The sequence below is a fragment of the Balaenoptera physalus genome (genome assembly GCF_965194825.1).
Source record: "Balaenoptera physalus genome assembly, chromosome: 20".
NCBI classification, from domain to species: Eukaryota; Metazoa; Chordata; class Mammalia; order Artiodactyla; family Balaenopteridae; genus Balaenoptera; species Balaenoptera physalus.
Window position 1 is genome coordinate 8,584,289 of NC_138901.1, and position 121,896 is coordinate 8,706,184.

The 121,896-nt window shown below is 47.2% G+C and overlaps 1 protein-coding gene, 2 long non-coding RNA genes and 1 pseudogene across 8 annotated transcripts in view; 3 read left to right on the top strand and 1 right to left on the bottom strand.

Annotated features, from left to right (window-relative positions):
- LOC309649818 overlaps nucleotides 1-6,595 on the top strand; it is a 12,828-nt gene extending 6,233 nt beyond the window's left edge. For both annotated transcript variants that reach the window (XR_014257318.1, XR_014257319.1), the window contains exon 3: nucleotides 1-6,595. This exon is cut by the window's left edge. This is a non-coding gene — a long non-coding RNA (uncharacterized lncRNA).
- A 22,048-nt stretch (nucleotides 6,596-28,643) lies between these two features.
- Nucleotides 28,644-32,596, bottom strand: LOC309650856. 3 transcript variants are annotated; one of them, XR_014257789.1, is made up of 4 exons: nucleotides 32,349-32,596; nucleotides 32,069-32,187; nucleotides 29,820-30,839; nucleotides 28,644-28,835 (listed from the first exon to the last, which is right to left on the bottom strand). It is a non-coding gene; the product is annotated as an uncharacterized lncRNA (long non-coding RNA). The 3 variants fall into 3 exon arrangements; XR_014257790.1 differs by having other exon boundaries at nucleotides 28,644-30,839; nucleotides 32,331-32,595; XR_014257791.1 differs by having other exon boundaries at nucleotides 28,644-30,839; nucleotides 32,349-32,594.
- A 9,777-nt stretch (nucleotides 32,597-42,373) lies between these two features.
- LOC309651183 (CDKN2AIP N-terminal-like protein pseudogene) lies at nucleotides 42,374-68,754 on the top strand (annotated as a pseudogene). The gene is made up of 3 exons: nucleotides 42,374-42,415; nucleotides 43,041-43,147; nucleotides 66,629-68,754. The product of its transcript is annotated as a CDKN2AIP N-terminal-like protein pseudogene (transcript).
- Nucleotides 68,755-68,938: 184 nt separating this feature from the next.
- SEC14L1 (SEC14 like lipid binding 1) lies at nucleotides 68,939-120,727 on the top strand. 2 transcript variants are annotated; one of them, XM_082442687.1, is made up of 16 exons: nucleotides 68,939-69,073; nucleotides 71,552-71,644; nucleotides 104,648-104,797; nucleotides 104,906-105,037; nucleotides 106,287-106,415; nucleotides 107,159-107,393; nucleotides 108,642-108,751; nucleotides 110,200-110,389; nucleotides 111,257-111,345; nucleotides 112,467-112,537; nucleotides 113,484-113,655; nucleotides 113,963-114,097; nucleotides 115,973-116,107; nucleotides 118,176-118,427; nucleotides 119,548-119,726; nucleotides 119,953-120,727. In XM_082442687.1, the coding sequence occupies exons 2-16, from the start codon at nucleotides 71,582-71,584 to the stop codon at nucleotides 120,056-120,058; spliced, it is 2,148 nt and encodes a 715-aa protein (XP_082298813.1). In that variant the 5' UTR covers nucleotides 68,939-69,073; nucleotides 71,552-71,581; the 3' UTR covers nucleotides 120,059-120,727. The 2 variants fall into 2 exon arrangements, with proteins under 2 accessions (XP_082298813.1, XP_082298814.1); XM_082442688.1 differs by lacking the exons at nucleotides 68,939-69,073; nucleotides 71,552-71,644 and adding an exon at nucleotides 90,031-90,048.
- Nucleotides 120,728-121,896: the final 1,169 nt, after the last annotated feature.

Here is a 121,896-nt window from a genome sequence, read left to right on the forward strand (position 1 = left end):
CAGAAAACTGTATGTGAGGGCATAAAAATACAAGGTATTAAAATCACACACAAAGAACCAGTAGGGTAGAATTGAGGGAAAGGTAAGTGCCTATTTCCTGGACCAGCGTTACTGAGGGCCTATTCTATTCATGACATTCCCAGGGACTGTGTTATCTCAGTGGAGAGCCCTGCTTAGAAAAACTCCATTCTTCCAACTGGACTTTTCAATGTCTTGGCTACTGCCCAAACTCCCAGCTTGGAGCGACTCAGGCTGTTTTTTTCTCAGATTCAGTCTCAACAGTGGGATTCTGGAGCCAGCCCATACTGGCTCATAAGATTGTGAAATTTTCAGCTGTTCGGCAAACCAATTGTTAAACACAGCCATTATTTAAAAAATAAATTATGTAAACTTACAACATACTTTATACAAAAAGACAATGAATACTCAAACTCATCACTTGCTAATTACTATGTTTTACGTCATCTATGCTCTTGCGGTTGTTTGTCTATTGGATTTATATGGTGGAAATACTAGATAATGGTATAACTTAAGCCTGTGTTCATGCTGATAGATTGAAATCAGTCGCAGTGGGAGAGTGTTTACACCACAGAAATTGGTAAATACTGTAAATCATGGCTTTTTTTTTTTTTTTTTTGGTTCAGAGAATCAGTTGTTAAAATTTACCAATGTGCCCCTAAATCTAAAGGTTAAAAAAATAAAGTCAAATGCCTGCCCTGGGTTTCCTAGGGTCTCATCCACCCATGGGCTGCTCATCAGCACCTCCAAAAGGCTCCATGGACCCAGGACCAGTCCAGACTCCCAACTCCCTCTTGTCGTCTTTCTTATTTTCAGTACATCCCTCCACTTTAAGTCTTCATCCTGCATTCTGCCCAGCCACCTTTTAGGCCTGATGATGGGAACAGCCGTGTTTCCCTGGTCTGTCCCAGGTTCTGGGGTTCCCCTAGGCACCACATCCTGCAGCCTTGACCCAGACCTCCCTGGCATCCACACACCAACCTTTGTCAAGAGCTTCCTCAGATGCTCAAAAGGAGCTGCAGGCAGGGTCACCAGAGCTCTCAGCTCCCCGACTCCTCCGAGGGACACTGATTCCCACCCAGGCAAGCAGGCAGGGTCGACTCTGACCCAACTCTTAATCTCAGCAGGGACCATCCAAGACTGTAACACCTCAGTGCTTGAGGGAATGTTTTCTCCACACTCGGTTAACGCTCTGAGCACTTAACACCCTCGCAGCCCCTCCTGGTTACAAAAGGCAGGTGGGGCTGTGGGATGTGCCCCAAACCCATCTGATGGGCACGTCAGGGTCCTGTGCCCCAGCCCCTATACCCAATACCAGAATCCCCATCCTTTCCCAGTCTATCACACATTGATGACCTTCCTACAGTTAGGACCCACAGGGATGGAGACCAGCAGAAACAGACCAACGTCTATCTATCACCATTGAACCCCAGAGCCAAGCATGCCTGTTGAAGGGTGTGTTTTATATACATATGTATATATATTGTTTTAATCTAAAATGAGATTTATTGCATTTCATGCAGTTTGAAGTCCATACAGCAAAGGAGACTAGCACAATTTTTACTGCATTTAAAAATAAAATAGGAATGTTCATTGCAGCACTGTTTACAGTGCTGAATGTTTATTGCATCCAGGCCATGGAAGCAACCTAAATGTCCATTGATGGATGAATGGATAAAGAAGATGTGGTACATATAGACAGTGGAATATTACTCAGCCATAAAAAGGAACGAAACTGGTCATTTGTAGAGACGTGGATGGACCTAGAGACTGTCATACAGAGTAAGTAAGTCAGAAAGAGAAAAACAAATAGTGTATATTAACGTATAAGTGTGGAATCTAGAAAAATGGTACAGATGAACCTGTTTGCAAGGCAGAACTAGAGACACAGATGTAGAGAACAAACGTATGGACACCAAGGGGGGAAAGGGGGATGGGATGATGAATTGGGAGATTCAGATTGACATATATACACTACTATGTATAAAAGAGATAACTAATGAGAACCTGCTGTATAGCACAGGGAACTTAGTGCTCTGTGATGACCTAAATGGGAAGGAAATCTAAAAAAGAGGGGATATATGTATACATATAGCTGATTCACTTTGCTGTACAGCAGAAACTAACACAACATTGTGAAGCAACTATACCCTGAAATAAATAGATAAATAAATAAATAAATAAATAAATAAAAAATAGGGACTTCCCTGGCAGTCCAGTGGTTAAGACTTCGTGCTTCCACTGCAGGGGGCATGGGTTAGATCCCTGGTTGGGGAACTAAGATCCTGCATGCCATGTGGCGCAGCTAAAAAAAAAAAAACAATTAAAATACAATAAAAATAAAAACAAAATTAAAAATGGGGCGTGGGGGGCAAACGCACAAAGGTCTAGAGAGAAATTTGTTTTATCTGTAAAGCTGTAGTTCCTTTCCTCTAAATGACAAAGTCTTGTTCGCATTACTCAATTAGTTTTTCTCTAAGCAATTATTCTAATTTTTTTTCTAATTTCTAATCAAAGGTAATTTACATATATTGAAATGAATATATCTTAAGTACAAAATTGGAGGATTTAAAAAAAAATAAATTTATTTATTTAGTTTTGGCTGCGTTGGGTCTTCGTTGCTGCGTAGTCTTTCTCTAGTTGCGGTGAGCGGAGCAGGGCCTGCTCTTCGTTGCGGTGCGCGGGCGTCTCATTGCGGTGGCTTCTCTTCTCACGGTCTCTAGGCGTGTGGGCTTCAGTAGTTGTGGCACGTGAGCTCAGTAGTTGTGGCTCGTGGGCTCTAGAGCACAGTCTCAGTAGTTGTGGTGCACGGGCTTAGTTGCTCCGCGGCATGTGGGATCTTCCCGGACCAGGGCTCGAACCCATGTCCCCTGCATTGGCAGGCAGATTCTTAACCACTGCGTCACCAGGGAAGCCCCAAACTGGAGGATTTTTGACCCATATATATCCCAGTGTACTCCACACTCCTATCAAAATTTAGAACAGTTGTCTCGCTCCAGAAAGTTCCCTCCTGTCCTTCCCCAGTCAATCTCTACCCAACCCCCCTCATACCACCACTCATGCAGTAGAGGCAACCAGTATTTTGATTTCTGTCACATAGATTAGTTTTGCCTATTCTAGAACTTCACAGAAATGGAATCACAGAGAATGGACTCTTTTGTGTCTGGTTTCTTTAACTCAGCATAAAGCCAGATAATCATATTTAGGCAACTTTAATTTTCCATGCAGTCTGTGTGCTGCAGAAGGCTTCTAGATTTGGAATATTTGTGTTGAAATTCAAAATAGCTTTTGTTGGGCCAAACACATTTCCCCTGCCGCTTTCTCCAGGCTTCAAAGACCCCATTTCATACTGAAAATTTGAAAAGGACCTCTGAGCTTTGGCACTCAGGCCTCACCCTTGGAGCCGGGGTCGAGAGCGACAGACCCTGGGGATGCCCAGGATGGAACATTGCTGCAAGGGGGCCAGAGATCATGCAATTTGGTCTGGAAAACAGGAATAGAAAGAACGCATAAAGGGTGAGTACATTAATTTCGTGTTGCAGCTGCAACGGATTGCCACAAATTTAGCAGCTTACAACAACACAAATTAATTAGCTCACAGGGTAGAAGTCCATTTGGTCCGCTGGTTTCTCTGCTCCAGGTTTTACAAGGGCAAAATCAAGGTGTCCGCCAGGCTGGGTTGTGATCAGCAAATACTGAGAAGAATCTGTCTCCAAGGTCATTCGGGTAATTGCCAAATTCAGTTCTGTGAAGTTGTAGGACTGAGGTTCCCCCTTCCTTGCTGGCTGTCAGCTGGGGCCAGTCTTTGCTCCTAGCTGATGCTGACATTCTGTCTCATGCTTTCCACGTGTCCCCTCCACCAATGGCAGGTGGAGGGCCCACCACACTTCAAATCTCTCTGCTTCCTCTTCTGTCTTCAGCTGGAAAAACTTCTCCACTTTTAAGGGCTCATGTAAGGACCCCCCCGCCGCAGCCACCCACCCCTTGCCAATAATCCCAAATAATCTCCCTATTTTAAGATCTCTAATTATATCTGCAAATTCCCTTTTGCCATGTGCAAAGTTTGGAAGTCCCCAAGACAACCTTCAGTTTTGATAATTCACTAGAAAGACTCAGAGAACTCAGGCAAAACAAAAATCTGTTACACTCACAGTTATGGTTTATTGCAGCAAAACGACACTGATGAAAATCAGCAGTGGGAAGAGGTACCTGGGGCAGCATCTAGGAGACACCAGATGTAAGTTCCCAGGTGTCCTCTCCAAGGGAGAGTTGTGTGGACAGCCCTTGATTCTCCCAGCAACAATGTGCAAAAACACACATGGAATATTGCCAACCAGAGATGCTCACCTGAGCCTTGGTGCCCCGAGTCTTCACTGGGTCTCAGTCATGTAGACACGGCAGACTGTCCACGTGGCTGACCTTAGTCTGCAGCCCCACCAGAAGTCAAGCCCAAGTTCTCTACCTCCCTGCTCCCCACCGCCAAGTCACATCCTTAGCACAGACTACCTGGCTGGCCAAGGCCCCCAGGTAAACAAAGACACTCATATCAGGCAGGACCTTCCCGGGGCTCCGAAGTGACCTCCCAGGAGCCTTTCTCTGGGCAAGGTTTACCCCTTACTGCACACCATGAAACTAACATATTCACAGGCTCCAGGGGAGGGAGGACATCTTTGGGGACCATTATCCTGCCAACCACAGGGAACGTTAGTCTTGCAGATTCGAACGGAGCAGTGTTTCCCAAAGTGTGTCCTTTGGAACCCGAGTCCCATCAGACACGTGATGGTGAAGAGAGTTCTGGATCAAACAGCTTTCAGAACCGTTGTCTCTCCCTCCCCTCCTTTCTCAGAGACCCACACCGGCTTTAATGGAACCCCGGGGAAACCCTGCCACAAAGAACCCTGTCGCACTTGACTTAACCCCGCATTCCGCAAGCTGTCTTATCCATGGAGCCCTCTTTTCATGTAACCTTTTGTAAAGTTCTCAAAAGACATTTGGGGGAAAGTGGCACTGGACCTTAAGCAACTCTGCAACCCAAAGGCTTTCCTCTAACCGCTTCCTCACAACAATTTTAACTCCTCACCTCTCGTCCCGACGTTGAGCTTTTGCACACATGCTGAGCGTCTTTCTTGTAGAGTGGGCTCACCAGAGCCAGGGCCTGCCTTGAATCCTGGCTTCAAGACTTTCTGGATTTGTGATACCGCATAGGTCTCTAAGCCTCGGTTTCTTCATCTGTAAGACAAGAGTTATTTTATTTCTTATCTCAGAGGGTCATTTCAAATTAAATTAGGTAATGCACGCAAAATACTTGGTTCATCATACGCACTCCACAAATGTTAGCTATTACTGTCGTTTTTATTTTTTAAGAACTAAGGACGTCTTCATTGTGCTTCCCTGGTGCCTTTTCGTCACTGTCAACACCAGGTCCAAAGAGCCTGTGAAGCATCTTACAGGATGGTTGTGATTTTGGCTCAGGGAAGCGGAACGTGGCCAGGCTTGCTGGCAAACGGTAATTGATGCTTCTCCAGAGGTTCCCAAAGATCTGGATGAACTAACTGATCCAGAAGGATCCTGTCTGATGTACATGAAGTGAGTAAAGGACATGATGCTCAAAGTGACCGGGAGAAGTTCACTTACTGACACTTTCTTTCAGTGTTTACTGAGAGTGAACACTCTGCATAGAGGGTCTCACGGCGGGGACACACAGGCTCCTGTTCTAACCCATAAGCGTCCCCCACATCCCTCCAGAGAACCAAACAAATACCCCCATGAGCCTGCGGGGGCGATCCAGGCTGCACGCTGCCCACTTGGCGTTGCTCAGCTTCACTAACCAAACGTGCTGCAGAGGGACCTGAAGGGCTGCCATGCCCCTGCTTTCTCTCTGCAGGTTCTCCCCTGCCAGTCCCCCTCTGAGCCTCCGGGCATGTGGCCTCTCAGACCTTCCGCCCCACCTCAATCCTCTCTCATTACACTCCACACAGTGTCTCCTACTCTCAGCCTGGCCCTGCGGCTGACGTCCAGTTTGGGGCTCGCTCCCTTGGCTTTGACCTGGGGGCCCCTCCAGAACACAACTCCTTTATCGCCTTTGACCATCACAGATAACGGCAGATAGAGGCCCCGCCCAATAGGAACCTGGCAAATAGGGTGCCCCTTGACGGTCAGCGGGGAGCTTGGGTACATCTGCAGACGCCCCAAGTGACCCATGGGAAGGGGTCACCCTGGGAAGATGTCTGAGAGGAGGCTGGGTTGACCACGATGCCATTCAAAGCTGGGCTTCTCGTGTCCAGACTGTCCGTGCACGTGAAAGAGTCAGGTTTGGTGTGGTTTTGTCTTTTTCACACTTGCCCCACCTTTCTAAGGTCACCATATACCATTAGGAACAACGAGGATGACAGAGTTGGTGATGCTGGCGGTGGTGTGTACCCTGGGCTGGATTGGGTGGCAGGCACCGTCTCATGTAACCCTACCAGGTAGATACTGTCCATACCCTCAATTCACAGGTGAGGAGAGGTTAAGTAATCCGGCTGGGGTCACCAGCTGGCAGGTAGTGGCACCCGGCTTCTCCCCTGGGCCTGTGTTCTCCCAGTGGCCTCTGCTGTGCCTTCAGCTGTGCCCCACCCCCTCATCTCCCTGGGTCTCCCTGGCCTGACACGCAGGTGGGCACCGTCTGGCCATCAGTCTCTCGCCCTGGAAGCCCCGTGAGGAAGTCCTGGGGCTCTGGAAAGCAGCCTGCTTCAAAATGGAGGGCCCAGGGACTTCCCTGGCAGTCCAGTGGTTAAGACTCCACGCTTCCAATGCAGGGAGCAAGGGTTCGATCCCTGGTCGGGGAACTAAGATCCTGCATGCCACGTGGTGTGGCCAAAACATTTTTTTTTTTAATTTAAAAATTAAAAAATGGAGGGCCCAGGCGGACTCCCCAAGGGACGTCCTTCCAAGCAGGAGGCTTCTGTGGGTCTAACCATGGGGCCCCCAGCCCATACTCCCCACATGTTGACAATTTGGTCTCCCCTCCTGGGTCCCTCACTGACACAGGTGACTCAAATGCCCCCCTTCCCGGGTTCCTCTGGGTTCCCTCCTCCCCTCCACCCCCTCTCGGTTAGACTGGGGCCAGGCCCGGTCTCTACTGCCATCTAGTGGCTTCCCAGACCCAGTAGCCAGGACTGTTCCAGAACAGTGGACAGGGTTTCAGGTTCTCGTGACAACCAGAATTCTCTGTGCCTTTAAAATGATGCTGTAGAGTTTAGCTTGGTCTGGCTCAGACCTCTGCTGGGCAAACCCAGGGCCCTGCTCTCTGGAAAGCCATAGGCTTGGCATAGCCCTGGGGTGACCTGTATGGGGGAGCAAGTGTCTGCGGCCAGACATCCTGCTGTCCTGCCTGTGGAAGAAGGTTTTCCAACCTCAGATGGTGGGTACAGCCTTCCCTCTGGCATCCAGCTCCACCCCTCTGCCCGCCAGAGGCCGGAGGGTGCGATGGGCAGTGTGTGGAAGGCACAGGGCTGGCCCTGCCTGGGCCAGGAAGCAGGGGAGGAAGATTTTCCAGAGCAGGAGACAGTCGAGTGGGTTAAACATCCTGGAGGGAGAGGGGCAGTCTCTGCCCCCGCCCGGCGGGCCCTCTGAGCAGTCGGGTGGCCAGGGTTCAGGTGTTCACCCTGCGGCTCGCTGGGAGCATGTTTCCGGAAAATGCAGCCACCTCCCACCTCCCGGCTGTTCCGATCCGATGGAGACATACGTGAAGCCCTGCACACTGCAGGCCCTTGTATTCGTGTCCTGGGCCTGCAGTAACAAATGACCACACAGGGTGGCTCAAAACAACAGAAATTATTCTCTCCCAGGTCTGGAGGCCAAAAGTCCAAAATCAAGGTGTCAGAAGGGTTGGTTCCTTCTGGAGGCTCTGAGGGAGAGTCTGTCCCGAACCTCTCTCCCTGCTTCTGGTGGTCACCGGCAATCTTCAGCGTTCCTTGGCTTGTAGACACATCACTCCAGTCTCTGTCTCCACAGGGTGTTGTCTGTATGTGTCTGTGTGTCTTCTCTTCTTACAAGGACCCCAGTCCTATTGGATTAGGGCCCTTATCCACCCTAATCAAGTATACCTTCATCTCGGGAGTTCCCTGGCGGTCCAGTGGTTAGGACTCGGCGCTTTCACTGCTGTGGCCTGGGTTCAATCCCTAGTCGGGGAACTGAGATCCTGCAAGCTGCGTGGCACGGCCAAAAAAAAAAAGTATGTCTTCATCTTAACTTGATTATATCTGCAATGACTCAATTTCCAAATAAGGTCACATTCACAGGTGCCAGGGGTTAGGACTTGAATGGGGGGACACGATTATGCCCACAGCAGCCCTGAGATGGAGCACTTGTTATCTGGGTTCCCTTCTTACCTTGGAGTCGAGAATAGGTCCACTCGTGTCCTCTGCCCCAGCCCTCACCTAAGCCCTGCACTGTCCAGTTCATGTGCCTGACGCACAGTGAGGCCAAACCAACCAGAACGTCCGCGTTTGGAGAGCAGAAAGGTTTACTGCAGGGGCTGGGCAAGGAGAACAGTCGGCTGGCACTCAGAAAGCCCGAACTCCATGCTGGTCTTCAGGGAAGAGCGTTTATGGGCAAAATTAGGGAGGCGGGCTGCAGGTGTGTGACCTTCCTCTGATTGGTTGCTGGGAGGTAACAGGGCGGTGCTCCAGGAATCTCATCATCAGCCTTCCGGTTCCAACCAGTCTGGGGTCCACGTGCCTGTGCTCAGCCTGAAGTTACCCTCCTCCAGTGGGGTGGGGGCTTTAGTTCCCGTAGAAGAGCTCGGAGTATGTTGTTAAGGACCCTGCTTTATGGCTGCATTACTGTTTCTTGGCTGTCCCTTCCCCGTTTCTGCATTCCCTCCCTTCCCTAATTAGTAATTGTTTGAATCTGACCTTTGGAACTCGGGGAAGGTCCAGGAGGCTGAAGCCCTTTTTCCTACAAACGAGCAACAGGGGACGCAGAAAGGCTTCTGTACTTGGGAGGGCCCTGTTTGGTTTCGATCCCCCTTTTTCTTTGATACTCCCCAGTCTTGAGGGGAACAGGTGTTGGAATCATCAGCTCAGCAGAGGAACCTGGTTTTAGGGCGTCGGTTTCACTTCGGGCCCTCCACACTGGGTTTGCCGGCTCCCACCTCACAACGTTGGTCATGTCTGGCCTTGTTCACAGTGGAAATCACTTCCCACCATCAGCTCCATCATTTCCCATCTTTAAGAGGCTACAGAGTTGTCCCTAACCCACGAAGTGTCCCCAGATCAGTTGCCAGGCTCCACCCTCTCCCACCAGCGCCCCTTCCCCCCCTGGCACGAGCAGGCAGCCAGGCACCAGCTGCAATGACACAGGCAGCCGTGTAGGGCGTGTTCTAGGATCCAGCCCCTCAGCCCGCTTCTCACGGTCAGAAGGGGCTCAGAAGATGCTCTCACTGCCCGATTGGTCCAGGCAGGCCTCTGAAGGACAAGTGTCCAGACAATTGTTCTGTGTAAAAACATGTCCTAGAAAGCCAGGCTTCCTGGGTCAAATGGTTAGCCTTTTAGTATGTTAAGGAAATGTTTTCCCCACGTGGGCCCGAGAGCCTTGGAGAAGATGATGGCCTGGAGGTCAGGGTTGGCCCGGCCAGAGCAAGATGTTTGAGGTACCCAGCACCTCTAGGGCAGCCAGAGCAGGGCCCAGTGGTCCACGGGAGCTGGTGCTGAAGGAGCAGTACCAGACCGCAGGCCACTCTCACCTCTACCTGGCCTCCTGGACTGGTGGTCCCAGGTGTGAGTCAGGTGGGTGATGGCGAGCGAAGAGAGGCCTGAGAAACAGGGCTGAATAAAGCTGACGCCGTCCCCTAAACCAGGTCCTTGCTCAGCAACATGGCGAAAGCGAGGCAGCCTCCTTCACCCTCTAGACCACGCAGGGGCTTTTGCTATGATGTCTGAGTTTCCTGTGTCTGCTGTAACAAATCACCGCAGACCGGCGGCTTGAACAATGGAAATTTATTCTCTCCCTGTTCTGGAGGCCAGAGGTCTGAAATCAAGGTGTCGGCAGCCTCCTTCTGAGGCTGGTGGGAGAATCTGTTCCAGGTGCCTCCCCTTGGCTTTTGGATGGCTGTCTTTCCTCTGTGCATATCTCTGTGACCAAATTTCCCCTTTTTATAAGGGCACTGGTCGTATTGGATTAGGGCCCACCCTAATGACCTCGACTAATTACATCTGCAATGACCCTACTTCCAAATAAGGTCACATGCTGAGGTCCTAGGGGTTAGGACTTCAACATATGAATTTGGAGGGGACACAAGTCAACCCATGAGCACAAGTCACGCATTTTCTCTGACGAAAGTCAGCCAGGAAGGCTGCCCGTTAAGCTGAGCACTGCACCGCCCATGAAGAGATGGGCAGTCACACAAGGCTCTAAGGAGATGCTGTTGAAAAGCATGCAGTCTGTGGAATGTTCCAGGCAAATTAAATATACAGCATCCGAGAAGCCAAGTGGCTTGGAAAAATGCATTTATGGCTTTAACAAAAGATAGAGCAGTTGGACAAGCAAGTAAGACACAGCACTAACTGGCGGCCTCTTCTTGTTTTCCCCCCACAGTTGCCTTATGGATTCGTTAAAAAAAAAAAAAGTGTCGAAGGGACCAGCTTTTGTTCCACATTCTGGGTTTTTTTTCAGTCAGCAGAAAACACCGTGCCCCACAGGCAGGGGCACAAGGAGCTGAGAGGGAAACACCAGCTTAAACGCTTCGAGAGCAATTTTCTCTTCCATCTTATCACCACCTTCAAGATGCATTATTTTCATCTGAAGTGTGGTTTCAATTTGGGGAAGAAAAAAAGCCTTTTCATCTCTCTCATTCCTCATTTTTTTTTTTCTCTCTCTTGTGAGGGAAGAATTTCCCTCCACTCGCCATGGTTTTGGAATCCCATAAAACATGCCAGCGGCTCGAGTGTTTAGGACAGATAAACCCCCTTCCATCCCACCACGTGGCCCCAGCACAAGCTGTCACGGCCATTGTGGGGAGCTGGTGGGGGGACCAACAAGGTTTGGCAGGAAGCAGGCAGGAGGCACAGAGGCGAGATGCCAAGCGGGGTGTGGGGGAGGAGCTGAGGGTCCCAAGTGTACTTGGCCCACAAGCGCCCCCGCGCGGCCAACTCCCTCCTCAGGCCCCGCTGCCGCTTCAGCGCCAAGGCTGCACCTGTGTTTTCATCGCCCCGTCACCCACATAACTGCAAAGCCAGCTGGACCACTCCGCTTAGGAAGCTCCTTTTCCTTTGAGCCCTTGAAGCACAGAACTGGAGGGCCCGGAAGCTCAACTTCCCGTCCTTTTTTTCCATCTCTGCCCCGCAAACCGGAATAAAGGAGATTTCCAGAACAACTTGATGGGTGTCCCTGGGAGATCATTCTAAGGCAATCAGCCTCAGGACGGTCTGAGCTCCGGGGACCTCGGAGACCACCCAAGGCAAAGGGACAGAGGAGGCTGGGACTTCCCCGGCGGTCCAGTGGATAAGACTCTGTGCTTCCACTGCAGGGGGGCGCGGGTTCGATCCCTGGTCAAGGAACTAAGATCCCACATGCCGCACGGCGTGACCAGAAAGCAAAAAAAAAAAAAAGGGACAGAGGAGGCAAAGGGGCCCAACTGGGGCCAGTCCCACCGCATCCTGTCTACAGAGGCATCTCCAGCAGGCGGAGAGAGATGGCGCATCCCGGCAGCATGGAAACGCTCTGTTCCCTCCATCCACGACTGAGGGAGCCTGGTCAGAAGAACAAATGGGTGATGTGTCCCCAGACTCAGTCTGTCACTGGGCCCAGGTGCTGCAGGATTACGGAGAATTGTGTTTGCACGTGAACACCCACACCCTTGTGGCAGCTTGCAAAATGAGAACCTCTAGAGACAAAAACTGGACTTGGAATTCTTTTATTATCTTGAGAGTCCTTCCTTAGTGCGTTCTCTCTCTCTCTCTGTCTCTCTCGTCTCCACACTCCCATCTGTCAGTCTCTCTCTTTTGTCTCTCTCGAGCAGTAATCACAAAACAACATGGAGGAAGAGGTGACTTGTGTTCTCGCAGCTACAAGATGATTTCAAGACCTGCCTCCTGGACACCTGTGGGAAACTGACCTCTGCTGGTGCTAAGGACTCAGATCCACGTCTTACCGCTGGGTACCACTTGAGAGCTGAGGAGATGCTCCAGTAAGCCTGGTTCCCTCGTAAACCTTTTCAAGTCGGCTTCGCTGGTGTGTTTCTATTTTACAGTTGAGAGATGGGTCCACGTGGGACCCCCCCCATCGTTGTTTCCTCCAGTCACAGGCCATCTGGAAGCTGCAGACAATAAATACCAGCTACAGACACGTGGAACCTGAGAAAGGAGGTGCAGGTGTATTGTTGGGGCTCTCTTCCCCTCAAGAGTGGGCGTTATAAAGAAGTCCTGCTTTACAGCCCAAAGCACCCACCCCCGCCAATTTCACCACTATCTCCAACCCCGAAAGCAACCACTCGGAAGGCCTTTAAACCTTTTTCACCTGAAGAAATGTGTGTAGCTGGGTCCTCAGCCACTGCTTCCCTCTTGTGGAATCAAAAGAAGAGGGAGGGGAAGAAAAATTAATGAAGGTATTAGTCTCTCCCAGGCACAAGGCACTGCTGCGAGCTTTACAGATGTTCCCACCGAATCCTCAGAACAGCCCCAGAGACAGGAATTGTTTCTAGTATATAAAGGAGGAAGTGGAGGCTTTTGAGGGAGGCTAGTTAACCTGGTCAAGGTCGCCCGGCTAGTCTAGGACTGAGGCAGGACGTCAAACCCCAAAGCCCACGCTATTGCTTCTGCGACCAGCTACCCCCAAAATGTTGATGAGATCCTGGATGCAGCAGAAGCGATTCTAGCTGTTGGGCTGTCCTTCTGTGTGATATTTGGCCAAACTGCTGCTACGTTAACCTACTCCATTCTTCCCTTAACCCTCCAACCAGCCTGTTACCCTGAGGGTGTTCCTTCCTGTTCGCACTTCCTAGCCCAGGCAGTGCCCCTGAGTTCAGTTCTCTGCACCTGCTTTTCTCTTTCTGCTACTTTCCTTGGAAAATGCCTCCCCCTCCTACCTCCTCCACTGTCTTTGTGAGAAGGGCCCTCCCTCCGTGTCTGTGTCCCGTCCACTCTCCTGAGCCTCCAGCCACCTGCTCAGCCCTGCACAGGCTCACGGGGTCGGGGTGGGGTGGGGGGGAATCGCCCAAGTGAACATTACCTGTCAACTGTGAAATGGAGGCGGGAAGCTGGGAACTCTGGCATCACATGATTCAGGGGAACACGCATTGTTTTAAAACCGTGCCTCTCACCTCCCTCCTTACACACAAATTAATCCAATTTGGATCAGAGACATCAATGTAAAAAATGAAAGCATTAAAACACTAGAAGAGGGAATTCCCTGGCGGTCCAGTGGTTAGGGCTCGGCACTCTCACTGCTGGGGGCCTGGGTTCCATCCCTGGTTGGGGAACTAAGATCCCACAAGCGGCGTGCAGAGCCAAAAAATAAATAAATAAATACAAGGCTGGATATTTTTAGATTCTCAAAGTTGAGAAAGCTTTCTAGGTGCGGTGGCTATAAACCAAGTCAACAAATTCTTAAGACATTTAAAGAATATAAACACATCTATTAAGCTATTAAGAGGTATATTAAGGCATATAAAGAATATGTCTCTATATTAAGACACACAAAGAATATACCATTACATTAAGACATAAAGAATATGTCTTTATTTTTTGTGACTTAATTTGCATTTCAGTCAGGCTGGGGGGAACCTCAGATCTCCATTAGTTAAGGGTTGTACCTCAGGAAATGAGTCTTTAAACCGTGCTGGTAGAGAAGATAAAAGTTCAAACTGGGAACTTTTAAGGGGAAAAGCAGGGAAAAGACCCAAAAAGGAAGCAAACATTTGGTTCATTTGAGCTCAGGAGTGTAAACTCTCTTTTTAGCTGTGTTTCCATGGTTTTATAAGCCACGTGGGTCATAATCTGAAGTCGAATCACCAGAGTGGAAAGGGAACCGAGGTTACATCTAACTCAGGGGAGTTCTCATGATAAATGGTGCGCCCTGGGCCTCAGTGTGTCCCTGCAAATAGCCCTCCAACGGTGCTTTTCTTTCTTTCTCTCTCTCCATTCTTTCTTTTTCCTTCCCTTCTTTGGCAAAAAGGTATAACTGGCTTGTAACATTTCCCCAAAGGCAGGGGAGCTGGGGAGCTGGGGTGAAGGGAAAATATGAAGATTGTAATCAATTGTGTAGCTGGTTTACCGAGCAGTCTCAGACTCGGGGGTATAAACAAAATGGTTTTACACTTTCTCTAATCAATGCTGTCAGCCGCACTCTGTCAAATTCTGCTTTCCTTCTCCTACCGATAGCCCAGGCAGATCCCACTGTTTCTTGATCACTTTCAGTTATTACAAATTCTGCTGGCTTTAAATCACTGCCTCACATCCAGTTCAAAGCTCTCGGGTCCCAGTCTCCCACCCCAGCCCAGCCGTGGCTCTGAGACAGGAGTGGAAGGGGCTCACCGCCCATCTACTCTGACTTGGTCTGGTCCATCTGCCCCAGGTAGTTTCTGCTCTCAAGTTGGTCTCCATGGAGACCATCACCCCCCCCACCACCCGAGTTCTCTAGGGGGCTGTTCAGACTCACGCTGGACATCATCTCCATTGCTGAGGACGCCCTCTGAAAGGAACGCCCATGTATCGCCTCAGGCCCTTCCCCAGTGGTCCATCTGAGGGCAGCCTGGGCGGTCTACGACTCCCGCCTCTTCACTGTCATTGGCATGGAACCCCAGGAGGCAATGCGGGCCTCTACAATGCCTTCTAAGAACTGTGAAGATAGGGGTTGGGGATCCCACATCCTTTCTTCCTTGGCAACTGCGTCATAGTCCCTACTTGCCCAGCCTCCACCAGCTGCTCCGGCCACATTCCTGCCCTCAGAATATTCCAGGTGGAAGCGGACATCTGTTTCTATGTTTTTCACACATGATACTCCAGTGCACCCAGGCCAAGCTCCCCTGGGCACACCTCCTCTGTGCCCCAGTCTGTTCTGAGAGCAGGGAGCGGAGAAGATTGCAGATCTGCAAAAACCCATCTGGGAGTGAGCTGCCTGCGGCCTCTTCTTATAGGGACCCCCAAGGCTAAGAGCCATCCCCTCGGAGCCCCACTTATTTGATTTGCTTGCAAGGGAATGACTCCGTCTCTTGGTTTGGGTTGAAAGGAAGAGCACTTCTCTCCGCCCTCTACTAGAATGACGGAACTGTAGAATAAAGTCATAATGATTCCTCATAATTAATCATGATTAACCATAATAGATTAAACGCTTATCATCAAAGCCATCCCTATACATCATTTCATTTCCCCAGAGAGAAATATTCTATTGTTACCTCCATCTGATGATGAAAAAGTTGAAAACTGGCGGGGGGGGGGGGGAATCAAACCGTAGCCAGTGGGCCAAATCTAGCCCACCACCTGTCTTTCTATGGCCCACAGCTAAGAATCGCTTTCACATTTTTAAACGGTCAAAAAAACCCCAAAAACCCAGAAGAGGAATACTTCGTGACATGAGAGAATTATATGACGTTTAAATTTCAGTGTCCATAAATAAAGTTTTATTAGACCCGGCCTCACTCATCTGTTTACGTGTTGTCTGCGGCTGCTCCCGTACCACAGTGGCAGGGTGGAGAAGCTGCATCAGAGACTGATGGCCTGCAAACCCCAGACTGTTTACTAGCTGGTACTGTAAAGAAAAGTGAGCCAACCCTGCTAACATTTCTTTTAGTTTTTGGCCATGTTGCAGGGCTTGCAGGATCTTAGTTCCCCGACCAGGGCCCCTGGCAGTGAGAGCCCCGAGTCCTAACCGCTGGACTGCCAGGGAATTCCCCAACATTTGTTTTCCTTACTCACGGTTCTCTGGGTTGGCTGGGATTATCTCCAGGCTGCAGGATGGGTTCAGGTGGGCTCCATCTGCATCGTTCTGGGATCAACAGTGTCCCAGGGCATATTCTTCTCAGGGTAGATGGAGGACACGTAGGCAGGACAGACGGCACCTCTGAAGCCCTCGGCTGGACCAGGCTTCCACATCCCACGTACTCTGCCCACTCTAGCGGGAGGGGCTGCAAAGTCACATGCCGAAAGGGCAACAATGTCTAATTCTGATACTGGGAGTGAGTAAGGAATTAGAAGCAAAGATCTTATGGACTACAGTTGGGGATGCAGGATTTGAACTCAGGGCTGTCTGACTCAAGAGCCTGTGTGCTCATCTCTCTGCTATACTGCTACACTCTGGCAAACCATCATAGCTGCAATAAAGAAAAGAGAATGGAAAAACCATGGAGAAAAGGATGCAGAAAGATGTTGTTACCGAGTCCAGACTTGTACTGCTCACTACACAACAGGCCAATAAATTGAGAGACAAATTGTTGGGGCAAGGAGTAGCAACTTTATTCAGAAAGCCAGCAGACCATGGACTCGTGTCCCTAAGAACCATCTTGCCTGAGTTAGAATTCAGGCTTCTTTTATACTAAAAGAGGAGGGCGTAAAGTCAAACATTTCCTGGTTCTGGTCAGCCTCTGGAGGGGATGTGTTCGTTTCTTCTTTCTTGTAGTCATTCACAGGTGGACTTGGTCAGCATGTTTCTTGTGAGCTAAACAGAGGTATTTTAGCTTAATGCTCATTACCTGGGAGGCAGGGTTCCCAGAGATGGGCCATTATGTATAATTTAAGCTTATAGGCAACATCCCTTTAGTGATGAACTTGTAACAGAATACAAAGTTTCTTCCCTATTACAATGTTTCCATCATTCTCTATCCACAAGGGCTCTTCCTGAGCACAGCTGGGTACCACCATGTCGAGTAACCAGAAGAGACAGCCAGTGTAAACAAAGTCAAAATGACTCCTGAAGACCCTTGGAAAACCTCAGCAAGTGCTCGCAAGAGCAGTATATCCTTCAGGAATGCCACTGTTGATAACAGAACACGTAATGACAGGAAGTGGAAAAATTCTGAAGACCGTCGTTTCAATTACCCAGCAGGCATTCGTGGAGCAAGCGTCTCTCAGAGTGAGAATATAAATAAGTCATGCGTGTCCGGAAGCCCTTACAGATGAGAAGAAGGAGATGGGTGAATAAAACTTTCCGATTACCCCTCTGCCAGTTTTTTTCACGAAAGCGGGAAAGAGCAGACCCACTGCAGAGCCTCCCAGTTGTGAAATGCGAAGCCTCACAGGAGTCGGGGTATTTGTTGTGCTGAGTGACAAGGCTGGGAGCAGCATGGGAGAGGATGATGAATAAATGCCCCGGCATTACAGCAACTCAGGGAGCCTCCTGCGGCCCGAAGTTGATTCTCCATGTCAGGATGGAATCAGACGCTTGCCAAGAAATCGACAGGAGGGAGAAAGAATTTATAAAACATTACATGCTACTCGTCCTGTGACTGCTGTTTTGAAAGGAAGACGGGAGAAGAAACATAGCGAATAATATGGTGACACTGACATGCTGTAAAACGTGGTGAGATGGGGTGGATTTTCTTTTCAAGCTCCACTGAGAATCGAAGAAGCTGAGAAACAGTGGATGAAGAGGATCTTTGAATAACCACATGTCAGAAATATGGTACTTGATGAGATGTCTTCTCGGTTCAAAACCCTACGCTTATTATCCTTGTGAGTTGTGTTCCAGACAAAATCAAATATTTCTGGGCAAGTGTCTTTACTTACCTATGTAGAGGAATAAAAACTACTATTTATTGAGAACATACTTGTACCAGGCACAAACTTTTTTTTTTCCCAAGATGTTTTTTTTAATTAATTAATTTATTTTATTTATGGCTGTGTTGGGTCTTCGTTTCTGTGCAAGGGCTTTCTCTAGTTGCGGCAAGCAGGGGCCACTCTTCATCGTGGTGAGTGGGCCTCTCACTATCGCGGCCTCTCTTGTTGCGGAGCACAGGCTCCAGACGCGCAGGCTCAGTAGTTGTGGCTCACGGGCCCAGTTGCTCCGCGGCATGTGGGATCTTCCCAGACCAGGGCTCGAACCCGTGTCCCCTGCATTGGCAGGCAGATTTTCAACCACTGCGCCACCAGGGAAGCCCCAAACTGTCTTAAAGACAGGATTCAACCCTACCTCCGAGGTGGGCATAACTATGCCCCCCAGTACACATGGAGAGACTGAGACTGAAACAGAAACGTCCAGTGACTTGCCTGAGGCAGCCTAGCTCATAAGTAATAGAGCTGAAGCTAAAAATTGGATTTGTCTGAGGCCAGACCAGTGTTTTTCATTCATTACATGGCCTCCCCAAAGAGCAGGTTAAAACACCTTACCCCCAAGTGGACATAATTTAGGCTATTTATGTTGCTGCAAAAATTTTTTTTTGCAAGATTAAAAAGTCCTCCTCCCAGTTATGGGCTCCCTGCAGCCCTGACTCACCTACATATCAAACCCTCGAGGAGATCAGAACCAGCCCAAATCAACCCCCAGTTTGTTCTGCTCCTTGTGTCACTGTGATGAACTCACTAGATGGAAGTGAACCCACTGGGTTCTCGCCACTAGCTATTTCCCACTCTTTTTTCCAACATTTTGTTATGAATGTTCTGAAATATACAGCAAAGTTGAGAAAATTAGACAGTGAACACATATATCTATCACCTGGTTTTACCACTAACATTCTACTACTCTTGCTTTATCTGTCCATCCCCACATCCATCTATCCATGCATCTTATTTTTGATGCATTTCAAAGTGAATTGCTGTCATCTGTACACTTCCCCTAAATAACTCAGCACACCTATCATTAGCTAGAGCTATTTATTTATAGTTTTTACTTTTGAGGTAAAATTTACACACAAAGAAATGCCCAGATCTGAAGTGCATATTTGCTGTGTTTTGACAAATTCATACACTGTATCCCAAACCTCTATCACTATATAGAGCATTACTACTATCCCCCCAGAAGGTTCCCTTCTGTCCCAATCGATCCCCACTCCCAACTCCCAGAGGCAAAGGAGATGTGATAATGTACAGGCGACCACTATCAGATCCACTGGTCTCACCAGATACTCCATCATCTGGAAGCATCTGGACTCAGAGAACAGTAGGATGGCCCATTAGAGGCTTATCGAAGGCACCTGAGAAGGAGTTAACATCCTGCGGCACAGGTGTGCTGTCCTCCAGGATGTGGTGGATGCACCAGATCGATGGCCGATACATGGTGCTGTGTCCACAAGTGCTAGAGGGCGCTGACCCCACACAGAGCCGTGAGTGCACGAGCAAGAATCGTTGGGGGCCATCTCGGAGCTGGGAACAACCCCAAAGTACTGTAACTGAAAGTGGGGTCCGGCTGCTCACCGCTCAAAAGCCAATGAAGAGGCAAGCCTGGTGGAAAGGAAAGTTTGCTTTATTTCAAAGGCCAGCAGCTGGGATGGGGGAGGGCCAACTCCCCCCAACCGACAACCAGTGGGCAAGAGCTTTTATAGACGGAGGGAGGGGGCTACGTGTAGAAACAGCACAGTCAGCTCTGGCCGTCATCTTGAAACTGGTCATCGGTGGTCTGACCAGCATCATCTTGACTGTTTTAAGTACAGTTAATCTTCAGTTCCAGGGTCGGTTTGTTCCCATTTCCTTGAGGCCAATTCTCAGAATTGTGGCAGCTTCTGTTACGGCTCCTACAGCCTGGGCATCATGTAGTTAACCTCTTCCACCTGGTGGGGCTTTCAGCATCTATAAGACAGCTCACAGGATATGGCTCAGAATATTATCTACAGCCCTTGAGGAGGAACTAAAGGTCCCTGCCTTTGCTTAGTGACTAAACTGTTATTATTTAGTCTTGTTGGACTGTTTTCCTTTGCTTCTGTATTTTCTCATTTCTCTGATTAAACTTATTCTTCAGCCAAAGCTTTTCCACAGACAAAAGGCGGGCTGAGGACATGGGAGGCAAGGACCTTAGGGTCCTGCTCCATTTCAGTACCAGGGAGTTAATGCCCCAAAGTCAACTTGGACCATGGGGGGCAGGAGCCAATGGAAAAATGCTTCACCTCTGTCCTTCCAGGCAGACAGTTCTGAGATACATTTCATAAGGCTCCTGAGAAGGTCCTGGTGAAATCAAGCACCAGCCACCACTGGCAGCAGGAAATTGATGATGCGTCTTGTATTGATTTGCCCGCCTCCCCTGTTCCGCTCCCCATATCCCTCACTCCTGCTCACCGGGATTACTTCTCAAATAAATAAGCCTTGGGCTCTGGCTCTCTGGTTAGAGAGTGTGTGTGTGTGTGTGTGTGTGTGCGCGCGTGTGTTGAGGGCGGAGGGGAACTAAGGCTAAGACAGCTGTGTAGTATGTGTTGTTCCCTGTTTATTTATTTATTAAGGTATAATTATATACAGTAAAACGCACAGCTTTTAAGTGTCCAGTTTGATGAGTTTTGACAAATACATATACACCCATGTAACTGACAACCCCCCATCACTATAGAGTCTTGCCAGCACCCTGGAAAATCCCCTTGTATAGTTTTTCAGTCCATCCCCAGCCCCAACCCCCAGAAGCAACCACTATTCACCTATTTATTCCTGTAGATTTGTTTTGTCTGTTTTGAACTTTATATAAATAGACTAGATGGGCAGTATCTTCATCGTGGTGGTGGATGGAAGATGATGGAAAATTCTTTGTCACTCTCTGACAAGAGGTCGAGTCTATTTTCCTCTCTCTCGAATCTGGGCTGGCCCCGTGACTTGTTTTGACAATAGGACGCTGCAGAAGTGATACTGTGATCTCCAAGGCTGTGACTTAAGGAGTCTGCAGCTTCTGCATTCTCCACTTGGATGCCCCCTCTGGGCAGAAGTGCTGGCGGCAGCTGGAGTTAAGATGAGGGGCCACCAGGGGACTTCCCTTGTGGTCTAGTGGTTAAGACTCCACGCTTCCAATGCAGGGGGTGAGGGTTCCATCCCTGGTCAGGGAACTGAGATCCCATATGCCGCACGACCAAAAAATAATAGCTAGATAGATAGATAGATAGATAGATAAATAAATAAATAAATAAATAAATAAATCTAAAAATTAATTTTAAAAAAAGGAAGGGGGGCCACAGAAGTGCATAGGAGGTGTCCACTAGGTCATCAGAACATGGGAGATGCAGCTAACATGGTACTTAAAGGGCGCCGGAAACCCCTAAAAATAAGAAAGGTGGAAAATCTGAGTTAAGCAGGCAATTCAAGAAGCTAGAAAAAAAAGACAGCGGAGTAAAGCTGAAGAAAGTGAGATAAAAGAAATAACGAAGGTGAAAGCAAAAATTCATGAAATATCAATAGAAAACAAAGAGAGAGCATCAATAAAACAAGTTTTTTCTTTGAAAAAGTTATAAAAAAGAAAAACTCTAGCCAAGAAAAAAAGCAAGAAAAAAGGTAAAAGACAAACACTATCAGGAATGGAAAAGGGGATCTAACTCCAGATGTAGGAGCGATTTAAAAATTATATATAAATACTATGAACAATTTTATGTGAATACATTTGAGTAGAGCTGGGGAGACGGGCGGGTCAGACAGCACAAGGTGATGGAGACAGCGGGACGGCGTGTAGGGGCTGAGGAAGCAGGAAGGAAGGAGCACCTCGCTCACCCTTAGGGGGGCTAAATTATAATTTTCAAAAAGTTGAAAACATGACTTTCACATATAAAATGGACATATGTAAGTAACTGTTTCCAACTCATTAATTAATAGGGAACCGATAAGATATTAAGAGCAGTTGAAAGGAAAATTTGAAAATCAGCCACGTATATAGGCAATCAGGAACGCTGGAACGAATTTGCTAATAGATGCAAACCTGGTCAATGGGGCAATAAAATGTAATGTTTGAGGTCATCTTCTCCAGATGACAGAAACCAATTGTATCTCTGCGGGACAAAATCCATTTGCATTGTTGTGGACAAGAATTATTTCCATTTTCTACAGCTCAACTTCTCCCCCATCGAGCTGTAAAATAGCCTGGTCAAGAGAAAGACAAAGGTCCAGGCTCGGCGAGAACAAGGCAGCCCCTGGGGATGAGTTGCACCCGGCACGCCCAGTATCACTTTGCCCATTTTCAAGTCTTGGACAATTTCTCTAGACAAGGGACTGTCTCCGTCTGTTTGCACCTGCAGGACAGAGAGTGCCTCAGTCCAGTGCATTAGAATGACCCGGGGAACTTCTAAACATCCGGATCCCAGGCCACACCCCGGACCCTTAAAATCCGTATCTCTGTGGGTGGTGCCTGGTGATCTTTAAAGTTCCAGGTGATTCTGACATGCAACCATAGTTGAGAACCGCCCCCCAGAGGACATCCAAGCAGGAGCTACGGGCCGGCTGCCCTCCCTCCGCTCCCCGCCCCTCCCACACCATCACAACCCTCCCCTCCCACCGCCCACTCCCTGCCACCCACCCCTCCCATCCCTCCACTCCCATCCCCTCCACACCCCCTCCCAGCCTCGTTGCCCACCCCCCACCAGCCCACCCCTCCCTCCTCTCCCTTCCCCGAGCCTGGCTTCCCTTGAGCCTGGGGGGTGGGGGCAGTCATCCCTACCACCGGGCAGAAGGGGCCGAGTGGGTGCTGCCCGGGACAACTCCCCTTCCAAAGCCCCCTCCCCCGGGGGTTAGTCCCAGCAGACAGCCTCTTTTGAAAGTGTTTTGCTCCTGGACACAGAAGGAACCGCAGCTTGAGAAGAAATCTATCATCCTCAGGAAATTGGTTCGGGCCGCCCCGCAGAGTGACAATAATCACAGAGGCCCTTCAGGTGCCCGGCGAAATGCATAGGTTGGATAGTAACGCACCAGCTGTCCTCGGGACGCCTGTAACCACGAGGTGGGCGGGCCGTGGGGCGAGGGCTTAAATCAGGGGACGTGGGGGGAGGCTCAGTCCCCAGAGGCTCCTTTCACAAAAAAGCGGGAGGGAGCCGCTCTGCTTTCAGTCTCCAGACACGTCTTCAGCCGGGTGAGAGCCCAGTGCTAAGCTCCCCACACTCGCACACGGCCCACCCTGCAGAGCAGCCGGGGAGGTGGTCTGGGAGGGCAGGGCTGGCCTTGACTGGAACTGGCCAGCTGTCCTGGCAGCAAAAACCCTGAGCAAGCTGACCAGCCAGAAGACTGAAGGGGGAGCAATTTGTCCAGTGACCTCAGGCAAGCCTGAGCTTCTAAAAATTAAGCACAATAATACCTCGTTCCTGAGGCTGCTCTGAAGATTAAATGACACCACGGACAGAAGAGCCAGCCTCCGCGGTGTAATCTCCCTCCCTCCCTCCCTCCCTGTACACCCCCAAGAATCAGGGCATGGGCTTGGCTATCCCACAGGCCCTGGACGTGCACCTCCCGTGGTGGCAGCCACACGTGACCACTGAGCACTTGGAGCGGGGCTGGTGCAAACCCAGATGAGCTGTGAGTGTAAAATACACACTGGAGTTTGAAGACGCAGCTTAAAAAAACAAGTACTCTCACTAATAATTTCTATATTGTATACTGAAACAATATTTTTGGTATATTAAGTTAAATATATTATTACAATTAATTTCACCTGTTTCTTTTTACTTGTTTTAATGTGGCTACCGAAAATCTAAAATTACTGGTGTGGCCCGCATTATATCCACATTGGACAGGGCTGCCTCAGATGGAATCAAAAGGAGTCCATCCCACGCCACAACTACTGAAACCCGCGCGCCTAGAGCCTGTTCTCCAAAATGGGTTCCCACGCCCAGAGACTCGACATCCTGGCCCTCACTCTGCACATCGATGTTATGCTGGTGGTACCTTCCTTGTCCCACAGCCACTTGCTCACACAGGGCTACGTGGTGGCTTTTGCCTTGCAGTTAGGGCTGCCAGGTAAAATAGGGAATACCCGATTAAATCTGAATTTCAGATAAACAACACAGAATTTTTTTAAAGTGTAAGTATATCCCATGCACTATTCAGGACATACTTATACTCAAAAAAAAATTCCTTGTTTATCTGAAATTCAAACTGAACTTGGGCAACCTTCTTTGTTTTGATTTGCTAAATCCGGCAGCCCTTCTTGGAGCGGGGCTTGGGGTTTGGGTGTGCAGAGTAGAGAGCGTCCACTCTGGGTTCAGGTTCTGGCTCTGCCACCTGCCAGCTCTGTTTCCCTGACCTCGAGGCCTCAGTTTCTCATCTGCAAAATGGAGATGACAGTAATGGTCCCTGCTTTGTATGACTGTCGTGGGGAGGAGACGAGACAGTGCACAGGAAACCTGGCACGTCGGAAGTGCTCCTCTGCCGTGTCGCGGATGAGAAAGAGGGAACGCAGCAACGGCCTGGGGTCCAGCTCTCACAGCCAGGGTAAGACGCTCTCCTCCCCCAAAAGGGGGTGTGCTGGGGGTGTCAGGTACAAAGGTGCACATTTCCCATGACACTGTGGCATTCAAACTCCGGGACCCCAAGGGGAAGTGTCCTGCCTGGTGGGTACAGAAGGCAGCCCTTGTCTGCTGGACCCTGGGCTTGCTCGTGCCCCTTGACCCCTGAGTGAGGAAAGCCAGAGCCAATCAGAGGGGTGACAGGGCTTTGCCAGGTTCTCCTGGGCCTCTCTGAACCACTAGACTGAAAGAAGGTAAAGAGATTTGGTTAAGATGAGCGGAAATCACCCAGCTAACCATCAGGCAGCATGCCAAGCATTCCCAGGCTTGTCTCCTCCTCCGGATCATAATTTCTGCGAACCGTGTCACTGCATGATGACGTTGTTTGTTAAATCAAAGCAAAGGGTCCCCACATTCAGTTAATCACTGCCAGTCTGCCAGGTTCCTGTTACAGGTATAGATGTGCTCGGCCTTCAGAGGGGACACTTTGAAAAGAATGACACACAGAAGCAGGTCCGCTGCTTCAGCAAACATCATTTCCTGAGTGCCAGCTGCCGCCTGGCCCTTCCAAGCCCCAGCAAGCTCTCCACGTGCCCTGCAAGGCATCGAGCAGAGACCCCTCCCAATTGCCACTCCCCCAACAGGAACAGCCAGGTAAAAGGCTGCGCTTTCCAAATGCCCTTGGAGCTAAGTGTGACACACCTAGGTGCCCACAGGACTTGTTCCCTCTGGAGGCTCCAGGGGAGAATCCATTTCCTTGCCCTTTCCAGGTCGTAGAGGCCGCCACACTCCGTGGCACGTGGCCCCTCCCACCCCCTTCAAATTCCGCATCTCCTCTCCTGTCTCTGACCCTCTGATAAGGACCCTTGTGATGACCCCGGGCCCACGTGGCTAGTTCATGACGGCCTCCACCCCAGATTTCTTAACTTCATCGCATCTGCAAAGCCCCTTTCGCCTTGTAAGGCGACATAGTCACAGGTGCTGGGGGTTGGGGTGTGGACATCTTTGGGGGCCATTATTCAGTTGACCACAGTAACTGTCCTCTTCATCCCACGCCCACTACACCCCTGTCCCTTTTGGCCTCGAAGGGTGACTGCAAAACCCTCTGGTCCTGGAATTGCCCAGGTGAGAGCCAGCACCAGGCTCTGTGCTCAGGTACACCCCACCTTCAGGGGACACCTGTCGACCTCTCCCGGGGACTCTCTCTTCACATCCTGGTGGTGGCACCAGGATGGGCTGGCAGGGTCTACAGCTTAGCAAGCATCCAGCTGGGGACGAGATGTTGGTTTCTGCTTCCTGCAGCCCTCCCCAACTCTGGGCGTTCTACTGGGGTACCACGCCCTCTCCCGTGTCGGTGGGAAGAAGCGGGGAAAGGCTCTCACTGCAAACCTGTCTTCCCCATAAGCCCGAGGATGCTGGCAATGTCCTGTCTTGAGAAAGAGAGGCCAGATGCAGGGCAGCTGGACCTCATGAAAAGGCGCAGGACAGACAGCCCCAGGTGGCACAAGATGGGTCAGGTGAGTAGGACAGAGAATTGGCACTAAAGAGCCACAGAGAGGAAACTGTCAGCTGGGACCAGAGCTGGTCTCGAAGGACAGGTGAGCTCTGCTTAAGTGAGAACACGTGGGGTGTCTCAGGCTGGGCTGACCAGAATGGTCAGAGCGGGGTGTCTTTGTGCGGACAAAGGCGCTGACCCAGGAGGTCAGATTGATGAAGCCGGTGGCGTGGGCTCTGGAGGGCCTTGAATGCCGAGATAACTCTGGAAACCACATACGTAACAACATGTGTATCATGTGTGTTTGCCCAAGCCTGAAGAATGGTGCACAAGGACCCACACAGGCCACAGGTTGTCTTGGCCTGAACTGGGGTGGGGCAGGGGACCATCAGCTCCTTCCCATGCCTCTCCGCTGCTTAAGGAACACGTGATTTGTGTGTTTGTGTTGTTTCATTTTGTTAATACAACGAAGTAGAAAGGGAAAAAGATGATGGATTGGATTTAGCCTACAGCTCACAGAGACCATGTAGGCCTCTGAGCAGAACGGCCAGGCGGCGCGTGGCTGGTTTGTTTCTGACCCCGCCTGTGGTCAGCAGTGCCACCAAGAGCCGTGATGGAGTAAAATTTATGTTTTTGAGGCAGGACAAGAAAATGTAAGCATAACTAACTCCCTGCCCAGGTTGGGCCCTCCCTAATGGGCAGTGCATACGTTAACCAGACCTCCTCAAAGGCAGGAATGTCTACTCAACCATAAAGATCAACTTTTCTTCCTTTTTTCAGACACCAGCAATGAATTCCTTAAGAACATTCCTATCCTAACGCTGTCAGGGGTCATGGTGACCTGCTGCTTGCCTCCGATGTGCAGATCTGGACTAACTATGTACCGTTGGTGAACTCTGTAAAATGTCAGTGTGTCATTTCGTCTCAAAAACACATATAACTGTGCCTTCGACGTCTAAGAAGTGAAGCACCCCTCAGAGCTTTCTGAGAAACTGTCTCCTGGGTTGTAATCCTCAGGTTGGCTTGAATTAAATCCTGTTTCTCTTTTCAACCGCCTATTGGTTAATTTTTGTCGACAGTGGCCACCAGCGAGCACAGCGGGGGCCGTGGAGCAGCCCCTTCGGTTTCCGCCCAGGACACCTCTCTCCCCCTGCCCCTGAGGCTCTGGTCCTCGGGGAAAGTCCTCACGGTCTCCAGGAAACTCGGACACCGAAGGCTGACGCTCCTCGCTGGGATGACCCAGGATTCTGCTCCAATCGCATGAGCTGAAGCCTTGCCAAAGCCACTTGTATTTGTTCCCAAACCTGTGCGTGCCAGCTGACCTTGTTCAATAATTACATGATCTAATAAAGGATGATGTAGACTGCTGAAATACTGTAAAACAAACAAAACAGAAGTGTTGCTCCTATTTGAAATAAAAACAAAACAAATCTAAGCTGTGTCGACAGAAATGATTAATCAATTAACAATCTATAATAGGGATAGAAAAAAATTTTATTTGAGCCAAACAGGACTACAGCCTGGGAGACAGCCTCTTAGATAACTCTGAGCAACTGCTCAGAAGCAGCAGGGTTTTCAGCAACGTTTTGTATCTTGTCAAAACAAAACATTAAACAAGTCAGGAATACAGTCCTTAAAGGTTTCCAAAAAAAAAAAAAACAAAACCTATCAGCAGGTACACAGTGAGTCAGTATAGCCTTGGCACCTGGGAAGGGAGTCTTATCATTGAAGGAGTACCAGCATTGGCCTCCCAGGAAGGGAGGCATTTCATCTTTATTTTTTGTTTATTTGTTTTTGGCTGCGTCGGGTCTTAGTTGCGGCACGGGGGATCTCTCGTTGCGGAGCGCAGGCTCTCTGCTTGTGGCACGCGGGCTTTGCTGCTCCACGGCATGAGGGATCTTAGTTCCCTGACCAGGAATTGAACCTGCGTCCCCTGCACTGGAAGGCAGATTCTTTACCACTGGACCACCTGGGAAGTCCCCATCTTTATTTTTCACATGGACATTCTTTACTTCTGGCCAACGCACCTTTTTCTTTAATGATTAAAGCAGATGTACACGTATGTTTGATAGGCCACAAGCAGGCTGTTGTAGTTAGCATAAAATTCATGTTAAATCGTGTATAAGCCATAATGATTTCCCCATACCTCAATATTGAAAATTTCTTCCATTAGTTGAATACTGTGGAGTCTATAAAGCTAAAAATATTTCTTGTTTAGTTAGGTGTGAGAGGGACAACTCTACAAGATTGGGGAGGGGGTGGGTCATAAAAATCTAGATGAATTTGCTCAGATTACTTTGCAAGCATATTCAAGACCTCCCTAAAAATTTTTAGACCATGCCCACCAAAAATAAAAGGCCTCAGCTTCCTATCAAAACATTAGTGAATGGATGTTACCTTCTTCCATTTTACATTAAAACAAAATGTATGTAACATGTCTGCTTTTTTTAATCCCCGCTTTACCTGACTTTTTGGATAAACCTAATTCCAATCAGATTCCGCTGGTTTAGAAGGTTAAGAATCTCTACTCTATAGTCCCCAGCTGGCTGGGTGACGTGGGGCAGGGGCTGGAGGTCATATCTGAACCCTAGGGGAGGCCTGGATGATAAAAGGATGCAAAGTGCAAAGGCCAGAATCAGCAAATCCAGAGACAGAAAACAGATTAGAGGTGCCCAGGGGCTGGGGGGAGAGGGCTGGGAATGACTGCTAAAGGGGAGGGGGCTTCCTCTCGGAGTGATGGAAATATTCTGGAACTAGGTAGGAGCTGAAGGTTTCACAACATTGTAAATATACTTTAAAAAAAACCAAACAAACTGAACCGCACACTTGAAAGTGGTTAAAATAGTACATTTTATGTTCTGTGGGTTTTACAAGACAGTCCTGCCTGCTGTCCTGAGCACTCTCTGTACCTCTCGGCTTATTCCGAGCTGTGACTACATACAGCCTCGGTTTTATGGATTTGATCTGCTCTTCTGACTTGTCCTCTCAACACGCCCTTCTTTCCATGTTTGTTTGTAAAATGCACTGAAAAATCCAGGGAAGAACGTAAATGACCATCATGATGTGCCAGCTAAGACGTCTGAGTGCTTTACACAATTGGCTAACCCAACCCTCACAAGTGCCATCTGGCAGGAATCACCGTCATTATGACCATCATCCCCATTTTACTGAAAGTGAGGCACAAACAGGGAAGTGGCCGGCCGGAGGTCACACTGCAGGCCAGCGGTGGAGCCTTTGGCTACGTCTGCCCGGCGGTACTGCTCCGTCCAGGTCATCTGAGCTGACGAGCTGCCGCTCCCAGCACTGCCCGTGGTGGCCATCCCTCCCCTGGCACCTGCAGCTCTTTTAGATTATTGGTCCGTAAAGACCCACCAGAGGCTGGCCTTGAAGTTGCAAAGCTACATCTCGGCCTTGGTGGGCACCAGCGGGCCAGACCCTCTCGGGAGATGAGCTGCAGGAACGAGGTGGGTGTGAAGTCGGGAGGGTCACCAAGTACGTCAGGCAGGTACCTGGCTCTGGCACGACTAGGTCCAAAGTCCAAGATAACTTTTCTACACCGCATAAAAAAATGTATGTACTGTCTGTAACGCCCTGACCACAACACGAAGATAGCATGGAACGCTCTGAGGATGGAACTACGTGTAGAACCACCACCATCACAGCTCAAAAAAACACAGGCTGGTTTTTCCTTTCTGCACATCAACAGATGGCAAAACATTCAAAGACAGTGGGACTTGGGAGAATTCTCTGCTGTGAAGTATGGCCCCAGCCAGTGCCAGCAGAGCCCCCAACCTCTGTAACAAAGCCTCCTGACCCCGCGATACGTGCGCACACTAGGCGTCGCGGGGGGGGGTAGATTTCAGATCTTGGAGGGTATTTTATTGTGTTAACTTTTAAATTCTCTGAATGTTCAGACTTGTTGAAGTCGAACAAGTCTGACTCGGCGAGGTGGGGGGGTTCTGCGCCCACCGAGAAGCCCGGGGTCGGGGTGCTCGGGGACTAACTTACAGGTCCAGGGCACTGGCAGCACTGAGGGTGTGTGACCGTGAGTCACTCTTCAGTCGGGGACCGTGCTGCCCGCTGTGCCCCTCGGAGGCCAAGGTGACACTCTCAGCGCGTGGTCACCGGGCACGGAACCCATAACGTGTATGAAAAGTCTCCTTGGGGTCTGCCTCCTTTTATTTATATTCTCATACAAAACAGGGCATTAAGCAGGTCAGCACTCAAAAACTATGTAGACAAGAGTTAAACCAAACAAACTTGGAAAGTGCTAAACAAAACAATTACATTTCAGGCACACAGAACCAGGCAGAAACGAACTCAGCAGTTTTTCACCCAGCGCACACACAAATCTTCCAGTGAACTCACCTTCAAAGACAGCACACTTCATCAGTTTTTATTTGACTTCAGCAAGTCTGAATATTCAGAGAATTTAAAACTGTTACCACAATAAAATACCCTCCAAGATCTAAAATCTACCTTCCACCAAGAATCCGACGCAGCCGGTGCCCTGCAGCGACCAATCAGCCCCCTCCTTCCAAGTCTACGGGCTCCACCCCAGTGACTTCCTAACCCACCACTGCAGGCACACCTGGACATCTGCCCACCACCACGTGGGGCCCTCCTGGCCCACACCAGGCACAACAAGCCGAACTTTGACAAAGCCCCCCATAACTCAACACCAGCCCATCTATTCCTACCTATTCCTCCCTTTCTCTCGCTGTGCAGTTCCCCAGTTTCCCCCCAATTTTTGAGTTCCCCACACCCTCTCAAGCACTTTCACACTTCCTCCCTTCGGTCACATGTTTCATCGGCTGGAAACGGCCTTTACTTCCTCACAGGGCCGCATTCTGCCGGGTCCCACTGGAAACGCTCCTTCCTGGGGTCCAGGGCACTTCCTGCCTCTGCATCCCAAACCCTGGAACACCAGGGACCGCTTTTCTCGACAGCCCCTCCAAAGCAGAGACGTAACACTTTGACCGCTGTAGGTACTTCGATGAGTTGAAGAATCACTTCTCCATCTGTGTGCTGACAACAAAACAGGCAAAGGTAGAAGGAAGAATGCTGCTTCACGAAGGAGCAGGCTGAACCACACCAAGAAAATAAAAACTAAAAGCAGTTCCACAAGCAGTTACTGTGTGAGATCCCCAGGAAAGATCAACATGTGGATTCTCCCCAAAGTGGAACCTATCTCAGCCTTTCTTCAGGAAGTGAAAGGGCATCTGTGTGCCACGATCTGTCACTGCCCCCTCCAACAGGTTCTAGACCTGCGCGGTTCCACGAGGTCCCACACAGCGGCCACTAGGCACATGCGGCCATTTACATTTAAATTAAAATTCCACTCCAGGCTTGGGGCCGCTCTACAGGACGGCACAGGTTATAGACCGTTTCCAGCATCGCAGAAAGTTCTGCTAGACTGTGCTGCTCTGTACACAGGGCTCTTTTGAAGTTATACTTTTCAGTACATCATCTTCTTGTTTAAATCCCATACTAACCTCCCACTATTCTCTGGACAAAGCCCCAAATCCTAACATAAGCCACAGGCCCTGTGTCGTCTGGCCCTTCCTCACCTTTCCAGCTTCGTTTCACACCGTTTTCCACTTTGCTTTCCAGGCTACAACGGCCTTTTTCCAGTTCCTCTGCTAGCCATATTCGCTAGGCCACTGGACCTTTGCACATGCTGCCCCCTGGCCTTCCCAACAAACTCCTACTCATTCTTGAGTCCTTCAGAGTCCAGCTCAAGGGTCTCATCCTCAGGAAAGCTTTCCAGTCTCCGTCAGATTCTTTGAGACACATATTCTCATTAGACTATGCTCTCCTTCAGAGCACTCACCTCAGACTGAATTATACCCTCTTTAGGGCGATCACTTAATCTTATCTCCCCAACTGGGCTGTAGCTTCCTGAGAACAAGGGCCGTAACATCTCTGTATCCCTAACACTTAGCATGGTGGCTGGCCAAAGAATCAAAACATATTTATTGAATAAAACAAATTACATCAACACTGTTTACAGGTTTTCTTCTTTCAGTGAAAGTCCTGTTTGCAGTATCATACATGATCATCAAACTGCTGCTAGAATGTTCACACCTGTTACTGCAAATTCAAAACCCAGGAAAAACCTCTCCTGGGAATTTACTTTAGGTCAGGGTCGGGCTGTCTGGTACAAGGTTGCACCCACAACTGGGCAGGTTCAACAACACAGGAGCCTCTCCCCAGACCATCGGCCTCAGGACACTGCGTCTCCATGCTTGACATACCTGGATCCCCCAAACTGAGGTCACTCCGAATACGCTCACCGACAAGAAGGAGCAAAGAAAGGTTGCATGCCTTCATCCAATCGCCGGGGTCTGGAGAGCTCTTATTGTCTGAGAAAAACCTGGGAAAAGAAAGTGATACCACGTGCTCTAGGCGGATGTCTCACTGGATGTTTACACACCTCCAGAAACTCATGCTGGCCCCCCAGCCGGGGAACCCAAGGCTCTTCTGCGGGGTGCAGCGCGTCCTACAGTAGCCCCTCACCCCGATTTTGGTGCCTACATTCTGTCTCCTCCGTCCAAGTCGCAGTTGCTATGCGGGGGGCGGTCCCTTAAGTCCGGGCCCCCAGAGCTTCGTTCCCGCCCCGGGGCGGGAACCGGCGCCGCGGGCCAGCATCACCCTGCGGGCCGAGGGTCGGCCACCCGTCGGGGGCGAGAGCGCACATCCCCTAGGACACCAGAGAGCACGTGTCGCCTCTCTCTTCCTAATCCCGAGCCAAAGCCGTTCCGCACACGCACTTCCGGCCGTACGTGACGACTTACCATAGAGACGACACCTAGAAGGTCGCCCTTAGCTTTGAAACTGGGTCCTCCATGGCCGCCTTAAAGGGGCCGCAGCCGCGAGATGTTGATTAAAGGGGGCGAGCGCCCTAGCGAGAGGGGAGGGTCCTAGAGCAAGGGAATCAGAAGGCCATCTAGGTGCCTGGTGCTGAGCGTGAATTATCCCTTTACTCCTAATGCAACCTTAGGCAGGGTGTAGGTACAATGATCACTCCTGTTTTCCAGGTGAGAAGAGCGCTGCTGCAGAGAAGATGAGTTACTTTCCCAAGCTTGGCCAGCCAGGAAGCCATCCGCCCTCTGCTTTCTATGTTAGGAATCACAACCCAGCAGTCTTGGAATCTGCCTTTAGGCAGGGCGGCGCTCTGGTTAGCCACAGGCCCCCTCCACTCCCTATTGCTTTCCACCCACTGTTCTCCACATTTACAGCACCCTAGGTCCCAGGAAGGTGGTTGAATTTGTGACTTGGGGCCTCCAGGCTAAAAATCCCAACTCATTGGCACTCAAATCCTTCAGAATCTAGCCTGGTATGCCGCCGCTCTCTCCCTCCCTCAATTACAAGGAACTTCTCACCATGCCCCCTGAACACCCAACCCTGCCAGCCTCATCTTCCCAGAAGTCTTGAAGGACAGGATTTGTTTTTGCACGTGTAGTTCCTCACAGAGCCGGGCACCTGGGCGCTGCTCACTCCAGGTGCTGAGTGACATGGGAGGAGGTGAAGCAATCTGTCAGACAGGCTCTGTTTTGCTACTTACCATGTGGCTTAACCTCATGGGCCTCTGTTTCTCTGTATGTGAGATAAAAAGGCTGGACCGGGTCCCAGCCTTCATTTATCAGTAAACCTCTTTTTTTTAGATGCAATATTTTTCCAGAAATCCAGTAGTTAAGACAGATAAGCTTTCTAAAACCCAACAACGAAAAGACAAGAAACCCTATTTAAAAATGGGCAAAGGACTCGAATAAACATATCTCCAAAGGAGACATACAAATGACTGATAACCACATGAAAAGATGCTCAACATCATTAGTCATGGTACCACAGTGAGATACCACTCCTATCCACTAGGATGGCTAGAATCCAAAAATCTGAAAATAAGAACCGTTGGGGAGGATGTAGAGAAATTGGAACCCTTGTACATTGCTGGTGGGAATGTAAAACGATGCTGCTGTGGAAAATAGTTTGGAAGTTCCTCAAAAAGTTAAACATAGAATTGTCATGTGACCCAAAATTCCACTCATAGGTATATACCCCAAAGAATTTAAAATAAAGAGTCAGACAGATACTTGTGCACCCATGTTCATAGCAGCTTTATTCACAAAAGCTACAAGGTGGAAACAACCTGAGTGTCCATCAACAGATGCAAGGATAAACAAAATGTGGTCTATACATACAGTGGAATATTATTCAGCCGTAAAAGGAACAAAGTTTTGACATATGCTACCACGTGGACGAATCTTGAAAGCAGTGAAAGAAACCAGACAGGAAAGGTCTCATATTGTATGATTCTATTCATATGAAATATCTAGCATAGGCGGTTCTTAGAGACAAAGTAGATTAGAGGTTACAGGGTTGGGGGGAGTGGAGAATGAGGAGTTACTGCTTAATGGTCATGGAGTTTCTATTTGGGGTGATGAAAAAACTTTGGAAGTAGATAGTGGTGATGGTTGCATAACATTGTGAATGTACTTAACGCCACAGACTGTACATTTTAAAATGGTTGGGGACTTCCCTGGTGGCACAGTGGTTAAGAATCTGCCTGCCAATGCAGGGGACACGGATTTGAGTCCTGGTCCGGGAAGATCCCACATGCCGCGGAGCAACTAAGCCCGTGCGCCACAACTACTGAGCCCGCGCTCTAGAGCCCACGAGCCACAACTACTGAGCCTGTGTGCTGCAACTACTGAAGCCCACGAGCCTAGAGCCCATGCTCTGCAACAAGAGAAGCCACCGCAGTGAGAAGCCTGCGCTCCGCAACGAAGAGTAGCCCCTGCTCGCCCCAACCAGAGAAAGCCCGCGCGCAGCAACGAAGACCGAATGCAGCCAAAAATAAAATTAATTAATTAATTAATTTTAAAAAATGGTTGGGAATTCCCTGGCGGTCCAGTGGTTAGGATTCTGCACTTTCACTGCCGAGGGTGCGGGTTTGATCCCTGGTCGGGGAACTAAGATCCCGCAAGCCGCATGGCCAAAAACAAAAAATTAAAATGGTAAGTTTTATGTCAGGTATATTTTACCATAATAAAAATTTTTCCTAATTAAAAATGCTTAAAATAGCAACTTTTATGTTATTTATATTTTAGCACAATAAAAAAAGAGAAAGTGGATAGACAGTCCTTCAAGATACACTTTTTTAAAATTAATAAATAAATTTATTTATTTATTTTTGGCTGTGTTGGGTCTTCATTGCTGCGCTCAGGCTTTCTCTAGTTGCGGTGAGCGGGGGCTACTCTTCGTTGTGGTGCGCGGGCTTCTCATTGTCCTGGCTTCTCTTGTTGTGGAGCACGGACTCTAGGCGCCCGGGCTTCAGTAGTTGTGGCACGTGGGCTCAAGAGCGCAGGCTCAGTAGTTGTGGCGCACGGGCTTAGTTGCTCCACGGCATGTGGGATCTTCCCGGACCAGAGCTGGAACCCGTGTCCCTTGCATTGGTAGGCAGATTCTTAACCACTGCGCCACCAGGCAAGTCCCAAGATATACTTTTAAGTGAAGAGAAAAGCAAGGTGGAGAAAAATATGTTTGCCGTGCTACCATTTACTTTAGAAAGAATATTTATGTGTGGGGGAAAGAATAGATAAAGTAGGAGTTGCTCTGGTGGAAACAGGACAGCCCCCCAAGATCTTGAGCCAGCCTGGTCCCAGAGGTCTCCCGTAAGTTCTGTGGACCCCTCAGCCCACAGAGCAGAGGGTGCCAACCATGGGACACCCCCAGGGCTCTTCCCAGCTCTCAGGTCCTTGATCTCGGAGTGAAATGGCCTGAAAGGGAGTCCTTGATAGAGTCAGACACACACCCCAGCCTTGGGGAAAGCAGAGGCTTAAGGGAAAGGTTGGCATGGAACCCAATGCTAGAAACGCTATAGGGGAGGACAGTTCCTGGGAGCTACTAGTGACTTGCAACTGTCCAGACCATTCTACACTATTCCCAGTGAGAAAGTTCTTAGGGTCTCCAGTTGAACATTCTCTAGAGCACTGGACGTTAAACAAACATGTCTTTGCATCCTGTTTCCGTCTGCTGAAATGCTGCCCGGATGTGGGTTCTTAACATTGAACCTCCAGCCCTTGTCTGTGACCGCACCTCAAGACAACAGTTTTCATTTGTTCTCCTACATGATGAGTGTGCTGGTGCCTGAGGGGGTGATGGAGGGAAACTTCGAACCCACAGGAGGAGACTTGTGAGAACATGTGTGGCGGATGTCACACCTGCGTGTGCCTCCTGGAATGTTCCCCAGCTGTCTCCTGCCCAGTCCATTCCAGCCCCTTCCTGGGGTCAGCCCAGCTGGTCGAGGCATGGGGACGGCATGCTTGTTTTCCCCCAAGAATACGTGCGTGTGTGTGTGTGTGTGTCTGTTAGAGGAGGCTATGTACTGTGGATGGGCCTTAGCATTTATGATGTTTGCTCCTCTGGATTATGTAAGAGTGTTAAAGCTGGCAGGAGTCCAGTCTTTCAAAAAGATGGTACACTTTAGTAGCAATGGATAATCAAACTGTGGTCTCTAAGAAGTAATTTTTTATGTTAACAATGACTGTGGGACACAAAAGGCCTATAGCAGAAAAGTTAATTAAAATTGAGCTAAAGAATAGTTCTGTCAAGATTTTGAGCTTCTCTCTCCGTCCACTAGAGGGTGGAATCCTACACCAGACTGTTCTCTTTTGTAACTTGGCACAAAGTTTTTTGGATTTTGTGTTTTGGGGTTTTTTTGTTTTTGTTTTTGTAATTTAGTCAAGACCTTATTCACTGGAAAGTTATACGGAAGGTTGACCTGCAGGGTTGGGCTCTTTCTTAGGAAACTGCCAGGGAGTCCCAGCTACACACAGTTCCTGGGAAGTATTTATCATGTCACAGGTCAGCTGAACAAGCTTGCTCATAGGACACTTGGCACTTGGGCATCAGAGCACGTTGTATTGCAGCTTTCTGTCCAGAGTCACTCCCTGTGACAACAGGTGGTTCTACTCAGCATGAAAGATTTTCTTTGTTGAGGAATCCAGTGCAACACATACCAGTATTTGAAGTTCCAGACAGGGTGTTAAGGGTTTAGAAGCATCTCTGGCCAGAACATTGTTCATGCTTGAAATTGAAAGGTACAAATCAAGACTGAAAAAAGTTTGTGCAAAGTCAATGTGGTTGTCTGTTGGAAACGTGCTATTGATCTGGAAAAAAAAAAGAGTTACCACTCTGGAAGTGTAATTTTAAGTAGAGTGCTACATGTTCTCTGGTTTATGAACCTGCTTGACAGCCTCCGGATGGACTGAACAAATGCTGAACACTCACTGCTGGTCGAGTGAGGCCAGGACAGAAAGCGAAACAGAGGTAACTCCTTACCCTCACGGAGCTGATAATCCAGTGCAGGGGAGACAGCAACATCACTAGAGTAGCGGACAGTGTGATTGCTATGGGTGGGGGTGGGTAGAAAAGTGGACTAGGAAGGAGTCGAGGGTGAGGTTTGCAATTTTAGTTACGGTAGTCAGGAAGGGCCTGGATATTTGACCTTTAGCAAAATCCTAAAAGAAGTGGGTAAGTCATGTGACACCCTGGAAGAACATCCCAGGCAGAGGGAACAGCCAACGCAAAGGCAGCCAAAGCAGCCAATACAATAAACGGTGAGCAAGAAGGGTTTACGAGGAGGGATGCAGGGGCCTGGGGACCAGGTCTTGCAGAATCTTGCAGGAAATTGTGAGACTTTGGCTTTTACTCTGAGTTAGCGTCAGTAGCTCACATTTTCTCTTCTCATCTTTTAGGGACCTTTTCTCACACCCACCCCCAATAAAGTAGTTTATATTAGAAGTATTGATATTTCCTGTTCTCATGTTAACAAATTTGCCCATTGAGCTGATCCCAGATCTGTGCAGAGAGAGTGTTATCTTTGCCCTGGCGCCTGAAGGAGCCTCTCACTCTTGGCTCTGTTGAACCATAACTTCGGTGTCCTGAGATGAGTGACATGGAAAAAATGTTTAGACGTGACAAGTAAAGTTCCTGGGACAAATGACCTTCTGCACATATGAAGGCCCTTGCCCTTCACCTTGTAGACGAAGGCAGAGGCTGCCCGGATGTCTGCCTGTCTCAGCAGCAAGGATGCTGGTCCCTGGCCACCCGTGCATGCCTCCACCAGAGCTGACCGTGCTTTGTGATTATTTTCCTGCCTGTTTCCACCTGATAGGAACAGTATACTTGTCTTTTCAACAAAGTGTAGATGTGTGTCATTTAAATCATTCGATTACCATCAAGAAAACTACAAGAAGTACATCTCTCTATAATCTTTACGAGGTACAAGCCTTTTTTGGTTGTAAGTGGATACACATAAGGAATGCATTTTAAAAAATTCGTCATTCTGATTTTTTTTTTCCAATCAGTTTTACAGCTCCAGCAGAAAAGGAGGTCTTTATTACAAATTTAATTAGAGTGGAGCTGAGTAAGTCATTGGAAGCTCACGTGTCTCTTCGGCCTGTCAGCTCTGCAGTTATGTGATGGTTGCACAATGCTGCCACCAGCAGCAGGACATTGAGATTACTGTATGGAGGTAAAATAGGACTCCTGGACTTCCCTGGTGGCACAGTGGTTAAGAATCCGCCTGCCAATGCAGGGGACACGGGTTCCAGCCCTGGTCCGGGAAGGTCTCACATACTGCGGAGTAACTAAGCCCGTGCGCCACAACTACTGAGCCTGAGCTCTAGAGCCCGCGAGCCACAACTACTGAGCCCGCGTGACACAACTACTGAAGCCCGTGCGCCTAGAGCCCGTGCTCCACAACAGAGAGAAGCCACCGCAATGAGAAGCCCGCGCACCGCAATGAAGAGTAGCCCCCGCTCGCCACAACTGGAGAAAGCCCGTGTGCAGCAATGAAGACCCAATGCAGCCAAAAATAAATTAATTAATTAATTAAAAAATAAAATAAATAAAATAAAATAGGACTTCTGTTTTCTTTCAACAACAAATTCCTAGTTAACAAAACCAAGACGTGGGTTTTTAATAACTGACTTCCACCAGCAGCTATGTAGGCCGTATTCCACCTGTGTGGGCCGTCCCCGCTGAGTCAAACTTCCAACATTTGTGCCCACTTGCAAACTTTTCTTGGTTGTCATCTTCCGTCACGATGAGTTACCGTAATGAGCTATGGGCAAAGCTCCTGTAAATCCCCTTCACTAATGTGCCATCTTTGTTCCAAATTACTTGAAAGTTAATTACCCCTTTGAAAGTTAATGGGGGAGATAAAAAGAAGATATTAAGAAGTCAAAATGAAATAAAGGCCTCACTTCCTCTGGTCATGTTAGATCTGTGTAAACATTGCTTGGTGTTTGTTTTCAGTTTTTTTCTTAAGGTGATCAATAGTGCACTAGTTTTAAAAGTTCATAGGATGAGGGAATTCCTTGGTGGTCCAGTGGTTAGGACTTGGTGCTTTCACTGCCGTGGCCCGGGTTCAATTCCTGGTTGGGGAACTAAGATCCCTAAAGCCGTGCAGCACGGCCAAAAAAAAAAAAAAATGTTCATAGGATGAAAAGGCTGACACTAAACAGCAGTTCCCCACTTCCCACAGCCCTCCGCGCTCAGCTTAGCTCCTTCCTAGTTCACTCATCTCCCTGTTTCTGAATAACCTGTATGTGCTGCTCTTTTTGACTCACCATCTTCATCCTGGCCTGTTGCCTTCCTTCCTGGTGGATTCAGGCTGAGCTCTCACCACCTCCCCTCTGCTTCCCTTTGTCCATCTTCCCAATGCAAGCATCCTATATCATTTCTGTTTTCACCATTCAGAGGTTACACTATCGTGCATGTGCAAAATCACTGTTTGCCTTTTTATCTTCCCCCATGGTTGTCTTGCCGTTTCTCTGGCTGAGCTTTCTTTGGACCTCTTGCTGATTCTTCCTGCATTTACAGTAGCCTCTTAGCATAACTTGACATGAGCGAGGTCAACCACATTAAGTAATCTATCCATCCTAATTTTTTTTTAGATGAGTGAAAGAAGACTTAAAACAATTTAGTTATGAGTATGTGTGAAAGTTTTATCACTATCTCGTAGGCAAGGGGAGAGGCCCCTGTAGGCCAAATCAAAAGTTCATTTTTTTGGATGCAACTAGAGATGATCATACTAAGTGAAGTAAGTCAGAAAGAGAAAGACAAATACCGTATGATATCACTTATATGTGGAATCTAAAATATGATACAAATGAACCTATCTATGAAGCAGAAACAGAATCACGGACATAAAGAAGAAGAGACTGGTTCCCGGAGGGGGAGGGGGGAGGGGGAGGGATGGAGTAGGAGGTTGGGGTTAGCAGATGTAAGCTATTATATATAGAATGGATAAACAACAAGGTCCTACTGTATAGCACAGAGAACTATATTCAATATCCTATGATAAACCATGATGGAAAAGAATATTAAAAAACAGAATGTATATATAACTGAATCACTTTGCTGTACAGCAGTAATTAACACAACATTGTAAATCAACTATACTTCAATTTAAAAAAAAAAGAAGTTCTTTTTTAGGTAGGTATATTTTATAAGAAAATATCATTGTCAGGTTAAATACAGTAAGAATCAATGGCTAATGGTCCTGACAGTCAGTTGGGTGGGTAGGTAATTAGTTTCCCAGATAACACCTTATGAATTTTATCAGGGATGCCAATCTCTTCCCCGAAGGAAGATATGAATTATATCAGGCTAATAAGAAAGAGGGACTATAGTCCCTCTTTTTGGCCTGGGCATCATACCTGTTTTGGTTAAATACCTGACTTGGTCAAGAAGGGCCATCTAGTTGTGTTTTTGTTCTAGGAACAAAAATGAAAGCGTCCTAGTTCAGTGCTACAGAAAAAATGTGCACAAATCCCCTGCAGGTTTATCGGATGCAGAGTCTGGAGCTGCAGGTAGGTCTGGGGCGGGCCTGGGACTCTGCCTTTCTCACTAGCTCCCAGGTGCTGCCAGTCTGGGGACCACACTTTGAGGAGTGAGGGAGGGTGTTGTTAGTCGCTTTGCACATTTCTCACGGATGGATGGTGGATTTAACTGTAGTGTATGACACAAGCACAGTTGTGATTACTGCCAGTATTTATACACACTGATGTTATTCCTTTGAGCCAGCGTTCTGTATTGGGGAAGAATTTCCCAGCACAGTTTGTAGTGGTAGCAATTTCTTATAGTCTATGCCCCTGGGCCTCTTAGAGTATGTAAACTGGGTTCTATGAGGCCTCTTACTTATGCGGGTGCAGCAAGAGGCAATGATAAACACCCGAAGTCTTCCTTGCTGTTTGCTTAAAAAATCTGGAGTCACACGTTGGGGAAATATCATTCAAAACAAAATCTCCCACCTTTCTGAGAAGCTGGGACTTTTCATCCTCAGGGCAGTGGCTGTGGAGGAGGAAGAAATTTTCCTCTGCCATTCTAGGTTCTTCTGGCTGGTCCAAGAATGAAAGTGACAGGAGACAGATTAACAGGAGAGAAATCACACAAAAGTTTAATAACATGTATACATGGGAAAGACCCAGGAAGACTGAGTAACTCGCCAAAATCGCCAAAACCCTCACCTTAAATACCATCTTCAGCTAGAGACAAAAGAGGATGCTGGGGGTAAGGGTTTGGGACTTCAAAGGGAGGAAGGCAATTCACCTGGAGACGGGAAAGCAAATGTTTGGTGAACAAACGTTTGCTGGGCTGCAGAGACAATGTGACACAGCGTCGACTCTGACCTTCAGGCCCTGCCGAATTTCTCCATATTCTTTGCAGATACCTCTGGTGATACCTCAGGCCCTTTATCTAAATTCTTTCGGGCAGTTAAGGGGAAGGAAATAAAAACTTTGAGTCTTCTGTTTCTTAAAAGTAATCAGCCTAAATTAATCCTCATGCCAAAGAGACAACTTTTGCGGGGGGTGGGGGGGGCAAATTGTGTTCCTCTACAAGGTCAGAGGCTGAATTGATTACAGAGAAAGGGCTGAGAAGGAGGGTCCAGGGGTTCAGAGAACACAGAGGGAGCCGGGGGCCTGGAGTGCGTGGTGAGAGCTGGGGTGTGTGGGAGTGGGTGTAGGGAGCAGCTACGGTGCTGAGACCGATGTCAGGCAAGAGAAGCTAAAAAGTGTTCTTTAGGGTAACTTTGTGGCACCCACTCAGTGCAGGTTTGTCAGAGTTAGCAAATAAAAATACAGGACACACAGTGAAATTTCAGACAAACAATGATTTTTTTTTTAGTATAAGTCAGTCCTAAATATTATACAGGCCATGCCTATACTATAGAAATGTGTTACCTGAAATTCAAACTATGGCTGGCGGTTCTTCATTTTTTCTGTCAACCATCATTCAGTGAAACCCAAATGATTTGTCAACACCCCCTTTAAGGATGCTTTTGGCTTCGTCACTAGGCTGAACGGGCTCTGACTGGGCCGGAGACTGTCTTTGATCCTGTTCACCCCCTCAGGACATTTATGACTCCATCTTGAACAAAAGGGGGGACTGAGCTCCTGAAAAACAGCGATGGTTCAGAAACACCCCCTCCACCCATTTTGTGTTTCTGGTGACAGATTTAATGCCACGGAGTTAAAGCAGACTTATCCATGTCCCCCCCCACCACCACCACCCCGTTTGCCTGTGTCAAGGTCTGTCACGCACCCTCCAGTTTCCCCTTCTGGCCCCATAAGTGATGAACTGAACAGCTTGTCCCATTGATCAGTGGGAACAAAGTGCTCGTTAGTGTGACTTTGGTTAAGTCTCCCTTCCTCTCCCAGGCCCCTGAACTTTGGGGTGAGCCCAGCTAAAACCTTCTCTGACCTCCTCTCCCACCCAGCCACCCTTCCCTCCACTTGCGCCCAACCTGCTTTTTTTTTTTTTAAAGCCTATTTTTAAAAAATTAATTAATTTATTTATTTATGGCTGTGTTGGGTCTTCATTTCTGTGCGAGGGCTTTCTCTAGTTGCGGCAGGTGGGGGCCACTCTTCATCGCGGTGCGCGGGCCTCTCACTGTCGCGTTCTCTCTTGTTGCGGAGCACAGGCTCCAGACGCACAGGCTCAGTAGTTGTGGCTCACGGGCCTAGTTGCTCCGCGGCATGTGGAATCTTCCCAGACCATGGCTCGAACCCGTGTCCCCTGCATTGGCAGGCAGAGTCTCAACCACTGCGCCACCAGGGAAGCCCCGTGTGCTTTACTCTTTGAGGGGGTCTTTCCTCAGCCAGCTGGTCTGTCCCAGGGCTGTGGTGACTGTCTTGTTCACCCCTCTGTCCCCAGTGCCTGGCACAGTGCCTGAGGGTGCAGTCCATGTTTGTGAGTGACAAGCGGGCACTAACCCGGGACCCTGGGCAGGAGCTGGCCCTCACTGAGCCCATGTCCCCCTCGTAACATGAGAGGCTCAGGGAGGTGACATCTGCAAAGTGCATAGGACCTACTGGGCCTGTAATAAATTATACTTACCATCCTCTTTCCATTATATAGTATCTACTTTTCTCTTTTCATCATATTATATAATATGTTCTTTTTAGAGAACATTCAAATTAACCTCAAAAGGACTAAATGAGGGTAAGTTTATGACAAAGATTCTTTGCTTCACCGAACTTTACTCAGACTCCTGGACATTCCCTTAGGCCCATCTGTGCACCTCCCTGTAAAATCTAGTTTTAGCAAGAGCCCCGCTGGGTCAGTTTAAACCCTAACCCCCCACTCCCGATAACTTATCAGGTTCCTCTCCCTCCACCATCCCCCAGGTGATGTCTGAAGCCCCCTAGCTTGCCTTCACCAAGAATCCTGTTAGGTCACTTCAGCCAGAACCCCCTTTACTCCTGATGTTTCCTCTTAGTAATTTTCCATAAGTTTCCACTTGCCCACACTGTATCCCGAGTTGAGTCCAGTCTCTCTCCCCCACTGTAAAATCCCACTGTGATAGTCTGGAATCAGTTCTCCTTACCATCTCTAACAAGGGTTTTGAGTATTTTTTTTTCTAACATTTAACAGTAAAGACGTGAACTCCAGTGTCAGGGAGGAAAAATGTTTCTTCTACTTTCTTAGGTCTGTTAATTGGGGGCCTGCAAAAGACAGTTTAGCAAAAGAAAAGACAGATTTTTAAAATTCACACAGGTCTGCAGGAGTTTATGAAAAATGTGATTCAAGGAGGTGGTTAGAATTGGGGGCTTATAAACCATCTTAATAAGGGAAGTGGCACGGGAGGGGAAGAAGGACAATTATGGGAAAGCAAAGGACTTTTAGGAAAGATAAATGGCGCTTTAGGAGAATAGATGGGAGTTATGGTAGTTTTATGTCTGTTTGGGGAATGTTCATCTGGGTGTGGGTGTCTCTCCAGAGAGAGGATTCTTCCCAAGTTGTGATCCCAGCCTGGGGAGAGGATTTGTGACTGTTGAATTATTTTGGGAAGTTCTGCTTTTAGGCCTGTAAGGGGGAGTTCAGAAAATAAAACAATAACAAAACTCTTATTCTGGATCCGTTCACCTGCCTTTGTCTTTTCTAATTTTGGTACAAATCAAGGAAATCACCCTCTACTTCCCTCTTCCCAAGTAAGAGGAAATTGAAATGACTCAGATCTGCTCTAGAGGCAGGAGGTGTCAGGCTCGGGGCCCCAGTCCTGAGTGTCCCCTTGCTCTGACCTCACCTCTGACATCTGACACGCCCGTGAGTCCTTGTGTGACAACAGAGTTCCACTCTGCGCAAGGCCAGGGACTTGTGCGTCACCTAAAAGTTCATCTGTTCCCCTAGGCATGCAATTTACCATCAGGGAATTGCTTACGAAATGGGGGGAAACAGCTGCTCCGTGTGCTTTTTTAATGACTTCAGATTCTGGGGCAGGGCTGAAGAATCTTATTTATCCAGCCAACCACGCTGTAGACACACAGGGGAAGGAACCAAGACCTATGACCCTAAAATAGCTTCCACCTAAGGACCACCTAGCCCACGTCGGACAACAGGCTCAGCGTGGCACCTGCATCTCATTTACTCCTGGGAACAGGTTTCTGAAGCCGGACGATTCTTTTCTCTACTTCGTAGAAAGAGAGGGCCAGGGACGCAGGGATAGCCCAGCAGGCAGCTGGTGAACTTGGAGCTTGAAGGTGGGCCGTACCCAACTCCCACCGCCATGCAAAGTAAAGAGAGAGTCTCATTCATTTGGTTTTAAGCCAACAAAATATAAAAGTATTAACAGTATTTTAAGTACAAAATATCTATTATATATCAATATTTCCATTTTCTGTTAGGCCCAGTTAACGAAGGCGAAGCCGTAGAAGGAGAGAGAGAGGGAGATGGACTGAGTCCAAGAGACAGGAAAAGAGGAGAGGACGTTGTGAGGACCAGACCAGTACACCCTCCCCTCTGCACACGTGGGACCAGGGACAGGGAAGGCAGAATGAATCATGACCCTGGGCTTGCTCAGACCTGGGGTGGGGGGGGTGACCCCAGTGACTTAAAGGGGCCGGTCTTTTTTTTTTTTTTTTTTCTTTTTGGCTGCTCTGCTTGGCTTGCGGGATCCAGGGATCGAACCCGCACCCTCGCCAGTGAAAGCATGCAGCCCTAACCACTGGACCGCCAGGGACTTCCCAAGGCGCTGGTCTTAGCTCTTGCTGACATCCGGGCTTATTCCACAGTGCTTCTAAAGGTTTTACACACGCAAACGTTCAGGTTGTTGTTTAAGCTTTACCTCGGAGCCCACTAGCTCTGCCAGCGACACCCGAAAGTCCCTTTGACAAGGGGCCTTTGCTGCTGGGTTCCATTCCACAACCTCTGCACAGGACAATTTGGGGTTGACATTTCTGTCATTGTCTTCTACCCCTTCCACCCCACATACTCCCGCAGGTAAAGGAAACAGGGGCCCAGAGGGAGGGGACCTGGTTTTATAAGATGATTTGTAGAAACGTGACATTTCATGTTCTGCATGATGTTTCATCTCAGTTCTGCTAAAACCATGGTCATCTCAAGAAAAAACTCCTGATGACACAGGAGTAAAGGATGTTTAATCAGATTTTCTAACTGCCTCCCTCTGAAAGGAACAAACCGAAACTAACTGTTAAAGGTCTACTTTTTTTTTTTCCTGGGCCGCGCCATGCGGCATGCTGGATTTTACTTCCCTGACCAGGGATCGAACCTGTGCCCCCTGCAGTGGAAGCGCGGAGTCTTAACCACTGGACGCTAGAGAAGTCCCTTAAGGTCTACTTTCTATCTCCCTTCTGTACCGTTTGTTTTTTGTGCCTGGCATTGGAAGCATGTACTGTTCCATATAGTCTAAAAGGAACAAAATAATCCACAAGTGCTTCGTACCTACTCATTTTCAGTCATCAGAGCCCCCAGTTTCACTCCAGTCGAACAGATTGTTATCTACTACATTAACTAAATGCAGAAAATACCAATATCCTATATGCACATTTTTGGAAAGCGGCGTCATAATTTGTCAGCCTGCAAACATTTTCCTTGGAATACTCTGGACTCCCCTGTGCTTCTCGATTCCGTGCTTTCTGTGCAAACAACATAATAGCTGGAACCAACTGCAGGACAACTGCTTCGCTTTAACTTTTGCTGTGTTACCCAGAATAGAGGTGCGGACTTATTCACTGAGGAACATTCTTTCCTGTCTAGAACATGAGGCTCTGTGGCTGGAGTAATTAGACAGTTGACTGAGCTCCAAGAGGTTGCTGGGTTGCAGGGAGAGGAAGTGGCCTGTATCGTTGGACTGTAAGAAAACAATTGTTTCAGCGGGGACGGTCCTCAGTGTCCTCCAGAGAGCCTGGGTCTTGCAGGGATCAGTTAAGGAAGTGACTCTGGGAAAAGGGTGATAATGACGTATGAGGACCCAGCTAGAAGGCTGTGTGGGGGAGGATTTTCATCCCTGGTCCACCTGCCTCTATGAATAAAAGAAGCCCGATGCATCTTTGATATTTAATTCTTAAAATTATCCCCAAACTGGAAGCAACCATACACAAAGGGGGGAAACTGATTAAACTAATGATGGTCCAGCTGTACGGTGGAAAGGTGCTTATGATAATTTAATGAGTGAGGAAGAAAACAGGTTTCAGCATATTGCATGATTCCACTTATATCCACAAAGCCCCAGATCAGGCAAAAGTAATTCTATGGTGATAGAGATCAGCAAATTGGTTATTTGGGGGAGAGGTATATGTGCTGAGCAGAGGAAAGGGAGCTTTGGGGACAGGAAATGCTCCTTATCTTGATTCACAGGGCTGTTAATTGAGTGTCTGCATGTGTGAAAACAGATCTAAAATTTGTGCTTTTCAGTATGTGTAAGCTATACCTCAATAAAAAAGAAAACATTGTGTGCATACCATGTGGTTTCATTTATAAAGTTCATGAGCAGGAAAGCTAGGCTATGTGTAGAAGTCAAGAGGGGATTGCCTTTGGGGAAGGGGTGACTGGGAACAGAATAAGGGGGCTTCCGGGGGGCAATCGTGTTAGAGTTCTTGACTGGGGCTGTAGCCACACAGGTGTTTTCTCTTTGTGATCGTCCAGCTGTATGCTGGGGATGTGTGATTCTCTGTTTCGTTGCTGTACTTCAATAAAAGATTACCTGAAAATATTATGTACAGTATGGTCCTATTTTGGGGGGTTCAAAATACACATGCAAAGAAAAAAACCTGGGTGGAGGGGCACTGTATTCATTTCCTGGAGCTGCTGTGACAAGTTACCACAAAGTTAGTGGCCTAAAGCAACACAAATGTACTGTCTTACAGTCCTGGAGGTCAGAAGTGTGACTGAGGTCTCACTGAGCTGAAATCAAGCCGAAGGCAGGACCCTTGTGCTTACATTGGGCCACTTGGGTAACCCAGGCTAATCTCCCTTTTTTCTCTGATTAGCACCCTTAATTCCATCTGCAACTTTCATTCCGCTTTGCCATGTGATCTAACATATTCACAGGTTCTGGTTTTAGATGTGGACATCTTTGGGGGCCATCCTTCTGCCAACCACAAGCGTACAATACAAAGTTAAGAATGCTAATTTCCTTATCTGTACCTTCAGAAGTTTTCCTGAGAATACACATACTGCTTCTGAGATGAGAAGAATTAAATCTCAGTTGTCTATATGGATGGTGTCTTTCCAAGGTGTGGTCAGCCTCCTGGCCAGGACAGTCCTGGGCAAGTAATAGTGTGCCAGAGATGTCAATGTTCTAAAGGATGAAACAAAAAGCACTATATATATATGTATATATATATATAAAATATGTATATTTATATACATATATATATAATTATATACACATATAAATATATATATATAACCTTGCTGTACACCTAAAACGTTGTAAATCAGCTATACTTCCATTTAAAAAAAAGAAGGGCTTCCCTGGTGGCGCAGTGGTTGAGAATCTGCCTGCGAATGCAGGGGACACGAGTTCGAGCCCTGGTCTGGGAAGATCCCGCATGCCGCAGAGCAACTGGGCCCGTGAGCCACAACTACTGAGCCTGCGCGTCTGGAGCCTGTGCTCCACAACAAGAGAGGCTGCGATAGTGGGAGGCCCGCGCACCGCGATGAAGAGTGGCCCCCGCTCGCCGCAACCAGAGAAAGCCCTTGCACAGAAACGAAGACCCAACACAGCTAAAAATAATAAATAAATAAATAAATAAATTTTGAAAAAGAAGAAATAATAAATAAGAAGAAAGAAAAAAGCACCTAAGCCTTGAGCAGATCACTGCCCTTGGAGACTCTCTGTTCCTTCCAGGCACGCAGAGTCATCTTCTTAACCAGAAAAACAGCTTTTCTGCTTAAAATATTGATCAAACTTTAAAGTTGAAAATTTGAAGTAACAGGATGCTTTACTATGGAATTTTGAAAATATGTGAAACAAGCAAATTACATTTTGGGGATGGAGTATTGGAAACTTGCCAGCGGTACCTTAACATTCCTTTCCGCAGGGGGTTGCCTGGTCACCTTCCCAGGGTCTGTGAGCGGTAGCACGTCTTCTGCCCACAGAACCGTTGAGAGTGTGAAGTTGGCATGGGTTTCTTCCAAGTCACCCCTTTGCCAGCCCTCCTCTCTTGGGTATTTTCTGGGTCACAGGCTGAATGCACCCCAAAACGCATCTGCAGCCACAGACTCGATAAAGAACAAGTTAAGAAATGCCAACCGAGATAAGTTTGTCTCCCTGATCACCTGCCCCTGAAATACTGCCAGTCTGAGGTTATCACCGCCTTTGGGACAAACAACAATTCACAAGTGAAGAAGACCCTTAAGGCTTCATGCTTCCCAAGGAGTTACACCTGAGACACGAGTTCTTACTGCATCTTAATGTGTCTTCTGCCATAGTTGCTCCCAACTCTGATATAATAAACATAGCTTCTTACCCTACTCACAGGCCTAACATACTCCCAGGCACACGCCTTCTGGTCTCGGGAGAGAGATCCCGGCTGCTAAATGTGGGTGCAAATAAGATCAGTAAAGGTCGCCCTGGGTGGAAAAGAGATGCAAAAGCCCAGCCTGCCGCCTCTGCCTAAGTGACATCTTTTTCACAACACTATTTGTGTGGCCACCTGGGTATCTATGATAAAAGTCATTATCCTAGAGATCCTAGGAACCACTCCCCCACCCCCATCCCTCGTGACTCAAGAGTCAGGCACAAACTTCAAACAAAACATGGGGTCCCCAGAGCATCTTCCGGAGGCTCAAGGGCATCAACTGCAGGATCACAGGTCCTCTCAGTTCGCAGGCACAGAGCTGTACTCTTGTTTTATCTTTAGCTACTTATTTTATTTTATTGATTTATTTTTTAATTTTTATTTTATATTGGGGTATAGTTGATTTGTTAATGCTGTACACTTTGTGCTGTACACTATAGTTGATTTGTTAATGCTGTACACTTTGTGTACAGCAAAGTGATTCAGTTATACACATACATGTATCTATTCTTTTTCAAAATCTTTTCTCATTTAGGTTATTACATAATATTGAGCAGAGTTTTAGCCACTTATTTTAATCATTCACTCCAGAAGACTGCCCCCTGCCAGCTCCTTTCTGGGTCTGACCCTCCACCAGTTTCAAATGAACTGGTAAACTCAAATGTGGGGTCTTTACACCGGGAACAGTCAGGCTGAGAGCATCTGCAGATGCTGTTTGTCCTTTGCATTTGCCGGTGGCAACTAAGTTTGGGCTCAAGGTGTTTTCACCAATGACTGCACTTGTTTCAGGCCCTTTTGGGATCAGACAGACCCTTGCTCTTGGCTGGGGGTGGGAGAAGGGGTTCTTGGGGCCTTCACTCTGGGTGGCTAAAGCCCTTCTCTGATGCCGCCCACCTCCAAGTAAAGGGACATTTTGCTCTAACTACCCCGTGAGTTATTGCAACCAAAGCAGAGTGTTCTCTTGCTTTTACAACCCAGAAAACAAATCGCTGTCTCTTAAATGAAAAGGAACAAAATCAGCAACGGGAGAGGTCGTGGGAGATGTTTTCCAAGGATCTAAGAGTACTTGTCAGAATCAAGCAACACATATTTAAAATCCTCTTTAACAAGGCCTGTTTTGAAGTCAGTTCATTGTGTGGTAAAGAAAATGAAAAGAAAGGAGTGAAAAGTTTTGACTCACATATTTTGAAATGTTACAAAAATTCGCATGGCTGTTTCGGGCTCTGGCTGCTGGATGGGGTGTGTGAGAGGTCTCTATCCAAGGCGTAGTCTTATGAGAGCTTTAATAATGGTGTGAGCAAAACCAGATCCAGAACCCAGAGGAAGGAGGAATGAATTCTGACCTTTACATCAGACGGATGGGATGGGATTTCAGAGGGCAGAGATGGGGTAAAGAGACATTCCAGGTGGAAGAAGCTCAAAGTCCTAGAGAGGTGTGTGCTGCTGGGACAGCAAGTCCTCAGATGGCACCATGGACCAGGTTTTCAGCCCTTGGCTCCTGGGACACAGCAAAACTAAAATCTCATATTTTTATCATTGTTTCCATATTGTGCTTTACGAGTTTGAAAACTAGCATAGGCATAAATTTGCTTAAAAGTCAGGAGTTTTGACTTGGGATTTGAAAGGACGTTTTTATCAGTAATGGCATGTTCGAACAATCTTAGAATTTCACAGACTTTTCCGCAGAGGAGGTGCCCAGCAGGATACTCAGTAGCCGACTGTAGAATTTCTCACCCCACCTCATCTCAAATGCTGTGGGTGTGATGGGAGCTGGTCTGCGGGTAGGAGGAATTTTTGGAATGTGATTCCAGGCCAACACCCCATCTTTACAAAATTAAATCTTGAGCATCCTTTTCTTTTGCCACAATTGGTTATCTCTGGGTCTGTGGAATGTCATCTAGCCAAGAGTCTCCAGTCTTTATTTTCTGCAGTAAATGCTACTGAAATAATCTCTATGCAAAGGCACTTTTTGGGTGTATGCAGAAACCCAACCAACATCTTCGCAAAAGACTGGTAATTTTAAAAGCCCTAAGCTATTCTCATCAGCTGAATGAATGTTTTGACAGCCTAATGGTGGTCGATGTGCTCTATAGCTTTTACACAGAGCTGATGAATTAGAGAGTAACTTCAAGATCAAGCCCTAGATGAGAATCTTCCCCATGGAGTTGGCCTGTCACCAACAGATTGCCCAAGAAAACTCAGCCCCCTATTGGCACTGGCCACCTCTTGCAGGAAGACACATTCCGAAGGGCTGAGGGATTAGAAAGTCCTACATCCCAGTGGATTGGAGGGAAAGGGTTTAGTTTGGGGGCATCAGATCTCTGAGACTCCCTTAAGGCTATCACCCAGTCCTTCCCCCGTCATTCTCATCACTCTAGGTGAGAATCTTTGTAGAGCGGGGAATGATTTGGCTTTTTGCAATGGGCCCTGAAACAACCCAGCATGGGGAGAAGACTCTACAAACAAGACCAGCCCCACAGATGGCCAGCACCCCCTGCACAAGCCTAGTTCTGACATTCTCTTGAACTATGACCTTAGCCTTGGAGGCCAGCAGCAAGGTGACCATTTCACCTTGGTCAGCTCCAGGGTCAACTGGATGGCAGGAACCATTTGATTTTTCCAGTCTGGCCATACTGCCTAGGCCAACAGGTCTCCCTGGCTTAGTTTGATCACCCCAATGCCCCAGAAGCTGGGGGTATGTGGCCACTTAGAGCCATTGAGGATGGGTACAACAGACAGCTCTTTAGAAGGGTTTGGAAAAGCTGCTTCTCCCTATTCTTTCTTCAACCTAAAGCCCTCTTACCCAGGCTGGCTCTCAGGGGGTCCACACCTACAAAGCGGTGTTGTCTCCCTCCTTCTCCTTAAGGATTACAAATCAGTGATCTTAAAATTTATCACCCACTTCCCTGGCAGTCCAGTAGTTAAGACTCCGAGCTTCCACTGCAGGGGGCAAGGGTTCGATCACTGGCTGGGGAACTAAGATCCCACATGCTGTGTGGCATGGCCAAAAAAAAAAAAAATTTATCACCCATAGATTAAGAACAAGGACCTACTGTATAGCACAGGGAACTATATTCACTATCTTGAAATAACCTATAATGGAAAAGAATCTGAAAAAGAATATATATATATATGTATAACTGAATCACTTTGCTGTACACTGAAACGAACACAACACTGTACATTAACTATACTTCAATTAAAAAATTAAATTAAATTAAAATAAAAATTTATCACCCAACCAGGTCACTTCTGAGAGTGAAAGGGGACGTTATTGATAATTCCCTTGAGCCCCTAGGCATCAATTGAGACTATCTCAGGCCAACAGGGATGTCTGACGCCCTAATTATAAAGGATGGAGAAGGGAAGGAATGTGACTAATTAATGAGGCCTATTAATCTCCACCCATGTAGGACTGTCCTTTGAGCCCCGTGCATTTCCGAGTGACAAAAGACACTTTTCTGTTACGTAATAACATCCCGGGCGCCACCAAGTCCAAAGGGTAACAAAGGACAGAGCATTTCCAGCTGCCCGTCCAGGAATGCCATTTAACAGAAGGAGAGCCCTGGGCCCAGCCAGAAAAGTTCATGCTTTCCTAAAGTCAAGGTTATAACCATGCAGTGTGGAAGGCTTCTTCCCGTAATTGTTCTAGTGTTTGTGCAGGCACACATGCACCTAGAAGCTGCCATCTATATTTAGCTGCCATTAGCATCGTCTCTGCACAGCATTCCTATCTTATTATGCAGGGAGCACAGGCTTTGACTGGCAATGTAATACCAGGGGGTTTAGAACAAGAAAGAAATAACTAGTATCTTCCAGTAACCATCCCATCATCTTCCACAAGATGAAGGAAGCCCTGGTTTTGCTGCCTTCCTAAGCAGGGTCCCAAGAGCTACCCCTGCATGCAGCGACGGGGGAAGAAAAATAGTCCAGATGATCACTAGGCCGCCTTTCCTTAGGGGTTATGAGTGAATTTCAGGCCTCTGTCCTACCCAGGAACAAATACCCGCTTCTTTCAGGAGTTGAAAGGATGACTCTCAAATCACTGCATCAGCTGGAGGAAAACCTCATAAAGGAGCTGGTACCCCTGTGGGAGAGCAGTCTGCGTTGTTGTCGAGGATGCCAGCTCTCTGGAAGGACAAAAGGCAGCATTTCCTTTTATCCGCCCGTCAGAAAAACGAGTCAATATTCGATGAAATCGTTTACGATAAGTGAATGCAAAATATCATCTACAATCGCAGACAATGAATAGTGACTTCATCTATAAGAAGAGGGCCGCGGTCTGGCTTGTCTCGAAGGGCTGTTACACTCCAGCAGTTCACACTCCTATCACGTGTGTAATCCCTGGATTACATCAGCCAGCCTGTGCTCACACCTACCGGCTCTCATCTCTCTGGGAGCAAAGGCTGTAATTATTAGAAAAATCAGAGCCTGTACAAATATGTTCTGATCCAGTTTTCCAGAGAAAAGGCAGCAGCTTAAAAAAGCAGGAACAGGATTTCCCTGGCAGTCCAGTGGTTAAGACTCCACACTTCCAATACAGGGGCCATGGGTTTGATCCCTGGTCGGGGAACTAAGATCCCACGTGCTGTGGGGCGCGGCCAAAAAAAAAAAAAAAAAAAAGCAGGAAAAATTTCAAAACTCTGATCATGAGGACTTTTACACGCTGCTCTGACCCTCAGGCTGCATTTGCCCTTACTCATAATATTCTCCTTCACTGCACCGAAAACAATTTCAACTCATTTGTTATACTGCCCAAAATGTCATGAATCGGAGATTAGAGTTGACAAATGTAGGGAAGGAAAAAGTTTTCTTTGACTCTCTTAGGGTCCCTGGCTGGGTCTGAAAATTAAACTGACAAAGACGGATGAACAGGAGAAAAGCATACAAATGTATGTAATGTCAATTTTATGCGTCACGGGAGCCTTCCTACAGAAATGAAGACCCAAAGAAACAGTTAAACCTGAGTATTTCTTGCTAGGTTTGATGGGGTGGACAGTCGTGGAGGAATATGATAGGTCGAAGAGTATGAAGTGAGTGTAGCAAACTGGTGGAAACTTTGCATGGCCCATTTGAATTCTTCCTGGTGTCCCTTTGTCTTAGGAGGTAAGGATGCTCCTTTCCTCTGGGTCTAGGGTGGGCACCTCTTCCATAAGGGTTTTATGACCTGTTTCAGGGGAGAAGGAGGGGAAGGTCAGTGTGAACTTCCTGCTTCTGCCATTTTCTCAAACTCCTTCAGCTTAAAATATTTAATACACCCAGGGGCAGTATTGCGGGGGAGCATGTCCTGAGCCCCACGTCCCAAGCATCTTCTTAAAAGTGCAAGTTGAAGGACCCATTAAACACTGTCCCTAGGGATGGATGTTGAATCACCTGGCTTTGCCTCTCACATATGAGCTCAGCCGAGGATGTAACTGGAGCATCTCACAATGCCATCTCCGAGGAACAAGGACGGAGGTACAGCACTTCTGAGCGTGTGTCCTTGGCCTGCTCCCCACCCAGAATCTGAGGCTGCCCCCAAGGTTTTGAGCCTTCTCTCCACATACTGACCATAATCAGATTTCCAGACTGTAGGTATCCCCTTTCTAATGCAGAAATATAAAACCTACTGGGGTTCAGATGTGCGATTTAGATTCAACTAATCACATGCTCCTGCAGGGGATTCTGACTCAGGACTGACACGTGGAGACAGAGACAGGAAACAGGGCATCATTTTGTTGGCATGGATCGTGGCAGAGGGAGCCCGGTTCTGGAGACCAAGCAGACTTGGCAGCTTCCTGATCCTGGTGAGGTGGCAGCTCCCTTGGTGAGCCAGGGTGACTCGGGGAGTCGGTTGTTCCTGGAAGCCTGCCTAGTGCTTGCAGCCCCGGTCTGCCCAGCAATTCCGTGAGCCCTCTGGCCCTTCAGAAACCCCCTCTGGCTTGAGCTAGCTAGAGTGGATCCTATTGTCTGCTACTAAGAACCCCCTGGCTAATACAGATGGAGCAAAGACAGCTGGGGGTGGTGCGGTGGGATGGGGGTGGGGTGGGAAGAGACGTTCAGGATGTAGTAGAAGAGTCCAGAAAGGGAAATGGGAAGTTGGCAAATATTTTGAATAATGGCTACCATTTATTGCGTCTGTACCACGTGCATTATCTCCAACCCTTACAACTCTGTTAGGCATTACTATGCCCATTTTACAGCTGCGAAAATAGGCTCAGAATGGTTAAGGGACCTGCCCAAGGTCACAAAGCCTTCCACAGTGAATTAGGACTTTGAACCCAGATCCTTTGTGCTCGAGGCCCCGGATCTCTCCACTTTGTTCCTCTGCCCAGGCCAGCCCTGCTTGCAGAAAGGAGGGGAAACTCCTTCCCCCGTTCCTTTTACTCCTCCCGGCTTCCGGCTCTCACAGCCCAGACGTTCTGCTAGTCTGAGTCACACTACAGTTTACCTGCGTATGGGCTCAAGAGGTTAGGTGAGCAATTCATCCTTCAGGAACACCAATTACATTAGAAAACACTGACATTGTGGGGGAAATTTCCATAATAGATGACAAACTGCCAAGAGTCCGTCACTGAGGGGCTGGGGTTACAGAGGCTATTTCTGTATTCAACTGTTGTTCTCTCTGAATTTTTTACAAAAAGCAAGTGTATGCCTTCTGTAGTTATATATCACAATTAGCACCACCAACAGGTGATGGAAGAGCAACAAAACACAAATTATGGTTGTGACTGGATGGTGGGAGGATTGGTGATTTTTATTTTCCTCTTTATGCATTTCTGCATTTCAACACGTTTCTAAAACAAGTGTGGGCTCAGGTTGCTTTTAACGACAAGGAACAGAAAACCCTTCCTCAAGCTGGACTGCACAATGCGGACATTGACAAGGGCACATGACGGGAAGTCTAGCAGGAAGGGGAGCCCCAGGCACGGCGGCGACGTGTCACCAAAGACCTGCTCTGCTCCCTCCACCTCTACTCTCTGTGGCCCCAGGACCCCCCCATCCCCATCAAAGGCCACTTCCCCTCGTGGGCACAGCACAGGTGTCGCAGTCCCAGGAAGCAGAGTGGACACAGCAGTGCCCAGACCCAGAAATGGGCTGTCTTTTTCGGTGTCTCCTTTTTAGACGGCAGGAGCCCTTCCGGAACCCGCTAGCAGACTTCCCTGTGGGTCTCATTGATCAGAACCGGGTTCCATGCCCACTCCTAAATCAGTCCCTGGGAGAAGGGGGATGCCTTAGATTTACCTGGTCTGCCTGCCAGAGCTGGGGCAGGGTCAGCTTCCCCTGGAGTTCCGCCGCCCCCCGCATGTGAAGGAGGGTGGGCGCCTGAGCAGAGTCAGGCCTTGGGAAGGAAGACATGGGCAGTGGATGCCGTGTAGACAGTCTGCTGTAGCGTATATTATTTTATAATTTAAAAAATTACATTGATATTTAAAAATTTTAAATCACCCTTGTTGTGGTTGGAACCACAGGTGAGAGCTTTGGCAGGAGCTGTGTCCATGGGTCCCCTCTGTTTATGAAACCTTTCTGCTCCTTCATGGAAAATAATCACGGTCTAAGCTGGAACAAAAGCCTTCTTTTTCTGCTTCAGGGTATTGTTTTATCTCTGGGAACATCAAGAGCCGAACAAGTCCCAGCTGGCAGTCATGGGGCCTGAATTTCCTCAGGTGTGTCTATCAGTTGGGTCACAGGGCTCCCTGCCTTGGCTAATAAAATTCCTTTCTTAAGGTGTTATGGCTCAAAATTAAGTTTTATCGTGTCCCTAACCACGAAGAGTGCTAAGCTTTTATCGGACATCATTTGATGCAGACTTCTCAAACATCTAAACATTTTTTAAAATTTATTTTATTGAAGTATGGTTGATTTACAATGTTGTGTTAATTTCTGCTGTACAGCAGTGATTCTGTGACACAGTATATACATTCTTCTTCATATTCTTTTCCATTATGGTTTAATCACAAGATATTGAATACAGTTCCCAGTGCTATACAGTAGGACCTTACTGTTTATCCGTTCTATATATAATAGTTTGCATCTGCTAACCCCAAACTTCCAGACTATCCCTCCCCCACCCCCTCTCCCCCTTGGCAACCATAAGTCTGTTCTCTATGTCTGTGAGGCTGTTTCTGTTTCATAGATAAGTTCATTTGTGTCATATTTTAGATTCCACGTATAAGTGATATCATATGGTATTTGTCTTTCTCTTTCTGACCTACTTCACTTAGTATGATAATCTCTAGGTCCATGCATGTTGCTGCAAATGGCATTATCTTATTCTTTTTTACGGCTGAGTAATATTCTATCATATATATGTATCACATCTTCTTTATCCATTCATGAGACTTCTTAAACATTTAAGGGCTTGGCCAAGATGAATGAAATGGTTTTGAAGATGTCTTGGATCCCAGCATTGCAAATCTGAGGGTGGGGGTAAGAGGAGCCACTTGGAGGTACGTTGGGTTTTCCTGCATCCATAAATTTTCTCAGCATCACTTTCAGCAAGTTTGAACCAGCTGCAGAGAAATCATCGGTTTCTTTCAGCCTGTTGTACAGTTGCTAAACTGTGTAATGCAAAGGATGCAGAAACTAAGACAGAGGGTTCAATGTCTTCCATCAGAGAGCAAGCTTTGCTTTGTATCGAGACCCCAGTTGGCCTCGTAGTCTTTGCTGCTGGGACATAAAAATAAGTGGATTTAAAGAAAAAGAAAGGGGAATAAAACCTTTCTATTATTTTCACCAAGTTAAGGGTACCTTTAATTTCATTCAGCATTCTCAAACTTGAACTTAATCAGGGTTTTTTGGCCTCCATTATGTCATGTGCCAGGCGCTTGGGAACTCCATTATTATAAATCTCAGAACAATTAGCGGATGGAAGAATAAATGGAACATTAAAAAGTCACACAGGTTATTGCCACTTGCTATTTAAAGAATGTATGAGTCAAGCCTATTTGACTGCAACACAGAGGTCATATGGAAATATCTTAAGGCCAGATACGTTCCTGGTTTGCGAGCTCAGCAGAATGTCCGGGGACTCGCAGGTGTGTCTGTCCATCAGGTGCTCCCACACTGCCAGTCGGATGCCACCTGGGCATCCACATGCCTATGTGCTTAGGGGTGATGGGCATTTCACCACGACACCTGGGCGTTCAGGTCTTGAACCTGGTGAGTTGGAAGAAAGAACAAAAAGGAGAAACAATGAGTTTAACCTCTGCAGAGAGAGGTTAATGCAACGGAAACACTCACGTGAGTGTTGGAGTCAAACAGTGTTAGGGTCACATTCTCTGCCCTGGAAGTCACTGTGTGTGTCTTGGTGTCCCAACCTGTAAAATGGGCCCTTATGAGGATCCCTGCCTAGCGGCCGGCCAATACAGCCAGTGTGCAGCAGAGGGGGCTGTTATTAAACCATAACTAACTTAACTAGGGTACCATATTCAGTTACCATATGGGGTGAGAGGCACCACCCACTGCCTCCAAAGATCCGAATTCTCTGTGGGGATTAAGCAGGCCTCCTTGTGCCTCCGTTTCCCTGGGTGTAGAATGAGCCCAGGTTGCCAGCATCACAGGGGTTCCTGGAAGGCTCCCCCGAGCTGCCAAGAGGCTGGTCCTCAGAGAAGCCCTTTGTGTGCCCGAGGGGGTCCCCGGAGACGAGCTCCTCTGCAGATGCACGTGGTGAGCCTCTGAGCAAGGCCCGCCCACCGCGGAGGCCGCCCCGGGAGCCAAGGACTTTTTTGTTTGTTTTTAATTGTTATTTATTTATTTACTTATTTATTTATTTGGCTGCGTTGAGTCTTCGTTGCTCCGCACAGGCTTTTTCTAGTCGCGGTGAGCGGGGTCTGCTCTTCATCGCCGTGAGCAGGCTTCTCATTGCAGTGGCTTCTCTTGCTGCAGAGCACGGGCTCTAGAGCGCAGGCTCAGTAGTTGTGGCGCACAGGCTTAGCTGCTCCGAGGCATGTGGGATCTTCCCTGACCAGGGTTCGAACCCGTGTCCCCTGCACTGGCAGGTGGATTTTTAACCACTGCGCCACCAGGGAAGTCCCGAGAGCAGGGTCTTTGTTCTCTGGCTCTTTCAGAGCCCGGGCCCTAAAGTGGACTGTAGGCCCGCCTTGGCCTTCTTTTGGCCTCACTTTCCTTAAAGCCACGCTTGTTGGAGGTCAGGCAAGAGCACGTGCCCTCGGAGTCCTGGAGGCCCCCCCATGGGTTGCAAGCACCTTCTCACCTTCAGGCTGAACCGGTGATGCAATGAAAGGGGAGCGTGCAGGAAGTGCCCCCTTCCCTCCAACCGGACTTCGGTTCTAACCAACTGTAGAGGGTGGAATGGGGGTTGCCCCCAAAAGATGTGTCCAAGTCCTAACCCCAGGTAGCTGGGAACATGGCCTTATTTGGAAATAGGGTCTTTGCAGATACAGTTAAGTTGAGGATCTGGAGGGAAGAGGAGCTCGTTGTGGATTTGGGGGGCGGGGCCCTGAATCCAAAGACTGGTGTCCTTATAGAGAAAGGACATTCAGAGACACACAGGGAAAAGGCAGATGCACAGACTAGAGGACATGAATGCAGCCCTAAGACATGGGATGCCTGGGGCCTGAGAAGCTGGAAGAGGCAGGAAGTGACCTCCCCTATAGCCTCAGGAGGGAGCACGGCTCTGCCAGCACCTTGATTTTTCCTCCAGAACTGTGAGAGAATAAATTTCTATTGTTTTAAGCCACCTGGTTTGTGGCAATTTGTTACAGCAGTCCCAGGAAACTAACACACCAGCCCCAGGTGCTTCCTGAGCCTAGGTGGTAAACCTGCTGAGTAAAGTTCAGAGGTGTAGCTTGTGTCCCTGGGGGTAAGGAGTGAGGGCGAGCAGGCTCCTGGTTTTGCATCAGAGTGTTGCACATTTCTGGGGAGCGGCAGAAGGTTGGCTGGTGTCCTGGAGGCAGCCGAGGGTCACTCTTTGGCAGGAGCACAGTACCTGTCAGAGGTCACGGCGGGATCAAGCCTGGCAGGCACGTCCCTGTTAGGATCAATTATGCATTCACGCTTGGCCGTTTGCTCCAGTGAGCTTTGTGAATTTGGAGGGTGGCAGGGACTATTGTATCCAGCTAAGCAAGATGACCATCTCTGCAGGCGTCCCCTGATCCCCTCAAGTCCTATGTAGCTCGTAATTATGGAAAGTGGTTTACCAAGAAAGACCCCGCATTGTTTCAGCATGTCTGTGCTTACAGCCATTCAAGTGAGGACTGATCTTTTGAACAACACTCTTCATATTATTTTTCCGTTTGGGGGAAATTTAAGATGGGGGAAGGACTTATGTAAATAATAGAGGATGATGTCGGTAACCAACCACAGGGGTAGGCAGGAGAATAATCTATGCTTAGAGAACATTCCGGAGGCAGAGCTGTGTAGGATGCCTGGCTGTGGGAGGCATTTACATACAGCCTAACCATTTCCAAAGCGTTTTCACAAATATTTTCTTATCTCAGCTTAGCAACCTTGTGAGATACATTTTTCTGACACCAAATCCCGTCAACTTCCGACTTTAGAGAACTTGTTTTGTTTTGTTTTTTTTCCCTTTAGAAAAGAAAAATCCTAAAAGCTGCTTTGGGCTACTGAGGGGGCCCAATCAGGCACACAGGCCCTGCCATGGTGGGAAGGGAGGGGAGATGGAATTTTCAGCAGGTGTGAAATGAGCAGATGTGTGATTCTCAGCAGGAGGTCACAGAATATTCTGGAGGCAGAGCTGTAAGATGCCTGGCTGTGGGATGCACCCCAAATAAACACTCCCCCCACAGACAAAAAGCGGTTGGGGGGGATAGGCGATTTGGGGGTCTGACATGGCCCTGTCTTTCACCCACGTCAAGGAGGAAGCGGGGGAGCTCTGGGCTCCGATGGGTCCTGTCCATCTCTTCCTTGTGAAGTCCAGTCTCTGCCCACAGAACTGAGGTGGAGGATATTCTCGTCCATATTTAGCCTTGGGAAAATTGCTTTACTAATCGAATTTGGGGCGCTCTGCTTATCCTCACCCGGTCCCCCCTTGTTCTGTGGCCTGTGGTCTGTCCCTTGTTAGCGCTCCTTTCCGTGTGCGAGGCCACCCCACCCTACCTGGTGTGACCCAAGGTGGAGTAGCCGGGGATGAATTGCTGACTTGCTAATCTAAGTCCCCATCTGGCCTATGAAAGCGCCACACAGCTGCACCAGGGTAGGAGAAGCAAGGACAATATTCTGTGAGAGAAACAAAGCAAAAAAAAGTCTGATTGCGTTGCCTATTTTTATTCCTCTGAGCCAGAAGCTAAAAGGGCTCAGGTCATCCTTTCTTGTCCTAAATCTCATTGGATGAGTGCTATGCTTTCCAGGGCACACGGCAGCAATTCTCTTAAGCTGGGCTGCTTCCCTAAGCTTGATGTCCTCGCTTGGTGACACAGGGGACAGCACAGGGGGGTGGGGTGAGGTGCTGAGAGCATGGCTCCCAAGGACGTATCAGCTCAGTGCAGGGGGTGGAGAGACGTGTTTAACGCACACAGAATAAAGGCCTAATTGAAGACTCATCACTTCAACCCAACCAGTATTTAACAGGGTTCTGGAAAATGCCAAGCGCATAGGCGGAAGAACATGAGTGGATGTGATCCCAGGACCCAAGCAACTTACAACTGGAGGGGAGAGACAGACCCAATTCATTTACAGTCTCATTTCAGGCAGTGTGCCTTACGGTGGAAGTGTCAAGTGCTTAGACACAGAGGAGAAGAAGAGGAAAAGGAAAGGCTTTGGGGAGGGGTTACAGAGCTTAAGAGGCTGTGTGGTCGTCACTGTTTACATGTCTGTCCCATGCAGTAGGCTGAGCTCCTTGAAGGAAAATCTGTTTTTATATAGTGGATCTTCCCACACTCCTGTGCTAAATATGGTGTCTGAATAAATTACGGGGCTGAATACATTTTTGCTGAGTTAACGAAGGAATAAATAAATGAGCAGATAAAGTGGGGATGAAACTAAAATCATTCTGGACAAAGGAAAGATTTATAGAAGACCTCGGATGGCAGGCTTTGAAGCTTAAATTTATCTCTGTTGTCAGTGTTAGATTTTGAGCAAAGGAGTGAGTTTGTGCGTGTGTGTGTTTGAAAGAGAATTTTGCCAGCAGCATGGAGAATGCCTTGGAAGAGGAAAGACTCTGAGGTGGAGAAACCAATTAAGATATGGGGAGCTTTGCCTCTCCAGGTTGAAATGAAATATTTTAGAAATATGTAAGGCTGGATGATAACTTTTGCAGATCTGGTTTCTTGGCCTGAAGTTTTCCCAGGTTGGGAATGATGCAATGGTATTAGCTCAAGACCACTGGATAACTGCCAGAGCAGGATGAAGAAATTGTGCCTGTAGGGTAACCTATATTTTTCATACTTTTCCAGGCTGGAAACTTTGCCAGCTGGTCCATGTCAGGATAATCTGTCATGCCTTGCAAGGCTGTCTTTTACCCTTTTACTACCAAATGAGAGAGTGATCCCTTCCAGAAGTGGAAGAGACCTGACACGTCCCAGTAGCTGGCCAAAGTGCAAGGTGCAAATGCCAAGGTGGGTAGGGCTACCAGAGAATCAGAACTAGGTGTTCTCAGCACAGCCTAAATATTTCATTGACCCTGCCACTTAGTAACGTTCAAAGGGGTCATTCAGACTTACCTCCTATGTATCTCGCTGTTGTGGAGAAGAGGTTGGGTTCTGCAGGCTGAAATTTTAGCTAAGACCGTCACTTGTCTCCCAGTGTCTTTCCTGCAATGACCCAATCCTCTTGGTGTCAACAACTTCCCATGCCTTCCTTGAGATGACTCTTCATATTGTGCTAAGATCAATGGAGAAGATGTGGTCGGAGGGACCAGTAACAGCGTCCCCAGCTCAGGTCAATCCTGTTGGGGAAGAAGTAACAGGCCACAGGGTCTGTGTCCAGGCTATAGATGCCGCATCCTGTCGTCAGCCAGAGTGACCACCAGGAACGGCAGCTTCAGACTCAGGCTCCTAGTGGGGACACAGCTGAGCAACCCAAAGGAACCCGAGTGTCTTGCTGTGGATGCCAGAGCTTGGGAATCCTCCGTTTCCATCACAAAGACACCTGATACATGGCCTTTACACAGTACCCGGCAGGGCTTCCATCTACCAAGTAAGAGGGGACACAGACAGTCCTCAAGCTAGGGACTCACTCAAGGTGTTTCGGATACTCTCATAATATGACCTTAGAGAGAGTCTGTCTGAGGAAGAGAGCAGGTGCGCAGCTGAAGACAGGAGCAGCCACGTGGTCTGTGCTGCAGCACTGTCCTTTGCTCTGCTTGTCACACACCCACTACTGCACGCACACACACTGCTTCCAAGGAAGCATCATTCGAGGAAGGACATTTGATCCTCTTCAGCCTTTCTTCCTACTTGCTGGAGGTACAGGATACATCATGATGATGGCAAAGCAGCAAGACAGAAGGAACCCATGTCCCTGATGATGAGACCTGAGGCCACCTGCATCCGCATTCTGGTGGTCTTTTGGGAGCTGGCCATTGACAGTGATGGTGGAGGTGTCATTCCCACCCTGGACTCCATTCACATGCAAGGGACACAGACTTCTATCTTGTCAAGGCACTTTTACTTTGGGCTTTTGATCGCTGGCAGCCAAACCTGATCCCGATACACGTCTCCACTTCCCCCTCCATACGTGCTCATCTTTATGCCTCACACAGCATCTGACACATAGTAAGAACTCCATGCACGTGTGTTAAAAGGACTGGATCTTTCTGCTTAACTCTGAAGCGTGGTGCTCAGTACTGTTTCTTATAGATTTTGGATACACACCCAATAGAACTGATTTTATTTATTTATTTATTTTTATTTTAAAATATTTATTTATTTACTTGGCTGTGCTGGGTCTTAGTTGTGGCATGCGGGATCTTTCAGTCGCAGCATCCGGGATCTTAGTTGTGGCATGCGGCATCTAGTTCCCTGACCGGGGATGGAACCCAGGCCTCCTGCATTGGGAGCGTGGAGTCTTAACCACTGGACCACCAGGGAAATCCCTAGAACTGATTGTGAAACAATCAAACATACCATAACTTATGCATCTAGATGAGTATTGTTTCCTTCAAATTACTGGCCTTGGGAATTTGTTCATGTATCTTAATGATACTACTTAAAGATACTGTTCATGTGGAAATATAAATTGGTACAGCCACTATGGAGAACAGTGAGGAGTTTCCTTAAAAAAACTAAAAATAGAGCTACCATATGATCCAGCAGTCCCACTCCTGGGCATATATCTAGAGAAAACTATAATTCCAAAAGATACATGCACCCCAACATTCATTGCAGCTCTATTTACAATAGCCAGGACATGGAAGCAACCTAAATGTCCATTGACTGAGGAATGGATAAAGAAGATGTGGTACATATATACACAATGGAATATTACTCAGCCATAAAAAAGAATGAAATAATGCCATTTGCAGTGACATGGCTGGACCTAGACATTGTCATACTGAGTGAAGTAAGCCAGACAGAGAAAGACAAATATCATGTGATATCACTTATATGTGGAATCTAAAAGAATGGTACGAATGGATTTATTTACAAGACAGGAATAGAGTCACAGACGTAGAAAACAAACTTATGGTTACCAAGGGGGAAAGGGGAGGGAGGGATAAATTAGGAGACTGGGATTGACATATATACATTACTATGTATAAAATAGATAACTAATAAGAACCTACTGTACAGCACAGGGAACTCTACTCAATATTCTATAACGACCTATATGGGAAAAGAACTTTAAAAAGAGTGGATATATGTATATGTATAACCGATTCACTTTGCTGTACACCTGAAACTAACACAACATTGTAAATCAACTATACTCCAATAAAAATTAATTTTAAAAAACCCAAAAAATAAAAATTATCAGACTTTAAAATTTTGCCATATATTAAAAAAAAAGTTTGAATGTTCTAAAAAAATAAAATAAAGATACTATTCGTAGTATGGAGGGTCCTTAAAAAGCTAAAAATAGAACTACCATATGACCTAGCAATCCCAATACTGGGCATATACCCTGAGAAAACCATAATTCAAAAAGAGTCATGTACCACAATGTTCATTGCAGCACTATTTACAATAGCCAGAACATAGAAGCAACCTAAGTGTCCATCGACAGATGAATGGATAAAGAAGATGTGGCACATACATACAATTGAATATTACTCAGCCATAAAAAGAAACGAAACTGAGTTATTTGTAGTGAGGTGGATGGACTTAGAGTCTGTCATACAGAGTGAAGTAAGTCAGAAAGACAAAAACAAATACCATATGCTAACGCATATATATGGAATCTAAAAAAAAAAAAAAGGTTCTCATGAACCTAGGGGCAGGACAGGAATAAAGATGCAGACGTAGAGAATGGACTTGAGGACACGGGGAGGGGGAAGTGTAAGCTGGGACGAAGTGAGAGAGTAGCATGGACATATATAAACTACCAAATGTAAAACAGATAGCTAGTGGGAAGTAGCCGCATAGCACAGGGAGATCAGCTCGGTGCTTTGTGACCACCTAGAGGGGTGGGATAGGGAGAGTGGGAGGGAGATGCAAGAGGGAGGGGATGTGGGGATATATGTATACGTATAGCTGATTCACTTTGTTATACAGCAGAAACTAACACAACAATGTAAAGCAATTATACTCCAATAAAGATGTTAAGATCACATGACCCAGAACTGCAAAGTGAGAGCTCTGGATCCCCCTGATCGAAAGATTGGTTCAGGGATGGGCATGTGATCCAGGTCAGGCCCTGGGATTACTGTTTGTGTATCTTATTTTCTTGAGACATTTTTCAATACCTCATTTGTGATTATGCCATGATTTGTCATCCTCAGTGGTGACAAACCATCTTTTCTGTTAAAAATATTTTCCTATAGGTAACTTCAAGCACATACAAAAGTGTACAGAGGAATATAATAAACAATGATCAATTTAGAACCAACCTTATTTCATCTAGGCCCTTCCTCCTCTCTTTCCCCATCTGGATTATTCCGACACTAATCCCAGAGATCACATCATTTCACCCCCAAATATTTCAGCGTGTATTCCTAAAAAGAGAAGGCTTCTTTAAGAGATATCAATATTAGCCAGAATACCATTATCCCACCTAAACAATTAATAATAATGTTTTATTTATTTATTTTTTATTGACGTATAGTTGATTTACAATGTTGTGTTAATTACTGCCGTACAGCAAAGTGATTCAGTTATACATATATATACCTTTTTAAAAATATTCTTTTCCATTATTGTTTATCCCAGGATATTGCATAGTTCTCTGTGCTATAGTCGGACCTCGTTGTTTGTCAAAAATAATTTATTAATTGTTAATAATGTTTAAGCTTCCCTGTTTCATAAAAGTTTCTTTTACTATTTTATTAAAATCAAGATGGAAATAAAGTTCATATATTGCAATTGGTTGCTACCTCAAGTATCTGGGTTTTGGTTTTTTTTTTAGAAATTTTAATTGAAGGGCGGGCACCACGGTGGAGGAGTCGCTTTCAGGAGTGTGGCAGGCAACCAACTTCAGGGAGCAATTCTCCCACTTAGAGCGCGAGAAGCAATGGAAGGTCCACATGGAATTCTTCCTGTGTCACCTGTCCGACTACCGTGACCCACCCAACAACTACTGCTGCCTGGCCAGCTGCTGTCCCTCTCCATGGTCTGGGCCAACCACTTCTTCCTGGGTTGCAGTTACAACAAAGACCTTTTAGACAACGTGATGGAAATGTCTGATGGCGTTGAAGTGGCAGACCAGTCCTAGTTTACTACCAGAAGTGAATTAATGAAAAAGCATCAAAGCTAAGGCAGAAGGTTCATCACATTTTCATCATCAGCTGCAGACTGGGACAGGAGGCTGGCATGAATGCCGACATTGACAACAACGGCTCTCTTAAGCTCTTGGTATCACCAACCTGTAGGAAAGAGGCATTGGAATGGAAGAAAATCTTGTCTAGATTGGCGTTTTAAAAAGTCTCATTCTGGGACGTCCCTGGTGGTCCAGTGGGTAAGACTCCATGCTTCCAATGCAGGGGGCCCGGGTTCGATCTCTGGTTGGGGAACTAGATCCCACATGCATGCTGCAACTAAGAGTCCGCATGCCGCCACTAAAGATCCCGCATGCCACAACGAAGATTCCGTGCTGCAACGAAGACCCGGTGCAGCCTAGATAAATTAAAAAAAAAAAGTCTCAATCTTCCAGTAGCTATCATTCTAAAAGTATGCGTGGGTATTTATGTATTTATAAATCCTGCCCTCTTTTTTTTTCAGGTTTTGAGTGTCTAAATGTTTGTTAAAAATGCCTGTTTATTTAAATGTTAATGTAATAATGGCAGGTGATGATTTTCACAATTTGGATTTTTCAACAATGTACTTCTAGCTGTGAAAAAAATTTTAATTGAAGTATAATATTTACATAAAAAAGCAAACAAATCATAGGTGTATGGCTCAATAAATTTCTCAATCTCTTTTGATCTATAGTGTGGCCCTTCCCCTATTTTTTCCTTTGTCCTTTGATGAGGAATGTGTTTGTCATGCAGTATTTCCCATGATTTACGCTTGGCTGATTATTTCCCCCTGGTATTATTTAACATGTTCCTCTGTTCCTATTTCTTGTAAATTGGCCGTTGCCATCTAGAGGCTTATCAGATCAGGTCAATTTTGGGGCGAGACCATTTCATAAGTGCTGCTGTTTACTGGGTTGTCTCTTTCTCGGACCATCTTTTGAAGGTGGATGTGATTTTCACAAACAGGCAAAAGCCAGCCCTAGCTGAGTCTAGTAAGCAGGGTGGGTGATCAAGCTGGAAAATGATGGTTTGAGTTGAAAAACAAGGTGTGATCAAGTAATGAATGATTTTCTTGTGTGGCTGGTAAACTAGCCCTGAAGGAAATTCCGAAACTGTTCCAAAAATGTGCTGTGCACTGGCAGCGTCAAATGCACAGCCACCGAGGGTGACTAATGCAAACGGAACAACAGAGACATTGATGGAGAAACTGTATGTTGGCTATAAAACCATCCTTGTTGTGTGGGTGGACGTGCGTGCTGTCCTTCTCTAGTCATTAGCTCCTCTTAAGAACTCCTAAATGTCTCAGTGTGTATCACACTTGTACTTCAAAGTTGGAGCTCTTGCCGAAACGTCAGATCCACTTGGCTTAGGTCCATCGAACAGCTCGGACGTGTTGACAAGATGCTGCTGGGGCCCACCCAGCCCCTCCCCAGCCCTGGCGTTTGCCTCATCTGCATTACTCGGCGAGAATGTGGTCAGGACACCGCAGAAGTCAACAAAAAATGAGGAAGTACGGGGAGCCTCCTGCGCCGGTCAGACAGACCAGCCCGGCCCTGGGCCCCCGCAAAGCCGGAAGGCCCCGGCTATTTTGATGCCTCGCAGACTTCCCAGTTCCAAGTCAGCGGAACTCCCCGGGGCCACTGCTGGACGCCCCTTTTGTGTCTCGGCAGCCTCCGCCTCGCTACTCGCGAGCCCCGCCCCTCACACTAGGCCCGCCCCGTGACGCAAATCTGGGTGGGGCCAGGCGCCTTTGGGCAGACCTGCCTTGCGTCTGGGCCGACGCCTACTCCGAGCTCCTCCCACGCCCGCCGGCCTGGAATTGGCGACTGCGCAGCTCGGCTCGGTCCAGGTTGTCACCCCTTCCCCCTTCCTAGCAACCGTCGTCGCTCCTGCCTCCGCCCCTCGGCCGCTTTCGCGCACGCGTGCCCCTTCTCCCGGCCCCGCCCTCCCCGTCACCCGTAACAACCACTGGAGCCTCGCCGGGCCCCTCCCGCTCCCGCCCCACGGCCCACTCCCCGGAACCGGCGGCTGGGCTGCCGCAGCCAGCAGTCGAACGGCGACGGCACCGCGGAGCCGCCGGCATGAGCACCCCCCGCCGCCCCGCGTCCCCGGCCCGGCCCTTCTGACAAGAGGTAGGCGCGCGTCTCCTAGGCGGGCTCCGAGCGCGCCCCCGGCCCGGCCCCTCCGGGAGGCGCGAGGCTCTCGCGTCCGCCTCCCCGCCTTGCCTGCCCTTCCCCGGCCTCTTGGCTCCCCCCGGCTCCCCCCGGCTCCCCGACTCGGGAGCGGACTGTCTTCCCGCCCGCCTCCGGCCCGCCGCCCCCCGCGCTGCTCCTACTGTATTGGTCGCCCCCTCCCCGCCCCCACCCGCCCATATTCCCACCCGGGACCCCTCCTGGGGGAAGCAGAGTTTGGGGTCCCAGCCGGCCTCTGGCGCACCTCCCCGGGTCGGCCGGGGCTGGGGGCCCGAGGAGCCGCCGCGCCGGACCCCCGGATCGAGCGGAGGGCCCGGCTGCCCCTTGAGCCTGCTCGGGGTGGACTCACTGGGTCTGGCCATTGGCTAATTTTTAAGCACCGATTGTCATGCAGTAGAGGTTGCCCTGGTCCACGGTGCCACTTGGCGGTTGTAACTCCGGATTCCCACGTAGGACGTTTCTTTGGACCAGAGCATCGGAAGCTGGGAACTGGCAGGAGTTCAGAAGCTCGTGAATTAGCAGGTTCTTGAGCGTAGTCGCTTTGGGTTCTGCCGGGCAGTGGAATCCCGAATGGGTGTTACCGAGTCTTAACCGAGCATTCCTCTTTTTTTTTTTTTTTTTTTACATTCTCCCCCCACCCCTTTTGATACCCCGTATCAAATCAGCCTCTCCTTCTGTGGGAGATATCCTAAAATTAATTTTCCTAATTAAAAATTTAAAAGGTTGTTGAATTCCTGCTGGGCACCAGCATTATCAGGTTGGCAAAGCTAAATAGAACACGGTCCCAGCGCACCAGGACCTGCCGGTCCCAGAATCAAGATTAATGGCAGCATTCCAGTTGATTGTGGTGGATTCAGGAGTTTGTCTCTGAGTCTCATGATTTTAGAGCTGGAAGTCTTTCAAGATTATCTCACCCCAAACCTCGCTTTGCAGAGGTGGATCTGAGTCCGGGGGAAGTCAAATGACTTGCTTGAGGTCTCCCAGAGTTATTCTTCAGCAGTTTTCAGAGTGCCAGATATGGCTGTTTTCCGCCAGAACCTGTTCTCTCTGAGAGAGATGCGAAACGTACCAGAGGAGGTTCCAGACCTGTTTAAATGTAATAATATAGGTAGGAATCTTATGATATAAAACATATCTTCGTAAAGTTTTCTTTTTTTACAGCTAGACTTTGGACTCCTTGAGGATATTACATTTGGTACTTCTGAATATCCTCTTACCATATTCAGCATAAAATAACATTCTTAATGATTATCCTCGGCAGGACAGGTATGTTCTTTGGATTTATTTTTCTTCCTCCCTTTTAAATAGGGAAGTGAAGTCCCATAGAGGACTCCAAATAAAAGTGTGTTTTCAGAAAAATCCAGGTAGGCTGGGGCCAGTGTGTAAATGTGTCCCTGGCAGGAGGATTCCTGACTTTGAAGTAGGCTTCAGCACTTAGTTGATTGCTTCCTGATATTACAGCTATTTGAGGCTGGAGAAGTCAGTGGAGCCTCTAGCCAGAGTGCTTGGTGGTGTCTCTGCCATTTGAAGATAGGTCCCTGAAGTTGTCTTTTTAAAAAAATATATTTAATTAATTAATTAATTAATTAAATTCTTGGCTGTGTGGGGTCTTAGTTGCGGCGTGGGGTCTTAGTTGTGGCAGGCGGGATATTTGTTGTGGTGCGCGGGCTTCTCTCTAGCTGCGGTGCGCGGGCTTCTCTCTAGCTGCGGCGTGCGGGTTTTCTCTCTCTAGTTGTGGCGCGCAGGCTCAGTAGTTGTGGTGCGTGGGCTTAGTTGCCTCGCGGCCCATGGGATCCTAGTTCCCTGACCAGGGATGGAACCCACCTCCCGTGCATTAGAAGGCAGATTCTTTACCACTGGACCACCAGGGAAGTCCCTAAAGTTGTGGTCTTGCACTTAGAAAGTGGGAATTGACAAGTTTCCTTTGAAAATATCTTTTGAGGAGTATCCCATAATTTGAGACACACTAGTGTTTTTTTCCACTTTTATTTTTGTGTGTCCTGGGCTTAATATCTTGGAGTGCCACCATTTTTATTTGGCTTCTAATGGAAGTTGTTGAAGAGAAAATGATTCAAGAACTAATTGTATGGGTTACCAGAATAATGGAATCATGACATTTCACTGCTGGAAAGGACCCAGGGCAGCCCCTGGAGAGGCGGTGAGGCAGGTAGGGCAATGGAGTCCTCCAGCCCTCAGACCAGAGCTGCTTCTTCCCTCACTCCACTTGGGCTTTCTTCACCTTTTCTTACTGTCTTTATCGCCTTCCCTTGTCCTTGTACAATTAAGCCTCGTCTTTTGACTTTTGCGTGCATAGAATTATGACCCACTGAGATTCCTTAGACTGTAGTATGTTGTGTAAATGCAGATTTAATTTTTTCCACATCTTGTTTACTTATCACAAATGTTTGTGTTTTGCAGGTGTGAGAGGATTGCTGTTTTATTGCAATCATGGTGCAAAAATACCAGTCACCAGTGAGGGTGTATAAACACCCCTTTGAATTAATTATGGCTGTAAGTACTTTTCAGTTTACTCTTCAGCTTCTTATTTTTTTAGGTATTCAAATTTGGTGACCTGTTCCACTTTTACTTGTTCTGTTTTTATGCTTTTGAACTTTATCAAGTTTGTGAAATGTTTTTAAACTATAAGTCTCTGAAAATCAAAATCTGCATGTTTATTTTTTAAATAATTCACCTCAGGGTAATGTATGAATTTCAGTTAATTCTCCATTTGAAAAACACAGAAGTGGGATTGTGACTAAATAATTCCTCCTCTGGATTTTGCTCTTTTTTTGTTTGTTAAAGTAGAAAAGGGATGTGGAGAGTGGTTTTTTCCCTCTGCTGCTCATTTAGATTATGGGTGAATTCACCATGTGGAACTGACACATAGGATGGGGTTTAATGTACCAGATTCTAAGGACTCTGTTGAATGAATTTCCTCCGCTAATATCAAATTCATGAGTCATATTAGAATTCTACAAATGGGGTAACTAAAGTCTTAATTTTCTTTGTTACTACCTAAAGAGTTTGGTTCAAAATAAGCATTTCACTAGAGGCAAAAAAATCCCCCCAAAACCCAAAACAAACTTTTTGCCAATCCCTTTTAGATTAGTATAAGGTATTCTTTCCTTTCCCTTCTCTTTTGTGTTATTGTTAAGGTGTAATATAAGTGGATGTACAGGAAGATGCCTCTGTCATGAAATATGCCCTGATGAAAGTGTCAGTCTGAACCGAGATGAAGAACCAGAACCTTCCGGCCCGATGAGGGTCCCTCTCGGCTCTCCTGGTCCCGCGTAGTTAGCCCCGACTCTGGCTATGACACGGAGATGAATTTCTCTGTGTCTGTTCCGTGTATAAATAGAAACTCAGGTGTTTTTGCATCTGGCTTCTTCCTACTCAGCATCGTTTGTGAGATTTATCCAGATCAATTTAGTTTTGGAAAACAAAACAAAACTCAAGTCTTCTCAAGGGAAAAATTTAGATTTAGGGCGTCTGTTTTTTAAATTGATGTATAATTTATAGACAGTGAAATGGTCACAGGTTGATAGTTTGATCAGTTTTGACTAAAGAGTGACACGCATCCCTGTCAAGATGCAGAGCCTTTCCATCCATTACCGCAGAAAGTTCCCTTGTGCCCCTTCTCTGTCAGGTGTGAGGTTTGGGTTTTTTGTTGTTGTTGGGGGCGTATTTTTTAGTTCTGTATGTTCCTTCAATACTAGGACTGTTCAGTATTTTATGTCTAGGGCTTATCAGAAAGGCTTGCTTCCTGTTTGCATGTTCTGGGTGCTGGTTTGGCATTTGGTCACAAGGAGCAGAGGCCCACTCCGGCCTGAGAGGGGGTATTGTCGGTGGAACACATGCTGTGTGCGATGAGATCGTGCAGAAATCCAGGAATGCGAGGCGCCACGGCTGAGCTCCAAGAGCCCTGCATCGGAGGGTGGTTCCCGGCAGCAGTTGTCCCCGGAACTCCCCCCCTCTCCCGCCCCCCACCCCGGGACTCTGCCTCCTCCATCTGCCTCTCCCCCCACCACCAACCGGCTGCTTTGCTCTCTCCTGCCTTTCCCTCCCCTGCGGCTTCAGCTCCTGTGCTTTTTCAGCTGGTCATAACCCCTCTGGCTCCAGTTTGCCTTTGTGGCATTTCTTGTTGCCTTCTTTCAGTTTCTAAGTGACCGGTTCTTGTCACATTTCCTAGTTCAGATTCTAGAGAGACTAGATCTGGTCCTTCCCCCTGGGCCCAGGAAGTCGGTTGCTGGCCGGCCTGTGGATTCCTTGTGGGGCTCGGTCACCTATCCCTTTTCGGTTGGCAGGGGCTGGTGGTGCTGGGGGATTTGTGTGGGGCGGTGGAGGGCAGTGAGCCCGGGAGATGCCCGGGGGTGGAGTGGGCAGGCATGAGACTGGTGTCTTATGTTTTCCAGAACGCTAAGGACGATTTTAAAATCTTGATGCAACCCTGATCATTTGAGGCAAAGACTAATCTCTTCTGCAGACACTAGCTTTAATAAAGAGGTATTTTGATTGTCTAATGTTCAGCTTCCTTATTTTCCTTTCTTTACAGTTTTCAGAATGGTACAGTTTGCCTTGTCACTTTTATGCATGGATTTACAGAAGAAATTGAAATTGAAATTCTCAGCCACCCCTCAATCTTTTAAAATTAACTGATTTTTCACTTGCTTTTGTTTTAAGCAGTGGTAAATTTTTTTTGAGTTGTTAGAAATTATTTTTTAATCTGAAAATGAAGTATGTTACCTTTTTCCTTCCAGAATTAGGTACAGACTAGAATGTTCGTTAAGCCTGTAGTGATTTTTGTGGTGTCACTTGCCGCTTTTCTGATTGTAATTGCACAACATAGAATCCTCAGTATTTTCCTTGCTCTGTTTTTTCTCTTGTTGATGAAAAACAGTGGTATAAAAGAGTTACTCTAAAAATGTTCTTTTCATTTCATTCAGGATGAGCAAAGAGGTATATAGTTAATGCAAGAACGGAACTGTAGCTTCAACAGAAATATTTTTGAGAACCGCAGAAAGTGTTTGTGCTTCAGTAATCACAGCATGTGACAGTGACACAAGTGTTCGTCAGGTGATCAGCTTGTGGTATTGACAGGTGGATCCAGGTCCTAATTGACAGGGTCCTGTGATGACCGCTGGAGGAGATGCTGTTCCGTTCACTTAAGGCCTTTGTTTTAACCAAAAGTTTTGTTGTAATTTAGGATTGCCAGGATATGCTGAGGTAGGAGGTGCTTGTGTCAGTAGGTATACAGTGGGTATCAAGTATGTTAATTGATTTTGATTGATTTAATGACAACTGATGATTTGTTTTGGGGTCAGTATACTGGTAGAATTAAGAAATCATGTAAATGTTAATGGTAAACAAACAGAATTGAAGTGAAGGTGTTTCAGGAGGCATTTGTGGCATCTGGGGGACATTCTGTTGTTAGATGTGAGCCCAGGAACAATTGTTGGAGCGTCAGTGAGTCGAGAAGTCCCCCAGCTCAGCGCCCTTTGAGGGTGAGGCATGTGAGCCTCAGAGAAGTTAAAGCTCCCACAGTCAGCTGAGGTAGGGAGTTTGGTGTTCTTTTTATCATGATGTGTATCCTGGAGTGTGTCATGAGGGTTCTTGCCCTTGACGATGTCCGTGACCTTTCCAAGCTCAACCAGAAACATTTCCTGGGGCTGCTCTGCCTGACTTGTGGGAGGAGAACTTAATCAGTGCAGAACATTCCAGTGGATTGTGCCTTCAAGGATCTGTGGTCTCACCCGGGCCTAGTGAGGTGCCCGCAGAGAAGGGACTTAAGGTGGGAGCTGTGGTTCCGAGATGCTTGGGTTTGAGTGTTTCATTTTGAAATTTCTGAGTTAAAATACAAATTTTAAAACTTACAGCTTTCTCCCTTCTGGTGTTCATGGCCCCTTCATAAAGGATACAGAGGGAGGACGAAGGAGAGAGAGTCCATGGAACAGAGTAACGTGCAGAGTCAGGGGGTCGGGCACGGGCCGAGGCCTCTGTGGTCACAGTGGCGGGGGAGGCGAGGACCTGTCTCTGATCCTTTTCTCATCTGGGGACAGCTGCCATTGGAGCGCGTGACAGGAGAGGCCCCACAGCTCTCTGTGACGTGCCACGAGTCGCTGCCTCGTCCAGCCCCATTTCGAGTGGGCTTCCTGTCATCCGACGGATTTGGTCACGTCGCTCTCTCCTCTCCGCACCTGCACGCTCTCCCTGTTCTCTCCGTCCTGTCATCGTGCCCCCAGACCCCCTGGGCCATCTGTATCCCTAGCAGATGCATCTTTTAGATTGTGCTCTCAAGTCACATCTCTGTCCCTTTCTCTCCTGAGCACCGCCTTCGGTCCAGCCTTTGGAGGGCGTGACCAGAGCTGTTATTTTCTTACTTATACATTCCTCCCTTTGGTCCGTACTGTGTTCTCCTGCCAGACACTGTTTCCACTTGTCAGCCCTCTGTTGAAGTGATCTCTGTTATCAGTCATATCCGTTCTAAACTTCTTTGCTTTTTCTTCAGGGCCCTTCGTGTCCTACCCTCTCTGTTTAAGCTTATTTCATAATTATGCAAACTTCCCAGCATGAATGTTTACCTCTATTCTGTGCTGTCCCTGTTTGCCACTCGGTGTCTTTTCCTGCCCCCCACCCTTTCTTTTGACACTTCCTTCCCTGCATTAGATGTTCACCTTCCCCAGCTGTCTAATCTTAATCTTACTGGCCCACCCGCTTCCCTGATGCTGCTAAGAAGCCCTCCGTGTTTCTCTCCCTTTCCTCCGACTCCTCCTTAACGGTGTAGTCAGTGGCAGGTAATCAGTTTCTTTTATTCTCTAACTATTTTCTATGTTCCTCGAGGGCAGAGGCTTTGTTTTTTCCCTTGTTCCCTCCAGTTTCTGTACCAGGCACGTAGCAGGCACTCAGATATCTTTGATCAGCTGGTGGCTATTTGTTCACCTGAGCTTTTCGTGTGAGGATGTGGGAAGTGGGTTTGGTGGCTGAAGCTCAGATCTGTGGCCTGTCTTCAGACAAGGGATTTATGTTTTCTCCATGGAAAAAAAGTAACATGCTCTGACCCTTCAGTTAACCAATGCCTCCCTTAGGAGCAAAGCCCTTTTGTGATGAAGTTGGCTTTTTTTTTTTTTTTTTTTAACATCTTCATAAATTATGCAAAACCCATTTGACAAATTTCGTAGTAGTTTAAGTGATGTACTTTTACAGATTGAGTAACCGAAAAGCCCTCTTTGCAAGCGTGTGGTTGCTGATTGAGTGGCCCCCAGAACAACATTTGCTTCTGCTCTTTTCATTCTCTTGTTTGTTTTGTTCTCTGGTTTTTTTCGTTCATTTTCTCTTTCCTCAGATACCTCATGTCTTCCCACCAAGACTAGAGGATGAAGGGAGGAGAAAGAGATTTGCTGTGATACTAGGTGCAGAGCTGGGCCCCGCCACAGACGTGCTCTGTAACCTAGTGACTAGGCTGGTCACTAGTGGGGACTGTTGTGAGGACGTGATAGAACTAAGCAGACCACAGACGTGACGGTGGGTGAGGCAGGGCCTGGAAACATCCACCGCCTCCCCCATCCCTTTCTGACAGCCAGCCCCTGTCCCGCTCCCAAATACAAGGAGAGATGAATCAGCAGAGTCATATGCTGGCATATAAGCTCTGAATGTGTGTCTCTTTCAGATTAAATAGACATTTGTATTTATATTTAAGCTTTATTTCATCCATTCACAGCTTATACATCAGGACAGCTGGGGAGACATGTGGGGGACCCCGGGGTAGGCTCGTGTATCGCAGCACAGTCTGAGGGGAGCCTCACCCCAAGGGCAATCAAGTTGGCTCTTTCTGGGGCGGGGGCGGGGGCGAGGTGCACAGAAATCCGGGCGGTAGAGCGCTTCCCAAGGAGGCCTCCCCATGCATCCGTTTCCAGATTGTTCCTCTGTTGGTTGGGGTCCTGCCGGAGCCCGTCTTGCTCTGCCTTCTTGCTCCGAGGCGGGTGGCTGCCTCCTGAAGCCCCTGTGTGTTCACCCACCCCTTCCTCCTTGCCTGAAGATACTGGCAGCCCCAGTCCCCTTTCCTCGGATTTCGTTTTCTTCCTCTGACCTGAGTCCCATGCATATTGGGTTTTTACCTTTATTTCAGTTATGAAATATTTTCATTCCATCTTTTGCTTTTCTTTTCGAAGCACATCCTCTTCCTCTCATCCTAGATTTTATCCCTGGGCCCTTTTGTAGTTTCCAAGTTTCTGATGGTTAGGTGTGATGTTGAAATACATCTTTTTCATTAATTGAGGTTTTGTTAGATCTTCAGTGAGCCTAATATGCAATAGAATTTGTTTTTACTCAAAGGAATAAGCAGTCTGCATTTTGGGGTCGCTAACTTTAAAACCAGTTTTAGGGCTTCCCTGGTGGCGCAGTGGTTGAGAATCTGCCTGCCAATGCAGGGGACACAGGTTCGAGCCGTGGTCTGGGAAGATCCCACATGCCGCGGAGCAACTAAGCCCGTGTGCCACAACTACTGAGCCTGCGCGTCTGGAGCCTGTGCTCCGCAACAAGAGAGGCCGCGATAGTGAGAGGCCCGTGCACCGCGATGAAGAGTGGCCCCCGCTTGACGCAACTAGAGAAAGCCCTCGCACAGAAACGAAGACCCAACACAGCCAAAAATAAATAAATAAATAAACAAAAATTAAAAAACAAAACAAAAAAAACCAGTTTTATTCAGTCTAGGAGTGAAGGGGAATGGTCCAGTTTCTCTAATGTTATATTAAGGATCCTGGGCAGTTTTTAGTGGGGGAGATTGTACTCTTTTTATTTATCAAGTTTTTGAATGCCATAGTGTAAATGCTATTGCGTTTAATAAAAGCTGGGATTGTAGTCAGACTTGCTTAGCTTTGAAAATGAGCAATTATAGTATACTTCCATTGTACGCTGTTTTGTACAGAACCAGGCCTTTTCCGTTCTCTTAAACCCACTCTCCCAATACTTTATGCACTCTGAATTACTTTTAATGTGCTAAGGTGAAGACAGTTATGGTTCAGTAGGAGATATTTCAAGAAGAAATAAAGCAGGATCTGATTCAGCTCCTTGCCTCTTTGATTTACCTGTTTTTGTCTAAAAACCAAACAGGTAAACCCTATATTATGGAAAATTTCAAGCATACCGAAGTAGAGAGAAAGGTACCCATGGCCCAGCTCCAAAAGCATCAACATTTTGCCAATTTGTTTCATCTGCTCTCCCCACTTTTTCCACTGCTGGTGTATGTAAAGCTGATTTCAGGCATCTTGTTAATTCATCCCAAAACACTTCAGCATGCACCTCAGACTATAAGGACCTTTTTCTTTTTAAAAGGTAACCTCCGTGTCATCATCCACCCGACAAGAGTACTGATAATTCCCCCCATGTCATCCAATAGCAAGTCCATGTTCAGACTTTCTCAGCTGTCTAAAACAATGTCTTTTTCTTTTAAATTTAATTTATTTTTGGCTGTGTTGGGTCTTCGTTGTTGTGCGCGGGCTTTCTCTAGCTGCGGCGAGCGGGGGCTACTCTTTGTTGCTTTGCGCAGGCTTCTCATTGTGGCTTTTCTTGTTGCGGAGCACGGGCTCTAGGCGTGCGGGCTTCAGTAGTTGTGGCACGTGGGCTCAGTAGTTGTGGCTTGCAGGCTCTAGAGCACAGGCTCAGTAGTGGTGGCACACAGGCTTAGTTGCTCATGTGGGATCTTCCCGGACCAAGGCTCGAACCCCTGTCCCCTGCATTGGCAGGTGGATTCTTAACCACTGTGCCGCCAGGGAAGCCCCTAAAACAATGTCTTTTTACAACTTGTTTGGATCCTGCTTCAAATAAACCTTTGCATTTGGTTATTATGTTTCTTCAGCCTCCTCTGTTCCCTCACATCCTCCTTTTCCTTTGTTTTCTTTCCTGCCATGGCTTTGTTACAGAAACTAGGTCACTTGTCCTTTTCAATTACCTTAACCTTTTGCTGATTTAACTGTTCATTACGGCAAATAGGCACAGGGAGGAAGCGCAGACCTCAGACCAATCAGTTCATCTACTTTTTAGCAGCTCTGTTTAAACATTCGCTGATAGAGATTGAAGTGAGTGGTTAAAACTGGCTGCTCCTTTTTCATCCCCATGATTATCCTTTGTAATTTTGAGTTGCAAATAGGATGCAAAACATTTTTTTCCCCAAATTAAACTGGGTCTTTCCATTTATAGTTACTTTGTAACCCACTTCATTGATTCTACTGTTTATAGTGAGCAGTTGAAAGGGGTTAATTTACTGGCAGGTGTGATTAAGAGGGTTTCTGTGTAGGTCTGCTGTGAGCCCTTGGGGACCGCTGAGGTGGGGGCGGGTGGTGGCAGTGGTGCTGGCCAGTCCTTTGTTTGTGCTCCTTTCATTAGAGCCCCGGATGGGGATGTCAGTCTAGCTGGGGAAGTGCCCACAGAGAAGTTCACTGAAGAGAGGATTTGCGTTGGCAGGTGTGATAATTTATCCTTCTATCTTGATTTTTAACCTGTGCGAGAGTGAAACTGACAATTTAATATACTTCTAGTGGAATAATTTTATATGTTGCAACAGAAAGCATGTATCGCATTACAGTTCTCTTGAAAGGTACGATTTGACGTTAGGAGTACTGGCCTTGTTTTTGTTTTTCGTATGTACGTATGTAGGTTTATGTAATTATCACTCTGTAAAATAATTGCTAAATATATCGTGATATGTACTGAATCCTTTTTCCATTCCGAAGTCTGCCACGAGTATTTCATAGATCTCTCCTACACGTTTTTGCATTAGAGTATCCCTAGTGCACCGTTCACATGCATAGTGCAGATCTGAGTGATTGTTAAGTGTCCGGTTCTAAATGTCTCGCCTGTTTGATTAGACGGCTGGTGGTAGCTCTCTTCCTCTCGGGTCTCTGGCCCTCCCTCTGGTCGCCCTTGCTTTTGTTACTCCACCCACCTCCTTGCCTTCTTGGGTACAGATGGACTCTTCCTCTAATGATAACCTGTTTTGCTATTTTGAGACCCCCTGGTTGAATATTTTGTGTTTTCTGGACATCACAGGTGTTTTAATTGGTAGTTAATGCTATTTTAGGAATATGCAGCTCCCTCTTACCCGACATCTCCTCCTGGGCAGCCTCATTTAAACCCGTGGCTTCAACTGTCACTTTATATACCAAAGCTCTCAAAGCTTATCTTCAGCCTACACGCAGGAGCTTCCAGATTTCCAGCCAGCTCCCTGCCAGGCCATCTCCACCTGGCCATTCCAAAGCAGATTTAGTACATCTGAAACAAGAGTCCACACCTTCCTCCTGCCCCACAAAGAGCACACCAACAGAAAAAACACACGCACACACACACGCAATAAAATTCCTCTGAAAAGCTCTACTTTTCCTCTGAGCTGCTGCTTCTGATGAGTGCCACTGCCACGTACCCAACCCTCAGACCCGGAACCCAGACATCCCTGACAGCCCCCCTCCCCCCTCAGCCCTGGTGATGGCTGGACCCTCGCCCATTGAGAAGGTTTTCTGACCTGGGTCTGAATCTGCTCCTTTGACCCTGTTGGCTCAGCCTCAGATCACAGCTCGTACCTTCACGTCCAGGTCCCTGCAGTGACCTACGGGCTCTGCATCTCAACCCTGTCTCTCCCACCCGCTCTTTCTCAGGGTTGCTGCCGCCGAGTCTCCCAGTTGTACATCTGACCATGTCACTTGCTAGTTTAAACTTCTCAAGTGGCTGCCCCTCACCTCCAAGACGAATCCAGACCCTTTAGCTCCATCCCGGAGCCCTTCGCCTTCTGCCTCTTAAGGTCTTCTCGTAGTCTTGTCTCCGCAGGCGAGACCCACACGTGCTCCCCGCTCGAGTTCTGTGGGGTCACTGGCCGCTTCCCAAGTGTGCCATTCTGCTTCCTGGCCTTCGTGCCTGGAGGGCCTTTCTCCATCCTTCTCACCGGTCAGATCCTGTTCTCAGAGGCGTTCCCGCTCTGGGCTCTGGTGTCCCACTGTCACCTCCCTGGTTCCTGCCTTGCCGGGGTCGCTAGGCTTGTCACCTTCCCTTCCACTCGAGTGTCTTGAGGGTGGGAACCAAATGTTCTGCTTTTGACCCCGAGCATAGAGGAAGGCCCCAGAAATTGATGTGTCTAAAGAATAAGCGAGTCCTGGGATGCGTGCTCTCGCTTCCTGCATTTCTCTGCTTCTGGCAGTGAAAATTTCAACAAAAGGTCACATTGGAACATACTCTTGTGGTTGGATTTACTGCTTATACTTATATCATGTTTTGAAGGAATCTGATGCAAATTGGGTTTTGTGAGTAAAATAGAGTTTATGTTCAGTGAACTGAAGCCTATAATTACTATAGTTGACTGACAAACGTGTCCTGGTTTATGTATTACTTGGTGTTTGAGTGGCTTTTTTCCCATAGCAGTGAATACCAAGTATATAAAAAATTTTGTTTCTGTGGTTCTCCTACAGAACATAAAATTCATTTAAAAATTCTTGACTCTGATAGAATGGTATTCTAATTTTTCTAATTCTTTTTGAGATCTCTATAGGTTTAAACCTGAGAGGTTGGTGATACATGACTCTTTTTTTCTTAATGAATAAGTTACTCTGTAACATAAGGTAGTCCTAATCATAAAATGTGTGTTTTTCTTTTTGCTAGTTTAATGCCTATATATGTTTTAAAAACCAAGTCCAGAACTGAAAGCTACAGGTACATATTTTAAGAAGTAAATTGATTTAAGAGATGGTTGCATTGCAGGATGTATGCTATTAATATTGAGAAAGCTCTTCCCCAATTGCATGTTATCTTCATTTTACTGAACACAAAGTTGGTTTAGAATGCAAATTCGAACAGTCTAAATTCTGATTCTCTACTGAATCAGGATTTCTGGGGGCAGGCCCAGCAGTCTGGTTTCACAAGCCCTGGAGATGGTTCTGATGCCTGCTCAGGTTTGAGGACCACTGGTTTAGATGTCCTTAATTTGGTTTGTAGTAAATGGAATAGGAAGAAAGGAAGTTGGTTTCAGTTATAACTTTTTTTAATTTAAAAATTTTGAAAGGATAGATTCTTTAACAGTTGTATAACAGAGTCTTATATTTTGTTTTCTTTTGCAGGATTGAACATATACTAAAAGGAGACTATTTGCTTTATGTCCTTCTCTAGACTGCTGTTCTTGAGTTTATTTAGTGATAGCAAAATTATATTAACAAGCATGTGCTTCCTTGAACTGGTCTTAACTGAATTATTTGTATGGCTTTATTTGCTAATTTTCAGGTGGAGTAGATTTGTACTTTTTTTTATGTGGTAAAATATACATAACGTAAAATTTACCATTTTAACCAGTTCCAAGCGTACAGTTCGGTGGTATTAAGTACATTCACGTGTTGTACAGCCATCCTCACCATCCATCTGCAGAACATTCGCATCTTCCCAAGCGGAAGCTCTGTCCCCATTGGACACTAACTCCCCATCCCCCACCCCCAGCCCCTGGCACGCCCCACCCCTTTTCTGCTTTCTGTCTCTATAGATTTGACTATTCTAGATACCTCACATAAGAGAAATTACACAACATTTGTCCTTTTGTGACTTGCTTATTTCACTTAGCATAATGTCTCCACAGTTTGTTCATGTTGTAATGTGTCAAAAGATTTTTCCTTTTTTAAAGTTGAATAATCCCACGTATGCGTGTATATATAGATATACACACTGCAATTTGTTTATCCATTCATTCATCAGTGGACACTTGGATTGCTTCCACCTTTTGGCTATTGTGTTTACTGTACATTTTTTTTTTTTTAAGGAGTTTTTAGTGTCTTTTTTTTTTTTTAATTTTTATTTATTTATTTATGGCTGTGTTGGGTCTTCGTCTCTGCGCGAGGGCCCTCTCCAGCCGCGGCAAGTGGGGGCCACTCTTCATCGCGGTGCGCGGGCCTCTCACTATCGCGGCCTCTCTTGTTGCGGAGCACAGGCTCCAGACGCGCAGGCTCAGTAATTGTGGCTCACGGGCCTGGTTGCTCCGTGGCATGTGGGATCTTCCCAGACCAGGGCTCGAACCCGTGTCCCCTGCATTGGCAGGCAGATTCTCAACCACTGCGCCACCAGGGAAGCCCCTACTGTACATTTTTAAAGTCTAGTTTTTGACTATTATGTCAATCAAAAATAAGTGCATATCTCTCTAGGTTTATTTTTTTGGTCTTTTATATTTGATAGATTCCAGATCCAAAAGACAAGTTCCTTGAGGAGTTCAACCACTGTATTTCATTCCACCTATTCAGAATAGATCTTTAAAGTTACATCTCATGATTGCCATCGCTGTTAGTTTCTTAACAAAGAAAGAAGAGCATCTGAAAGTAGATGTAGAATGATGAGCTGGGGGGCATGCACTGAAGCAGAATGGGGGCTCCTGCCATAAAGGAAGGGAAGTGATAGAGAAAACAGAGAACCGAACACGTCAAGGTCTGTGAGGTACAACTTGTATCTAGGCGTTTAATAAGCAGTGCTTGGTAGATATTTTCCTGATGGAGTAAACCAACTCCTACTATCAGCCTACTGACGATGGATTTTTTATTCTGGTTCATGAGACCGGATAATATTTCCATAGCTCATTACATTCTTTTATGTGGGCAAACACATGGCATCTTTAAAAGCTGACAGCTGCAGGTCCCTGGAATATCAAATGCTCTTCTGAAGTCCACGAATTTATTTTTTACACTCTGGAAAGTAAAACAGTTCTCTGCCAAATACAGCTTAATTTGAAGAAGAATATGCAAAACTGCTATTTTTATTGTCACATATACTCAGTTTGCTCTCTATTAGACACAAAATTTCATGGATTAGGAATATTTTTGGAAAATCATGGCATGTTTTGGATTCCGTTGGGTCATGGATCAGTCATGTGACTGTTTCAAATACAAAAAACGAAGAGAAGAGAAACCCTTCATAGCACTCCAGACATTCTTGTTTGCCTAGGGCTTAAGTAACTATGGCCTGCTAAACATTCGACCTTCAAGATTTATTAACAGAGACAAGATATCTTAAGTATAAAGATCTACTTAAAGATGTGTATACCTCTATTTTTTCTGACTATTATCCTTTAATTCTCTAACAGGGATTGGTTAATGTTGTGCTTTTATTTTGATAATTGGAAAAAATAAACACATTGAGATCATCTGGATACCTATCATATTCATAGCTAAGTGCTATTAGACAGAATATGTTTTGCTTTTAAGTTTATTTTGGGGGCACCAAACAGTACTTTTTTCTTTTTATTGATGTATAGTTGATTTACAATGTTGTGTTAGTTTCTGGTGTACAGCAAAGTGATTCAGTTATACGTATATATATTCTTTTTCATATTTTCCATAATGGTTTATTACAAGATATTAAATATAGTTTTCTGTGCTATACAGTAGGACATTGTTGTTTATCTATTTTATATATAGTAGTTTGTATCTGCTAATCCTAAACTCCTAATTTATCCCTCCTCCACCCCCTTTCCCCTTGGGTAAGCATAAGTTTGTTTTCTATGTCTGTGAGTCTGTTTCTGTTTTGTAAATTTGTGTCATATTTTAGGTTCCACATATAAGTGATATCGTATGGTATTTGTCTTTCTGTTTCTGACTTACTTCACCTAGTATGATAATCTCTAGGTCCATGCATGTTGCTGCAAATGGCATTATCTCATTCTTTTTTATGGCTGAGTAGTACTCCATTGTGTGTGTGTGTGTGTGTGTGTGTGTTTTTAAACACAAACCACATCTTCTTTATCCATTCATCTGTCGATGGACACGTAGGTTGCTTCCATGTCTTGGCTGTTGTAAATAGTGCTGTGATGAACATTGGGGTGCATGTATCTTTTTTTTTTTTAATAAATTTATTTATTTATTTGTTTTATTTTTGGCTGCGTTGGGTCTTTGTTGCTGTGCATGGGCTTTCTCTAGTTGTGGCGAGCAGGGTCTACTCTTCGTTGTGGTCCGTGGTCTTCTCATTGCGGTGGCTTCTCTTGTTGTGGAGCACGGGCTCTAGGCACACGGGCTTCAGTAGTTGTGGCACGTGGGCTTCAGGAGTTGTGGCTCGCGGGCTCTAGAGCACAGGCTCAATAGTTGTGGCGCACGGGCTTAGTTGGTCCGCGGCATGTGAGATCTTCCCAGACCAGGGCTTGAACCCATGTCCCCTGTGTTGGCAGGCAGATACTTAACCACTGCGCCACCAAGGAACTCCTGCATGTATCTTTTTGAATTATGGTTTTCTCCGGATATATGCCCAGGAGTGGGATTGCTGGATCATATGGTAGCTCTATTTTTAGTTTTTTAAGGAACCTCCATACTGTTTTCTATAGTGGCTGCACCAATTTACATTCTCACCAACAGTGTAGGAGAGTTCCCTTTTCTCCACACCCTCTCCAGTATTTGTTATTTGTAGACTTTTTGATGATGGCCATTCTGACCGGTGTTAGGTGTTACCTCGTTGTAATTTTGATTTGCATTTCTCTAATAGTTATCTATGTTGAGCATCTTTTCATGTGCCTATTGGTCATCTATACGTCTTCTTTGGAGAAATGTCTTCTGCCCATTTTTTGATTGCGGTTGTTTGCCAGACAATACTATTTTAATGGTTGAAAGCAAATACAAAAAGAATAGAGGTGGAATTAATATGTAAATGATGTGTTTGAGCCAAGTATAAGCTAAGTTACTTCACAGACAGGGGGCTGTACAAATACAGGTTTAAATAGCGCAAAGTGGCGGGAGTGGTGAATCATCAAACAGCATCCCTTGGTGTGGGCCTGCCAGGTTTGAAAGCAACTGTGCCTTGCTGATCAGTTCCGTATTCATGTTGAAGGAGGAATTCAGCTTCAACAAACTGTCATCCTTCCCGTTAAATGTATATTGTTAGGTTTTTTTTTTTTTGGCGGCGGGGGGGCCTTGACACTGTGGGTGGGGTTCATGCCATTTTCCTCCACCAACCCACTTCTGAATTTATTTACTTACTTATTTTTGGCTGCATTGGGTCTTCGTTGCTGCACACGGGCTTTCTCTAGTTGTGGTGAGTGGGGGCTACTCTTCGTTGCGGAGCGCAGGCTTCTCATTGTGGTGGCTTCTCTTGTTGCGGAGCACAGGCTCTAGGTGCGCGGGCTCAGTAGTTGTTGCTCGCGGGCTCTAGAGCGCAGGCTCAGTAGTTGTGGCACACGGGATTAGTTGCTCTGCGGCATGTGGGATCTTCCTGGACCAGGGCTCAAACCTGTGTCCCCTGCATTGGCAGGCAGATTCTTAACCACTGCAACGCCAGGGAAGTCCCTATATTGATAGTTTGAATTTTATAATTGTATGAGTTTTTGCCCAGTTTGTTTGTACATATTTAAGTAACATTATAGTAAAAATAACTGGTTAACATTAAAGGTCCAAGGAAACTTTTACCTTTTAAAAGGAGTTTGTACGTTACTCAAACCATTTCTCTGAGATAGATTTTGCTATACTTTCATGAATCCAAATCAGTTAGGTCCTTAAATTGGGTTTTGTTTGACACACAACCAAGGTTGAAACCAACCAGAGGTTGGGGAGGGAGATAAACATTCACTTGAGTGGCTTGTTGGCTCAGCTGTTTTCACTGATAGTGGGCAGCCCTTCCGCGCGATGGATCAGGAGTCTTAGTTCTTTGACTTAAAATTGAGTATCGACTGGTGAGGCTGAGAATAGAAAACAGGGATAGCAGTGTCTTCGACTTCCGGGTCTGACTTAAGTCTGTGGAAATTAGCACGACATAAACATTTTGACTCTGCTTTGTCACCAAACAGGGGAATGGTGGGGAAAAAAATATCTTTTTATGTTTGTGATTCTCATGGTCATGTTTGTTTTTCATGAAGGAAATTTTAGATTGTGAATGGCCCTCAAATACAACTGTGTCATGTTTTTTTTTTTTTTTTAAATATTTATTTATTTTATTTTTGGCTGTGTTGGGTCTTCGTTTCTGTGCGAGGGCTTTCTCTAGTTGCGGCGAGCGGGGGCCACTCTTCATCGCGGTGCGTGGGCCTCTCACTATCGCGGCCTCTCTTGTTGCGGAGCACAGGCTCCAGACGCGCAGGCTCAGTAGTTGTGGCTCACGGGCCCAGTTGCTCCGCGGCATGTGGGATCCTCCCAGACCAGGGCTCGAACCCGTTTGCCCCTGCATTGGCAGGCAGATTCTCAACCACCGCACCACCAGGGAAGCCCCCTGTGTCATGTTTTTAACTTAAAGCTTAAAACTTTTTTTTTTTTCTAAAGATTTATTTATTGATTGATTGATTGCTATGTTGGGTCTTCGTTTCTGTGCTAGGGCTTTCTCTAGTTGCGGCAAGCGGGGGCCACTGTTCATCGCGGTGCGCGGGCCTCTCACTATCGTGGCCTCTCTTGTTGCAGAGCACAGGCTCCAGACGCGCAGGCTCAGTAGTTGTGGCTCACGGGCCCAGTTGCTCCGCGGCATGTGGGATCTTCCCAGACCAGGGTGCGAACCTGTGTCCCCCTGCATTAGCAGGCAGATTCTCAACCACTGCGCCACCAGGGAAGCCCAAAGCTTAAAACTTTTAAGGCAGTTTCGTTGGAGAATGTTAGTCATGTAGTGGGAAGGCAAAGTAGGCCTGGATGCCACAGGGGGATGGGAAACAATTTCAAAACGAGTTCTGCCATCAGAGGTCTTCTTATCTTATCTCCTGGAGGGGACTGGTCGGGCATTCCTCTGTGCTAGGCCTTGAGCATGCAGTGGGCAACCGGACGGCATACAGCCCCTCAAGGAGAGCTGGTTGCCTGGGCCCCTGTGGGCAGACGGGGGTCTCACAGCTGAACCACCATTTAAGAAACACTTAAAGAACCTCTAAAAGACCTAAGAATAATGATGAGCATGTATCGGGTGCTGTATGCCAGTATCTCATTCATTGCTCACACTTGCTTTGTGGGGTAGGGTCTTCTCCCCTCTCCCCCCTCTTTTTTGAGATATAATTGATATATAACATTGTATTCATTTAACAGTGTAATGATTTAGGTACATATTGTGAAATGATTACCCTAAGTTTAGTTGACATCCATCCCCTCACAGTTACACGTTTTTTTTTCTTGTTATGATAACTTTTAAGATCTCTTACCAACTTTCAAATGTACAATACAGTATAGTTAACATCCCCAGGACTTATTTAGCTTGTAACTGGAAGTTTGTACCTTCGGGATAGGCTCTTCTCTTAATCCACTTTACAAATGAGGAAACTGAGATTTAAATTGCTTGCCAAGTGACCGTCCCTGCCCTGGCCGCCTCGCCCACTGACCGTGGTGCGGACGGCCCAGGTAACGTGGCTCTGATCCGGTTGCATGAAAGCCCAGACCGCCTGCAGCTGGCTCACCTCCAGGCAAACCCGGATCTCGCCCCTCCGCAGGCAGCGCTCAGACCCTTGGCTTTCCTGATTCTGGACAGGGCTAGTTTGCAGTCTTTGCTTTGAAGTTCCTCCCCAGTCCTCTTCCCACAGCCTCATTCTCCCTCTGATCTGTCTGTGTCTGACCTGGTTCCCGGCTGGGCAGTAAGCTTTCCCCCTAATGCTCCACCTTTGGTGGCTCGCAGCCTTTCTTGCTCTTTTCTGTAACAGAAGGCTGGCGCTTGTAGGTGGTACCACTGAGATTCAAATCGAGGCCTGGTGATACTCCAGCCCGGGCTCTCCGTTGGCTCTGCCGTGTGGCTCCTTGGTTTGTGTCTGAGTCCTGAAGTGACAGTGCTGGAGGAGAGGAGGGGAAGGGCGCTGTTATGTGGCTGAGGTGAATACCTGGTAATTGGGCGGCAGGGGTGGCAGGGAGGGAGTGGACGGCAAGTCGCTAGGAGCTCTGTGTTTAAAATAGTGTGAGGCCATGAGTGCTGGCGCCCTCAGGTAGACAGTTGTGCAAGGTTACCCAGAGAAGGCTTTTGTCCTTGGAACAGTAGATGACGTTCCAGGATTGTGGGAACAGCGGACTGATGTTTACGTTCATTCAGGCCGTGATGGGAGCTGAGCAATTCGTTTCCTGACGCGAGTTCTTTCCCTTCCAAGTATACTGTGTTTGTTCATTCTGCGGAAGATGTTGATACCATTAGCATTAAGCCTGATTCAGGGCTACCTGTAACCCTAACCTTTCAGAGGACATCTTGTTCCTCAGCAACTCCCCTTCCCCCCGTTTATTTTATGAAAGTTCTCTTCCCAGCTTTGGTTGTTTATCTTTGGGGCCATATTTTCTGCTTCCAGCAACTGAGTATAGTATATTTAGCTAATTAATGAGTTATATAACTAAATCCATGTGTTTCTTGTATTTCATATTACAGAGGGAATATTTTACTCAGTGCCTAAATTGAAATAGTATCATCTCTATCTTTATCCCCTCTTGGCTTTTTCTTTTCCTTAAAGAAGGAAAGAGACCTATATGATATTACTTACACCTAGTTCCTTCTTTTTTTCAGTTGGCTAATTATAAACTTAAGATAATTAGTTTCCAACCAAGCCTCATGATATTTACATCCTGTGTTTTTAGGGCCATGGAGGATATAATTATCATTTTAGCCTGGTGAACACATGGGTTTTGGGGGTGCATTTTCAAAGTATAGTAGAGAAGGTAAATGTCAAATGAAAATGTTTAGTTTTTAAAGCCATTCACATTAGAAAGGTTCTCGTCCTCTTTTTGTGCAGAGCCAAGTTGGTTCCTGGACTGTGGGTGGCAGTGTCTTTGCTTAGTGATCACTTTTGTCTTTGAGAAGTTTGTGCGCAGCCTGGAACAGTAGCTACATTTTTTGAGTTTTGTACTTATCCCGTGTCAGGGCTGCTAAACACTCTACATTTTCTTTTTTTAATCTTCCACAATTCTGTGCATTAAAGAAGATGAAGAAACTAAGGTGAATTGAAGATGAAGAAATTGAGGCTCAGTGAAATTGAGTAACCTTCCCAAGGCCCTCTTCTGATGGTAGGACTGGGGTTGAAGGCGGGTCTTCTCTTCCAGGGCCTGTGCTCTGAGACATGACGTTTGCTCTGGGACACGCCTGGGTTCAGATTCCGGGATGTGACTTCTGTCCTCCTCTGTTTCCTCATTTTATTTTATTTTATTATTATATATTTTTAATAAATTTATTTATTTTATTTATTTATTTTTGGCTGGGTTGGGTCTTCATTGCTGCGTGCGGGCTTTCTCTGGTTGTGGTGAGCAGGGGCTACTCTTCGTTGCGGAGCGCAGGCTTCTCACTGCGGTGGCTTCTCTTGTTGCGGAGCACGGGCTCTAGGCACGTGGGCTTCAGTAGTTGTGGCGCACGGGCTCAGTAGTTGTGGCACATGGGCTCTAGAGCCCAGGCTCAGTAGTTGTGGTGCACGGGCTTAGTTGTTCTGCGGCATGTGGGATCTTCCCAGACCAGGGCTCAAACCCGTGGCCCTTGCCTTGGCAGGCAGATTCTTAACCACTGCGCCACCAGGGAAGCCCCTGTTTCCTCATTTTAAAGGGGGGAGAAACTTGTTTCACAGGAAGAGTCTGCCCAGTACATGCGTTAATCTTCATGAACCTGCTTATGGTACGGCCGTGGGGAGGCGGTGCTGCTCCTTCCCCCTTGCCCACCTTGGTGAGAGCTCTTGGCAGGGTGGGCCCTGGCCTTCCATTCCTGCGTCCCCGGTGCCTGCTCTGCAGTGCCTGTCATGGGCACTGGAGTGAATGTTTGTTGAATAAATGATGTTACGGATTTCTCTAGGTTCTTCTTAGAAGAAGTTTTTTTCTTTTCTTTTTGTTTTCTTATACCACAGGTAGTTAATAGGCTTTTACCTTTGGCCAAGGTGTTACTTGATCCCTTTCTTTTTTTCATATTTAATAGATTTTAGAGCAGTTTTAGGTTTACAGAAAATTGAACAGATAGTACAGAGTTGCTATATACCCCTCTACAGCTTCCTCTATTATTAACATCTTGCGTGGTGTGTTTGTTTTAATTGGTGAGCCAGTGTTTATACGTTATTATTAACTAAAGTCCATTGTCTACATTAGGATTCACTCTCTGTGTTGTACAGGCCTGTGGGTTTTGACAAATGTATAATGTCACGTGTCCACAAGGACAGTGTCCTACAGAGTAGTTTCACTGCCCTATAACTCCTCTGTGCTCCACCCCTTCATCCCTCCCTTCTCCCCTCCAGCACTGGCAGCCCCTGGTCTTTTTATTCTGTCGCTAGTGTTGCCTTTTCCAGAGCGTCAGATAGGTGGGATCATACAGTCTGCAGCCTTTTCACACAGGCTTCTTTCATTAAACAATAATCATTTAAGTTTCTAGCACGTCTTTTTGTGTCTCGATAGCCCATTTCTCTTTATTGCTGAATAAGACTCCATTGTGTGGATGTACCACACACAGTCTGTTTATCCATTCACCTTTCGTAGGACATCTTGATTGCTTCCAGTTTTGGGCAATTATGAATAAAGCCTTTATGCTGCGTTCCTTTTCATTTAACCTTGAGTTTTCCAGCTGTGCTGTTGATGGCGAGTCAAGCTTCTTTATCAGGAAATACTGGTCACTATTAGAAATGCTTCCCTGAGTTGGCCTGCCAATTAAAACTATATGTATTTATGTTTTTATTGCTTTTTTCACTTTATTGAGGTGTAAATGACAAATAATAAACTATATGTTTTAAAAATACATAGTTGGATAAGTTTTGACATATGTATACCTGTGAAACCATCACCATAATTACCATAGTGAACATATCCATCACCCCAAAAGTGCTTTATGTCCCATTGTAATTTCTCCCTCCTTCCCATACCAACACACCTCCACCTCCAGGCAACCACTGATTTGCTTTTTGTTACTATAAATTAGTTTGTATTTCCTAGAATTTTACGGAAATAGAATCATAAACTTTTTTTTGTCTAGCCTCTTTGATTCAGCATAATTATTTTGGATTCATTCATTGTGGATGAAAGATAGTTCATTACATTGTATTGCTGAAGAGTGTTCCATTATTTTTATACATTGCAGTGGAAAACATAGGCATTAAAAAAAGATAATACTTTTTGATTCAGTAGTACCTTTCTAATATTTTGGTTGTTAGAATCAAGAGTAAAACCTATCATATATTTTCAAGTTAGGATTAATACTTGTAAACTAGAAAACAAAGGGATACTTTTCAGTCGGTAAACCAAAAAAGAAAAAGAAAAAGAGAAAAAACCAGTTACTGAGGTTATAGTCTAGGCAGAAAACAAAACTAGATCTTTAACTCTTGGGGAGCTATAGAGGGAGGGATACAGTGGGTAAAGTTGGGGGAAGAGTTGAACAGGAAGGGAGCTTGCAGGGGCGGGAGGTGTGGCTTCCAGAGGCGGGCAGGGCCGGTGGCCTGACAGTGGTTCCTGTGCCCCCAGAATCTCTTCAGAAAGGCCTTTGAGCCACCTCAGTCAGCTGTCCTTGAAAGAATTAGCTGATGTTTACCTGTAAGTTGGCTTTATGATTGGTGTGCGTTCAGAGGCTGCCTGTTTTTTAAAAAATTTCCCTCTGATGCCAGAAAATTTTAAATAGGTAGCGCAGCCTTCTATTCTGCTTCTAGACAAAAGGCTTTAATTAAAAAAGCCTAGTTGATCAAACAGATTTGAAACTCATACTAGATTCATTTATCAACAAGTATGAATGACTCTTGGGTTTCATGGAGAGAAGAAATTTATCATAAGACTTATTATTTCGGGCATGTGCCACCACAGCCTTACAGACATTCTAAGGACAGTAACGAGGACAGAGATATGTAGTTGTCAGGTCAGAATGTTTGCTGCAGATTTAAGTTATTCATGGTGAGTCAGTCAAGAAGATCAGAGCAACTTCTTGAACTTGAAATGTGGCCAGTGAGACTGAGGGACTGAATTTTAATGTTATTTGCTTTTAATGAAATTTAAATAGCCGCATGTGGCTGGTGGCTGCAGGTTATAGAAGAGATGGTTCTGGAGCGCATCTGTTCATTGGGTGGAATGGTAGGAGTTACCCTCATTATTCACATTCATTCTTTCCTCTCCCCTCCTCCCCACTTCCTTTTTTGGGTTAAATGTACATAGTCAAATTTGTGTATGTAAGTTAGATGTGCATCTGTTGGGACCCTGCTGTATAACGGAGAACAGTTAAGTACAAGTACAGTAAGTGACAGTCCATTGGTTTTATAGTCCTTTCTATTTTATTTCAAGTTTTTGTCCTTCACAATTTTGACTGGTTGGCATTTAAAATAACTCTTGAATTTTTGTGAGAAGATAATGAAATGGAACCTGTTACAGTTAATCTCTTAGATCAGGAGTGGGCACACGATGGCCTGCTGTCTGTTTTTGTACACAAGCTAAAAATCATTCTTACATTTTTTAGCGGTTGGGAAAAATTCAAAAGACTATTTTATGACATGTGAAAAGTATGTGGAATTCAAATTTCAGTCTCTATAAATACAGTTTTATTGGAACCCAACTGTACTCAATTTGTTCACATAGTCTGTGGCAGTTTCTGTCCTCAAAAGGCAGAGTTGAATATTTACCACAGAGACTGGCCCAGAAAGCTGAAAATATTTACTATTTGGCCCTTCACTTATGGCAAAGGTTTGCTCACCCCTCTCTTAGACTTTTGAAGGCCTTTATGCAGAAATTGGAAACTTAACTTGAACACTGGACCCTTTGAAAGTTTGATAGTAGAGGATAATCACTTGGATTGAAGCTCATTTGCTTGCATTTTGAATAATGTATTTATAGGCAGAGGGATTTGTGAATGAATGAATAAAATTCAAAGCACTTGGAGCCACAGTTCCCAAACTGTGTTCTGAGGCACCCCAGAGCACCCCAGTGCTATGGGATATTTTTAAGTTTTGAGGAAGCGTAGGGATACTCCACATTCCTTAAACACTGCAGACTCCTAGTTCAAGGTAGTTCACGGGTCAGGATCACACTGCATTTCCCTTGATGGTGTGACATCTTGGTGAAGCTAGGGTTGCAGTGGTTGCTCTGCTAAAAGGCAAGTGCCACAGAGGAGTTGGTGTCCAACAGGAAATTAGGGCAGCAGTGTGGTTCCAGCTTGATTCTTAAGAGGTGCACACACCCTCAGGTAATTCTGGTTATTTAGGAATGAAACAAAAACATCTTTTCCTTCAACTTAAGTGCATTATTTCTTTCAAATGGTTACTAAGTTATTAAGACACAAATGCTTTTTAAATTGTTTGGACCTAATAGTCTAATAAATGGTATTTCTTTTGGCTTTGGGGCACTGTGAAAAAGTTGCTGAGATTCCAAGGGTGCTGTGAACCGAAATTTGGGAACCTCTGACATAGAGCACCAAGTGACAGTGCTTTAAAGGACAGATGACCCCAGATAAGCCAGTCAGAAATGTCATCAATGATTATCTTCAAGAAAATAAACCCACTGGAAGTATGGAGTCCCCAGGCTATTGACGTAGATGTCAATCTTGATATCTTTCAGAAAGTGACACAGTTGGACAAGTGCGGGTGGCTATAGTTTTCTAATCTAAATTAAAATGCAGAAGATGCAGTTAATCAAGCATACTGATTATCCTTTGAGTTTTATTTGAAAACCCAGTAACTCTGTCAGTCTATTAAATTGTGTTAACACAAGTTTGCAGGTGGTCTTGCCTGGAAATTCTTGAAGAGGAACACATTACAAGAACTTTGAGGTACAATATTCTGGAAGGCCTCGCTAAGTTACGGCTTTCACGATACAGCATCCACCTACGTGTTAGGTTTGGCAAGGAGAGAAGGGGTAATGTCTGCTCCGTCTTCAACCAGGGCCCGCTTGAGACTGGCTTCCTGTTGTGCGTTGTATCTAAAGCAAGAGCCCCGTGCTAGTCTTGCTTTAGCCAATGTAAACAAGCCAGTTTGTAAGTAGGTTTAGATGATTCTTTTTCTTCTAAGCAGAATTCTTTGTTTCCTGCTTGTTTTGACCTCATAGCGATGGCTCAGATACTTAGATGCCATGGTACTCCTTGCTGAACATTATAAAATATTGACATGTAGACATTTCCCATGAACCAGGAACAGTTTGTTAGCAGGACACGTGACTGTCGTATGTGCAGTGTAAAGTCACAACCACAGTTCACTGTATGTCGCAGGGAGAGCTCAGTGGGTGCCGGGCTCTGTCCAGTTGTGCTGTATGGGTGACGTCCCAGTGCTTTGCTAATATTTGCTGCTGCTCTGTTGTGCCCACTCCTTTGTTTCTTTGCTCACTGATATTTTTGGGGGGGGGGGGTAGGTCATGAACTAGTGCTTGTTTCTAGGACCCAAAGGATTAGGAAAATTTGTGGTAGAGAATCTTAAAATGGATAGAACTCTCTAGGAACAACTTGTGTGGCTGTTCGGGAAGAGACCATCGCCCTGAATTTGGGTTCAGAGCACTTCCATCCCACTTGTCATTCAGATCTGCAAGAATGCTGCCTTTTGGAGTAGAGTCAAGTACATGGGCATCACGAACCAGATATTTTAAGAGGTCAAAAACCCTACTACTGGGACTTCCCTGGTGGCGCAGTGGTTAAGAATCCGCCTGCCAATGCAGAGGACATGGGTTCGATCTCTGATCCGGGAAGATCCCACAGGCTGCGGGCAACGAAGCCTGTGAGCTGCAACTACTGAGCCCACGTGCCACAACTACTGAAGCCCACGTGCTGCAGCTCCTGAAGCCCGTGAGCCTAGAGCCCATGCTCCGCAACAAGAGAAGCCACTGCAATGAGAAGCCTGCGCATCGCAGCAAAGAGTAGCCCCCGCTCGCCACAACTAGAGAAAGCCTGCGCACAGCAACGAAGACCCAACGCAACCAAAATAAAACAAAAAACAACAAAACCCTACTACTGTTTTTTTTTCTTTTTGGATACTATTTAAAAATATCATAGTATGGATAAATCAGATTATTGACCTCTCTGTGGAATTCAAACTTTTTACATGTGAAGTCTTTTGATTTTGTGGGTAATTTTTACCAGGTCCTTTAGAATTGTGTCACTGTTGCCTGCTAATAGTCGTCTGAAGGTCCGTTAAGGGGCAGGTGGTAAAGGTGGAGTCCAGTGTGAGTGAAGGGCGGAGGACACAGACGGTCACTGGAAGTAGTGACTTTCGTTCATGCAGGCCCGACACGCCAATTGGCACAAATGCCCTGAGTCTGTGTGCTGTTTCCCAAGAGAAAAGATGTGGATTTTAGAAGCAGTTCTGAAGTTTCTTATCCTTTAACAAAAATATTTCATGTTTAGGACTGTTGAAGCAAAGGAGTGGATTTATGAGTGAGAGAAACTGTGACATGTTGGTGCAAAATTCCCCACGTTTCTTCTCAGTGTTTGCGCATTCCCCCTCTGTTGTACAGAGTAATGTATGTTGAAATGGCTCATTTATCAAAAGTAAACAGAGCTGGTTTATATCATTGTGCACTGTGAGAGTGCGTGTTGGGAGAAAGGGATACGTTCCTGGTAAAACTGTCTAAAATGTTTGGAGTTGCAAGAGTTTTGGTGCATGGTATGTGAGCAATGCGTTCACCATCTGTTCTTTCAGCTATAATTGTGCCCTCCACAATATTCATCAAAATCACATTTCAACGAGAAGGTTCTAGAAAAGAAATCAACTTCTTATTGGGTTATGTGATTCTGTTAGATGCCCTTTCCTTAGACATTATGGCACCATAGGTTGAACTCAAGTCTTTTCCAGACTAAATTATTACCACTGGAAAAAGTGTGTCATGTATGGATACCAAGGGGGAAAGGGAGGGGTGGGATGGATTGGGAGATTGGGATTGACACATATACACTATTGATACTACGTATAAACTAGATGACTAATGAGAACATCGTGTATAGCACAGGGAACTCTACTTAATGCTCTGCAGTGACCTAAATGGGAGGGAAATCCAAAAAGGAGGGAGTGTGTGCATGTGTGTGGCTGGTTCATTTTGCTGTGCAGTAGAAACCAACAGAACACTGTAAAGCAGCTGTACTCCAATAAAAAGAATTTTTAAAAAAGTGTGTTATCAGGACCATGGAATCTGAGGTTGTCTAAGATGCAATTCATAATTTAAACTTCAGATATGTTTGATCTTAAAGGGAAATGGCTTGGAGTATATTAAATTTTTATATATATCTTTTTAGTTTTAGTATAATCATTATATTTTCTTGTTTGATTTTACCAGTGGGTATCCAGCCTGTTGTTATGACTTGATATATTGGTCTATCTGAAGACTGGTGATTGAGGGAAATGACTTTGGGTTAAATATAGCACTTACTAATGTAATTGTGTGTGCCATTTTACCGTTGTTCCTTTGTTGGTCTTGTACTGGTTTGAAAATAGCTAATCTGGTTGAGCTGTCAATAAGTATTTGGATGAATGAAGTATATCATGACTAACTGGATTATAATTTTTCTTTAAAAGGGCTCAAATTTCTACAAATTTTGGTTTTATCAATATCTTGTTAAGTATGAACACATTTATTCACAAATGGCATGTGATTTGGAACCTCGGTTTAGAGGTGGAGTGCGAGGGCCCACCGAGGGCTGAATTGTGACAAGGTGCAGTGCAGGGCCCCCGGGTTCCCTGGGTACTTGTCACTTTTCACATCTGGAATTAGCTTGGGTGTTTATCTGCTTTTGAGTTTCAGCCACAGACGTGGAGCTTGCTGCTGTCGGGGCAGCGACCCCCGTGCTCTAGCTGCTCCCAGGGAACCTGGCAGCCTCCCTGGGGCTCGTCCAGCTTGGCTTCCTTTTGGTTCTGCTCCTGTTCCTCCCACCAGGGATGTTTCCTTCTCTTCGGGTTACTTCTGTAAAGCTGCCCACCCTTGAAGACCCCCGCCAGACCTACTTCCTCCGAGAAGCCTCTGGAACCACCCGGCCGGGACGTTGTTGTCATACAGCCCCTTCCGTGTTGCTCACCTCTCCCTGGGGCCTCTCTGCTGCCCTGTGTACAGTCGTGTGTTTCTGTGTCTTCCACTCGAGTGTCTTCCAGAACCTTAGCCTAGGGCTGCGTTATGGTAGGCCCTCTTTACGTAGCTGTTGTTTTGAGACTCCGTGAATTGTAGAAATATAACTCCGAGGGACTTTGGTCAACTTGCCATGTTTTCTTTTTTAATAAATTTATTTATTTATTTATTTATTTTTGGCAGTGTTGGGTCTTCGTTTCTTTGCGAGGGCTTTCTCTAGTTGCGCAGAGCGGGGGCCACTCTTCATCGCGGTGCACGGGCCTCTCACTGTCGTGGCCTCTCTTGTTGCGGAGCACGGGCTCCAGACACGCAGGCTCAGTAGTTGTGGCTCACGGGCTTAGTCGCTCCGCGGCATGTGGGATCTTCCCAGACCAGGGCTCGAACCCGTGTGCCCTGCATTGGCAGGCAGATTCTCAACCACTGCGCCACCAGGGAAGCCCCTGCCATGTTTTCTTGATATGTTGTATATTTCTTTGAACACTGGCAACTTCTAAGAGAGACTTAAGCCATGGTTAGCTTTTTCACTTACTGATTCTTTCCAGGGTAGAACCCTATCTGTTTATGAGGGTCAAGTCTGGTGCCACAGGATAGCCAAGTTGACGGAAAGCAACTGGCTTAGTTTGTTGGCTAAATTGGTTATGAACATAGTTCAACTGAAAGGTAGGTTCTTTAAATGGAATTTCTTTTAAATGGGTTTTCCTGGCACTATGCAATGTTAAGCTCATTAATTCACAAGTTGAAATGTCTTCACTAAAATATGGTTTTCTTTAGCACAGGACTAGCTTTTAATATGTCACAATTGCATTCAAAGGTTGGTTAAAAACCGAAAGTACTGTTGCCAAGCTCCCAAATTGCAGGCTCAGAAATCCCTTTTGAAAGAGGAAGAGTGGGTGTAGGAAGGTAGGCGGGAGTTGTTACCCAGAAGCAACTCTCCTCTCAGGGGCAAGTGGAAAAGGCTTTAGTGCTGCTTTTACCGTTGAAATGATCGCTAAGTTAGACAAAAAGAGTGAGCAAATGACTACAATGGTTATTTCTCTTCCAAAAGTAATTTTTCCTTTTAAGAGGAGACATCAAAGAACATTTCTCCCCCTCTGAAGAAATTACTTCTGGAAGAGTTACTTTTGTTCAGCCTTTCTTGATTTTTGTATTTGTTAAATATCGAGTGTGATTAGGAAATGACTTGATAATATTGCAGATAGCTGGCAAAAAAATAAGACATTTGAAAGTTACCTCTGCTCTTCTGGCGTAGTGATTGGAACCTGGTGAGCGTTGAAACATGGGGTTCTTCCTACTTCTCTCCTAGAGATTTCTTCCTGCGGAGATAAAATTGAAGGCCTGCTAGTGTGGGCTCTTTGGCCCAAACAGGGTTTTATAAAAATAGGGAAGCTTCATAAAATCCGGATTGCTGGCTTCTCTTGAAAAACCGTAAGCTGGAGCTCCCTGGGCCTGCGTCTCCTCCGAGCTGCAGTGCACGGCCCCGGGCAGGAGGCCCCACAAGGAGGAGCAGGTGTGCCTTGGGCTAGGGCTGTGGGCAAACCTAAAATTGGTGTACATTTTCACGTGTAAAATGTGACAATGTTGTATTTAATCAGTTACTTGCAAAAGCACTGTTGGTTTACACATGGACTTTTCCCCCCAGGGTTACCTTTTCCTATTAATATTTTTCCCAACTTTCTATTTTGAAAAATTTCTATTAAAAAAAAGTTGAAAAAGGGACTTCCCTGGTGGTCCAGTGGCTAAGGCTCTGCGCTCCCATTGCAGGGGGCCTGGGTTCGATCCCTGGTCAGGGAACTAGATCCCACATGCAGCAACTAAAGATTCTGCATGCTGCAACAAAGATCCTGTGTGCCGCAACTAAGACACAGCGCGGCCAAATAAATAAATATTTTTAAAAAGCCAACAACAAATGTCATTTAAAAAAAATGTTGATAAAGTATAGCGAGCACCTGTATACATTTCACCCAGGTAAATTAACACATTTGCTTTATCTCGCTTTTTCACACACACACCATTTTTTTTTTTTTTTTTTGCAGAACCATTTGAAAGTAAGCTGCGTATTAACACTTTTGCCCTAAATACTGAAGAATAGACGTTCTCTTACATAACTGTCATCATTATCACACCTGAGAAATTTGACATTGATAGAATAATATTATTTAATATGTAGTACCTAGAGCTATTTTTATTCCAATCCAGGAACCAGGACAGCATTGCATTCCATAGTCCTGTCTCTTCAGTTGTCTTTATTCTAGACACTTCCCTGCTTTCTTTGTTCATCTTTCAAGACATGGACAGGTTTTCTTTTTTAAGAGTCCGGGCTGGCTATTTTGTAGAATATTCCATAATTTGGATTTGTCTGATTGCTCCTCACGATTAGCTTTAGTTTGCCGTTTGCGTCATGAGGACTTTGTGGGTTTGTGTGTCCTTCCATTGCAACCATTGGATTGTCAGATTGTCCCAAGTTCAATCGTTTGGTTAAGGTGATGTCTACTAGATCTTTCCATTATAGAGGTACCATTGTGCCTTTGTCACTAATGATCGGCAGGACGATAATTTGAGACTGTGGTATCTTCCAACAACTACCTTTCTGTAGCAACCTTTGATGATCCTTGCCTGAATCAGTTATTATAAATTGATGGTTGCAGAATGATGATTTTTCTAATTCTGTCATTCCTTCTATGACTATTAGGTGATCTTTTTCTGTAAAATTTCCTCCCCTGCCCATTTTTCTTGAGTATCACTATATGATTTATAAAGCTTTACCACCTTTTTTCTTTCTGGTGCTCAAATTATCCCGGGATTGGCAAGTGGAGCCCCTTCAGGCTGGTTCCCCATCAGTCATTGAGCACTTCCTTGATTTCTGGTAAGAAATACTTCAGACTAACCTTGACCTTTCCTTGCTCCAGACTTGTGATCAGCCATTTCTCCAAGGAGCACGGCTTCCTTTTTAGTAGGGAATGGTATTTAGGAAAGAAGATCTGGATGCCAAGTTTGCTCATTGCAACTGAGGTGTCATCACTTCTAGGCCCTTCCTATGGATAGAGCTAGAACATATATTAATGTTTTTCGTAAAATCAGAATGCTGCTATTTTTCAGAGGCTTCAGAAACTTTATAGGTTGTAGTTCATGCTGAAAAACTAGGGTACTGGTATCCTAAGCAGTTTCAGAGAATAAGGTTTTGTCACCTTCTTGCAGTCTTCCTTTTCCTTAACCCTCTAGAAAGTTAGGGTTTTCTATGCTAACTGTACACAGGACTCATTAACTTCACATATCTCTGAAAGATAAGCCAGGGTAAGTGAGCACAGAAGCAAAAAGCTGGATTCATTGGTTTATTTAGGAAGCTTCTATTCCGTATTTCAAAAAATGTTTATTGAACAGTGACTCTCTTCTTACTAGGCATTGAGTAAGGTCCTTGTTCTGCTGGATAATCAAAGAGAAAAAGGACTTGGTCTCTGCCCTGTGGCTGAGTGTCACCCTGCATCTGGTGGCAGGGTGACGGATGTGGAGGGAGGAGGGTAGATGCTTACTAACCACTTTCCACAACGGCAGAGCTTTGGAGAGGAACATACCGATTCCTGTGTTAGTGGCTCGTTAGCCTGGATACCTCAAATGCCATTTGGTTGGGGCATACCGAGGAACAAATGAATGTCTCTGCAAATATGAGTCTACATGGAGGGATAATTTTACAGGGAATGGAAAGTTTTTACTATGTTTTAAATTCAGGGCTAGCTTGTGTGGGTAATGCCTTATGCTGACCACTCTATTTCAAGAATTTAAAGATGTGGGTATTTTGAAAATGATATATAATAGGTACTTAAATAGGAGAGATCTGAGCCTAGGTTGTTTCTTGCTAAGTGCTTACTCTACCTTTTATGTAACTTAAAAAGAATTGTTTTGTTGGAAGCCCTTGTATTCTCAATTTCTTGATATGTCATAGTGCTGGAATGGACAAAGCCAGTTTTTTTTTTTAATGTAGTAAAATTTAAAAGTCAGTTTAGACAGTGTTAGTGTGTAGAACAAATGATAGTCAGCAATTTTTTTTTCTAGAATTGTTTGTGTGTGTAGTACTTAATACTAACAAATTTTAGGGCCTCATGGAGGCCTAAATTATCTATGTTACGATCTCAGCAGCTGAATAAACTTCTTAAATGTTGTTTATTATAATCTGCATTAAGAGAATTACCGTGTGATTTATCATCCCACGGTAGCAGTCACGGAATTCAGAATATATGTGAATGGCGGGGAGTACATAAGTATGAAGAATATATTTTCAACTCCCAAAGTAAAAACATTTAAAAAGCAAATGTAATCGGTCACCGTGTGGGTTTTGCCTCCCTTGCTGACCATCTGGTCACATGGTGGCGTTCCCTCCTTCCCTGCAGAAGAGGGCGGGGCTTTCTGTTGGTCCTGGTCTCCCCCCCCCCGCCGCCCCCCATCGTGCTCTCGGGGCCTGGCTACGTGGCTGGTGCTGAGCAGGGATGTTCCTTGTCATGGCGTCACTGCAGGCCCCCGTTTCCCTCCTCTGCCGGCTGTGGTTCTGTGCTCACACCCCAAGGTATCCTCGAGGTCGCGCTCCTGGGTTCTCTTTCCTGGAAGTGCTCTCCCCTCATCACTGACTATGAACAGCCCTTTCCATGCTTTGAGGCCCGGTGTAAATGCCTCCTCTCCCTGGAAGGCTTCCAAAGCCTCTGTCCCTCTGTTCCTCTAAGCTGTGTGTTTTCTTCTCCTTAAGCCCTTACAGCACTTGCTTATTCTTAGGACACTCTTGTGTATTTCCCTGACACCATTTCCCGAGCTGTCGGCTTCCTCTTCCCCTCCCTCCCATGTTGCCTAGCTTGGTACAGTATAAATATATAGACAGCAGGCGGGCAGCATACATTTTTGAGATTGGGGTAACTTTATAATGTTATGGAGAGAAGATGAGATACCAGAAAACTGAGGATTACTTGGAATGAAATGGTCGTGAACATCCTGGGTGGAGGAATTGCTAGGTCACTCTGGTGTTTTACGGGGTCTTCTGTGACCGCTCGTGTGATGAGTATACTTACATTCAAATGGTCGAGCCTGTTGAAGGGGAACGTCAGGGAACTTCTCCAAGAAGGCCAACTTTTTTAGTATGATGGTGCTCTGAAACTACTTGCACCTTGTTAGAAGTGCAGTCAGAGCAATCGGTGCCATTTCCACACTTTCATTACTCTTTCAACACCGTAAGTTTCTTCCTTAAATCTGTGCTTGGTTGTCATTAATTTAAGATGGGGTGTCTCAATTCCCCTTGCCCCCGTTTGTACTCCCGCCTAAGAGGGGAGTGGCGTCTGTCAGTCTAACACGACAGCATCTCACGGTACCGTCCCTTATTATAGGGGGAGCAGAACTGCGAGGCAAGCCCTGGGCTTCCTTTTTCAGGTTTCTTCTTACAGCCGGACACTTTGTCATCCCATGCCCTATGGTTTCCTGCTTTTGCACACCTGTGATCCTTTGGATGGCTTAGGTTTGAGTGTGAATCCAACAGTATCTTTAGTTCAGTAATCTTCACAGATTGCTACAGAGCAAACTAAATCTGGTGCCTAAGTACATTTTCTAAAAGTTTGGACGAATTATGTAGCAAGTCTTTTTCTTTCTTTTTTCTAAATTAAGTTTTTTCATTTTGAGATAATGGTAGACTCATAGTATATTAATAATATGTTATTCCCAAGGAATATTATGGAGCGATTCCATGTGCTCTCTACCCATCTTCCCCAAATGGTAACATCCAGGGAAACTGTTGTACATCATCACAACCAGGATATTGACATGATGCAGTCAAGGCACACAACATCTCCCAAGTGTCCCCGTCTTGTTGCCCTATTGTAGTCACACCCACTCCCCTCCCACCCCCCACCCTTCTTTAACCCCTGGCAACCACTCATCTGTTTTCCATTTCTATAATTTTGTGATTTCAAGAATGTTACAGAAATGTTTAAGTTCATGATCCACTTTGATATAATTTTTATGTAAGGTGTGGGGTTAGGTCGAGGGGTCGAGGTCTTTTTTTTTTGCCTATGAGTGTGTAATTTCTCCAGTAATATGTGTGAAAAGGCCATCCTTCTTCCATTGAATTGCTTTTGCAGCTTTGTTAAAAAAAAAAGTCAGTTGGACATGTTTGTGTGGGTCAGCTTGTGGCTCTCTGCTCTGTCCGTTGACCTGTGCGTCTTTCCCTCCACCCGTGCACAAAGCCTGGACTCCTGTAGCCGTGTAGTAAGCTTTCATACCGAGGAGAGGGATGCCTCCCAATGTGGTCTTCTTTTTCAAAATTGTTTTGGCTATTTTCGTTCTTTCTCCTTTCCATATAAATTTTAAAATCTTGTCTGTAAGCTACAGAAGAAAATCTTGCTGTGATTTTGATAGGAATTATGTTAAAACTCTGTATCCATGTGGGGAAAATTGACGTCTTTACTATATTGAGTCTCCCAGTCCATTAACGTTGAATGTCTTTTACTTTTTAAAATAATGAAAGCTTAAGGTGTAAAGATGAAGATAGCTGTGATGTAACATGTTGCCATGTATTAAGAGATGATTTTATTCCAGGGAGACTGTCAGTGACAGACTGCCAGGTTGCATCTTTGTTCAATTCCTTTTTTAAAAATTTTATTCATAGGCCTATGAAAGGAGGTTCCCTACGTGTCCTTTGATTCCGATGTTTGTGGACAGTGACACTGTGAATGAATTCAGGAGTGAAGACGGGGCTATTCATGTTGTAGAAAGGCGCTGCAAGCTGGATATAGATGCCCCTAGACTGCTGAAGAAGGTAACACCTTAAAAGGCAGTCCCCCCAAAACCAAGATGAAGTTATGCTTCTAGCTTCTGTTGCTCTTGGGTGTTATTAACCCGTCTTCTTTCTGTTTCTGTTTTAAAGATTGCAGGAGTCGATTATGTTTATTTTATCCAGAAAAACTCACTGAACTCTCGGGAACGTACTTTGCACATTGAGGCCCGTAATGAAACGTTTTCTAACCGCGTCATCATCAACGAGCACTGCTGCTACAGCGTGAGTCACCGGCGCTCGGGCAGAGGCGCGGCGCGTGCTGGCGCGGAGCTTCTGAGGGTTGTTGGGCCGCTGCTTGAAGCAGTGCGCGAGGGCTGCCTTTGTCTGAGAGGGCAGCTCTGCATCACGTAAAGCCCCTGGTTTCTGATGAGCGGAGCGGCAGCGCGGCAGGTGTGGTGGTGTCGCACTTCAGGCGGCCGAGTGATGGCCTGATTTCTTCTTTAATACCGATATGCCACGTCTTTTCTGGCCACTCTAACACTGTAGGAATGTGTATTGAGGGACCCAGGCTACCGTGTCCCCTGAAGATTGGAGCCGAGTGTGTTTATCTGCCCCCCGTCTTCACTGCTCACCACCCTGTTTCAAGAACTTCTCTGACCAGATTATTGGAATAACCTAATAGGTCTCTCCGCTTCCACCCTTACTTTCCTACAATATATCCTCGACACTGAATCCAAAGTGGTCCATTTAAAGTATGTCGGATCATGTCATGCTTTCTTTGGGCTCAAACCCCTGCAGTGTCTCAGCATTTCACTCAGAGGAAAAGCCCGGAGGCGTGGCAGTGGCTTACGAGGCCGTGTTTTCTCTTAATCTCTCCTCTGCTGTCCTGCCTGCCTTGGGCACAGCCTGCCCGCTGTCTCGCTGTCTGTGATCGTGTAGGCGAACTCCCCGAAGGACCTCTGCTCCTTCTGCCCCCAGACCTCCGCTTGCCTCCCGTCCTTACCTCCTCCAGGCTTCGCGCAGATCTCCCCTTCTCGATGAGGCCAGCCCTGAGCGCCCTGTTCAGCTCTGTAGCCTGCCCTCCGCTCCCTTTAACCCGGCACCAGCTCTCCTTTTTTCCGTAGTGCGTGTCTTGCAACAGTGATACCGTTTCTTGCCTGTTCTGTTTATGGCCAGTTGTCAGTCTCCTCCTGCTAGGCTGTAAGCCTCACAAGGCAGGGATCTTGGTTTTTTGTTCATGATGGAGAACATGGCTCGATAAATATGGTGAATGAATGAATAAATGAATGACCGAACCAAGAATGAAAATGAAGCTCTCCTTTTAATAGGCATTTTTAGACAATTTTAGAAACATTATTTGAGCCTTTTCATGATTTTGAACCTCTCTGTGTAATGTTTCCATCCGCTGTTTTCATGATAATACCATCGTTAGTAAAATAAGTGTTTTTCCTGGGTACCAGTTGACGGAGGAGCAAATGATATTCTCACTTGTCAGTATAATCAGTGGGAATACTTTCTCTTTTACCTGCAGGTTCACCCTGAAAATGAAGATTGGACCTGTTTTGAACAGTCTGCAAGTTTAGATATTAAATCTTTCTTTGGTTTTGAAAGTACAGTGGAAAAAATTGCAATGAAACAGTATACCAGCAACATTAAAAAAGTGAGTCTGTCTTGGGATTTTAAGGAAGGGGGTGGGCGGGAGTCTCTTCGGGAGGCTGGGGATGGGTTAGTCAGGGCTCCTGGGGGTGGAAGGGGTGGGCGGGGCTGCAGGTGACGCTGGTCGCTGGGGGACGGAGGAGGAGGGGTCTGTGGGCGCTGGCCTGGCGCCCCCTGTCCGGACTTTCTGGGAAAGGTGAGCGCTGCAGTCAGGCCAGGTAGCAGCCCCCAGCAGCCCCGGTGCCGGCAGGGCCCTGCTGGTGAAGGCGCTGCTGCCCTGAAGAGGCACTTCAGGGGGTCTCTCGGGTCCCAGGCGCTGAGAGGTGAGGTCCTCTTCCTTGGACGACTTCCCTTCCTTCTCGATTTTATGCTGCTGCTCATGATTGTGGCAGTTGGGTTGCGAAATGTATCCGTATGGGATTAGGAGTGCTTTCTGAAGGCTTGTTTTAAATGATACTGGAAAGCATTTGGATTGAGACACAAAGCACATGTTGAGTACCAGTGTGGTAAATCAGTGACTTTAACTAGTTATATAAAAAATTCCATCTTAGATATGATTTGCTAGACCTTTAGAGAAGAGGAAGTAAGATTATGAAAAAAAAAAAAAAAAAAAACCCACAAAGGCATTTGGCTTTTCTTTTTCCTGTTTATGTAACTCAGTTTTTATCACGGTTTTAAAAACCCGTGAGGGATGAATAATTTGAAAGCTCAGTATATACTAACTTTAAAACCGGTTTTGCTTCAAAGGGAAAAGAGATCATTGAGTACTACCTTCGTCAGCTAGAAGAAGAAGGCATCACGTTTGTGCCCCGCTGGACTCCACCTTCCCTTGCACCCGCTTCAGAGATGTCCTCATCCTGCAAGAAACCAGCAGCGCCGTTGGCTGTAGTGGTCCCCGACCCTGCGCTAAAGGAAGGGCTGAGCAGCGAGCCCCTCAGCACTCCGAGCGGGGCGCCTGAGCCCGCCGTGGGGACCCCTGACGGTGGGTCTGAGAGAGGCTTCGCTCTGAGAGCAAGACTCCAGGCTTACCTCGAGCCATTGCCTCTCGGGACACTTAGAGGTCACACGAGCAGGAAATTGATCTCGTTACTGTCCCCTTTCCTCTGGCTTATACAACACATTGATTTTATTTTTCTCTTAGAATGAAGAAACTTCCTTCTAAGAAAAAAATAAGTTTTTCTTATTTTTATGAGTTTTTAAAAAATGGGCAGGAAGGGGCGTATCAAGTTATTCTTTTATTGAGACCAGGAAATGTTTTTCATTTTAGTTGAAGGTATCTTCAGGGAATTGTAAGGTAGGAACTGATCTTTTTAACACAATTATATCATCACCAAACACATTTTAGGCTTACTAGATTCAAGGCACCGTTCTGAGCACTTTATGAATGTTTACGCATTTCATAATCGTTCCTTTTAGGTAGGAAGTGCTTACCGTCCTCATGTTATACGTGAGTTAACTAAAGCTCAGTGGCAGGCTCCACCATGCTCTGCCGCCTTTCTTGTGCGTTATGCCCGTGCGCGCGTGCACACACACGCGCACACGCCCCTTTTTTATTTCTCAACCTTGTGCCCATGGTAAAATAAGAAAATACAAGAAAATTCTGCCCTCATAAGTTTTGTTGAATTATTGGCATTTATCTTTCCATACATTCTTCTCTGCGGCTCAACTGTGCCCTTGATTACTTTTCAACAGGTGGCAGGTGGCAGCTATTTTAGTTGGTTTGGCAATATGTTTTATTTTTCACTTTGGGAATTTTTCTTTGCTATGCTTAATTTGAAATCTCATTCTTCCAGTTTATGTTACCTTATGAGGACGATTTCTCGTGTTCTTGAACATACAAAATAGGTCTAGATCCACTTGTTTGTTTTATTTCATAGTTTTATATGATGTGCGTCCTCCTTATGTAACTTTGAATTAAATATCATTAAATATCTGTAACAGCCGTCATTCTGTCATGAATAGAGTTGATAGTTTGCAAACAGAGGTGATCTGGTGGCAGTTGGGGGATGTAAAGGAATCGGCACGTTTCTGTGTGGCTCCGGCAGTGATTGGGCTTAAAGACTGTCATTGGGGGTCTCTAGGGTGGCTGGTTAGAGTCGCCCGTCCCTGTGGTTCAGTCACCTCTCAGGCTCCGGGACCACGCAGGAACGTCACCAAGCAGGAGGACTTTGGAAGCCTTCGAGCTCCAGTGTTCTTTGTTGTAAATGATGTCCTGTAATTTATATTCCAGACAAACTAGACGCAGACTACATCAAGAGATACCTGGGTGACCTGACTCCACTGCAGGAGAGCTGCCTGATCCGGCTTCGCCAGTGGCTCCAGGAGACCCACAAGGGCAAAGTGAGAATTCACACTCATGTGCAGGGCCGCTGTTGTGAAACCTCGGATCCCTGGTCCTGTTCATAGTGACTCGGAGTAAATGTGCCCGATTGCCATAGCTGGGAATGTCCCTTCCAGTCTAAAAGTCATTGAATCCGTATCCCTGGGTGTGGCATCCGAGTCCTTCGTGGCAAGTTATGATGCCCTACTGTGTATAATTAGCTGCACTTTTGTAGATGTTACAGAGAGTGGACTTGCTGAAAAACAATTGTATGTCAAGTTGCAAAGCAATACTGTATTCCAAGTATTCATACATTTGAATTTTCAGAAGGTTTGGAAGTGGTTCACAGATTATTCAGAGGTTAGAACTGCTTGGGCTTTGATTTTGAGGTTTTTGGTGAGCAGCCTCATAAGGAGTTAGGTTTTTGTAATCCTCCAACTGATGGCGACTAGTGTGGAGCAGAGGCAGATTTGTGTGTCAGGTAGTTACTCACTTGCTGGCTTGCTCTCTAAGTCTGTCAGTCTTGGTCACTAGCGCCCAACATCTGAGGACCGTTTGCATTAGTTATCGAGAACACAACCCCTGTGGTAAGAGCTGCCATTTGTTGTGTGCTGACCGTGCACTAGACTATGTTTTAAGATCTTAATTAAATCCTCCCAGCAGCCCTATGAGGTGGTGCTATTTTTATCACCCCTGTGGTACACACGGAGAAGTTCAGTCACTTGCCCAGGGTCTTAAGTCTAGTGAGTGGTGGACTGGGGTTTGAAGCCAGGCCTTTTGGTTCTGGAACCGACATTCCTAGCCACTTCCTTGTAACGGTGGTCCTTTCTGAGAGAAGGTGATGCCATCTCAGTGCTTTATTTTCCCAGGAGTGGGGTAGTTAGGGGGTGCCAACCACACGCCCCCTCATCTGTGCGCCAGCAGCATGCGGCAGTGAGTGCGTGGCCGGGGTCAAGGGCAGCCAGTCCACGGGAGACCCACACACAGCCTTGGCCTTGTGTTTTACTCAGGGAAGCCGACCTGTCAAACTTGTCGATTGCCAGGAGCGGAACCTGGAGAAGGTTCCTGTGTGTCAGGACACCAGCACCACTACCAAAACCAGCAACACTGTTTTGTATTCTGGGTTTTTATTCACGTGTAATATATACACAGAAAAACGCACAGATCATAATAACTCGTAGGTTAGCTCAGTAAATTGAAGCTTCTGGTGTTTAAGAAATTACTTGTGCCTTCACTCTACTTTGCTGAAACTAAAATGGGAGTAGCGTGAAGATTATTCAGACTAATCATGCTGATTTTCTAAAGCATTAAGGAACGTGTTTCTGGTAATGGCTAATTTTACATAGTGCGATAGGGCAGCTCGCTGTTGATAAGAAGTGAGACTTTCAGAGTCTTATTCCGTTGGTAACTTGATTTTTGCCCTTAGCAGCTTTTAACGTTGCTTAGAAACATCTCTTTCTCTCAACAGATCCCGAAAGATGAGCATATTCTCCGGTTCTTGCGCGCCCGGGACTTCAACATAGACAAAGCCAGAGAGACCATGTGTCAGTCCCTGACCTGGCGGAAGCAGCACCAGGTGGACTACATCCTCGACACCTGGCAGCCCCCCCAGGTCCTTCAGGACTACTACGCGGGGGGCTGGCACCATCACGACAAAGGTAGCCGGGGACTTGGCGTCAGGACCCGCGTAGAGACAGGCGGGCCCGTGGGTGTGCTGTCCCGCCCTCCCCCGGCTTGAGCAAGTGGAGGCCCGGTTCGTCACCGCCCCCTGGGGAATGCCCGTCACCGCCCCCTGGGGAACGCCCCGTAGTAGAGCGGAGGGAAGGGCCTGAGGCTGCTGTTCCCTCACCCCTCTCGCTGCCCTCGGGCAGCTTGCTCCACTGCGTTCCTTAGTTGCATGGAGTTTGACTTTATTTAAATCACTTTGAAGGCAGAGGTTTTTCAGGAGCACAGTGCTGGTAAAGGTACTCTCCAGTGACTTAACCCCTGCAGTGTCTGTAAAAACGTGTAGCCAGGTTTTGTACATCAGAATTTCAGCTCTACCTGGAGAGTGAACGAAACTTAAACCAAGAACAGTGATCCCTAAAGTGAACAATTAGGTGTGCGTGTGTTGGTCGGATTACCCGACCACGGCGCCCTGCAGGACAGCCTGCGCCGTCGAAAGGCGTGCCCGGTGCTTCCTGACTCGACTTGGTGGCGGGTGGAGTGGGGTCACGGCTGAGCCCGGCGATGGCCGCGGTGTGGGCGGTAGAGCCAGGCGGAGGACAGAGCTCCGCTGGGCCCCCCTCGCTCCGTGCAGAGTGTCTCCGGGGCCCTGCTGATAGGCTGCTCCGTCAGCTGGCTTGGGGGGGGCAGGGTTGCGGGGCCCTGTGGGCACCACAGAAGGCAGCTGCTGCTTCTCAGCGGGAGAGCGCTTGAAGCTCCTTTGGAACTTCGGTGAGCCCGTCTCCCTGTCAGGGCCTCAGAGCTGTGTCCCCAGCCTCACGTCAGCGATGGCACTGACAACGCCTGTCCTTCCCCTGCAGACGGGCGGCCCCTCTACGTGCTCCGGCTGGGCCAGATGGACACCAAAGGCTTGGTGAGAGCCCTCGGCGAGGAGGCCCTGCTGAGATACGTGAGTGCTCCCGGCGGAGGACACCAGGCTCCGCCGTGGCTTCGCTTTCTTCCTCTGCCCGCGGGGGCGGGAGAGGACAGCTGTCCTGTTGCAAGAGCATGTTTTACTTTCATAATTAGAAAGGAAGCTCTATTAATATATTTCAGAAACTTCAGAAGAGGGCACAAAAATTATAAAAGTGTTTTTCACGGTGGGGCAGCATGAACAAAACACTCAGTAGAGCCACTTGAGAGGATACGGGGGAGCTGGTTCCGAGTCGCCTTCTCCTTTCTCTCCCACGCTGACTCGGGCCCCGCCCTCCCACCCTCGCGCTCTCTTTAAGATGCCTCTCAGATCGGACCCCTTAACAGTACTCTCTCCACTGGCACGCCCACGTCCAGGCTCTTAGCGTCTTTCATCAGGGCTACAAATGTCTCCTTCCCTGTCTCCCTGACCCCTTCCAGGGCCGCTTCCACCGTGTGGGCAGCCATGAAGAGAAGAATATTGTCCTTAAATTAGAAACAAACAAGCAAAAACTTTAAAAGGCATATCTATAATCCATTATCCCAAAATATCCACTGTTGGCATTCTGTTGCCTATTCTGTTAGCGCCCGCCACTGTGCGTGTGCTTACGTGGGCGTACGCATGCATCCACACGTACACACGCGTGTGCACACAGATAACGGGTGGACTACATCTGTCCGGGAAGGGCTTATTACTCCAGATTGAAGAGTTCCCTTCAGCTGGACTTCAAGTCAGTTCTCACACTGCCCTTTCTTTTGGCTGGTATGTGTGGCATCACAGTGTCCCCACTTGACGGACACTTACGTCCGACACTTCCAGACGTGCCTGCTCTGGAGATAGGTCAGCAGTTTGTGCCCTCCCTGCCCACCTGGAGACTCCTGTCATCTCACTGGGGAGCTGTCCCCTTTGCCACACAGGACAGCGCTCATTCTCTTTGAAAGAGATGTTCTTCGTCCGTGCTGTGTTTTGTGTGTATGAGTGTGTCAAGATTTAAATACGTGACTGGGTTTACACACCTGCCTAAAACACGCCGTGTTATTGTCAGTCGCATAGCTTTGATGCAGTCGTGGTAGCTTCTTAGACTCATCATGGAATCTTTATGGCCCTTTTGTACGTAGGTTCTCTCCATAAATGAAGAAGGGCTAAGACGGTGTGAAGAAAATACAAAAGTCTTCGGCCGGCCTATCAGGTACCTGTGTGGTGCTGTTTGTCCTGCTAGCTTGTTGAGAATATGAGTTAAGTATTTCTAGTTGATTTTTAGAACCAAAATCTGGTTTGATTTTTTAGGACCAAGTCGAAATAGTTTACTGTTTACCATAATGCCCTAGGAGGCAGATAAGAGAGAAATATGTAGAGCATGTAATATAGTCAGTTGTGAGGGACCGTTGCTGGAGTTTGGTGTTTCTGACCCCAGGCATTGCCATCCCCTTGGTCTGAGTGGATTGGCGTGTCTGAGGTCTGCATGGTCCTTGGGAGCCCAGAGTCACAGGTGGTTGGTTTTTGCTCCTTTTTTTTTTTGGTGGTGGGGAGGTGGGACAGAAAAAAATTAGTCTGTGCTATTAAACCAAACTTCTAGCTATGGTAAACTCTTTTGAAAATGTGCAGTGGTTCAGAGGTTGGCATAGAGAAGGGTATAGATGGTTAACTAGCACATAAGTTCCAGGAGGGCAGGGACTTTGAGGGCTTTTGCTCACTGCTGTATTCTCAGCTCCTGCCGCAGTGCTTGACTCAGTAATGTTTGTCAAAGACTAGGTCATTGCCGTTCAGTCACACCACGTATTTAAATGCCACACACACACCCCGCTGGGTCAGTAGAGGGGGCTCAGCAGGTCAAGGGCAGCACATGGCCTCCTTCGCTGGATTGCTGAGTGCGTCAGACTGAAGCTTTGAGTCACGGTCCCGTACTTAGCTCTTGGTGGCTTTGAAGTTTCAGGGGTTAGTCCTACCACACCCGTCCCATGTCTTGATACAAGCAGATATAAATAGAGTTCATTACACTGTGATTTTTGAAACCTGGTGTATCTTTGGAAATGGATACAAATGACCGTATATAACATCGAAAAGAAAAGCAAGTCGCTCTGGGCCGCGGTTTGCCGAGTGTGCCGTGTACTGAACGGAGCTCATCTCACCTGCAGTTCGTGGACCTGCCTGGTGGACCTGGAAGGGCTGAACATGCGCCACCTGTGGAGGCCGGGCGTGAAGGCCCTGCTGCGCACCATCGAGGTGGTGGAGGCCAATTACCCCGAGACGCTGGGCCGCCTCCTGATCCTGCGCGCCCCCAGGGTGTTTCCTGTCCTCTGGACTCTGGTGCGTTTCCCTGCCCTTCTGCGTAACTGGTAGCTGCTTGGAAGGTGCACACACGTGCGTTCATGTATGTGTACGTGTCTGTGACTCGAAGTCATAAAGCAAAATAAGCACGGAGACATCAGCGTTTCTCAGATTATTTAAGGAAAGAAAGAACTCCCGAGGGTCCTAATGTCACGCACTTGGACTTTACAGAAAAAGCGTATCAAACTTGAATCCGCCCCCCCGTAGTATCACCGTGTAATTTTAATCTTTGAAATACAGACAGCAAAGCAAATATGACTGCATGGCTTTTTCTGATTATTTATAGGTTAGTCCATTCATTGATGACAACACCAGAAGGAAATTCCTTATTTATGCAGGAAATGACTACCAGGGTCCTGGAGGCCTGCTGGATTACATCGATAAGGAGATTATTCCAGATTTCCTGAGTGGAGAGTGCATGGTATGTATCTAGGAAAGCATCTGCACGTTCGGCTGCTTACGAGGGTAGCAGAGGTGGATGTTGGTTTGCACAGAGGATTTTCAGAACTTTTAGTTTGGATTATTTGATTGTCTTTCAGTTTTGTTTTGGCTGACATCTCTCTGATACTGGGTGAAACTAAACAGAACCATTTAGGTAATTTTTGATAACACACATTCTTCATTGTTAAGTACTAATGAGAATTTGTTTTAGAATCGGTGTAATTGCAGCTTGCTTTATTCACTCAGCTTTGTGTGAATCAGATTCTTTAATCGTTTTAGAGGAGCTGTGCATTTTTTTAAAACATTAAAAAATCAAATTGATTCTCAAAAAGATTTCCCCCTTGACAATAAATCAGGATAACATTTTAAAAGGGATAGTTTAGGGAACTAGTTCTCTTGTATGTGATGTGGGGTTTTAAATACATTGAGTTGCTAGGTTATCAGGCAGGTGGCTCCACTTCTTTACCCTGTACTGGGGCGAGGGAGTCAGAGAAGTTTAGTTCCTTGAGGACCGTACAGCCTCGGGGGCACAACGGCCTGACGGGGTGGGGGGTGAAGGAAACAGAAGCATGGGCCACGCATCTTGCCGACGTGACAGGTGACGGGCGCCAGCAGAGAATAGTGGTTCTTCTCAGAGAAGGGACTTCCATCATCCTTCATAGTAAATAAGGTTAGCCGTTGAGATGTTGAGATCTGGCCTCCCTGGCTGACTCATGTATTTAGCTAATGATTGGGCGCTCGGGGGAACCTCTCTGGATTGTTCGAGGAATTTAACCGGCACTTGAATCAGCTCTCAGGCCTTCAGTCCTGCTCCAAGGAATCGCAGTGCAGCACAAAGGAGCAAGTGAGTTAGAGGACCTTCACTCACCCAGCGCCCATGAGATTAAAGCGCGAGGTCAGATCTGTAGAAACCCAGAGACGTCGATTATATCAGAGCACGACCCGGTGAGGTCACTCCCTCCAGCTACGACAAAAGCACCTGGGCTGGAGCAGAAGCAGACCCGACTCCCCCATGAGGTGTTCAGGATGCGAAGAGTCCGTAATTAGCAGAGATCTCCCCACTCTGGCCGTTAAGGCTTCTTCTCTGCTCTTCCGTGCCGCCGTCGGGCTGGCATTGAAGAGACAGTGCTCACTTCTGCCTGCCGCCGTCTAACGTGACCTCGGTGCTGTGGCATGTTTGCATCCTGCTGCACTGCACGCTGTCGGCGGCTGTGTTTCTTTCCTGTGTGGTCGCCTCCCAGGGCTGATAATGTAGGCAGTGCTTGCATTTTCTGAGCTCGAGTGTTACGTCATTATATCCAGGTCAGTTAGGAAATTTATGAAATGTGCAAATTCTAATTAGCCTGTTTCAAGCAGATTCAGAAGTTGCTGCTCTTTATTAATTTTTGGTTGGCGTCATGGATCATTTGATCTGGCTTAGACGTGAAGCTTCCTTTATAGATTATATATCTTGACTGTAATTGTATATAATAAGAATAGTGCCTGTAGCTGCGGAGAATAAAACTCTTTTCTTAACAGAATGTTTTCTTCTGCAGCTCAATATACGTACTTAACTATTCTTATATAAACCAGCTTCAGTAGTTGGATCCAGGCCCTCATACACACTAGTGTGAATTCTGTGGCAAATCAGCTTCAACTTGTTCTCATTTATTTAAAGCGAGACACATGTATTTAAGTGGTTTTCCACAATTATTTTGCTGAGTAGTGCAGAGTGTTTTGCGACATGGCAGGTGTTGTCCATTTCCTAAGCGGCTCCGAGGAGTCGCGTGTGTCAGGACGTGGCGCTGCCGGCGTTTGGTTCTCAAAGGAGCGGCCTGCGTTGGCTCAGCTCGCACGACTGCGTTTCCATTTCCAGTGTGAAGTGCCGGAGGGGGGCCTGGTGCCCAAGTCCCTGTACAGGACCGCGGAGGAGCTGGAGAACGAAGACCTCAAGCTCTGGACCGAAACCATCTACCAGTCCGCGAGCGTTTTCAAAGGGGCCCCGCACGAGGTAGGTGCCAGGACGAAGCCACGGGGGCCGGGCCCCCCCTTCCCACCGAGGTTCTTCTGTGGGTCTCCCCAGTGGGGTGTCGTTCAGGAGAATCAGATGCTTCTCTCTGGTCTTGGTCTTTAGGTTTGTGTTGACACTTGATCTGCAGTTTAGGTAGATGTCGACACAGGAGAGCAGGCCTCTCTCAGAGGGGAAAGTGGCTGCCCTTGGTCAGGGCGCCCGGAAGGAGAGTGGGCAGCTCGCCGTCCAGCTCACCCGAGAGCCTGGACACACAGGGGCGCGTAGCAGGTCTCCCCGTGGGCAGATGTGTAACTCTTCAGTTTAATGTATTCAGTGATCAGGACCAGTCGCATCTTCTGTTTTTTCTTGACTGGATTTGGTTATTTGTTACCTTTAAGGAATTTGCCCATTTTTATAAATGTGATGGAGTGAGGAGAAACTAGCACATGTGTTTTCTCTCCTTGCTGTCACGTGGTGGTGCAGAAGCAAGAGTGTGCCTGTGTTTTCACACGCGTGTGTGCTGTGGCGTCATGAGGGACTCAGCACTGACTGGCCCTTCCTGGACTTCGGGCTGAGGTTTGTGGCTCAGGATCGCGGGAGGGGTGGCACCTGGCACGGAGAGGCCGCTCAGCGGGCTGGGCTGCTGGCCGGGCGGACAGTGGTGGCCGGGAGCTGACGCTGTACTGCCTCCCCCACCCTCCTGGCCGGAGTGTGTCCCACACGACCCCCCCGTGCCTCGTGGGGCAAGTGGACATGGGGCCGTGGTTTGAACGAACAAAAGAGACAGGTTTGGTGTGCCTTATTCACAGCCTCTGTAGGGGGAAGTCGACTGTGTCTTGAGGATTATTCGTATTAGTTTTTCATTTGGAGGCCGGCAGGCGCGAGGAGGCCAAGTTCTTTCCTTAGGTCGTGGTTGCTCTCATCCAGGGTAGAGAACTCAGTGGTGTGATGTGTTCTTGTGAGTCACAGGGTATCTGTGCAAGTGTTTCTACATCAAAACTGAAAACTTCAGTTCTGCTTTGGGGGTTCAGTAAAGCACGAATTGAGGACGGTGGTCTCCTGAAATGAGGACTGAATTCCTCATCCCCTCTGTGAATGCAGGAGCGAGAGTGCCAGTCCGCAGAGGGGCTGACGTCCAAGGGAGCTCTGCCCTCAGAGCCACTTTGGTGTCATTGGTGCCACCGCTGTGCTTAGACGCAGCTCTTGTGCTTATGGAATCCGCTCTTTAGGGAAATTCTGTGTGGGTCTGTCAGCGGTGAGAAGTGGCCGTGGTGGGACCAAAAGGGCTGCTCGACGAGAAGCAAAGCGCTAACACGCCTCTCGGAAGGCTCAGCGGGCAGGCTTCCAGGGCAGGGTGGGGCGCGGGGCCTGGCTTCTGCTGGAATTTTTTAGTGAATACATAACTTATTACAGCTGGTTTTAATTCTCACATCCCTCCCACAGTAATCTTTTGAAACTATAACTTTGATCATTCCCTGTGGGGAAGCTGTATGGGCGCCGCATGAAATTCAGCTTTTAGGCTGGCACTCGACACCCGGGGCCTTTCCCCACTCCCGGGCCACGTGGCGCCCTCTTCCCACCCAGCCCAGCGGCCACGGGCAGAGGCCCCTCAGCCTGCGCTCGCGTCCACCCCCCCCCCCCCCCCCCGCTTGGATGCTTCCTTCCCGTCCCTCCTGGGCTCTTCTGTGACCTTCCCTGTGCCCTTCAGCCCCGAGCAACCCACGGAACCACTTCTGTGGTGTCTAGCGTTATTTCTGTTTTGTATTAAGACACTTTTTACAGCCAGGACTGGGTGTCTTAAAGCCCTCAGGGAATTGAGGGGAAGCTTGGACCATAGGTGTAGCTGACAGAGCACAGAGCTTGGCCCTGACGCGTAGCAGGAGCAGTTGGGTGAAAGAACGAAAAGAGCGAGCAGAGGCCTGGAAGGTGGAGTGCGGAGTCTGAGTGAGGAGGCCCGGCCGTGCGCACCCCCCTAGCTAGGGGAAAGCCGCTGGGGGGACCTGCTGCCACGGCGTCAGCTCAGAGGCCCGTGGTCATTTTGGTGGGTTGATGCAACCTCTTTTTCCAGATTCTCATTCAGATTGTGGATGCCTCTTCGGTGATCACTTGGGATTTTGATGTGTGCAAAGGGGACATCGTCTTTAACATCTATCACTCCAAGAGGTCGCCGCAGCCACCCAAAAAGGACTCCCTGGGGGCGCACAGCATCACTTCCCCAGGAGGGAACAACGTGCAGCTGATAGACAGAATCTGGCAGCTGGGCCGTGACTACAGCATGGTGGAGTCACCTCTGATCTGCAAAGAAGGGGAAAGTGTGCAGGTAAGGTCTCCTGGGAGTCCCCACAGCTTGGCTCTTCTGTCTGGAGAAGGAAGTGTCGCTTCGGCCCCGTCCTGCGTCTGTAGGCAGGCAGTTCAGTGTGCCCTCTGAGTTACGGTCAGAGTCACTCAAGAAACCGAGTGAATCCCAGAAGAACCTAGAGCTCAGCAGAATCCATTACTTGTATCTGAAGTCATGAATTATTTCTGGAAGTATTTTCACAAAAGCGACATGGAAGAAAGGAAAAGGCATTCGGTGCACGTACAAAGCTGGGATTGAGAAGGCTTCTGCTAAAACGGCCTTTGACCTGGCGGCGTTCTTCTCTTCAAGGAAAATCACCCCGAATAGAAGTGAGAGAAACAAGTAATTAGGAAACTATTAAGTCTCATTACTAAGCATCCTAATTTATTTTAAATGCTCCGTCAGCTCATTTAAAATTTTGGCTAGTTATTCTGAGTGCCTGAGCTCAGAATGGTAGCTCTCGGGTGCTTCTGGCCTTCATAATAGATGCATAATTTTGCTGTCTTTACGGTTTTCAGGGATAAGCCTGTCAGTGTTTTGGTGGTCTTAGAAGCAGAGTAAAAGAGAGTATTTTATTCAGTTTTTAAAATAATGAACATTTTAATCTGTATCACAGTCTTTAGTTCCAGAATTAAGGGAGAAAGTAGTTTTCACAGACCGGCATTCTACTTTAAATTGCCATCCTTTTAACCCAGAATACACCGGTAAGGTCATTGGAAGCACATCAGAGAGAGCATTGCCTGGTCCAAGTGGCCTTTTTTGACCCCAGGCCCTCAAGGGTGAGCAGAGGACCCCCGGGCGCTCCCACCCTGCGGGCGCCTGCTTCCTCCTCCCGAGGCGGAGTCCTGGGGGCGGACAGCCTCTGAGGGTCCCTCCCGTGGCTTCCCCAGCGCCTGGCAGAGGCCTGGCTGCAGGGCCGACACCCGGGAGGCAGCGTGGGATGGACCCCGATTGTGAATCAGGGCAGCCGGTCCTTCCCCCGTCGAGATGGTCAGTAATCGGTGTTGGATCCGAGTGGACCCTGTCTCCTGGCGTTTGTCAGACCCGTTGTGGGAGGGCACGGGAAGCAGGTCCTCAGCTGGCACCGCCTGACTCGTTCCAGGGCTCCCACGTGACACGGTGGCCGGGCTTCTACATCCTGCAGTGGAAGTTCCACAGCATGCCGGCCTGTGCCGCCACCAGCCTGCCCCGCATGGACGACATGCTGGCCTCCCTGCAGGTCTCTTCCCACAAGTGCAAAGTGATGTACTACACCGAAGTGATCGGGTCCGAGGACTTCCGGTGCGTGAGGCTGGGGTCCAGGCCAGGGCGGCCTCCGGGCCACCCGTCGCTGGCAGTTCACAGCGTTATCAGTGTGGGAGGGCGGTGGGGGGCTGTGTCCCCCTGGGCCCCGCGCGGCCGTCCCGGCTCTGGGGGGCGCTGCGGGGAGCGGGGTGGGATCGGCCAGGAAGGCGGTGGGCGGCCGCGGTGGGGTCCTCACGCCTCCCCCGCCCCGTGCTTCTTGCAGAGGCTCCATGACCAGCCTGGAGTCCAGCCACAGCGGGTTCTCCCAGCTCAGCGCCGCCACCACCTCGTCCAGCCAGTCCCACTCCAGCTCCATGATCTCCAGGTAGTGCCCAATGCGCAGATGGGACAGCCCACCGCCTCGGACCGCCGCCCGCCCGCCCGCCCGCCCAGCAGCCACGTTGTGCGGACTCCTCTGGCCCTCTAGGTAGCACGTAGCTCTCCAGGTGGTAAACGTAGGCACTGATCGCGAAACGATCTCGACTGGTAGTTTTAACTCTAACTCAATAGCCATAGATTTTGTATACAGTGTGCACAAAATCCAACCAGAGCACAAGGGCTCTCTCTTCAAAGAAAAGTAGTTTATATACCAATTAAGAGGTTGACTTTGTCTCAAATGTTGATGCAAAAAATGTTTCCAAGCACCTCCACACCATCCCTTAGTGGATGAACTCCCCACCGCCCGTCAGAGGTGACCCACCTTCCTCCGCGGAGCAGAAGCTGCCAACCCGTCCCCCGCCCTGCACCCGGCCCTCACCTCCTCCCCGCCGGTAGTCGACACGGTCCGGGGATTCAGTGACTGCCCCCTAGGCTCCTTCTCTTCTGGGCAGACACCGCTTCATCAGAAGGACTCAGAGGGAGCCTGTGGGCACCCCGGCCCGGCTCCGGGGCCAGACGGACCCACTGTTGTAAAGTGGGTCTGGGGGGTCAGGGGCTCTTGCGGACTCCCCACAATGCCAGGAAGAACACCGCCATCGTTAAACATTATTTTCTCTTTCCTCCTTTCAAACCTTTTGGTACTTTGAGAGCAGGCTTCCTCTGTCCATGAACTTGGGCCGACGGCGTCCTCTCCCTTTTCCTCCCGGTGTGTTGCTCTTCCTACCTGCACGCGTTAGTTCCGAACTCATTCTAGATTGGCCTCGCCTGGGCCCCTCACAGCTTGGTAGCGTCAGAGCCCAAATGGTTCTTCTAGTCACTAGGAGGGTATTGCAGAGACAGTGAGTCCCATCTGCCGTTTTGAAACTGTCCTGTGTTCACTGTGTGGCCATGTCGGGACGGCGTGTGGCCTGGGGGAGCCCTGCTTCTTTGTGACAGGGAACTGTGGGCGTGTGTGTGCCTGTAAGCATGTGTCTTGGGGTGGGTGTGTGTCAGTGAGGGAAGGGGCGAGCAGAAACTTAGTTCAAGTAATGAAGGGTTCGATTTCATAGAAGCAGGTTAGATTGTGAGGTTGGTCTGCTTTTTACTTTTTCTTTTTGATTCCAATTACCAAGCCTGGTCTACCTTTTATTGGCCCTCGTTTTCTCAGCTTGTTATGGGAAAGGCAGGTTCTTTGCGAATCTGTCCAGGTGTTGCCTTGGGTCAGTCTCCGTGGTGAATGAAGACGTGTGCCGTGGTGGGCACGTGGCGGAGGCTGTGCTTTTAAGGATCTGGGCCAAAAGCCAGGCGGCCATCGTCAGCGTGTGACGGGCACGGAAACCCTGAGTTGCGTTGTTGTAAACCTGCCCTGGAGGTGTTAGGTGGGTGCCGCGTGGCGGGAGAGCTGTGTGGACGAGTGTGTGCCCGCGGGGAGGTGTCGGGGGGGGGGCTCGGGAGGAGCGGCGCAGCCCTCCCAGGCAGCGATACTCGGTTGCTGCCTGCACGCCGAGGCCGTTCCTGGGCTTCTCCCGGGGCTGCTGGCCCGTCCGGAGCACGGCTGTGCATTTCCTTCACAAGAGACGCTCACCATTGGCACCTAAAGGCTTGTTTCCAGAAAGCACAGTAGGGTTAGTTAGTGCATCCGTGCTGCTTCCTGTTTCCAAATTCTCAGGACCTGAAGACGGTCCCGTCTCTCTCTTTCTCTCTCTCTTTCTCTGTGTCTCAGATGGCGATTTTGCTGACAGCTGCCAAGAAAACACTTCACTTGACAGTCCACATCAGCCCAGGGGCGCTTGTAGAACTATCTGCGTTG

Excerpts from the sequence above, each read along its gene's own strand:
- SEC14L1 (XM_082442687.1), top strand. The coding sequence starts at position 71,582 with ATGGTGCAAAAATACCAGTCACCAGTGAGGGTGTATAAACACCCCTTT. Across the intron at positions 105,038-106,286 it reads ACGAGCACTGCTGCTACAGC|GTTCACCCTGAAAATGAAGA; the intron begins GTGAGTCACCGG and ends TTTTACCTGCAG. Across the intron at positions 119,727-119,952 it reads ATCGGGTCCGAGGACTTCCG|AGGCTCCATGACCAGCCTGG; the intron begins GTGCGTGAGGCT and ends TGCTTCTTGCAG.